The sequence below is a fragment of the Cnephaeus nilssonii genome, assembly GCF_951640355.1.
Source record: "Cnephaeus nilssonii genome assembly, chromosome: 14".
NCBI classification, from domain to species: Eukaryota; Metazoa; Chordata; class Mammalia; order Chiroptera; family Vespertilionidae; genus Cnephaeus; species Cnephaeus nilssonii.
In genome coordinates, this window is record NC_137085.1 from 240,932 (window position 1) to 351,979 (window position 111,048).

General features: G+C 64.6%; 3 protein-coding genes across 4 annotated transcripts; 2 read left to right on the top strand and 1 right to left on the bottom strand.

Moving 5' to 3' along the window:
- Nucleotides 1-16,638: 16,638 nt before the first annotated feature.
- UBAC1 (UBA domain containing 1) lies at nt 16,639-32,924 on the top strand. Its single transcript, XM_079790400.1, has 10 exons — nt 16,639-16,983; nt 21,152-21,272; nt 22,314-22,387; nt 25,190-25,297; nt 25,906-26,008; nt 26,308-26,416; nt 26,981-27,200; nt 28,500-28,586; nt 28,941-29,079; nt 31,905-32,924. Exons 1-10 carry the CDS (start codon nt 16,846-16,848, stop codon nt 32,018-32,020), a joined length of 1,215 nt encoding a protein of 404 aa, XP_079646526.1. The 5' UTR covers nt 16,639-16,845; the 3' UTR covers nt 32,021-32,924.
- Nucleotides 32,925-37,618: 4,694 nt separating this feature from the next.
- Nucleotides 37,619-66,800, top strand: CAMSAP1 (calmodulin regulated spectrin associated protein 1). 2 transcript variants are annotated; one of them, XM_079790113.1, is made up of 17 exons: nt 37,619-37,925; nt 44,252-44,514; nt 45,752-45,913; nt 48,769-48,849; nt 52,134-52,275; nt 56,569-56,708; nt 56,791-56,887; nt 57,691-57,871; nt 58,250-58,341; nt 58,768-58,852; nt 59,379-61,701; nt 62,047-62,183; nt 62,439-62,647; nt 62,851-62,953; nt 63,909-64,024; nt 64,429-64,547; nt 65,171-66,800. In XM_079790113.1, exons 1-17 carry the CDS (start codon nt 37,766-37,768, stop codon nt 65,471-65,473), a joined length of 4,713 nt encoding a protein of 1,570 aa, XP_079646239.1. In that variant the 5' UTR covers nt 37,619-37,765; the 3' UTR covers nt 65,474-66,800. The 2 variants fall into 2 exon arrangements, with proteins under 2 accessions (XP_079646239.1, XP_079646240.1); XM_079790114.1 differs by lacking the exons at nt 37,619-37,925; nt 44,252-44,514; nt 45,752-45,913; nt 48,769-48,849 and adding an exon at nt 48,863-51,987.
- A 5,528-nt stretch (nt 66,801-72,328) lies between these two features.
- On the bottom strand, nt 72,329-102,570 carry KCNT1 (potassium sodium-activated channel subfamily T member 1). Its single transcript, XM_079790401.1, has 31 exons — nt 102,401-102,570; nt 95,132-95,211; nt 94,460-94,559; nt 92,285-92,341; nt 91,443-91,491; nt 91,319-91,378; nt 90,981-91,055; nt 90,819-90,902; nt 90,308-90,402; nt 89,327-89,507; nt 87,199-87,363; nt 86,949-87,085; nt 86,044-86,107; nt 85,867-85,975; nt 85,548-85,656; nt 84,676-84,825; nt 83,761-83,993; nt 83,218-83,443; nt 82,432-82,537; nt 81,911-82,083; nt 81,297-81,368; nt 80,948-81,082; nt 80,402-80,513; nt 79,113-79,214; nt 78,643-78,726; nt 78,424-78,549; nt 78,205-78,225; nt 76,646-76,967; nt 75,261-75,323; nt 72,688-72,772; nt 72,329-72,593 (listed from the first exon to the last, which is right to left on the bottom strand). Exons 1-31 carry the CDS (start codon nt 102,553-102,555, stop codon nt 72,473-72,475), a joined length of 3,651 nt encoding a protein of 1,216 aa, XP_079646527.1. The 5' UTR covers nt 102,556-102,570; the 3' UTR covers nt 72,329-72,472.
- Nucleotides 102,571-111,048: the final 8,478 nt, after the last annotated feature.

The following is a 111,048-nucleotide window of genomic DNA, read 5'->3' on the forward strand; positions in this document are numbered from 1 at the left end:
CAGAGCAGGTCGGCTGCCAGGCGGCTGGCGGCAAAGCAGACCTCAGGGACCTGCTCCCCAAACGCACAGATGAGCCAGCGCCCAGGCCCTGCTGGAGGCCCCCCAGTGGGTACAGACGTGATCAGGACGAGAGCTCGCCGTCCAGCTGCCTTCTGGGCAGGGCGGCACGCGGTGCCCTCGGCTCTGGGCTCACAGGGTCTTCCTGGAACAGAGGCGGCTCAGGCCTCGCTGGAACGGAAACCAATCTGATTAGAGAGCCGCCATCACCCTGAGAAGCCGGCTCTGCAGAACACAACACGAGAAGCTTTCTGAGGCGATGTCTGCGGGGAGGGGCTCCCCGGGGGGCGGAGCTCGAGGAGGGAGGGGCCAGACCACCCACAGAGCGCCCAGACCCACACAGCCCCCCACAGCGGGGAGGGGCGGGGTGAAGCGGACTCTGCCATCCTTCCCTGCGCGGCCTTGGCGCGTGCTGAGCTCCTCTGGGCCTCAGTTTTCTCCTCCATAGAATGGGGTCATACGGGAGCCGCCCCTTGGGATTCGGGGGCCTGGTGCGCGGTGCATAGTGCACAGCTGGCGAATGCGGGCCAGGTGGGCTCTGCTCTGGGGGCCAACACTCGGCAGGTGGTTCTGCACCGAGAATCCAGGAGAGCTGGGTCCACAGCCGCAGCCCATGACTCAGAGTTAAGGAGGTGGGTGGAGACAAGCCCTGTGAAGGGGAGACCCTGGGCCACTCTGAACCCAGTCTCCTCTTCTACGAATGGAGCAGCAAATCCCGCCCGGACGCTGCGGGGGAGGAGGGTCAAGTCCTCCGTCCTCCGCGCTGGGAGCAGGAACGGGGTGAGTCTGGACCCTCAGGCCTCACCTGCACCCAGAGGCTGGCTCTGCGCTCCGCTGCCTCCTCCCCCTGGTCCCTCCGCCAGAGCCTGGGCCGGGCCCGGGGTGGGGAGGGCTCCCTGGGTGGGCCTGGCGCCTGCAGGAGAAGCCAAGTTGCTGTCCCCTGGCTCTGCGTCCAGGGCCCAGGGTGGAAGTGTTGGGGGCCCCCAGGCCCCATGATGATGCGTGGGGCACCCTGGCCGTGTCGAGTGCGGGAAGAGCTCTGGGCTGTGGTCGGGGGTCAAGGAAAGGCGTCCTGCGAGGGCCCCGAGGGGACACTGAAGGACGTCTGGGCAAGGACAGGGCCGGAGCGGACCCCTCTCCCTCGGCCTCCTCCCGGCTCTGGGCGTGTGCTGCCCCGGAGGACAGTCCCGGGGCCTCGTCTCCTGCGCGGCTGAGTCACGTGCTCCGCGCATTTGTGTTCCGAGAGCGGAGCAGATGGTGGGTGCAGTAACACTTTAAATTAAGGATTCTGAACGCACATTAAATTTAGATTTAATAAGACAGTTACTGTATGGAAATCAGGGACCCACCAATTACTCCTCACGTGTGAGGTCCAATCCCCCACCGCGTTCCCGGCACGGCTATTGAGTGCTCAGGGGGCGAGGTGGACGCTCCAGCTCAGCACCGCCCCCAGGCTGCCCGCCGGGTGGGACCTCGCGTGTCTGGGGCCCTCACTGCAGGGCGCACAGCAGCTCCAGGGGGGGGGGGGAGCCCCACACGGGCCATCCTGGCCGACGCCAAGGCTCCCTCCAGGGCCGCTGCTGGCCCAGCTGGTGGGTGAGGACACGAGGCTCTTTCTCTCCCTCCACTGCCCCTGCATCCCCCACCCACACTGTGCCACCCACCCCCAGCCCCTTGGAGCCGCCTGGGCCCTCCCTGAGGTGCCCCTCGCTGTACCCCCACAGGCACGGGGGCGGGGGCGGGGGGCCGAGCTTGCACACACACTGTGCGCTCACTCAGGGAGACGGAGGCACCGGCCGCCCCCTCTGTGGGAGGGGCGGGCAGCGGGCACCCACCATACAGAGCGACGGGGCTTCCACGGAGAGCAGTGCCAGGCAGACACGGGGCCAAGACGCGTTTGCCCACATGTCTTCGCAGGCGAGGGTGCCCGGCGCAACCCAGCCCGGCAGCCGCCTGGGAGAGCGGGTTGAGAAGAAACCCCTCAGGGGGGTCCACGGTGACCCCTGACCTGTCCCAGGGCCCACGCGCTGACCGTCCCAGAGGTGGGGAGGGAGGGAGGACACCCCAGGCCAGGGGCCGGGGGAGGGGAGCTCCGACCGCTGCTCTCTTCTCTGCTCACTTCTGTCTGACGGGGTTTCAGGGGAAGCTGTCGCCCACAGTCGGCAAACACCCCTTCCCGCTCCCGCCGCCGCCGCCTGCCAAGTGCCTCCACCAGCTTGGCTCCCAGGCCTCGCACAAGCTGCCGCGCTGGCACAGGCTCCTGGAGGCCCCCGAGCGGCTGGGAGGGCTGTCCCCACACGCCCCCGCCCGTCCCAGCCTCTCGCCCCCCAGGACGCTGCAGCCCCCAGGGCCCCGGGCACCCAGGAGGGATGGGGACCCCCTCCCACCCCCTCCCCCCCTCGGCGCTGGCGGGCGGCTTTGGAGGAACCACGGACCTGGAGCACTGAGGAGCCCCAGGAGGGAGCACTGGGGAGCCCCAGGAGGGAGCACTGGGGAGCCCCAGGAGGGAGCACTGGGGAGCTGGAGCACTGAGGGGCCCCAGGAGGGAGCACTGAGGAGCATTGAGGAGCTGGAGCATTGGGGAGCACTGGGGAGCCCCAGGAGGGAGCACTGAGGAGCCCTAGGAGGGAGCATTGAGGAGCTGGAGCATTGGGGAGCTGGAGCACTGAGGGGCCCCAGGAGGGAGCACTGAGGAGCATTGAGGAGCCCCAGGAGGGAGCACTGAGGAGCCCCAGGAGGGAGCACTGAGGAGCCCCAGGAGGGAGCACTGAGGGGCCCCAGGAGGGAGCACTGAGGAGCTGGAGCATTGGGGAGCACTGAGGAGCCCCACGAGGGAGCAGTGTTTCAGCCTGGGGGCCAGGCCACTTCCCGAGGTCAGCTCGGGGCTGTGCCCGTAACGCCACCCAGTCCCGGTTGACCCCAGGGTCCTGGCCCCTGGTGGCTGTTGGGGGTCACAAGTCCCTTCAGGAAGGGCGTCAGCACCAGGGGTGGCCCCTTGGGCATGAGGTCCTGGCTCGGTCCGACCCCGTCAGACCCTGGGGCCTGGGTCGGGGCAGGCCCGGGGGGTCCAGAGTTCAGCCCGCTCCCCTGCAGCCCAGACCACAGCAGGCTCTGCCCCTGTCTCCCGGGCCCTTGGCTGGAGGAGGGGGAGGTTTAGCCCCCAACCCCATCCCTACTGGGAGCCCCAGGCCTGGTGCCTGGAACCCCCACCTCTAGGCTGCTCCCCGGCTTGGCCTTCGGGGCTGGGCTGCACTATTTAAAATTGACAATTGTGCCGTCTCGACTCGTGGCCTCATAATTAAGTGTCTCTTCCCGATTATTGTCAGAGAGTGATTTGTTCTCTGGCAAAAAAGCTCAACCTGCTTCAGGCGGGGGCCCGAGAGGGGGGGCCCGAGAGGAGGGGCCCAAGAGGGGGGGCCCGAGAGGGGGGGTCCCGAGAGGGGGGGCCCGAGAGGGGGGGGCCCGAGAGGAGGGGCCCGAGAGGGGGGTCCTAGAGGGGGGCCCAAGAGGGGGGGCCCGAGAGGGGGGTCCTAGAGGGGGGCCCAAGAGGGGGGCCCGAGAGGGGGGGCCCGAGAGGGGGGCCCGAGAGGGGGGGCCCGAGAGGGGGGCCCGAGAGGGGGGGCCCGAGAGGAGGGCCCGAGAGGGGGGGTCCTAGAGGGGGGGCCCGAGGGGGGGGGCCCGAGAGGGAGGCTCCCTGCTGGGCCTGCGAGACCCCTGCCTGGCTTTCTTTGCAGACACCCGAGGGCTGGGAGGTGGCCCCTGACCTTTCTGGGTTGTGGGGGCTCCCAGGCAGGTGGGGGCAGCCTGGACCCTGGGCTGGCCTCAGGCTCAGGGCTCGGTGACACAATGTGGATGGTTCCTGGGTGCTGTGCCCTCCCACATATGCACACACATGCACACACATGCACACATATGCACACATATGCACACACATGCACGTGGCACATTAGATCCCTGGCTGCTCTCAGGGTTGGGGAAGAGCCCTACCAGGGGCGTCTTTGGGCCGGTTTAGTCTTGGTCCTTCCGCCCGGAACCCCGTGGGCCTCAGTTTCTCACCCACAGCAAAGGGGTGATGCTCTGCCCCCTCCCTGCCTCCTGGGGGACAGAGGACGGAGCTGTGAGGCCTGCAGGGGTCTGAGCCCACTGGGCCCACGGTCCCTGGCTCCACGCCGGGCAGGAGCTGTTGAGGGCGGTGGGTCGCGGCTGTGCGGCCTCGGCAGGTAGCGCCTGGGGGGAGGACGCGCCCTTTTCCTTCGAGCATTTAGAACGTTGGGGTCAGAACGTGCACAGAAGGGATCTTCGCGAGGGAGGGGACGACGGGAAATAGCGCAGGGCATTCGGTCAAACGTATCTCTGAGCAGAACTGACTGAAGTCACGGCGATTCGCCCGTTTCCTCGGGAGCAGCTGGAGCTTCGGAAGGCGAGCGCTGACGCCCACGTTCACATCGCTCGCGATGCGTGCCAGGCCCCCAACAGGTGCGGCATTACCTCCACGGCAAACAGCGCCCAGACGCTCACGGCCACTTGCGGGATGGCCCAGCACAGGGGCTCCCCGGGCATCCAGTCCGGCAGGGACGGGGCCTGAGCTCTGGGGGCCAGGCTGGGGAGGGACGGGACGGTGTGGATGGCGCAGACCTCCTGGGACCGCGTGTCCAGCAGACGCGGGGGAGGGCCCGGTGGAAGGCGAGGCTTGGTCTCAGGTGGGGCAGAAGGCAGGGCTGTCTGGGGCCGGGTCGGAGGTCAGAGGCTTTGCGGTGAGGAGTCAGACACAGGCCCTGATGAAGAGGGCAGCCCGGGGCTCAGGGGGAGCGGGTGGGGGACAGGGACCTGGGCGAGTGCTGAAGGGGGTGGGGCGCGGGCCGCCCTGGCGCCGGGAGCGCTCCGTGGGCCTCTCCTGGGTCCTCTCACAGGTCCTGGCTTGGAGGCAGGCGCTGGGCTAGTGCCTCTGCTGGGCCTTGGCTCCTTGAAATGCTCAACCCTGTTCAACCACTTTTAAAGGTTTGTTTTTTAAAATATATAATTTTATTGATGTCAGAGAGGAAGGGAGAGGGGGAGAGAGATAGGAACATCAATGATGAGAGAGAACATTGCTCGGCCGCTCCTACACGCCCCACACTGGGGATCGAGCCCGCAACCCGGGCACGTGCCCTGACCGGGAATCGAACCCGGGACCCTTCAGTCCGCAGGCCGATGCTCTAGCCACTGAGCCACGCCAGCCAGGGCTGTTCACCCACTTTTGTTGGGAGCGCTGGTGCCCGCCTTCCCAGGAGGCCCCTGAGCATCGGGGAAGCGCCATGAACGGCCATCCTGGGACCGTAGGACCATAGGACCTGGCTCCTCCGTCCCTGTCCCTCCGTCTGCCTCCTCCAGCCCCCGTCTGCTTCTCAGCCGCCAGGCTTGGGGTACCCCCCCCCCCCGAAGCCTGGAGACACTAACTCAACTCCAGGTGGGGAAACCGCACGGGCGGGGGGCTCTTGGCCCCTCTTGTCTCGCTCCCTTCCACCTGGAGGTCAGCCTACAGCCCCCCGTGGGTCTGCCCCCGCCCCAGGGCCAGGTCGCTCCCGCCCAGCAGGGTGGCTCAGGGGCCAGGCGCACTCCCGTGGGCCCTCCCCCTCCAGGGCAGGCAGGGGGGCCACAGGGGGTGCAGCAAGTGACCCCCATATCTTCTGTGGCCTCCACAGTGAGGCTCCACGGGAGCTGAGGCAGGGCCCAGCCTCACACCTATAACTTTAAATTAAAAAGCCATGTGTGTTTACGGGCGCCCCCCCCCCCCCCCGGCGGCTCCGCGCTCAGCCCCATAAAGATGATATTATGGTACAAGCCATTATGCGCCGAGCTGACTATATATACATTTCTAAATGGTTCGGCAAACAGCAGCCTACTTACGGGCAGGGCCGGGGAGCCGGTTCATTTGGGGTAACAAATGGCCCTTGATTTGATTTTAAATGCAATGACAGCCGAATTTATTTCTTATTTAATCACTTCCCCGCGCTGCTGCGAGCGGGCGATATTAAACTCCAGCAGCCGCTCCGGAGTTAGCGCGAGGCAGGCGCATAGATTATGTTTATGGGGTCGAGCGAGATCGCATTGCGGAGCGTGGGACCCAAATGGGTGTTTTTGTCATTTATACAGTAGCTTATATCATTGCTTCTTGCCGCGCCCAATGTCTCAGTAATAAACACACAGGCAACGTGGTTCTCTTTGCATTTCAGACCAACCATTCTGATTCTGTATTAAATATTGTTATTAATCCCGAGTCGTCCGCGGCCCTCGGGGGATAAAGTGGGCCGCACGGGCCTCCGTCCACGGGGCGGCCAGGTTCCTCGCCAGGTCCCGAGGACGCCCAGTGGTGGGGCCCGCCTGGTGGCCCTGGGGGTGCAGACAGCAGCTCCCCGGCTGCCTGTGGGGGCGGGTGGCTGGTCTGGGGGTCCCAACGGCTCTGGGACGTCCCAAGGCGGCCAGTCGGTGGCAGTGGTGGGAGGGGCAGGAGGTCATGCCCGATTCCCGGAACCACGGTTCATACTCCGTGCAGCCAAGACAGCATCCGCCGTTCCCTCCCCCGCCCAGGCCCCTTCCTGTCCAGGCCACCACCCCTCTCCTCCCAGCCTGCCCTGGGGATGACAAGGCCCTCCCCCCAGAGCCGCTCGGGCAGGGGCTCCCCAATCCCCACCCCTGACCCTCCCTGCAGAGGGGGACCCACTGACCCCGTGTCCAGGGCCCACGCAAGTCCTGGGTCAGGACCCACCCTGCCAGGCGAGTCTGTGGCCTTGGCCAAGCCCCAGCCATGTCTCACGCCACCTTCAGGCCTGGCTTCGACCCCAGGCCCTGCAAGGGCGCCAGGTGCCGCTCGGCCGGGAGTGCTGGAGGGGCAATCTGAGGGGGCCTCCTGGAGGAGGGGCCTGGGGAAGGCCCTGTGTCCGTGTGAGGAGGCGGGGGAGCAGCCTGGACGTGCAGGGGGTGGAAACTCGGAGGCGGGCAGGTGGAAGGGGCAGGTGCCAGGCTCAGAGCCGGCATGGCCAGCAGGGAGGGTGCCACCCAGCTCCCTGTGCTGGTGAGCAGCCACGGGGCATGCCAGGGGACGGCCACACACTGAGCTCGGCCCTGGACACCCAAAGGGACAGGTGTCCGCGGAGAGGCGGAGAGGGGGCAGAGCCAGCATCAAACCCGAGTCAGGCCTGAGGCCAGGGCCGGGCTGGACCGAGGATGGAGGGGTGACCTCGGCCCAGTCCGCCTGGCAGGCCAGCGGGGCCAGGCTCATGTCCTGCGGGGCTCCTGGCACCCCAGCCTCAGGGTGGGCGGGACCCGTCTTCATTGCTTCCTTCGCCTCCAGCCAGCCAGAGGTCGAGGGCCGGGGCTGGGACAGTGTGTGTCTGGGGGGCAGTGCCCGCGAACCAGCTGCTGCGGCTGCAAGTGCCCTGGGAGGAGGAGGGGGTGGTGGCCGTCTGGCCGGGCACCAGGGAACGCCGTGTTCCCACCACCTCCTTGGCAGGGGCCCGATCTGAATGCGGGGCCTGTGCCAGGCCCAGGGCCGTCCAGGGATGCCAGGCTGGGGGAGGGGCGCGCGGGCGGGGGAGGGGAGGCTGTGAGCTCCCCAGCAGCCCCCACCTGAGTCCCGGGGCCCGGGGAGGTCCCTCCAGGGCAGAATTGGCTGGATGAGGGGGCCCCTCAGGATCCCGCCCCTCCCTGAACGTTCTGGTCTTGCGGGTGGCGGGTGGAAGGGGGAGCCGGCTAATTTCTAGAAGCCGCCTGCCAGGCCGTCACCCCCATCTCTGTGCCTCTGTTTTCCCGTCAGTAAGTCTCGTCCTCCCGGGGGAGGGGTGACACGTGAGAGGTGGCGGGGCACAGCCCAGTGGTGCCTGCACTCTGCTCCCCAGGGCCCTCCCCACCTGGCCAGGTGGCCTCAGAGACTGGACGCCCTGGGGGCAGGAGGGCCGAGTGGCCTGGGCACTCATCCTGCCTCCACTCCCCGATGGCCATGGCCGTGGGACCAGGGGGGACCCTCCGTCCTCCCCCCGAAACGGACGAACGCCTGGCTCCGGGCTGATGGGCTCCTGTGAGCCGGCTGCACTCTCAGCCCGAGGAGAAGGGAAGATGGGCTGAGGCACATGCTCCCTCGGGGGGGGGGGGCCCTCCAGGGTCCTGGGTGCCCGAAATCTGCCAGGTCCCGGGTCCGGAGGGGTCGGGCAGGGGCTTGAGGCCCTGGAGAGGGGCTGTGGCCAGAAGAGCAGGGCCTGGGCTGAGCCAGCGACCGCCATGTGTGGCCAAAGGTCAGCCAGGGTGGATCCGAGGGTCCAGGCCAGCCCCCCTGTGGTGTCTGGGGGTGCACACCTCCTTGAAGGGTGGGCTCCCTCCTGGGGACTGACTGGGTGAGGTGGTCAGTGAAAGCCGGCAGGGCTCAGGGGCTGAGCGTCGACCTAGGAACCAGGAGGTCACAGTTCGATTCCCGGTCAGGGCACAGGCCCGGGCTGTGGGCTCGATCCCCAGTGGGGAGCGTGCAGGAGGCAGCCGATCCCTGATTCTCTCATCACTGATATTTCTCTCTCCCCTCCTCGCTCTGAAATCAACAAGAACCTATTAAACAACAGCCTCATAGTCACATGCTCTGCTGGGGTGTCGGGGAAGACGTGCCCTTGGGAAATCATGGCCTGCTGGCTGGACGCCGAGCCTGTGTGGGTCCCCCAGGCCCCTGTCCCCCACCGCCCTGTGTCCGGGCCCCTGCGGCGTGCAGGCCCGTCCGGTGCACAGGTGAGTGACACCTGTCCTGGAGGAGGGGCCTTATCTGGGACACGAGGGTCCCACAGGACTGGGCAGGAGAGCCAGCGACGAGGGGCGTGAGGGCCTGGCGCTCGGGGCGGGGGGCCGGCCTTCGGAGGGAGGGTGGCCGGAATAACCACATTTTAACCCGTCATCATGTGGAGAGTTTTGTTATGAAAAACACCAGAAAGCCATTAATGTAAATCATGAAATATTCAGCAAGGAAGTCACTTAAATGTCTCGTGTTCCCAGAAACGGTGCCGAGGCTTCCTGCGTCAGGCGCCCGAACATCAGCTCTTCGGTGCGTCTCAGGGCCATTAGCTCAGAACTGGGCATGAGGTCATCGCCTCGGACGCGGCCTCGCGCGGGGCGGGTGACGGGGCGGGTGACGGGGCCTCCGCTGCGGCCGCCGCCTCCCTCCCACGTAGCCGCGTCGACTCCCACCGGCCGCCCCCATGGTTCTGCTCCCACAGACGGCCCGGCTCCTGGGCCCCATGTGCTGTCTCCAGGGATGGCAGGTAGCGGGGCGGGGGGGGGGGGGGGGGCACTGCCTGTCTCAGGGCCTCGTCCGCCGCCCGTGTGAGCGATCTCCGCGTGCCAGGCCGCCTCCATTCGCCACCCGTCCGTCAGCCACTGCAGCGCCGGCCTCGTGGTCTCACTGGGCTTCTCCTGACGTCCTCTGTCTCCTCGTCCTGACAGTCCAAGGTCGTGTGGCCGGTGAGCGTCCAGGGGAGGACTCGGGCCCACACCTGTGGGATCTTACCCCCCACCTTCCCACCCTGAACAAACACGAAATGCGACATCACTGGGCACAAACGAAGATGGGGCCGTAGCCGGTGTGGCTCAGTGGCTAGAGCGCCGGCCTGTGGCCAGCAGGGTCCCGGGTTCGATTCCGGTCAGGGGCACACACCTCAGTTGCAGGCTCCTCCCCAGCCCAGGCCCTGGTTGGGCACGTGCAGGAGGCAACCCATCGATGTGTGTCTCTCACATGGATGTTTCTCTCTGTCGTTCCCTCTCTCATCCACTCTCTCAAAAAATCAATGGAAAATACCCTCGGGTGAGGATTAACAAAGAAAAAAAGAAGATGGGACACCCCCATGGGACACCCCCCTGGACACTACCATCACACACACTGAAAACAACATCTGTCAGTGAGGATGTGGGGAAACGGGGCCCTCGGGCCACGACGGGGGGAGGGAAAATGGGCAGCCGCCGTGGAGAGCGTGTGGTGGTCCCCGAATATTGAACATAGAATGGGCATGGGACCCAGCAGCCCCACCTCTGAGCACACCCACCCCGCCCGCCCCGAGAACTGAAAGTGGGTCTTGAGGAGACATCGCACAGCCACGCCCACAGCGTGAGTCACAGAGCCAAACGCGCAAACACCCCCGTGTCCACTGACAGGAACAGGTGAGCAAAATGTGCCCTCTGCACGCAAGGGAATGCTACCCAGCGCTGAGCAGGAAGGACAGCTGGACAGACCACACCATCCCGTGGGACCCCACTCATGGGAGGTCCCTGGAGGAGTCAGACCACAGACAGGAAGGAGGTGGAGACAGGGCTGGGAGGGGTGCTTGGTGAGCAGAGCCAGTGTGGGATGATGGAGAGTCCTGGAGAGGGGATGGTGGAGAGGGGACGGTGGAGAGGGGACGGTGGAGAGGGGACGGTGGAGAGGGGATGATGGAGAGGGGACGGCGGAGAGGGGACGGCGGAGAGGGGACGATGGAGAGGGTACGGTGGAGAGGGTACGGGGGAGAGGGGACGGGGGAGAGGGGACGGGGGAGAGGGGACGATGGAGAGGGGATGATGGAGAGGGGACGGGGGAGAGGGGACGGGGGAGAGGGGACGGGGGAGAGGGGACGGGGGAGAGGGGACGGGGGAGAGGGGACGATGGAGAGGGGACGGGGGAGAGGGGACGGGGGAGAGGGGACGGTGGAGAGGGGACGGGGGAGAGGGGACGGCGGAGGGGGACAATGGAGAGGGGACGGCGGAGAGGGGACAATGGAGAGGGGACGGCGGAGAGGGGATGGCGGAGAGGGGACGGCGGAGAGGGGATGATGGAGAGGGGACGATGGAGAGGGGACGGTGGAGAGGGGATGATGGAGAGGGGACGATGGAGAGGGGACGGTGGAGAGGGGACGGGGGAGAGGGGACGGGGGAGAGGGGACAATGGAGAGGGGACGGCGGAGAGGGGACGGGGGAGAGGGGACGGCGGAGAGGGGATGATGGAGAGGGGACGATGGAGAGGGGACGGTGGAGAGGGGATGATGGAGAGGGGACGGTGGAGAGGGGACAATGGAGAGGGGACGGTGGAGAGGGGACAATGGAGAGGGGACGGTGGAGAGGGGACGGTGGAGAGGGGACGGGGGAGAGGGGACAATGGAGAGGGGACGGTGGAGAGGGGACGGTGGAGAGGGGACGGGGGAGAGGGGACAATGGAGAGGGGACGGGGGAGAGGGGACGGCGGAGAGGGGACGATGGAGAGGGGACGGTGGAGAGGGGACGGTGGAGAGGGGACGGGGGAGAGGGGACAATGGAGAGGGGACGGCGGAGAGGGGACGGGGGAGAGGGGACAATGGAGAGGGGACGGCGGAGAGGGGACGGGGGAGAGGGGACGATGGAGAGGGGACGGCGGAGAGGGGACGGTGGAGAGGGGACGGTGGCCGCGCAGCGGTGTGGACGTCTGTGATGCGCTGAGCCGTGCTCTGGACGTGGTTACGTTGGTCCACTTCGAGTGACGTTTATTGCACCACAATCTCCTTTTGCCTTCCTCACCCGAGGGTACTTTTCCCATGGCTCTTTTGGAGAGAGTGGAAGGAAGGGAGGAAGGGGGAGGGAGAGAGAGACATCGACGTGAGAGAGACACATCACTCGGCTGCCTCCTGCCTTCGCCACGACCAGGGGTGGGAGTGGACCGGCAGCCCGGGTGCAGCCCTGGCCCGGGAATTGAACCCGAGACGCGTGGTGAGCGGCGGACACGCTGACCACTGAGCAGCACTGTCCAGGCAAGCGCCACTCGCTTAGACACAAACCTAAAAAGCAGACAAGACGAGGAGGCGAAGAGTGGGGGCGGGAGGAGTGTGGTGCGACAGGAACCCGCAGGCAGCCTGTGGTTGGAGGGAGGAGCCCGAGGTGGCCAGGTGCCGCCGTGTTTCAGCACCTCGGAGAGAGGCGGCCGCACCTGCTGGCGGGCGGAACCTCTGGGCGGGCATCCTTGAGCTGGCCGGGCTGGGCCTGCCTTCCTCAGTCCCTTCTCTCTCTCCTCTCTCTCTTTTCTTCTCCTTTTTCTTCTTTTTTAAAATACATTTTTATTGATTTCAGAGAGGAAGGGAGAGGGAGGGAGAGAGAAACATCAATGATGAGAGAGAATCATGGATCAGCTGCCTCCTGCACGCCCCACACTGGGGATCGAGCCCACAACCCAGGCACGTGCCCTGACCGGGAACCGAACCCTGACCTCCTGGTTCATAAGTTGACGCTCAACCACTGAGCCCCGCCGGCCGGGCTCTCTGGGCCTCTTTTTAAAAAGATATCGAATGTGTCGGGGTGACATCGGTTAATAAGATTATAAGACTCGGGGCCTCTTCACGCCACCCACAGACACTGGGTCTTCGGGCCACAGAGGTGCCATTCCTGCCCAGGCAGGGCCGCAGGCGCGGCCGCCCCCCACCCCCCGTGCTCCCCTGTCTGAGACCCCCTTCCATTCTCACCTGGGGTGGGGTGGCCCCGGCTCCCGGGATAGCTCCGAGTTCTCGCCACCGGGAAGCAAGAGGGCGCTCTGGCATTTAGGGGGGCAGGCCTCGAGCATGAGCCAGCTCTGCCCCCAGAGACCCTCGGAAAGGGCTGGCGCTGCTTCAAGCTGCACAGATGCCACTTCAGCAGAGAGCACGCCGCTCCGGATCCAGGCCCCAGGAGGCCCGGCCCGGGGGCTGTCCGCACGGCCACCCCGGAGGTTAGGGACCTCGTTCCAGGAAAGCTCCTCTGGTCCCGAGTCAGCCACTTCCTCCCGGGGTCACCAACGGCTACATGCGCCCCTCGTGGTCGCCTGGTCACCGACGGGCACGACTTCCCGCACGACTTCCCGCGCTGTGTGCGCTCGCTCGCTCGTGTGGCGAGGGTAAGGGGAGGCCGGCTGAAGTGCCCAACCCCAGAAGGGCATCTGGTCAGTCCCATCCCGGCCACTCGGTGCCACCCTGCGGCTGCCAGCAGAGGGCACCGTGGGCCCCTGGACACCAAATCCCATCTTCACCACGTGAGGAGGGACGGGATTCCCTGGCCACACGTGCAGATGTGCATCGTCCCAGGTGAACCTGTGTCACATCCCCTCCAGTTTTCATTCATTCATTCATTCATTCATTCATTCATTCAAGACGACCGGAAACTTGGCCGCTGCCTGCTCTCCCCACCCCCCGTATTAGGGGCTGGGGTGCAGAATGAACCTGTTGTGGACGATGAAGGGGCTCTGACCCCTGTCCCCATGGCCTGATCTGGGGGCACTAAGAGGACCCTGAACTCAAGCCTGGCTGAGGGGCGGCGGGGTGGGGTCAGCGGGGGGTACAGGAGGGGGGGGCTCGTGCTGAGATGGTGAGAAGCAGGAGCCAGGGCGGACCTGCTCACAACCTGAGGCGCCCCGGCCGGGCAGGGCACGCCGGCTGCCTGTTCAGCAGCGTCCCCAGTTTCCCACGGGCCAGGTCAGGAAGGCCTGACACCCCACCCGGGCCCCGCAGGGCAGGGCTGGCTCCCCGCCCCGGGAATGGTCTGGCTGACCAGGACTGTCACCGCGGTCCCATTATTTGGGGGCCTGGAAAATGCCTACTCCTGACAGCAAACGTAAAAATGAAATAATAAGTCTGTTCTTTTATAAAGCAAATTGCGACGCCGGAATATTCATGAGCTGTGGCTTGGCGGGAAGTGGCAGCAGCCGGAAGACGATCGTTTGGTTAAGTCAGCAGCGGAGGAATTTAGGGAGATGGACCTGTCACTCCGAGGAAATGGGTGATTAATACTTTCCTGTTTGCGGGGCCTGAGCGGGCGCACTTAATGTAATAATTAATTAACCTTGGGGCCACGCGCGTTCCCCGGGTTCCGGAAGCCTGGCTCCTGCGTGGCCCAGCCCCACACGTGTGGCCGCACTGACCTCCCCTGGAGCCCAGAGGAAGCGTTGGGAGCTGGAGGGAGGCTCTCCTGCTGAGGGCACAGGACCACACCCCACACCAGTAAACGCCCGAGACCTCAGTCAGGGGGTGATAGGGTGGCCCCCCAAACTCAACTGCATGGGAGCTCACAACGACTCTATGTGGAAACCAGGTCTCTGCAGGTGTGATTGGTCAAGGGTCTCAAGGTGAGGTCACCCTGGATTAGGGTGCCCCTCAATCTAATGGCTGGAAGAGCGGAGGACGGGGGAGATGGGGCAGGCTGAGTGATGCCAAGGGTGCCTGGTGACACCAGGGGCTGGGAGAGGCCATGCACAGACCCCCCCTCCCAGCCTCCCAGGGACCCAGCCCCGCGGACACCTGGCTCGTGGACCTTTGCGTGCAGACCCAGGAGGGAGGGAATTTCTGTTGCTTGATGTCCCCTGGTCTGTGAGACTGTTCCTGCTGCCCCAGGACCCTCCTCCATTTGGTGACCCTTGGAAGGGGTCCCGGGGCAACGAGAGGGGAGGTGGGGGCAGGATCTGGGGCCAGGACCTGGCAGTGGGCCTGGTGCTGGCTTTTGCTGGGAACAGGATAAGTGACCAGACGCTGCCCCTCCTCTCTCGGTCTGGGGTCTCCCCTGAAGCGGGTGGTGGGGCTGCTTCCGCTTGTTGGAATGCACCCCCAAACCACCCCACCTCCACCCTCTTGATGCCTGGTGGGCTCCTGGCCATCCTTCATGGCCCAGTTCCATGGCCTCCCCTTGGGGTGCTGGCCAAGCTGCCGTGTCCTCAGTTTGGCACACCCACCCCCCCCGACCAGGCCCCAGCAGGGCCCGGGGAGGAGGAGTGGAGCCCACTGTCTAGTCAGTCACCTGCTCCCCTCCAGTCCTCGCTGCCCCAGCAGGACACGGCTCGCCCCTGCCCTCTCGTGGCCACCTTGAGGAACCGCTAGCAGCTGCTGTTGGAGGATTTGGGCAGGGGCCCGCTCCCAGGGGTGGGGCACTGGCCACAAGGAGAACCAGGGCGGGTGCCCCTGGGCCAGACTTGGCGTCCCCTTTGCCAGGAAACCCTCCTGGCTGGTGGATGCTCGGGGTCCAGGAGCTGAGTCAGTGGGTGGGGAGACCACGGGAAGGGGGTCATCCCCTTGGCAGCTCAGGCTCCTCAGAGACGGTGGGTGCTGGGTCGCAGCCAGGGCTGGGTGGGCTCGGCCAGCTCTCCTGGACTCAGGCCTGTGTGTTCAAGTCCCTCCCAGCAAGGTCCACCTGGATGTCCCCGCACCCCCAGGTAACCACGTGCCGGGCTGGGCTCAACAGGCTTCCCGCCCACCTTCTCTGCCTCCTTTGGTGGTGGCACTGATCGTGCCCTGCCACCCCGCTGGGGCGATTCCTGTCATTCTTGGTTTTGTTCTTGTTTGCCCTGCTGGCCTGGGTCTCCTCTGTCCTCTGAGACTGTGTTGCAGCCAGCACTTCTATCTCCTGCAGGGAGAGACCCCCATTCCCAGGAGCCTATCCTGGCTTCCAACTCGATCAATTACTGTTTTACGTGAGCAGCGGGTCTGGCTCATAGCGGCAAAGAGCAAACACTAGACAAACTGAATTCGGACATGGTCAGAACGATCATCTGGGAAGACTGAGGACACGTGTACAAATTGTGTGAAGAGTAAATGCCTGAGGGTGACAGGTGCTGGGAGGGCTCCCCATAAACTGCCCGCCCCCGGGAACAGCTCATCTCTGTGTCCTGTGTCCTGTGTCCAGCTCACCTCTGCTCAGTCCAGGTTCCTGAATGAGTGAAACGAGTGAGTGAAGGTTGGTCACCTGGTCGGGGTCGGGTCCAAATGGCAGCACTGACGTTTGTCACCCCACAGAGAGGGTGTGCACGGAGTCCCTGGGCAGCTTCCGCTCCTACGGGTGCCCACAGGCCGGCCTGAATGTCGTCAGTGGCTCTGCAACCGAGCAGAGGCCGGAGAGAGCGGGGGCCGGAGAGGGGAGGTTCAGAACAGACGCTGCATGGCTGACAAGGCCCCAGCTGCACTGCTGCTGCTGCTGGTCTGGGGAACACACTTTGAGAAACTCTGCTCAAGGCCAGTACCTCCCAAGAGAAACACAATAGCAGCCACAGACACAATTTAAAGTTTTCTAGAAACCACCTCTTTAAAAAGTATAAAGAATTCAATATCTTTTACTTAACCCAAGACATCCAAAGTACTATTTCAAGGTGGAGTCAATATAAAAACATTAAAGTATTTAACATTGAAGACCCATAGCAGGGAGGCATGACATATCTCGATGTGGGGTTGGGGGACGAGAAGAGATAATACATATTTACATGCATAGCCCATGGACACGGGCAATAGGGTGGTGAAGAGCTGGGAGAGGGGAGGGGCTGGAGGAGGGCAAAAAAGAGGGGGGAATGTGAGATATCTGTAATACTATCAACAATAAAAAATATATTTTACATTGGTTTTTTCCTCCTAACTCTCGGAGACCCGGTGTGGCGCTCAGCTGCAAAGCGCAGGCAGGCAGGCAGTTGCGGGGAAGAAGGGAGCGGCAAGAGAACTACATCTCCCGGGAAGCTATGGGCGCATACCATGACGCACTTCCGGCGCATCGGCGGATGCAAGCCGGATGCTGGAGAACCACATCTCCCAGCATGCCCGGGCGCGCCCTGTGACGCACTTCCGGCGCAGCGGCAATAGCGCGCCCCCGGCGGCTCGGCGGCGGAGCGAGGCGACAGCTCAGGCCGCCGCGAGTGACAGGCGGCCGGCCGACGGGGCCGGGGCGGGGCAGCGGGGCCCGCGAGCGAGCGAGCGCGCGGGAGGCCTGGCCCCGCCCCTGCCCGCCCTGCCCGGTGACCTTCAGGGCTTGGGTGGCGGCGGCGGCGGCGGCGGCGGCGGCGGCGCGATGTTCGTGCAGGAGGAGAAGATCTTCGCGGGCAAGGTGCTGCGGCTGCACATCTGCGCGTCCGACGGCGCCGAGTGGCTGGAGGAGGCGACCGAGGACACCTCCGTGGAGCAGCTCAAGGAGCGCTGCCTCAAGCAGGTGAGGCCGGCGCGGCCCCGGCCTCCGACCCTCCGCCCTCCGCCCCTTTCCCAGCCCAGGGCAGCGGGCTGAGCGCTCCCCGTCCCGCCCTCCCGGGTAACTTCTACAGCCCGGAGGCTGGGGCAGACCGGGACGCTGAGGCTCGCCGAGGAAGGGCGCCGAGGGACAGGCCCCGGGGTCCCAGCATTGTGTTTACTGGTGTTGCGGAGGTTCCTGAGTTTTCGGCAGCTCCCCGGGCTGGGCCGCAGCGCCCGAGGAAGACCGGGGCGGGGGGTCGGGGCGGGGGGGTGGGGGGGCGCCCGGCCTTCCCCGCAAGGCCGGCCCCCTTGGCGCGGAGTCCGGCGGGCTGGCCGGCCGCGGGGACCTGGCGGCGGGGGTCACCTAAAATAGCGCCCTGCTCCCCCGTGGCCTTTAAATGGACCCGGCGGCGGGTCCCAGGGGAAGGATCTCCCCGCGGACCTGTTTGGAGTAGATTCACAGGAAATGCTCCTGTCCAGCTCAGCGTCGGGGGCAGTTCTGATGGTTTGTCTCCGTACACTCCCCACCGGAAGGTGACTGGCCGCCCCAAGAAACGGCTTCCTCCTGGGAGGTCAGGTTGGAGGAGGCCCAGCCTCAGCGCGGGTCCCGGGCGAGGTGCGCGCCTGGACTTGCGACAAGGTGTTTTGTGAGAACAGTGCTGTGTCCTCCGAGGGTAAACCTCCCGTGGTGGTACTGCCCGCAGGGGTAGATTTGAGTCACTCTCGCGGGTGTGGCTCTGTGGACTGTCCTGGAGCCACCCGGCCTCCTGGACCTCGCCGACCCCCACCCCCACCCCCAGTCTCCTCCAGGAGGAGGGGGCTCGTGCTTGTGCTTGAGGGGCAGGGACGTTTTGGCCATTTTCTTGTTTTTCTTCTGACCCAGTCGGGGTGTGTGTGTGTGTGTTCATTATTATTTTTATTTTTCTCCTTTATTTTATTTTTTCCCCATCACCATGTATCCCCCTATACCCTGTTCCACCTCCACGCCCTCCCTCCACAATCACCGTACTGTTCCGAGGGGAGAGGAGAGAGGGTGTTGGGGGCGTCCCCCGGCACCAATGCTGTGTCCTCCCCCAGGAAGGAAGTTCCTCGAGGGTGGGTTTGCAGCCACACGTCCAGGGCCAGGCTCTTGGCGGGCCCCAAGCAAACCCGTGGATTCATGGAATACATGGAAATAGATCAGCTGTCCAGGGGACAGGGTGTGGGGAGGAGTCTGGGTAAACCCACGTGGCATTTATTTTCGCTCACTGAGGGTACAGATTTACATAACTATTGTAGTGTTATTTTATGAAGGGAACAGGAAGTGAGGGTGCTTGATTGGTCCACAGCTGCTCGCTGCTGAATTTCAGGAGCACTTGGGGTTAATTAGGCAGCCCGGTTCAATATGGTGCTATTTTGTTTCTGAGCTTTAGTATTCCAGCCAGTATTGAGATGTATCGTTTGGGATTTTTTGGGCATTATCCTACTTTAGATTGAGATGTTATTCTAGTCTGCTGGCTCCCCCGGGGGTGGGGGGTGGGGTGTGTGTGTGGAGGATCTGACCCAGAGGAGTGTCACACCAAAGAAGGGCCTGAGGGCTGAGCTGTCCATCAGAGGCCTGAGGTAGCGAAGGAATTCTCTAGCTGAGCACTTGAATGTCACCCTGGAAACGGGTTGCTGACTGCCTTGCTGCTGCAGCCTGAGGGGCAGTGATCAGGTGTGTGTGAGCTCAGGTTCCTCCCCCAGGGGTTCCCAGGAGTGTGCTAAACTGGCGTCCCTTTTCCTCCTCCCTCCTCTCTCCTGGGCTATATTGCTTTATTTTTTCTTAAATGTCTTTATTAATTTTAGAGAGAGAGGAATGGAGAGGGGGAGAGAGAAAGAGAAACATCGATCACTTGCCTCCCATAGGCACCCATACTGGAGACTGAACCCACCACCTGGGCATGTGCCCTCACCAGGAATCGAACCAGTGACCTTTTGGTCTTTTGGTGCCCAGGACACGCTCAGCCAACGGAGCCACCGGCCACACCGGCCAGGGCTGTATTGCTTTATCGGGGAGGGTTATTCTGGAAGACGTTAACCCCATGGTTGCCACTCCCCCTCTGGTTTTACACAAACGGGGATCTCAGCGTGGGCTCCAGCCCCCCTTGCCTGGGACTTCAGGAAGGGACAGGGAACCGTCTTGTGCGGGGTCCATAAGCACTTAATGTAAGAAAATGACCCCTGTGATGTGCTGGGGTGTGCCTGTCTGTTAACTCCCGTGGCACTGCAGTCCCTACCGTGGCACCTGCTGATGTGGCAGGGCATTTCTCAGGTCACGTGAAGGTGTGTCTTCAAACGACAAGTTACAGCAAGTGCCCGAGAAGCTCCCCCTCTGCTTGGGGGAGGAGCAGGCTCGGAGGTGTCAGCCTCCCCGCCCGGCCACGGGCTCTGTGGGGCGTTTGCGGCTGCGCCTTGGTTTGCTCTTGCTTCTGACCAAGTGAAACCACTGTGCGCCATGTGGGTGACGCGCGCATGCACGTATGTTTTGCTCCTGGCGTGCTGCAGAGGACAGTGTTTTTCAGGAACCGGTATGAGGATTGTTTTGGAAAACTGCTTCACAGACTGTCTTCTGAACGTGTCCAGTCAGCTGGCCTGCACGATTAGGAGCAAGAGGAGGCACACCCAGCAGTTCTGGGGCAGAGCCTGACTGGTTTTCTGGGCACGGGTGACGGCCCGAGGCCTCCATGGCCCTCTGTTCAGCGCTAGGTGACTGGGACTTCGCGTTCCTCTGACAGTGCCGGGCCGAGCGGTGCTGTGCGCGAGGCTCTCTTCCTGCTGCTCCTCAAGCCTCCACCGGGGCCAAGGAGGGTGACGGAGCTTCCTGTGGGGTCCGTCCAGCTAAACACGGGAAGGCCTCCAGGACCTGGGGCTGGGCAGGTCCTGCATGTTGCCGCAGCTGTTTCCAGCCTGGACACTGCTCCCGCCCTCGGCCACGGCCAGCAGGTGCTCCAAGTGCCCGGGGGCAGGGCCTGGTGCTGCTTCCTGGTGCTCATACCCCATCCGATGGGGAAGCCACAGGGGCAAGGAGATGTTCCCTCTGTGTTTGGAGCTGCAGGGTGTCAGCCTGGGCTGCAGAGACGTCTGTGGGTCCTACCTGAAGTGCCCAGGTGTGCCCACTCTGCTCAGCCGGGCTCTGGCTCAGGGAAGGGCCGCAGTTGGCCAGGTGGGTGCCATGTCTGGTGTGCCGGGTGCCCCTGTGGTGGTGCAGGTGAGCAGCTCATATCCAACGTCTCCACGCCGGGGCTGCCAGTGTTTGCTGGCTCCTCAGGGGAGGTGAGCTGCGGGTGATCAGAAGCAAGAGCTCCGTCACCCGCCATCCGGGGCGGTGCGTGTGCACGTGACCACGGGCCATGCCTGCTGGTGCAGAGGCCCTGGTGGGGGTGACGGCAGGCCTAGCATAGGAGAGCAGGGGTCTGGGGGCTGTGGCTCCAGTGCGGGGAGAGCAAGGGGCTCGTGTGCATTGGGGCACACGGCTGGTCTGTCCTGCTCCTTAGACCGTCTCCAGTGCCTTCCACAGGGGCAGGGGGAGGTCTTCAGTGTGTTTGTCCCCCCACTGTGTTCTGGAGTTCCAGGCCCTGGTCAGTGAGACCCACTGTGTCGCTCTGATCTTCCAGGAGGGGCCCCCCAACAGCACCTGCAGCTTTGGGGTCTCTGGCTGTCGCTTGGTGAGCCAGGGCGGAGCTGCTGCAGGTGTCTTCTCGGTTGGGTTTGCGGGCAGTTAGTGGTCAGGCCCTGCTGGGCCTCCCTGTGGGCCAGCTTCTCTCCACTGCCTCTCTCCCTCCCTTTCTGTGTGAGAAAGACAAGCAAGCACACGGTCATCTTAGATCTTCAGATCCTCAGGACACGGACTGCTGTCTTCATGTTAAAATGACTCCTCAGATCTTCCCAGACCAGAGGGAAGCGACTGGCACTGCCACCTATTGCCACAGAGTGTTTCCTGTCGGCTCAGCCGTTCAGGACCCTCAGCGGGTTGTGGACACATTGCGCCCGGGGTTGGGGTGGTGGCATTTCATTGTTTGGCTGGTAAGGAAGCCTGTTAGGTTCCTGTGTGGCTGGTGGTCCAGGCTCTCGATTGCTGACTTTACTATTTATTTGTTTTCTATCTTGAAATACTTGATTTCCCCCCCGAGTGTGCTCATGGGAGCTTAGAAGACCCCAAGAGTGTCACCCACCATAAGCTCATCCATGCTGCTTCCGAGAGGGTGCTGAGTGACGCCAAGACCATCGCCGAGGAGAACGTCCAGGACCACGGTAAGCGCCTCGGGAGCCCTGGCCGGGGCGGGCCCAGAGGAGAGGCCGTCAGTGGCCACGTCGGGTCAGAGTGGGAGACCGGTCGTCTTCTCCCTTTACTCAAACCAGCGCGCGTGGCGGGATGTTTGTGAGAACGAGGGGAACTGGACGCGAACAGGCAGCGTCCGTCTCAGAAGGAAGGGTGACTCCACTGTGAGTTCTGTTTCGAAGCAGAACGCAGTGTGCAGAGCGGCCACAGTCCGTTCAGGCTGCAGGCACGGCCGGCGGCTCCAGCCCTCGGGAGCTGCTCCCCTCCACACACGTCCCTCGGCCGCTCACTGTTCTCTGTCCAAAGGCGTTTGGGGAAGAAACCTTGGTTTTCTTTTAAAAAAAATATTTTTATTGATTTCAGAGAGGAAGGGAGAGAGAGAGAAACATCAATGATGAGAGAGAATCATGGATCAGCTGCCTCCTGCACACCCCACACTGGGGATCGAGCCCACAACCCGGCGTGTGCCCTGACCAGGAATCGAACCGGGACCTCCTGGTTCATAGGTCGATGCTCAACCACTGAACCATGCCGGTCGGGCGAAACCTCGGTTTTCTATCTCATTCAAAGGATGGTCTGGGTCCTGGATGCCCTTAAATCTGTTTTGAAAGCACTGGAAGTGCTTGCTGACCTCCATCGAGTGTGGAGGTCAAGGCCAGAACCAGGTGGGAGCTGACCCCACGCTGGGCTGTGGCTGAACTGATCGCGCCTCCAACCTCCCAGACTTCCAGTGGCCCCTTGAAATGAGAGCATTGTGCACGATTCCCACCAGGTTTCTGCATGGTTGTCAGGGAGGGGCTGAGTGTGCCTCCCGGGCCACCGGTGAGCTCTGTGACCCACAGCCGGCTCTTGCCGAGCCTGGAGCCTGTGTGTGAGCCAGGGGCGTGCAGACGTGAGCACTGAGGGAAGAGGGGCTGGAGTGGACGCCTGGGCAGGAGGCCCCTCTGTCCGCGGTCAGCGGCTACTTTGTGGACATGAAGCCGTAACCAGCTTGACGGGCTGTTTCTCCTTAGATGTCCTGCTGTTGGTGAAAAGGCGCGCGCCGTCTCCGCTTCCTAAGATGGCCGACGTCTCCGCCGAGGAAAAGGTGAGCTGCGCAGGGGGACCGAGAGCTTTGTGAGGGAGAGCCCCCCCCACCCCCCCGAGGCTTCGGGGACAAGCGTTCTGTGTGCCAGACGTTCACAGGCAGGTGGAGTGGGCACAAGGGGTTTTGTCTGGGCTGAGCTGGGTGACCGATGCCTGTCCGGTTGCTGGTCACATGACTGGCCCTGGACCACCTGGCTCCCGAGTTTAGGCTGGAGTGGAGAGGAGCGTTTGGATGTTCTCGTGGTGAGGCCTACGTGCCGAGTCCCCGGCCAGTTCACTGTGTGCCGTGTGTGCCCCCAAACCTGTGCTGACAGCTCGGGACGTCGCTGACCACAGCCCCACAAAACAAGGGGTACGCATGGGGTGGGGGGCACGTTCACCTCACTCAAGAGGGATGGGGTGCATGTCGGCGTCACTGAGTGAATTCCTGGAGGGCCCAGTGCCTGTCTGGTCTGCATCTTGGGGCAGACCCCAAGGTCCCTGGGATTCGCGTGCTCCTGCGCCTTCTCTCTGGGTCCTGGCTCAGCGCGCGTGCACCGCTGCCCGAAGCTGTGTGCTGCGTGCAGGAGGCTGGTGCACGTGGCCTCTGTCCAGGCCTGTGCCCGATGCCAAGCCGTGTTAACATCACAGCTTTTTATCTTCAGACACAGAGTTTCTTTCTTTTTTTTAAAAAAATATATTTTTATTGATTTCAGAGAGGAAGGGAGAGGGAGAGAGATAGAAACATCAATGATGAGAGGGAATCATTGGCTGCCTTCTGCATGTTGGACCGAGCCCACAACCCAGGCATGTGCCCTTGACTGGAATCCAACCTTGGACCCTCCGGTCTGCAGGCCGACACTCTATCCACTGAGCCAAACCAGTGAGGGCAGACAGAGTTTCTTATCCACGCTCCGGAGTGCTGGGGAGAGCGTTCACTGGGAGGAAGCAGGCCGACGCGGCTGGGCATGGGGCCGGGAGGGCAAGGCGCTGCTGCAGGTTCTCCTGGGCCGGGCGGCGAGGGAGGGGCCCTCTGGGTGGCCCTTCTTATCTGCCAGCACAGCTGGCCCCCCGCAGGCCGCTCAGCCCATCTCTGGGAGACAGGCCTGGGCCTGCCTCTGCCTGCGGGCCTGCCCGTCGGGAGCTGCCGGAGCTGCGGGCGGACGGCCATCCTCAGCCCCCCCAGCTCTCGGCCATGTGCAGCCCTTTCTCTGCTGGACGACGTGGTGCTGGTATGTTTTGTGGATCGTTACTAATTTTAGGTGAACAACAGGCACTTTAAAAGTCACATAGTGCCACGGATCTTCTCGGAAGGGGTAGCCTGCTCTCCCACCTGCCAGGCATCCCGGAGGCGGCAGACCTCGTTCACCTGTTCCCTTAAGGCACCCCCAGCTCCACCCCACGCTGGCTTCTCAGCGATCGGTGTCACCCCACCCCCGCCCCCGGGGTCAGATCAGGGCGCTCTGAAGCAGAGTCAGGCCCGTCAGTGCTGTCAGTAAGCGCCTCTTCCCTCGAGTAAACGCACCCAGGTCCCCGTCTGTCATGCAGCCCCCTCTTCTAGCGCCAGCAGCTGCCTCGTTGTTTTGTCTGGTTCCTACCGGCACAGCACTGATTTCCCACTTCCTCACCAGAACTGATAAACCCCTCTGAAAGCGGGGTCCCGGTGCTGGGCCCGCCTGTTCCCGTTTCCCCGGGGCGCCCTCCAGGTCCTCCGCTCCCGCTGCCTCCAGGCCTGTGTGCAGCCCGGACTTCCCCTCCCCATCGGACCCTCCTGTGTCAGGGCCTTGGAGCCTCTAGGTCTGCGTCTGTGTCCGGTTGCACCAGTTGCACCGATCACTGCCCAGACTTCCCAGCAAAACCGCGACTCCCAGGCTGCCAGGTCCGCGCCGAGTCCTTGGCCGTCAACCGGGGCTGCTGTCAGCTCCGGAGCTGCCGTGTGCCTGCCACGCAGTCCCGTCTCCTCAGGGCCAGCAGAACGTCTCCTGTGCTGCATCCCTCTGGCCCACGGCCAGCCCGGTTAGGTCGGCCCACCAGCGGGCACCTTCCTTTTGCTTTTCTCTTCTTTTTAATATATTTGTATTGATCTCAGAGAGGAAGGGAGAGAGAGATAGAGACATCAGTGATGAGAGAGAACCACTGATTAGCTGCTTCTTGCACGCCCCCCACTGGGGATCGAGCCCTCAACCTGAGCATGTGCCCTTGACCAGAATCGAACCTGGACCCTTGAGTCCACAGGCCGACGCTCTATCCACTGAGCCACACAGGCCAGGGCCGGGCACCTTTTCGTAACGTGGCTGTGCCGTGTGACAGAGCGGTCCCCAGAGGGAGCCCATCCTGCTCACAGGCCGGGCATTGGGGTGAGCAGGCTGGTGGAGGAGCTTGTCGTGCCCACCAGCCTGGCGCTGTGCCCTGCTCCCGGCCTGGCCTGGCCGCGGGCGCTGCTCCCTCTGCAGCGCGGCCTCCGAGTTGGTCAGTGCTGTCACTCGGTTGGTTTCCTGCCCTTTGTGCTGGTCAGTTCTGCCGTCTCTTCCTTTTCCCTTGGGTGGGGGGTGGGTCAGAAGGAGCAAAAGGTGAGTGCGAGTTTCCCGTGGCCACAAGAGGGTGTCCACGCTGCCCCTGTCCTACCACTGCTCGTTACGGAGCGGGGATTGCATCCTGAACGGCACGTGGTCTGTTTGTGAGGGTGGCATAGAGCCCTCCGGAACCTTCTCCAGCTCCCAGAGAGGACCGACTGTCCCGTGTCAGGCTCTGTCTGTTCCACTTGCATGATCTTGCCACTGTTGCCCTCACATTAATTTCTGACTCTGATTACGTTTCTGTGTAGAAAAAACAAGACCAGAAAGCCCCCGACAGAGACGCTATCGCCCGAGCCACGGCTGGCCTGCCCTCCTGCAACATGGACCGGGCTGTGGTACAGACCAGCCTTCGAGACGTGAGTGCCACTGGGGGCAGGGCGGGGGTCCTCGTCACCGTGGGGGGGGGGGGGCGCCACTATGGGGCGACCCAGAAGTTCTTAAAAGTACTGGGAAGGCTGGGTGACAGGGATACTGGAACTCGGTGTACTTTTTGCACCTTTTCTGTAAACCTGAAATTTTCTTGAAGTAAAAAGTTTAAAAGACAGGCGAAGGCAGGAGGAAGGAGGATGCTTAAATGTCCAGGTTCTGTCCCGAGTTTGGCAGGAACCTAGCTGTGGTCCTGGAAGTCGGAAGTGAGGGAGCAGCCCCTTCCTGGGGTGCGCCCGGCCTCGGGCGCCTGTGCCCTGCAGGATGGTCGCCCCTGTCGGCCGTAGCAGCGGCCTCTTTCGGGGTTCCTTCCAGGGTTCCATGTTGACCAGGGCCTGGGGCCCTGGCACTCTCTCTCCCGGGTGTGTGTCCCCACGTGGTGTCTCACGGTGGCTGAGGCTGGTTGTGGGACAGGGATGGCCGATTCCCAGTCCCGTCCAAGGTACAGGGACCAGTGCTCTGTGTCACAGCCCCTCCCCCTCCACTCAGAGCCCTGAGACACCCCGTCCCGCTCACCCTCTTCCCCGCTGCCCTGCAGTTCCAGACGGAGCTCCGGAAGATCCTGCTGTCCCTCATCGAGGTGGCGCAGAAGCTGCTGGCGCTGAGCCCCGGCGCCGTGGAGTTATTTACGAAGGCCAATGGTACGTGCGAGCCGGCTGGCGTGACCCCCACGTCCGGGCGTCTGCTCCCCACGGCCTGAAGCTGGAGCTGCCCAGGCTGCTGTTTCTGCTCAGTAGACATGGGCTGGGGAGCTGCTCACCCCACATTCCTGTTCCTACGAGTGAGAGCTGACGGGTGTGCGTCAGGTTTCCCGAGGTCCAGCAGAGTCACCACAAACCTTTGGGGCTCAGACGAGGCCCAGAGCTCCAAAAGGTCCCTGGGAAGCACTCGGCGTGGGCGGCCCTGCCCGGGTCCCTCACCAGCTGCGTGTCGCCCACAGCGATGCTGGACGAGGACGAGGAGGAGCGGGTGGACGAGACGGCCCTGCGGCAGCTCACGGAGATGGGCTTCCCCGAGAGCAGGGCCGTGAAGGCGCTTCGGCTGAACCAGTATGTGGGCCCGCCCGGGGCTGGTGGAGGGCCTGCCCCGCGGGACCTCCCTGTCCCCACTCCCTGAGTCGGGTCCAGTGTGCGTTATTCCAAAGAGGTGCTTTAACGCAAGCCCCGCCGTCACTGGCCTGGGCACCACGTATGTGGGCCAGAACTCAGCTCCCTCTAGGGGACGGCCTGGCTTTGTGAGCCGGGAGGGGGGGGGGGGTGGTGGGGGGGTAGCGTGGGCATCCAGCGGGCGGCCGTGTGGCTCTAACAGCCCTGCAGTTTCCCGTCTCTGGTTACTTGTCTCCTCGTGGACTTCAGAGCTGAGACGATCCGTCAGCCAGAGGACGGGCCGTGGCCACGTTCCTTTTCACTGTGGTCCTGGGCCTTTGGGTTCCTTTTGCTCACGAAGTGGGTCCTGTGGTCTGGCCGCGGCCCCCACTGGCCTGAGTGAAGATCCTCATGGCAGCGGGTCGGCAGCGCCTGCTCGAGGCCTCCTCCAATTGCAGGGGCTTTTTAGGGGGGAGGGAAAGGGCCTCGTGACGCCTGGGCGTGTTGGAAAGTCTCCTTACCTTTCAGCATGTCGGTTCCTCAAGCCATGGAGTGGCTGATTGAGCACGCGGACGACCCCGCCATAGACACGCCGCTTCCAGGACACACCTCGCCGGGTACCGCGGGCGCTGAAGCTTCGGCCGAGGCTGCTGCCGGTTCCAGCGAGGACGACGAGGAGGCCAAAGACGAGCTCACAGAAATCTTCAAGAAGATCCGAAGGAAAAGGGCATTTCGGGCTGATGCTCGGGTACGTGTCCTGCTGGGGAGACCCGCTGCTGTCCCCCTTGGGCTGCATTGCCTGGGCCGCGCACTGAGCCCAACCGCCGGCCCTGGAGACAGTGGAGCTGGTGAGGCCTAGGGCCGACCTCAGTCCTCATTGGATCCCGGAGGCTGTTTCCTCTGAGCAGACAGTCAGCACATCTGCCACCTGCTGAGCCCACAGCAGGTCCGTGTTGCGTAACCAGGGCCTGTGAGCCGTGGGGGTTCACCTCTGAGTGGTGGGAACCCCCGTAGGTGTTCCTCCTAGAGCAGTTGTTGTAAACGAGGGGCGGGGTCTGAGGGCCCGGTGTCGGCCTCTCCCTGATCTGTCCAGTCGGGAGAAGGCCCAGCAAGTGTGCCGTGTGCAAACGGGCAGCCCTGGGTGCCACGACCCTGCCCAGTGCTCCCGTGAGAATGCGGGCGTCCCTGTGTCACCGCCGGGACGTTTGGGCATCTCTTCCCGGCCGAGATGGAGGACAGTCTATGACGTTAGCGGAAGAGGCCACCCTGTCCTGATTCAGCAGTGGTTCCTGGTGATTGTACGCGACTCTGATGACTTCTCTCATCATTCATGACGGTCCTGGAGCTAGGAGGGGCCAGAGAGCCAGTGAAGAGCTTGGGAGGCGGAAATACTGGCTTATGGCTGCGGCTGGCGTGGCTGAGTGGTTGCGCGTCATCCTGTGCACCGAGAGGCCAGGTTCCCGGTCGGGGGGCACCTGCCCGGGTTGTGGGCTCGATCCACAGGAGGGGATCACTGATGTTTGGGTCTCTCTCCCTTCCTCTCCCTTCCTCTCTCTCTAAAATCAAGAAAAACTTAAAGAAAACACTGGCTTGTGAGCTCACAGAGCAGGTGGCTCCGCAGGCTCGTTCCCGAGTTCTCCGGGGCCTCAGGCACCCAGGCCAGGCCAACACGCCGCGAAGGCCACCCGCACGGCAGCACCCGTGCCCACGGGCCCGGCGTGTCAGAATTAGACCGTAACGTGGGGGCAGTCCTGCCTGGGTGGTGAGACAGCTGTACCCAGGCAACCACGGGGCTCACCGTGGGCTCTGAGGCGAGCCTGGCCCCTCTGGCCCTGGGGGAGTGGCGTCCCGTCCCCGAGGTCTGTCCCCAGGGCAGGCGCCCTCCGCCTCCCTGGCCTCATCCCTCGGTGTCAGGAAGCCTGTAAGGAGACAGCTGTGAAGTGGACCGTGGTGCTGGGGTGAAGCCCTCCGCTAATTAGCCCGTGGACCGGGTCCGAACTTCCCGGGTCCCAGCACACGGCATTGAGGGCCTGTGGCTTCTCCTTAGGCCGTCATTTCCCTCATGGAGATGGGCTTCGACGAGAAGGAGGTGATGGACGCTCTGAGAGTGAGCAACAACCAGCAGAGCGCCGCCGTGAGTACAGGGGCAAGGGCCGCGGGGCGCCCCCTGGCGGGAGGCTCCTAGGGAAACGGTGGGCAGATTCTGATTGTATGAAGAGTTTAAATACTGAGGGCATTCTGGGCTCTGTAATCCACTTGCTTTGTTAGACAAGTTCTGAGCTGAGTCCCGTTCTGTGAACACCCCGGCTGCTGACGGCACTGCCTGGGGTGTCTCAGTGGTGGGCTGGCTGGTCCCTTCGGGTGGCAGAGCCCGCGGTCACATGAGTAGGGTCACGGGAATGTTCCCCGGGAAGGCCCCTCCCCGTCAGCGCAGGGCCTGTCGGATGGTGACGGGTCCAGGGCTGACGGCTGCGCTTTTGCCTTGCAGTGCGAGTGGCTGCTGGGGGACCGGAAGCCCTCCCCCGAGGAGCTGGACAAGGGCATCGACCCCAACAGCCCCCTCTTCCAAGCCATCCTGGATAACCCCGTTGTGCAGCTGGGCCTCACCAACCCCAAAACACTACTAGGTACGTGTGCCTCCCCTACGCTGTCCCTGGGACCCGCCCCGAATACCCAGATGTTCCTGAGTGATAGACGCCGGCCCTCCGTGTGCTGCTGCCGGCGTCACTGTGGGGCCGGGATCAGGCTCTGCTCGTGGTGGGCCAGCTCCTGTGCGCTGACCCCCACACTCTGTCCTCCCGGTGCAGGGGAGGGTCACACCCCCACACGCTGGTCCTCCAGGTGCAGGGGAGGGCCGTGCCCAGCACAGTGGTCCTCCAGGTGCAGGGGAGGGCCGTGCCCAGCACAGTGGTCCTCCAGGTGCAGGGGAGGGCCGTGCCCAGCACAGTGGTCTTCCAGGTACAGGGGAGGGGCCGTGCCCAGCACAGCGGTCCTCCAGGTGCAGGGGAGGGCCGTGCCCAGCACAGTGGTCCTCCAGGTGCAGGGGAGGGCCGTGCCCAGCACAGTGGTCCTCCAGGTGCAGGGGAGGGCCGTGCCCAGCACAGTGGTCCTCCAGGTGCAGGGGAGGGCCGTGCCCAGCACAGTGGTCCTCCAGGTGCAGGGGAGGGCCGTGCCCAGCACAGTGGTCCTCCAGGTACAGGGGAGGGGCCGTGCCCAGCACAGCGGTCCTGCAGGTACAGGGGAGCTAATAAGCGTGCACCTTGCCTTTGGCTTTAAAACCCTGTATTTAAAAAGCCAAGAGCATTCCAAACTCTTGGAGCCGCTGGCCCCTCAGCGCCCTCCCTGCAGAGTGCCCAGGCCCTCAGCTCTGCTGCTTCTGGGCGTGTTGTCACGTGTGCGTTTCCCAGGCAGCCTGCGTGCAGTGCCTGCTGTGGGAGTGGAGCGCGTCTGGGCACACCTGGCTGTGGGCACTCAGTCTCCTGAGCCAGGCCCTTCCCGAAGCCAGGGCACCGTGGCTCCGTTCTGCTCTTGGCCCGGGGCGGGGGCATGAGGGATGGGGTTGGGGGGTGGGCGTGGAGGCGGCTCTCGCTGCCCCCGTCAGGGCTACTCCGCTCATTCTCATGCCCGCCCTCCGGTGCACACATGCGGGTCTCTGGCAGGGACCTGGGGCCAGGTGTGTGTGTGCAGGGCGTGTGCTGCGGGAGGCGGGTGCAGCGCTCAGAACCCCGTGCTCCCCAGCACACGGGAGGGCACTCTCCGCCCGGCAGGCCCAGGTGCTGTGGTGCGTTGCCGTCTCCCTGACCCTCAAGGCCGAGCCCTCCTGAAGGCCAGCACGCCCAGGCCCTCGGCTCCGAAAGGCCGTCGGCTCGATTCTGGCCTCCCTCTCTGGTGGGCTGTTTTCCTGGTTCACCCGGGAGTGCCTCGAGGTCCTTCCCGGCCCCGCCTTCCTCACTCCCACGGACACAGGTCCTGGGTTCCAGCGCAGTGGGCTGTGTCCGTGTCTCGTTGATGACACGTAAGCCCTGTGGTCCCAGGTCAGAAAGGTGTGTGTGAGGGGAGGTGGGGCTTCCTCTGTACACGGGTTCTTCCCCTCGGTGAGCATCTTGCTGAGTTTGTCTCTGTGTGGGCCCTGGGGTCCTTCTGCCCTGGAGCACCTCCGCTCCCCTCCCCTTACAGGGACACGGCCTGGCTCTCCCCAGCCTCTTCTGAAGGGCCGTCTTGGAGGCTGCGACCAGGCGCCAGTCGGTGATTTTTAATGATGTACTTGGTCGGATTAAGGAGGCGCCCTTCCCCCAGTTTGGGTGCTGTGTTTGGAGCCCTGAATGCACCTCAGTTTTGCTGCTCTTCCCCTCTGTGGTGACCTCACGAGGTTTTACGTGTGGGGCTCCATGTCTGTGGACCTGAGGACAAATGTGTGATACCTTAATCAATAAAGAAATTAAAAAGAAACAGCACACTAACAATGTATCTGAGCAGTTCTTTAACATGAAACTCTGATTTTTTAAAGTTTTGCAAAATGGCGCCCCGGCACACCGCTTCCCTCAGGCTCCTATTCAGACTTGTCTGATGCTTTCGTTTATTTATATTTTAAAACAATTTTATTTTATTTTTTAAACCTGAGGGTACATTTATTGATTTGAAGGAGAGAGGGAGCGAGTGCTGAGGGACAGGATCTGACCCATCTCCCCGTGGCCAGGGCTACTGTGGCTCAGAGCTTTTGCTGGAGGCACCTGTGGTTTTTGGGAAAACAATTTTGCAAAACTTTAAAAAATCCGAGTTCTCATGTTAAAGAACTGCTCAGATACATTGTTAGTGTGCTGTTTCTTTTTTTTTTTTTTAATTTCTTTATTGATTAAGGTATCACATATTTGTCCTCATCCCCCCGTGTGCTATTTCTTTAAGTCACGTTCTTAAGATGAACACTTACAGTTCTCCAAGGAGATGGTATCGTCCTTGCAACTATGTCTTTATATGTAAGTCCTTTCCGCATCTGATTGGGACTGGAATTACTGAGTCACGGCCTGACTATTTTTAAGATTCCTGGTAGCTGTTGCCAAATTGCTTTCCAGACTTGGTGTCCGGTGAACACACAGGCCCGGGCTCCCTGCAGAGCTGGGTCGCTGCCCTCTGACCTCAGAGCTGCTGGTGTGACAGCAGGTCAGACAGTATGGTGGGGCCAGGGGTCTCGGCGAGTGTCCAGCCCATGTCTATACTAGGAAGCTGTGGAAAGTTTCTCCAGCTCATGCATGCGTGTGTTGTGTGTGCTCATGTGTGCGGTATGTGTGTGCACTGCGTGCACATTTATGCATGTGTACGCATTGTACACATGTGTTGTGTGCGCACACATTGTGCACGTGTGCATGTGTGTGCATATGAGTGTACGCATTGCTTGTGCGTGCATGTGTGTGCGTGGAGGGGCGGAGGCTCATTCCGCCTGGCTCTGTCCCCACAGCGTTTGAAGACATGCTCGAGAACCCCCTGAACAGCACCCAGTGGATGAACGACCCAGAGACGGGACCGGTCATGCTGCAGATCTCCCGGATCTTCCAGACCATGAACCGCACGTAGGCGGCACCTGCACTCACCACAGCCCAGCAGCCCCCGGGGAGGACCCTTTGAATTCTCAGCCAGCTGTGGACAGTGTGGAGACCCTGGCTCCTCGGGCTGAGAGGGGTGGGGGCCAGGGCTCGAGGGGATATTCTGCCCCGCCCCCACCCCCAACCCTACCCCCGCGCCCAGCCCTGATTGTGCTGCTTTGACCTCACTGCTTAGATGCTCTGTTCCTGGTGTGCCAGGTGCAGCCCAGCCCCCACAGTGTTTACAGACGTGGCTGTGTGGGAGGTGCGCCCCCAGGGCCCCCCAGGTCCCTGAAACATTACTTGAATGGCCCGTGGACGCGGCTCTTCCGTCACCTACCATTGGGAGGTCGCATGTTCCAGCCCAGTGTTAGCACAGGCACTAGGTCAGGCAGAGGGTTCAGGGCGACTTCCTTCCGTGAATAAACCCCCTCCGGCCTTCTCCGCAGTGTGGTCATTATTCATGCCAGCAAGTGGCACGTTTGCCTTAGTGCATTCCGTGTGCTCGCACTCACCTGGGCGCTGGCTGCCGCCACTTCAACGTTGGGTCGGCAGAACCTCGTGTTTTCATTGTCCTCGAGGGACCAACGGTCCCTGGAGCCGGGTGCCCGTCCCAGGCCTACGATGGCAGGGTTGAAGCATCGCCCGGCTGCCTCTGGCCACTTCCTTTTAACTTAATTTATTGATTTCAGAGAGAGGTAGGGAGAGAGAAAGCATGCGAGAGAGACATCGGTTGGTTGTTGCCCTCCTTATGCATTCATTGGCTGACTCCTGTCGTGCCCTGACCAGGGGTTGAAGTTCAACTTGGGAGCATCTGGACGATGCTCCAACCAACTGACCTCCTGGCCGGGGCAGGCCGCTTTTTAAAAAACTACCCGTAATTTAGAATGAGAAAGCTAGTCCCCAGTTTCTGAACTCTGCTCATTATTTATTGCTTAAAGGAGTTGGTTGTCAGGTGTGTTTTTAAACGTCTCTTTGGAAGCAGCCGCACCTGCCCCACCTGCACTCAGGGAGCCCCGGCTCGGTGCTCACCCACCTCTGCTGAGCGAGGATGTTCAGCCTCGTGCAGAGGGAAAGGCCCTGACGCTGTGGCGGAGAGAGCTGCACAGGCTGTCTTCTGTGTCTGCATTTCCTCCTGGCACTGCCCTGCCTGCGGGGCGGGGGGTGGGGGCGCCCTGCAGCTCTGACCTGCATGGGAGGGCTTGGTGCTTCTCGGACTGTGGAGAAGCAGGCCTGGTGGGGCCGGAGCAGCAGTGCTGCCCGGGGGCAGCTGGTCCCCAGCAAGGCAGGCCCAGGAGTGCACAGGTTCCCCACGGGAACTGGGGGGCTGTTTTAAGTCAAATGGGCCCCAAAGAAGTGTGGAGCGTCTGCCCTAGTCGACAGGTACAGCCCCAGCCCCCGGGCACATCGACAGAATTTATTCTTTTCAAGAGCATTTTGCCTCCAAAATTCAGAGGGGCCCAACGGGGGGGTTGGGGCTGGGGGGAAACGACAGCAAGCAGTTCTGCCTGAGGCACTTGTGTCCCAGGGGCAGCTGGGCAGGAGCTACTGGGGGCAGCTGGCCGGAGTCGAGTGTTCCAGAAAGGGCTGCCGGCATGAGGGGCAGAGCCCAGGGCAGGCGTGGGCTCTGGCAGGAAGCAGTGTCCACCCCTTGATGGCCCAGGTGCCGGCCACGCGGTGGTGCAGGATGGAGAGTCTGCAGAGTGAGGACAGGCCAGGCAGGAGCGAACCTGTTCTTGTCCCAGGAGCTCAGGGGGAACCACAGGGCAGTCCTGGTTCACACCCCCAGGTGGCCCGAGTGGTGGTGGACAGACTGACCCAGGAGGGTGGAGGAGCCAGAGGGCCCCCCTCCACCACGGGGAGGAGGCAGTACGGCCTCTGCAGTGAGGGTGTGTAGTGCTCAGCTCCAGCAACACCACGTCCTGGGTGCGTGGGGATGGCGAGCGGGACAGGCCCTGGCGGTGCTCTTGGCTCCTGGAAGCCTGGTTTACGGTTAGGGGACACGTGAGCCAGTACCAGGATGATGGGTGTGAGCAGGTGGATGGGGGCCCGAGCCCTGGGGGTGACCCTGCGTGTCCCATGTCATCTGTGCTGAGATGCTCAGGTCCAAAGCCCAGGATCTGGGAATGTGACCGCTGTTAGAGAGGCACGTTACAGCAAGGCCATCAGGTGGGCCTGGCCCACCTGCGGGAACACGGGGAGAAGGTCCTGTGCAGGTGAAGGCAGAGACTCCACGAGCCAGGGCGTGACCAGGCGAGGACTCCGCAGGGGCAGGGAGGGGCTGGGAGCTGTCTGCCTCAGGGGCTCTCCTGACACTTGGTCTGGACTCCTAGCCCCACAGGGAGAGAGCATCTGCCCTGGGGACTCCCCGTCCTCCCTCCTGTGGCCCTGGGTGCAGGCCGCCCTGGCGTGTGGGCTGTTGGTGCCCCTGCTGAGGCCATCAGGATCAGGAAGGTGTGTTCCGCCCTGACAAGTATGTGACACTTGGACCCTCCCATCCAGTTCCCCTTCCATCAGGGAGCAGGAGGGTGGCCAGCCTCTGGTGGCCCTTTGCATAATGCACCCAGAAACAGGAAAAACAATGCATTCATATATCCCCAAGAGGTAATTTGCACTTTTAAAACGGTACAAAATGAAGTTTGCAGCCTTACAACCCACCCTCTCCTCCAGGTGCTCTGGGAAGGGCAGCCTTAACGCAGGCCCCCAGGAAGGGTTCCAGGGTCGCACGGAGCCTGGGGCTGGCTTTGCACAGCCTGGGGCCTGGGGTGGCCTCGAGGTCACGAGGGGGCTGTGCAACCCAGGGGCACGGCCAACCCCACCTCGGGGGCCTGCAGCTGCCCGGAGCCCGTACGTCCTTTCTCCAAGGGGGTCATACTGTTCCCAGGAGGGGAAAATCCCATCTCCCTCAGGGAGGGGAAGCAAAGGAAAGGGGAAGAATGACAGTGGTTTGAGGTCTCCCCTTGTGTTCTCTCCCAACGGAGAAATTACATTCTCATTAATTAATTAATTCAATTAATTAGGTTTCAGTCAGATTAGCGTTTTTCTCCCTGGGGGAGCAGTAATGACGGAAAGGTTGGGCGGCTGAGCCCTCCTGCTTCCTGGCCTGGGAATGTCTGGGGCCAAGTGTTGGGTGCCATGGTGTCTGGTCGTGGGCCAGGTCTGAGTTAGGTGGGGCCTACCCTCCTGCGTGTATTCAGGGGAACATTTATCACTGCAGATGCCCCCAGGTTTCTCCCAGCGGTTGGGTAGCTGTGGGATCATCGGGTCCATGGTAACTTCGAGGATGGAGCCCTTGCTGGCCAGGCTTCCCCATGCCGGGTCTGTGCTCAGATCTGCTGCATCTTGGGCTTACCCCGCAGTGCTGGTGAGCACCCCACTGTGCCCAGCCAGGGTGAACCCACTGTGTCTGTGGGTTACTCACGAGGGTCGGCAGTGAAGTACGGACCCACGGAGACCTCAGCCCTTGGTCTTGGAGGGAGGAGCACAGGGAAGAGTGGCCAGAGAACAGCAGGGCCAGGCCAGCCGAGGAGAGGACAGGACAGCCCCCGGGGAAGCTGGTGATGGGGGAGAGCGCTGGGCTCCTTCAGCCTGCGGGCTCCTCTCGGAGCAGGAGGAGCTGGTCTCGAAGCTGAAGCTGTGGAGCTGGGTCCCAGGTTTGCTTTGTTCTTTTAATCAGTTAAGTTACAATTTTTATTTTTAAATATGTTTTTATTGATTTTTCAGAGAGGAAGGGAGAGGAAGAGAGACATCAGTCGCTGCCTCCTGCATGCCCCCTACTGGGATCAAGCCCGCCACCACAACCAGGGCATGTGCCCTGATGGGGAGTGGAACAGCACCCTCCTATTGCACCGGCTGATGCTCACCCGCTGAGCCACACCCGCCAGGCTATAAGTTACATTTTAGAGCAGTCTTGGGTTTACAGAAAATGTACAGAGTTCCCCGTACTCCTCCCCCGAGTCCCTCCATGGCTTCCGGTCTCACTCAGGGAAGAGGTCAAAGTTCTTACAGTGCCAGGTCTGCCCCCTCCCCACTTCCTGTCAGTGCCTCTCCACCCCGGTTCTTGACTCAGTGGCCTCTCGGCTTCTTGCACACCAGGCACGCCCGTCTCAGGGTTCTGTCTGAACTCTCCAGATATGCCCTCCTGGCCTCACCTCCCACAGGTCCCAGCCCTCCTGTCTCCCTCCCCCCCAGGGCTGCTCTGCACCATGCCCTGAGCAGCCAGTGCCAGTATCTCAGCTCTGCAGGGTGGGAGGGCGGGGTTCTGGATGCACCTGGCACTGGCTGGGTGGCTGGGTCCTGGCTTCCATCACTTTATAGCCTGGGTCTTCTTTCTGGCCTTAAAACCCCCTGGAGGCTGGGAGCCCTGGCCTTCACTCCCAGGACTCCTCACTCAGAGGAAAGGTTTCTCCCTGCTTCCCTCAAGGCTTGGCTTTCTGGCCCTTAGTCGGGGGCACCGAAGCCAGGAGCCCTGTTTGGTCCTCAGATAAGCACCGCGTACCCACGAGGTTCGTACCCACGAGGTTTCACGGTTACAACCACTGGCTGGATGCAGGCCCTCGGATGCCACTTCACCAGGATGAAGCCAGCCCTTCCCGGGTCCATGTCTAGGCCCGGAACCTGTGGCTGCGCGCAGTGTGTCAGCCCACCCTGCCCTGGACCCTGGCTGGTGACCGCTTGGGACGCTCCCGGGCTCTCAGCGCTGCAGAGTGAGGGACTGGGGGGGGGGGGGGGGGGGGAGCGGGGTGCCCCTAAGGGGTGTTTCCCGGCTGCCAGGCTGCCAGTGCTGCAATGGGGAGGGGCCAGATACTGGAGGCTGCTCTGGGCGGGGTCCCGGGGTCCCCTCCCGGCTGTGGGAGGGGGCGTCCCAAGGCTCCCAGCGCGACTTTAAAGGGGAGGGAGGGCATCCCCGGGGCAGCTCCCAGGGCGGTCCCCCGGCTCCTAGCCCCGCTGTGGGAGGGCCGACCGCAGGCTGTCAGCACTGCATAGGGAGGAGAAACCCCGGGAAGGGGGGGAGGGTCGCCGCCTGCGGCGCTGGGGCTGGGCCCGCGCGGTCTCCCAGGGACGCAGGAGCCTTCGAGAGGGGCTCGGCTCCGTCGGGTAGGGCCGGAACCTCTCGTCCGGACGACCCAGTGCCGAGGAGGAGGAGGCACGGCTCAGACAAAGGGCTGCTGCGGGACCCTGCGGGGCCTGGCCGCCCGCGCCGCGCGACCCCGCGCCCGGCACCCGCGGGAATGGGCGGGGCCTCGGACAGCGCCCACTGCGCCTGCGGAAAGGGGAGGGGCGAGCGCGGGCCGGGGGCGGGGCCTTGGGCAGCTCTCACTGCGCCTGCGGAAAGGGGTGGGGCGAGCGCAGGTTGAGGGCGGGGCGACGGCCCGCGCCCCCTGCGCCTGCGCAGGGTCCGGGCGGTACGCGCGCTCCCGCCGGTTGGCCGCCTCCTCAGCGGTCTCTGCCGCCGCTGCCGCCGCCCCCCGAGTCCGCGCACGCGCCCCCGCCCGGCTCGCGCCCCGCGCCCGCCGCCCCCCGGCCCTCGCGCCCCGGCTGGGCCGCAGCATGCAGCAGCAGCAGCACCGGCGGCGGCGGCGGCGGCGGCTCTGAGCGAGGCGGAGCGCCGGGCGGGGGCGGGGCGGCCTGCGGGCCCCGCGCGGGGCGGTCGTGCCCGAGTGTCCAGCCCCAGCCCCACGCGGCCCCGCGGCGCCTTTGTTGCCGGGCGCCCGCCGCGGCGCCTGCCAGCGCGCAGATGGTGGACGCGGGCGGCCGCCCGGGCGGGGACGGCTGGCGGAGGATGGAGGCCGCGCCCGACGGCGCCGCGGACGTCGTGCCGCTGGACCGCTACGACCCGGCGCGCGCCAAGATCGCCGCCAACCTGCAGTGGCTGTGCGCCAAGGCCTACGGCCGAGGTGGGCCGCGCGGGGCGGACGGGGGCGCCTTTGTGCGGGCGGCGGGGCGGGGGGCGCTGCGGGCGGCGGGGCGGGGGGCGCGGGGCAGGCCTCCCTGCTCCTCCCGAGCCGCGCGGGTTAGGGCGCTGGGTCCCCTCCCCGCCGCCCCCAGCCGCTGGCCGCCCGCCGAGTGAGCGGGGGCCGTGCCGGTTGTGCGGAACCGGGCCCTCCCCGGGTCAGCCCCCCGGAAGGCTCGGGGACCCGACGTCGAGTCCGCGTCCTCAGGCCTCGGGAGTCCCGCGGTTGACGCACCGGTCGGGCCCGCGGACCTTGCGGACCAGGTGGTTCCCGCGGCTGCCGGGCCCGGGTTTCCTCATTCATCTCAGGTGCTTTGTGTCTGCACGGAATCGCGCTCCTAGCGTGTCACCCCGTCCTTTTAATTGGGAGCATTTCCTAAAACTGCCTTTGTCCCGGGGAGACACCCCTGAGGGCGGCCTGAGCGGGGTGCTAGCACCCCTCCCGCAGGGTGCGGGTGACCAGCTGCGGGAACTTGCTGAGCAGCGTTTCCCCGGGTTGGAGTGGCGGCGAGGGGGTGTCCCCTCCCGCCGCGGTCAGGGGTTGGGTTCTTAAGCTCCGCGAACGGCATTCAGGGTCCGGATAAGCCGTGGGGCAGCGCTGCCCCACGTGTGACTTAGGGGGGAAGGGGGAATCCACAGAAAGTAGGTCTGAGACTACAGAGTAAGGCCTGCCAAGTGTCATGGGCATGGCCGGGGGTATCCAGCCCTGACCTTGACCTCTGCAGCGACCTGCGGCCTCCCCTCACACCCACTCACGCCTGGTGCTGGCCGTTCTTGGCCTTTCTTGATAATTCATCACGAACCCGTGTCCTGCGGCGTGGCGTGTTCTGCGCCTTTCCTAGTGAGTTTTCCTCCTCGCTCTCTCGCACTGCCGTGTGCTGTTGTGTAGGGTTTCACGCGAGGCCACCCCGACCTGCTCGGGCTCCATTCTGTGCGTGGCTGCCGGGCGCCTGTGCCGGGTCCCCTCTTGGGTGAAGCTTTTGCACCCGGAGCATTCGGCCTGGGGAATGACGCGTGGACCCAGATACCCTTTCGAGGCCCCCAGGCGGTCTCCCCACCTACCCTCCAGCTGCAGCCAATGCCTGTGTCTGCCCGGGGCTGGCACCCAGCGGGCCTGTCAGCTGCCTGGGAGTCACCGTGCGCCTCTCCCCATATTCGTGTTGGGTTCGCCTGGTTTTATTTCCCGCACCCATCGCTCTGGAGTACCTGTTGACTCACTGAGAAGTAATGCAAAGCTGATGTTAAAATAGGCTCTGCAGTGCGGACACTACAGGCGGTATTTATAGAAGGCCAGGCCGAGGGGGAGCTGAAGGAGCCTGGGATGGAGGCTGAATCCCGGCCGCTGCCGCCTTGGCTGCGTGGGGCCCATCACACCGGTTTCAGGAGGTCTGGCCCCCATTCAGGGCTGCTTTTCCGTCTGTACCTACTTCGGGAAGGGGAGCAGATGTACGTTTTTTCTCATTGAAAATCTCTTTAAATTTACAAATTTGGGAGATCCCCATTCAGATGACCAGGGGCTGCTCACCTCGGCCCAGCTGAAGTGGTTCCGTCTGTGTCTTTGGCTGGGGGCCACGCCCAGTGGGAGGTTCGCTGCTCCCCGGTGGGCCCAGTCCTGAGGAGACGGGGGTGGGGGGGCGCTTTGGCAGCCAGTAGAGAGTCCCCCACCCTCTTCTCACCCAGGGCCGTCCTTGTTTCCTTTCCCGGACGCCTCCATGGCCTCTCCAGCTTGGTTTTCAGTGAGTCAGCGTGGTTCCTCCGAGAGTGGCTTAAACGTGTGACTTGTTATACGACTGCTGGTGAATTAGCTCAGTGAGACAGAACAGTCTTTCTGGTTGTGCAGGAATGGGAGGCCCGCGCCGCGCAGGGCAGGTGCTCCGAGGCGGCCTCTCCTGCGCTTGCCTTTCGGGACCTCACAGTCCCCGGGCCTGAGGTCCCCGGGCCGCTGTCCCCATTCGCAGCCCAGCTCACCCTCAGCCAGGCCTGAGGTGCGGGTGGTTAGACGTTCCCTCCCACCTTCTTCCTCGCTGCACCCCAGCCAGGAACTGGGGGCCATCTTGTGCTGATATTAGAATCTGCCCCTCCTTTTGGGGGGTAACTCCCGTGTCATTGACAGTGTTTTAATTATTGTCTTATAAATAGTATACTGGACATGTTGAAACTTACTCATTTGGAAGTATCTGTAAGAAAGTAGAACCTGCTTATTAGCTGGAGTGTTTTGTGATGTCTTTTTGGGTGAAAGTCATACAAGTTGGTAAGGAAGTTTAAAGGGTGACTTGGAGTACTGTCCATTTTAGAATGGAGTGCTGGACCAGGCTTTTGTGTTCCTGTTTTTGTTTTCTTTTCCTCCACGACCTTAGGAAACTTAAAGATATCTAGGTCTTGGTTTGGGGTTTTGAGCAATAGTGTTTGTCATCTCTCAAGGACAATGTTGAAAAGTAACCCAGGGAAAACGCTAGAAGGCACTCAGCTGTTGCCAGCACGTTGCTATGTGCACATGGCGGTTCGCCCTGAGGAGCCCTGGGAACCAGTGGACACTCTCCCCGGGGCTGAGCCACCTGGACAGGGCAGGGCCTCAGGGGCCCCCAAATTCCACCTTCTCCTTTACCGGCAGCAAACAGATGGAGAGCCCTGGGCTGTCCGAGCCGACTGCTCGTGAGGGGTCGGCACTGGTCCTCACTCTCGTTAGAGCTGCTAACTGACTGGGCCCTGCTGTGGGGGGGCAGTCTGTGCGGACGCTGGGCCTCTGTCCCGCTGACGGGTGTCCGTGACCCAGAGCTGCTGCTCTCACGCGGCCACAGGACAGCGAGGAGTCTGGTAAAGCCCTTCCCTTGTCGGTCCAGCAGGTCACCACTTTGCTGGGTGGCGGCGTCTGGTTTGAGTGAGCCGCAGGCTCGGAGCCTGTGAGGCCCAGAACGAAATGAGCGCAGCCGCTGGCCTTGGCCCTGGGCTGGGGAGCCCCCACTGCGGGCTGGGAGCCTCCCTCGCGGCATCCGCTCACTTTTTATTCACAGCGACTCACTCAGGTCATTGGTTTATGGGTTTAGGTGGTATTTTTAAATAGCCTTGTTCTCAGCAAGGGATTTGGGTGCTTCTGATGGGCGGTCACAGGGCACCTGAGTGTGTGTGTCGGTGGCACTAGGTCCTGTGGGGGTCGGGTGGCTGGCTGGTCTCCTCCAATGGCCTTCCTTCTGCTTGGCCCGCTAGGACCACTGGGGTCAGGGGTTACGACTGCCCTCCGGCCTTGTCCGCAGGACAGCCAGTGCTCGCCTGCTGGCCACATGTGCAGGGACTGGAGACGCCTTGGGCCAGGACTTGGTTCCGACCCGGTGGCTGACGTGGGGGCGTGGGTGTCTGTAAAGATGGACCTGTTTGCCCACCTTCGCTTTCCCGTCCTGAAGCCACAGGTTCAGTACTGACCCAAGAACATAGAAGTAGGTCACCTTTACGTTCAGACGGTCCCAGCCCTTTACATTTGAGTGACGGTCCTGCTTCAGGAGGTCAGATTGTGTAAGCGTTCTCCCAAAAGCCCCGTTTTAATACTTTTCTGCATCACATTTACCTTCCTAAGAGCTCAGAGGCTTCTGCTGTTGATTGTTTTCGGGTCCTATCACGTGATCTCACGTGTTCTTTTTCGTTCGTAGTTGAACTGTTGAAACCTCAGATTGCTGTCATTTTTCATCCAATCTGAAGGTGGCCAGGCTGGAGCCAGCACCACATCCATTCAGCCAGTCACCGCAGGGGCGTCAGGAGCACACTGGGGTTTCGCTCTACAGGAAACACAGGGGGAGTTAACGATGCCGTCTCCTTAGCTACTTACGAGTCTCATGAGCTGTGGACCAGAATGAAGTAACTCCAGGACTCAACATGGCCGCCTGACATCGAACAGGAGCTGTCAGGGCACTGAGGGGTCGCAGTGCCGAGGCTCCAGGGGCCGTGGTCGCTGTGGGAGGGGCACGTGTGGCAGCTTTGTGGGTGATAGGCCTGGAGAGATGGTAAGGTTTGAGCCCCGTCCCGCCCAGGAGAGAGGGTGTCAGGCCGGTTCCGTGCACAAGTGTTCTGGGCCTTGTGATGGGGTTTGTGGACTGAAATCGTAGCGATTCCCTTGGAGATGGTCTTGGCCAGATTGTGTGGTGTCCAAGCTGGTGAGTGTGTGCCGGGAAGGTTTCCTGTGGGGCGTGGGGCGGTGAGAGCCGGACAAGAGTCTCCTGGCAGGTCGGATGGGGGGACTGTGTCAGGTGGAATATCTGGGGCTGATGCGTGTCTGCTATGAATAGTCTGTGTGGACATGGGTTTTCATGTGTCTTGGAAAGGAGTGTGTAATGCCCAGTGGTTAGCCAAAGTGGCTGTGTCACTTTTTATTCCACCAGCGGAGTGTGGGCGCTGCCGCTGCCCTGCCCCCTCGCCGCCTCGCCGCACGGGCCATCGTCAGCCTGTATTTCAGCCACTCGGATGGCCGTGCGCTCGCTGGCTGTGGTATGTATTTCCCTGGGGACTAAGCACGATGAGCACTTTTTTACATGCTTATTGGATATTTGAATCTTTTTCTGTGAAATGTCTTTTCAGTCCGTCGGCCAATTTAGACAGCTCTGTTAAACTTCTGAGATAATTGTATATTAACATGCAGTTTTAAGAGTCACGCAGGGAGTCCCGGGCACCCGGTCTGCGGTTTTCCCAGCCATTACTTCTCACAAAACCATGACACGGTGTCACAGCCGGGCACTGACCTGTCGTCTGACAGTCTTCCAGCCCACGAGGGCCTCTGCTGGTGTCACACCTGCCTCCCTCCCTCCCTCCCCCTTCCCTCCCTCCCCCTCCCCCTCCTACTTCCCTCCCTCTCCCTACTTCCCCCTCTCTCTTCCTTCCCCCCTCCTCTCCCCCTCCCTCCCTCCCCCTTCCCTCCCCCCCTTCCCTCCCCCCTTCTCCCTCCCCCTCCTCCCCTTCTCTTCCCCTCCCCCTTCCCTCCCCTCCCCTCCCCCCTCTCCCCTCCTCCCCCCTCCCCCCTCCCCCCGTGGTGTCTCTTGCTCTTCCTTTCCCAGGTCCTTGAGGTGGGAGTGAGGTGACGCCTGGAGACCTTGCTCCTTTCAGCCTGAGCGTGGGGTGCCCTCCGTGTCCCAGTGGTGCTGCCTTAGCTCATTTCCCATGTGTTGTCTCTTCATTCCGTTTTGTTTATTTTCCTTTATTTGCTTTGATGCTTCCTCACTGACCCGTGAGTTATTTAGAAGTGAGATTGCCAAGTGTGAGATTTCCCTGTTTTGTGTTTCGCTGTTCCTTTTCGTCCGATTCCATGATGGTAAGAGAACGGACTGGGTCCTGCCTCACGGCCCAGGCGAGGTCTGTTTTGGTGACGGTTCCCTGGGCAGTTGAAGAGCTGTGTCCTGGCGTTGGGCGGAGTGTTCTGCGCGTGCCAGGCAGGCCTGTGGCTGGTTGTGGTGCTCAGGTCTCCTGTTGCAGGCCTGTCTGTGCTGATGGGTGTTGAAGCCCTAACTGGACCTGGAGCCTGTCTGCTTCCCTCTTCAGCTCTGTCCGCTTTCCTCCTGTCTGAGGTTTGTCGTCTTCCTGGGGGTGAGCCTTCACCACCCAGAAAGGGGGTCCCCAGCTGCCCCCAGGGGGCTAGTGCACTTGGTGGGAGGCGGGTAATGCTGTGGGTTCACAGTGGTTTCTGCCTCGCGTGACCTTGGACACTGCGTGCTTCCTCTGTGCCTCAGTTTCCCTGTTTGTAACGTGGAGACAGAAGTCTTGATTTAGTAGAATTGTGACACTTAAGTAACAGGCTCACGTGGAGCTTAAGGCCACTGGGTCCGAGATGGAGGCGGGCGGGGCCACGGTGCTGCTTCGTCGCCATAGCAGCAGGCCCGGTGCGCCCTCCGGAGACCGTGCCGGCGGCCTCACGGCCGTCTCCCCTTTGCCATCAGAGGGACACGTGTGTCGCTCCGCCCAGGGCTGCTGCTGGGTGCGCCCACGACCGTCCTGCCCGCCATCCTGCCCGTGGTCCTACCCAGCGCGCAGTGCTGGCCTGGCTTTCCTGTCGCCCACTCTCCCCTCGGGGACCCACACCTGCTTCTCGCTGCTCCTGAGGCCGTGGCCGTGAGGTCACGAAGTGGGGAGCTGCCCACGCCCCCTGGGGTTTGAGGGGCTGGTTTGCAATAGAGAAGATGGGGATGGGGACCCGCTGGTGTCTTTTTATGCCTTAGCCGTTGTTGTTAATGGCCCTCTGTCCTCCGGGGCGTGTTGAATGTGCGAGTCACGCTCGGTCATCTTTCCTTGGCTCAGATAACATCCCCGAGGACCTCAGGGACCCCTTCTACATCGACCAGTACGAGCAGGAGCACATCAAGCCGCCTGTCATCAAGCTCCTGCTGTCGGGCGAGCTGTACTGCCGCGTCTGCAGCCTCATCCTGAAGGGCGACCAGGCGGCCGCGCTGCAGGGGCACCAGTCTGTCATCCAGGCCCTGTCCCGGAAGGGCATTTACGTGATGGAGAGCGACGACACGCCCGTGACGGACCCCGACCTCAGCCACGCACCCATAAAGATGGTGAGTGCCTGCGCACCGCCCGCACTCACCCCACCCCCACCCAGGGTGTCGTGTGCATGTTTGGGGCCAGTGACGTCACGGCTTCCATTGCCATGGGCACTAGCGGGCGTGCCCAGCCCGTCATGTCGCCGGCTGTCCCTCTGCCGCTGCGCTGCATGGACGAGGCACGCTGAAACCTCAGGTGTGTCACGGTGCACAGGCGCGTGTGGCAGCTGGCCTAGGTCTGAGTGCGTGGCAGGCGCGTGTCCCGCGTGGCTGAGTAGTCTGGACCTGGGGAGAGCAGGTCCTCTTGGCTGACTCCGGGTGAGCGCCGAACGCCGCCCTGGGAGGTGTAGGCGTGTGGAGGTGAGCGCAGCCCTGGGAGGTGTAGGCGTGTGGAGGTGAGCGCAGCCCTGGGAGGTGTAGGCGTGTGGAGGTGAGCGCAGCCCTGGGAGGTGTAGGCGTGTGGATGTGAGCACCGCCCTGGGAGGTGTAAGCGTGTGGATGTGAGCACCGCCCTGGGAGGTATAGGCGTGTGGAGGTGAGCGCAGCCCTGGGAGGTGTAGGCGTGTGGAGGTGAAGGTGCCCTGGGAGGAGGCGTGTGGAGGTGAGCACCGCCCTCAGAGGTGTAGGCGTGTGGAGGTGCACTCTGCAGCGTTGGGAGGTGTCCCTGTTGTGCTCGTGCTGTCTGATTGTTTCCTGTGTACGTTGAGTATTTTGTGCCAAAATAACGTAGTCAATGCCTTTTGTCCTCTAAGCAGCCCCGCCCGCCCGTCTTTCTCTGAAAAGAGAGCCCCGCCCGGAGGTGCTTCTCCAGACCCTGGGCCTGAGCCGCGTGCGCTCCCTGCGCTGCCTCTGGGGGCGTTCCCTGCGTTCCGTTCCGTGGTCTCACTCTTGGTCCGGGTGGTGGTGTGCTGTGGGAAGAAACGGTGCAAAGGCACCGCGTGGTTTCAGTGCCAGCGCTGCTGACGGTGCCCAGGGGCCGTCGGTGGTGGTGCCGCCTCGTCAGGGCTCTCCGCCCTCTGTACCTTTACCGCAGCCCTGAAGGAAGGACCCCCGGCCCCCGGGACTGTCAGGGAGATGAGCAGGAGGACGAAGCCCCCCTTGCAGGGCACCAGGCTGGCCGACCCTGAGGCGGGGTAGCGAGCAGATGAGGCCTCTCTGTCTCCTCATGGGGAGAAAAGAGGAAGGAGTCTGAGGGGGGTCTGTGGGGCCTGGTGGGTGAGGCAGGTGGCAACTCTGACCGCCCTGCTTGCAGAGCGCCCACATGGCGATGGTGGACGCCCTCATGATGGCCTACACCGTGGAGATGATCAGCATCGAGAAGGTGGTGGCCAGCGTCAAGCGCTTCTCCACATTCAGTGCCTCGAAAGAGCTTCCGTACGACCTCGAGGATGCCATGGTGTTCTGGGTCAACAAGGTGAGTGCACCTGGCGGCCAGTCCTCGTGGTGATGCTGAGGTCCCCGCCCACAGGGGCCCCCAGGCTGCGTGTGCTGCGCCCAGAACTGCCTGCCGACGTTGGGCAGACCACAGGTGTCCCTGAGGAGCGGGTGCCCGGCCTGGGGGCTGAGGGTAGGAAATGCAGGCCTGGTGGGGTCCACATTGCTGCTCCTCCTCCTGTTGTCTTCCCTGCGCTTAAGGAGGCACTCGGTTTGACACGGTGTTTGGAGAGAAACGTGTCTTCTTAAATGCTGTTTTTCCTTTTATATTTAGAAGCTTGCAATGTAATCTTTCATGCAATGTATATAAAGAATGGTTAGCGGGGTGGGGTTGATGACAAATATGGGATACCTTAATCAATAAAGTAATTAAAAAAAATAAGAATGGTTATTTTTGCCCTGGCTGGTTTGACTCAGTGGCTAGAGCGTTGGCCTGTGGACTGAAGAGTCCCGGGTCCAATTCCGGTCAAGGGCACATGCCTGGGTTGTGGGCTCAATCCCCAGGGGGGGCATGCAGGAGGCAGCTGATTGATGATTCTCTCTCATCGTTGATGTTTCTATCTCTTTCCTGCTCCCTTCTGCTCTGAAATCAATAGAAGTATTTTTTTAATGGTTATTCTTAGTAGCATGTGATTATAGGGTTCCCTTACCAAAGCCTTTTGGTTTATTAAGTCTTATTTGCAAAAAGGTGTTCAGTTGGTGACACTTTGCTGCTAAAGACACAGAAGATGGAGCAGCTCCTGGTGGAGCTGTGAGCCAGACATCCTTGCACCATGTGGTTCCCGGTCGGGCACATGCCCGGGTGGTGGGCTCGATCCCCGGTGGGGGGCGTGCAGGAGGCAGCCGATCCATGGCTCTCCCATTGATGTTTCTCTCCCTCCCCCTCCTTACTGTTTACAGCAACACGGATGGGCCTGTAGGGTATTATGCTCAGTGAAATAAGTCAGAGAAAGACCAGTGCCCTGTGGTCTCACTGATACGTGGAATTGGGGGAAAGTGAACAAACAAAACAGAAACGGACCCAGAGACACTGGGAACAAGCTGGTGGTTGCCGGAGGGGAGAGGGTCAGGGGACGGAGGAAATAAAAACAGTGTGTGTGGGGCTAGTTATCTTTCTTTTTGGGTAAATTGCTTGCTTGTTCCCTTTGGCCACATTTCTTTGGGGAGGGTCTTCATTTCCAGTTGGATCCGGTTCTCATCGGTCGCGGTGTTGGTCATGGGCCCTTTTCCTCAGGGACCTCCCCCCGGGGGCTCTGCTTCCCGGTCCCTCGCTGGCATGTGCGAGGCCTCACAGCTGAGCAGCAGCACTGACACCTCCCGTGGGGTCGTCTGCCTTAAAGAGACGCCCTCGCCTTCTGCTCCAGTCTGTCTGGTGGACCGTGCCTTCTGCTTGCTGTTACCTCGACCCTCCCTCGGGCCCCCACCATCCTGCTGGGGTCACATGGACCCTCTGTCACATCAGACGTCCAGCGCAGATGCTCAGGTGTCACCTCAGGTGTGCGCGCGCTCGCTCACGGGGAGGTCCCGCACCCCCTGCCGTCCAGGCTCCTGGGGTGGACTCTGCAGGAGGAGATGCCACTCTCCTGGTGAGGTTGCAGCCTTTCCTGCTGCTGCATCCTGTCTGCCCTGGGGACTCCTTTTGGTTAATTTGATCTACATTGATTTTTCTTTTGTCTTTTTCAAGTATGTTTTTGTTAGTTTTTTTAGGGAGAGTGGAAAGGAGAAAGATAGAGAGAAACATTGAGGGAGAGACATCGGTCGGCTGCCTCCTGCACGCTCCACACTGGGGATGGAGCCCGCAACCTGGGCATGTGCCTGAGCGGGAATAGACCATGACCTGGTTCATGGGTCGATGTTCAATTCGTGAGCCACACCAGCTGGGCTGTTTTTTTCTTTTAAAAACCGTTTTCCTACCTTCTTTTTAAAATTTTATTACATTGATTGGGGTGACAGTGGTCAGCATGAACATGTAGGTTCCATGTCACAGGACCTGTGTATGCCTGTGTGCCCACCACCAAGGCCAGGTCTTCTCCTGCCGCCATGTATGGGGCCCCACCTCCTTGATGGGCATCCCCTGCGTGCACTCACTGTGCCTTGTTTCACGGTAAAAGGTTCAGCTCTGTGCCTCTCATCCCGTGGCTGTGACCGTGGCCTGTAAGCATGGCGAGTATTTCCCATGGTGTTACTTATAATGGCAGTTTTGATTTTATCTTTACCATAATTCCAGGAGAGGAGAGAGCACTTTACTTCTACAAGTTGTATGAGCTGCCCGAGGCGTGCGCCGTGAACGCGGGCCTCAGGTTACAGGGCTTCTTGTCCTGTCAGGGATGTCCGAGCAGCGCTTGCTCCTCAGTGGCAGCCCAGCTGATGTCTCATCAGGGGCCTCTGTCGGTGATGGAGGGCGGGAGGCGGCAGCCCGCATGGCGCTTGGGGGCATCTTGTTTTCCGCCCGTCGCAGGTCACCTGGAGTCCTCGGTTTCTGCGGGTGTAAGAGAGTCTAGGTAATGCCTGCTTCAGAGTCGGAGTGAGAGCAGTGAGGCTGGGTCCCGGGGGGAGATGTGGCTACCAGTGTCGGAAAGCAGTCACCTTGTTTAAAACATATGTTTTATTTCAGGGAGGAAGGGCGGAGAGAGAGACAGAAACATCCACAATGAGAGAGAATCATGGATCGGCTGCCTCCTGCATGCCCCCCACTGGGGATCGAGCCTGCAACCCAGGCGTGTGCCCTGACCGGAATTGAACCTGGGACCCTTCAGTCCGCAGGCTGACGCTCTATCCACTGAGCCACCAGTTAGAGCAGCAGTCACCTTTTAAGTGCGTTTTCTTCTCCTTCAGGTAAACCTTAAAATGAGAGAGATAACAGAGAAGGAGGTGAAGCTGAAGCAGCAGTTCCTGGAGAGTCCTGCTCATCAGAAGGTAAAGGGCAGGGCACCTCCTCCGTGTAGAGGGGCCACGCCTTCCTCACAGATGAGTCTCCTGCGCCGGCAGGCTGGCTCTGCGGCTCCTCGGGGGCAGAGGGCACGCAGCCTGCACCCTCTCCCTGGCAGGGCGTCCAGTGTGTAACCCGGGGGGTGAAGGGGTGTTGGGAGGTACGGGGCCCGGGAGTCGGCTTCTACCAGTCAGCAAGTGAGGTGCATGTTGCCGTCTGCCAGCGAGGGGGCGTGCATTGCCCTCGAGGTCCAGGGGGGCTGGCGTGGTGCCCTAAAGCCCTCGTGGGGTTGTGGCAGGGCCTGTGGCGCCTGAGGAAATGGTGCAGGTGGCTTTGGTGCGTCCCTGTCACTTCTGTCCTTTCTTCCCTGACATGGTTTTTCTGGTCAAGCACGTGCAGGACTGGAACCACCTTCCCTACATGCATGCACGGCGTGGCCCAGCCATGGCTGCGGTCTGCCCGTGTCCCCTGGCTGTGGGGATGCGTGGGCACCGCATGCGTGACCGTGTTTGTTCCTCCCGCTCTCCGACGAGGCAGACGACGCGCTGCGCCCCCCTCGGTGCCCAGGCGTCCGCCATGGTGCCCAGCCGCACCAAGTTCCCGGAGTGTCCATTGCTCCCAGAGCCTCGTGTAGAGGTGCCCGTACCTTCCCCTTTGGGTCACGGGCACCGATCCCTCGTGTTCACACTGCACCCACGTGTGTACGCCGTCTGTCCGTCCGCACGTGGGCCTGTCCCGCTGACCCTCCTCTCCTGCCTTCTCCCCTGCCTCCCGAGCAGTCTCCCTCCAAGTGGTACTGGAAGCTGGTGCCCGTAAGTGGACTCCGTGCCCTGCTGCCATCAGACGCCATCCTGTGCCGCCACCTGCTTCCATTCCCCGTCGCTCGCCCAACCTGTCTGTGTCTGGATGTCCTGGTGTAGTTGCACTTTGTGCCGTGTGGGTGCGGCCTGCGTCGGGCTGACAGGCTTGGCTTCCCGCGGTGGGCACTGGGAGTTCTGGGTCGCATTCACAGGCAGCGTGCAGTCAGGTGTGCCAGATAGGGCTTGTGTTTCAGCTCCTGGGCGCTCGTGACTCACCGTGATGAACGTGAATGTAAAGCAGGGTCTTCTCTTCTGAGAAGGACTGACCAACTCCAGGCGACTGTGTTTTTGTTGTTGTTAACCCTCTCCTGAGCATAGTTTTTCCTTTTTTTTGTTTTGTTTGTTTGTTTGGTGTTTGGTTTTGGGGTTTGTTTGTTTTTAGAGAGAGTGGAAGGGAGGGAGGTAGGAGGAGAAAGAGAGAGAAATATTGATGTGAGAGAGACATCAATTGGTTGCCTCCTGCAGGCATCCTGCCGGGGCTGGGATCCAACCTGCAACCTGGGTACGTGCCCTTGATCAGGAATCAAACCTGGGACCCGTCAGTCCGCAGGCCGGTCGCCAACCATAGAGCCACACCGGCCAGGGCCCAAGCGCTCTTTGTTTTGACCTTTCTGATGTGACCGGCCCTAATGGTGACCTGCCGTGTCTTAGTGCCCGCAGCACAGCCTTCTGGGAAAGGTGATCACCGCTGCCGCCTGCGCGGTGGGGAGGCCACCCTCCTTCCTGGCAGGGGTCCTGGGTCCCCACAGTGAGAAGGGAATTTCCCGTGAGAGGAAGCGAAGGGGCGGCTTGGCCCAGCCCTGGCTGCTCCGTGGTGCCGCCCTGCAGGCACAGAGGGGGCATGCGAGAGGAGGCCCTGGCACACAGCACTTCGGAGGCAGGCAGCTTAGCCTCCGAACTCTGCCCCCGGGCGGTGCCCTGGGCCAGGCTGGCAGATGGGTCCCCTGAGCAGTGGTCCGGCTGCTTTGTGGCTGATGGTTTTGCTCTGAGATGTTAATAACAGGGAAGAAGCATTTTATGGATATTTCCATGTCTTTTAAATTTTTTTTTTTTTAAAGCCAAGGAGCGAAATGTTACAAGTTACGAGGTTTAGGAAGGACTAGTGGAAACCCAGCTGTCCTACGGGAAGGCAGGTTCAGAGCAGAGCTGTGTGGCGCTGACCAGGGAGGCCCGCAGCCGGCCCTTAGTTCCGTGTCGTGGTTGACCCCTCGCTGTCGGGCCACAGCGCCCAGCCAGTGGGCGGCGAGGATTGCGGGGAAAGGTCTGGCAGGGCGGCAGGTTCTGAGGCTTCAGCTCGTCACCCCACGGCTAGAGGTTTCACAAACTGACCGGCCGGTGGTCAGGTACACGGTTTCCCTGGTTCTAAGGTCACTCCATCCATCTTCAGCCGAGAAATCATGTGCTTCACTGCATGCCGTGGTCATCACCGTGTGTGCTGTGTGTCCGTGTGGGAGCTGGCCTGGCGCATGCCCGCGTCTGCATGCTGGGGCGGGACCGCTGCCAGCCTCCGCCACGGGCGAGAAACAAGTGAACGTCTGCGGCGGAGCAGCCGAGGGAGCCGCTCCTCATCTCCGCAGGGCGCTGCCGGGCCTTTCACGCGGTGTCAGCCGGTGGCTCTGCACTGCTGCCCGGGAGGCGCCTTGATCCTCCGGTCACATCCTCTGGAACAGAGCCCCGCGCCAGGGCAGCTGCCGGCTTCCTCCTGCGCCGGCCTGGCCCCCATAGCCTCCCCCCCATGTAATGTGGTTTGTGAATGTTAATGCAGAAAACGGGGGTAGCAAGACTGCGCCCCCTCCCAGGCGGCCTGGCCTGCACTCCTCACCTGCCCGTGGAGATGGGGCTTGGGGCAGCCCAACCTGGCACACGCCTCCCCTGAAGCGGGTGCAGAGACCCTGAGAAGCACGGGTTCTGCGTGGGCCCCGCCCGCGAGCTCCGTCTCCTGCTCCCGGCACCACTGACCTCGTGCACGAAATTGTCTGACCTGCTCTCGGGCATTTCTCAACCGCACGCTGAAGCCATTTGTATTCTCTTACCGCCGGCACGGTGAGCGCTGCCAGCACTGAGCAGGACTGCTCGGCTTCAAGTGACAGGACGTTCGTTCACACTTGTTTCTCCTCCGCGTGCAGCAGCGGCTCTGGGAGTGGAGACGGGTCCCGCCCCTCTGCCGGCACCTTAGAGCGAGGCGCCGCTGCCTTAGCGGCTGATGACTCAGCCGGGGTTGCCACGAGCCAGTTCCCAGATCTTGACATGTGGGTTCTGGGCAAAGTATGTAATCCCGACACTTGAGCTTTTCCCCTACAACTGCCTTGTTCCAAGCATTGTCCAGAGCATTGCGCTCTCGACCCGGTCTGCCTGGGACGTGGGTGGGAGGGGGCGCCTCATGCGTAGAGTCTGCCTTTTGTCGACCACAGGTGCGCTACCGCCGAGAGCACCTGTCGGCGAGGCAGCCGCCCCACTTCCCGCTGCTGGAGGACCTGATGCGAGACGGCAGCGACGGGGCCGCCCTGCTGGCCGTGGTCCACTACTACTGCCCCGAGCACATGAAGCTGGACGGTGAGTGCAGAATGCCCCACCACACCGCGTCCTTGGTGCCACGGCAGGGCTGGGTGGAGACGGTTGGGGATGAAGTGCTCAGTGTTGATGGCACTGCTCTGGTCACGTGGTGCAGGCGCTGGGGTGGGTCTCCACTCTGAGGCCTTATTCTTGCTCCGTAATTAGTGCTAATTGGGGGAGAGGCTTTGAGGCCATCAGCACCCTGTTTCCCAAGTGTCGTCCATGGCGGTCTCTCCCGCATGCTGCCAGCATCCCCGCGAGGTGCGCTGCCTCAGGGACGCGATGGTACTCAGGGTCACGTCCCTCGCCCCCATGGCTCTGTTGCTCAGGTCGCCCCAGATTCAGGGGGTGGGTTTTGAAGAACAGGAGGGTGGGCCAAGCTGTGTTGAGCTTTACTCAGCTAAGCCTGTGTGATTGGGCTCAGGAGTAGTCATGTGACTGTGGGAAGGTCCACATCTCACAGGCGAGGGGACTGGCCTGTGCAGAATGTGGGCCCAGAGGCGCCTGTGTGGGGAGTGCAGTGAGGCCTCCCCAGGAGACGGAGCCCCCCACTGTGCAGGAAAGACCTGACCCTGAAAAGCCAAACTTGAGAACTTTGAAAGAAAACAGGAAAACAGTTTTATAACGTTGTTGGGATGGATTACTTACTTAAATTACAAAAAAGCACGAATAATAGAAAAGATTCTTGTATTTAAATTAAGCATATGAAAACTCAGTGGCACAGGACATTATAAACAAACTTGTGATAAACCGGATCCGTGAGAAAGTAGTTGTCAAAGGATCGTCACACAGCCCTTTTGTAACCATCTATATATATAAAAGGCAAGTGACCGGGACAACCGGAATGACCGGTCACTGTGACGCACACTGCAGCCGGCCAACTGGTCAAATAGGAGGCGGGGCTGGCTGGCCAACCTGCCGTGGTTCCTCCCCCTGGCTGCCCAGCCCCCATCTGGGGTGGGGCTGGCTGACCAACCTCCTGCATCCCCTCCCCAAGGCCAGCCCAGACCCAATCAGCCCCAATTGGGGTAGGCTGGCCAGACCCCACCCGTGCACAAATTCGTGCACTGGGCCTCTAGTCTTATATAATAATCCTTCCTATATAATAAAAGAGTAATATGCAAATCGACCGAACGGCAAAACAACCGAACAACCAATCAAAGCGTAATATGCTAATGATATGCTAAGGCTGCTCAACCACTCACTATGACATGCTCTGACCACCAGGGGGCAGACAGCCAACTGGTCGACCAGTCGCTATGACGTGCACTGACCACCAGGGGGCAGATGCTCCGACCGGTAGGTTAGCTTGCTGCTGGGGTCCAGCCGATCAGGACTGAGTGAGATGGGCCAGACATGCCCTGGAGCCCTCCCACGGTCCCTCCCCGGCCCCATCGTGCACCAGTGGGGTCCCTCACCCTGGGCTGCACCGTCTCGCAATATGGGACCCTGTGGGGGATGTCAGCCAGTTTCAGCATGATCCCGCAGGCCACTCCCCTAGGGAGGGCGCCAAACGCAGGGCTCATGGCTGGCGAGCGCTGCTGCGGCAGTGTGAGCCTCTCCCGATAGGGACTGATTGGGCCTGATTGGGCGCCAGCCCACAGCAGGCACAGTGGGGCCGGGATGAGCGGGAGCGGCAGGTAGGAGCTGCAGGCAGCATTGGACTGCGGGTTTTGGCCCGATCCCTGCAGGCCACCCAGAGGGACCCCACTCGTGCACGAATTCGTGCACTGGGTCTCTAGTCTATATATATAAAAGGCTAAGTGTTTGTCCAACTGGTAGCTATTGTGCGCACTGACCACCAGGTGACAGATGCTCAACACAGGAGCTGCCATGACGTGCACTGGACATTTAACCCTTTGCACTCGCTTGCTTTTTTCTCGATTCCTTTATTTTAATGCTAACCGTGTCGAGTCACACTCGACATCCGAGTGCAAAAATAAATGGCTCCATGGACATGGCGCCGACAGTTCAACACTCGGCTTCCCCAAGTGGGACACAGGCCCCACCACCACCCTGGAGCAACACCCCACCAAATCTCAGCCAATGCTGCCAAGACCCCATGGTGCAAAATACGGCCTACAGCCCAGCCCAGCCCCAAACGGTGGCTGTGGGCGCCGGGTAATGACGTCACGTAGCAATGCCCAGCTTCCTCTCCCTGACGACTAGCCTTGCAGTTTCTTCAGCCCAGGAACACGACTTGCTTTATAGCCAGGTGCAAACATTTCACACTTTAACCAAATGTCTGTGAAGCATTTTCCCGTGCCTCATCTCATTTGATCCTCACAGAAGTCCTGGAGTAGGTAAATAGGAGACTTGGTGGAATCCTATTTTCTTTTCATTAGCTGGAAAACGGAGATTTAGAAAGTTTAGAAACTTGACCCGACTGAACAGAAGTAAGAAATGGTGGACCTTGACAATGACTTCAGGTTTTCTCACTGCACAGAATATAGTCAGACACTGCTGCAGTTAAATATTTCACCCTTTGTTCTCCCTGTGTGATCTACAATAACAATCTGCTTCGTGTTGGTATTTACTGCTGTGTTCCTGACAATGACCTGGAAGAGAAGTTGGGGTGCTTCACTGGGCTGGAAAAAGTTTAGCTAAATCAGAAAGTGGGTCTAATTAAGCAAGTTTATTCTCTATAAAAGGCTAAGTTGACTCATGCATGCACGGTACATATAAAGCTCTTGCTGGCGCCAGTTGCACGCGTGTGTTTCAATATGTCATTGTCGATCGTGATTTTGGTTGACACTTCTATTATAGAGAAAGGGTGAATAGCGATATTAAAATATTCTAATTCCTTTCAATGTGCACGAATCCATGCACCAGGCCACTAGGGGTACATAAGGAACTCCTACAAATCAGTAAGAAAAAGGCAGATAATCAGAGCTGCAGGGAGAACAGGCTTTTCACAGAGAGGAGGCCAGCACACAACCCAGCAACATGCATCTCACACCCACCGGGTGGAGGGGGGCGGTTGGCCTGGGCGACCTCAGCTGCAGGTGCCGAGAGCGCATGATTGGTTTTTTTTTGTTGTTGTTGTTTTTTTTTACAGAGAGGAAGGGAGAGGGATAGAGAGTTAGAAACATCGATGAGAGAGAAACATCGATTGGCTGCCTCTTGCACACCCGCTACTGGGGATGTGCCCGCAACCAAGGTACATGCCCTTGACCGGAATCGAACCTGGGACCTTTCAGTCCGCAGGCCGACGCTCTATCCACTGAGCCAAACCGGTTTTGGCGCATGATTGGTTTTCATGGCGTCTTCCGTGACAGTAAAACTGCCCAAGCTAACGCCTGAGTCCCGCCCGTCGGCCGGATCTGGTGGAAACGTACTGAGCTGAGGGAGCAAACAGGCTGCACAGGGGCAGCACGTGCCTCCAGGAGTGAGTGTGAGGGAGCGGTCAGGAGCGTGCTGGTGCGGGCACAGCGAGTGGGAGGGCCACGCCACTTCGGGGGCGGCGGCCTGGGGAGCTGGGCTTCGCTGCCGACAGGGCAGGATGTGAGTCAGACACGGTATGACGGTGATATTTGTTCCATCCGGTACAGGGCACCTGGGGGCTGATCTAAAACATTTGTCATATTTCGTGATCAGAACTTGTAAAAAGAAACATCTCTCAGCACTAGACGTGTGCACCGGTGCTCAGCTCGTAACTGGCTCCTCTGGGGCTCCCAGTGCTGGACGTCGTCAGAACAGAAGCCCCGAGTCTGGGCGCTCGAGTCTCACCTGCGCATCGTCCAGCCCTCGGAGAGGACGTCCTAGGAGCCCAGTTCCTGCGTTGACTTCCTCGGGTCCCTCCCTATTTCCTGGCAGAATTCATGTAAATTGTCGCTGCAGCTGCTTCTGACGGCGTATTGCGCTGTCCTAGCTGTCCTAGTGGCTCTTGCCTGAGGGCCCCCCACAGAGCACCCGCCCCGGGAGGCCTGGCACCTGCAGGGCAGCCAGCTTCCCCCGCCTGTGCCATTCCGTGGGCGCGCCTGGCATGTCTCAGTTTATGCCCCTCCCCCATCACAGGTAACTCATGCAGGGTCCCCGATGGTTAAACATGAACCAGCTTTATGCGCGTCCTTTTACAAACTGAAGGGTGGTGGTTGCTGTCCATTTTGGAGGCCCAGGCTTAGATCTCAAGTAATTGCTGTTGTGCTGATTAGATCTGGACAGTTTGGTTCCGATCCTGAGGCTCCTCGGGTCTTTGTGCCGAGTGGTTGCTGTCTGTAGTCAGTCCCTGTGGCGCTGAACTCTCGGCATCGGGACCTCAACACCCTCGACCTGCTTTTCTGTCTCCGTTAGACGTGTGCTTGAAGGAGGTCACGTCGATGGCTGACAGTCTGTACAACATCCGGCTGCTGCGGGAATTCTCGAACGAGTACCTGAACAGGTGCTTTTACCTCACCTTGGAAGACATGCTGTACGCTCCCCTGGTGCTGAAGGTAACCGTGACCGCGGAGCACACGCTTCTGACGCCCTGCGTGCACAGCGGCTCACGCGCCCTTGGTTCTGTTTTCCTCGCAGCCGAACGTGATGGTCTTCATTGCCGAGCTCTTCTGGTGGTTTGAGAACGTCAGGCCCGACTTTGTTCAGCCCAGGGACGTCCAGGAGCTGAAAGACGGTGAGTGAGGCTGGCTTCTGTTTCCCGTGAGTCTCCGTCCTCGTCCCGGGCGCTCCCTGCGTTTCTGTGCAGCGATGGTGCGGGTGTGAACGGCTGCATTCGGGGGTAGAGCCCAGCCTGTCTGAGGGGCCCCGGGACCTGCTGAGCGTCTGGGAGGCGGGGCAGCTGGGCTGAGTCTGCTGGCTGTTCCCGCCCGCAGGGTCTCCCGTTTGCCCCCAACAAGGCAGGACGCACCCCTGTTCCCCAGAGTAAGGGCCTGCCGCCTGGAGACTCGGCTTCCAGGAGGTGATGCGGGCGAGCGTGTTCCTTCCTGTGGTTCCCCGTAAAGACTGTCGAGAGGTTAGCTCAGGGGGAAGTGGTCATGCAGCCCCAATAAATTAGGCCTTTATTTCATTGAAAGAAGATAAAAAGTAAGAAAAAGAATCACCTGTTCGCACAGCAGATACTTGCACGCCGACAGCGGGTAACCGGCCCCTGGCCACACAGGAAGCTCCCTGCCGCGTGAGCGAAGGCACTCCGTGACCGTGGGCTCCACGTGCCCGTTGCTCACGGAAGGCGCTCACCTCCTCCGGTCCCAGCAAGCCCGCTGAGGCCGCGCCGGCCCGAGGAGGGTCCGCGCGTCCTTCCGCCCTGTGCCAGCTCAGGCCTCCGCACTGAGCTCACACCAGGGTTCGGAGAAGCTTGGTTTAAGTAAAAGCGATGTTGTTTCTGGTGCTTATGCAAGGGCAGGGTTTGTAGGTGCTTCTTGCCGATGTAAGGAACTGACTCATGTGGACGTTTCTGCAAAATTTCTATTTCTGCAGCAAAAACAGTGGCACACCAAAAAAGCAGCCGACCGCCCGTCCCCATCTCCAATGCCACCAAGCGCAGCTTCCTGGGCGGCCCCGCGGGGGCGGCGAGCCCGGCTGAGCCGCCGTCCCCTGCTCAGCCACCGGCCGAGGGCTGCCCCAGGCAGCACCTGCACCTCGAGGAGCCGGACCCCCTGTGAGTTGTCTGTGGCTTTCGGCGCTGAGTCATGGTCTCTGCCCTTGTCTTGTGCCTCTTCTTGGGGTCTTCCTCCCGCCCAGCCTCTGGCCGGCCCCTCCCAGAGGCAGGAGGGGCGGGAGGCACGCTCGAATGTTGCTGTGAAAATTGGAAACTCGGGTTTTTATCATCGACGGCGACCAGAAGCCAGCTGTCCCAGCTGCAGTTTTCAGTTACTTATCCCAGGTGTGCCGTCCTTGGTCCTCTCTGGTTTCTTCCTTTTTAATAATTAATTTTTATCAAGAACCAGTGAAATTCCTACAGATGGTGTGAGTTTGTGACGGTCTGTGGTTCCCTTTGGCCGTGAAGTTGCTAACGCACCGGTTTCTCTCCTCATAGGGGGAGAGGGACCTCTGCCTTCAGCCCATCGCATCCCTTACTGCCCCTGCGGCAGCGGCAGCAGAGGGCGGCACCGGGGGAGGACCCGCCGGGTAAGAGCGGCCTGGCCTCCTCCTCACGCAGTTTCTGGAACAGCAGTTCTTGGGGCGAAGCAGGCGGGGTGTTAGTGAGGACTGTGCCGGAGAGAGCTCAGACGGACCCATGTGCCGTGGAGTCTGTTGTCCTCAGTGGGAATACCATGAGCTGTGTGAGGTGCACGGGGTCGCTGTGTGTGCCTGAGCCAGAACCGAGGTGCGCTTATGGTGACTTAAAGGTCGGGCCATTTTGTTTCGCTGTTGAGTGCACGTTACTCACCGTTGACACTGGAAAGTTACCGTGTGTGACGGTCTGCTCTCGGTGGGCAGTTTGGGTGCGTGGTGGTGCATTTCCGTGGGAAACGGTTACTGTGCTGACAAGTTTCAAAGGACATAACCTTGGCTTCCTCCTGCTGAGCACATCCCTGCCTCTTCCGCCTGCAGATGAGCGACACCGGTCCAACTCCTTGACCCGCGTGGACGGGCAGCCACGGGGAGCAGCGGTAGCGTGGCCAGAAAAAAAACACAGGTGAACCGTGTGAAATGTTCCTTAGACTAACAGCGTCTCCTGCTGTGGCCTAGACCCCCAGGCCCCGGGAGCACGGAAGCCCGGAGGGTGTGCACGGGCAGCGGCGAGGGCACCCTGGCGGGTGGTGAGTCAGCCGGTGTGAGGACCCACCGGGCAGGGCCGGGACTTGCCAAAGTGCGGCCGCACTGCTCTCCACACTAACTCCAGGGTTTTAGGAAATGGGGTCCTTTTTCATGTAATAGGTTTTTTTATTGCAATTTTTAATCAGAAATGTTTTAGCTTTAATTTCTAGTATGATAAACATTGACTAGTAAGGATAAATGTAACAAGTAAAAGCTCTTTGGGGTCCTCAGTCGTTTTTAAGGGTGTAAAGTGGTCCTGGGAGCGAAGTGTTGGAGAGTCGCTCCCTGAAGCCAGCTCTGCCCTCGGCTCAGGGCAGGGGGTCTAGCTCCACAGTTGAGGTTCCCAGCTGAGCTGCTGGCTCACTGCTGGAGTCCCTCCGGCTGACTGGCTTCTCCCGCTGCAGGCCTGCATCTCAGCCGGCGCCGTTCGCGCTGCACCACGCTGCGAGCTGCGACGCGGACCCCAGCTCTGGCGACAGCGTCAGCTTGGCCCGCTCCATCAGCAAGGACAGCCTGGCATCCAACATCCTCCCCCTGACCCCGCAGAACCAGCCACAACCCCCCGCCCTGAGGGCCAGCGGGAAGAGCCTCCTGAACAATGTCGACATCGAGGACGAGGACGAAGAGCTCGTGGCCATCGTCAGGACAGACGGGGCTCCCCACGGCAGTGACCTGGGCCCCGCGACCAGTGCCAGGCCTCCCCAGAGACCGGCGGGCCCCGTGGAGAGCAAGCCCGACAGTTTCTTCCTGGAGCCGCTGATGCCGGCCGTGCTGCGGCCCGCCAAGGAGAAGCAGGCGGTCAGCAAGGAGGACGAGTGCGGGGAAGGGCGGCTGAGGAGCTGCGCGGCCAGGAGGCCCAGCGAGGGCCCGCCTCTGGGGCGGAGGAAGGCGCCCGGCAGCTACGGCACTCGTGACTTGAATAGGACTTTCACCCCGATTTCCTCCGCGGAGCTGTGTGCCGAGGCGGGGCCGCAGGTCGGGGAAGCCCGCGGGGAGCCTCTGGCCAGCGGCAGTTTCGATCCATCATCTCAGGGACAGTCCCCCGACGGCTTCTTTCTTCACGTGGCCAGAGCCGACGAGGCCCCGGAGGGCAGGCTGCACAGTAGCCGGGCGAGAAGCCCACTTGCCCGCGACCCGGAACCGTGGACCGTCCTGAGGCAGGACTCGGACTCGGATGTCGCAGAGCTGGAGGAGGCCGAGCACGACTTCCTCGGGGCGGACCTCCCTGTGCTGATGGGGCGGTACGCGGGCGAGGAGGAGTCGGCCAAGCTGCAGGAGGACATGCAGGTGAAGGAGCACGAGGACAAGGACGGCGCCAGCGGCCGCTCCAGCCCCTGCCTGAGCACCATCTCCCAGCTCAGCGGCGCCTCCGTGGCCAGCGGGAGCGCGAGAATGACCAGCTTCGCAGAGAGGAAGCTCCAGAGGCTCAGCAGCTGTGAGACCAAGTCCAGTACGAGCAGCTCCCAGAAGACCACGCCGGATGCCTCGGAGAGCTGCCCGGCCCCGCTGACCACGTGGAAGCAAAAGAGGGAGCAGAGCCCCGGCCGGCAGGGCAGGGACCACGCCAGCCTCCTGGCCTCGGAGCTGGTGCAGCTGCACATGCAGCTGGAGGAGAAGCGGAGGGCCATCGAGGCCCAGAAGAAGAAGATGGAGGCGCTGTCCGCCCGGCAGCGCCTGAAGCTGGGCAAGGCCGCCTTCCTGCACGTGGTCAAGAAGGGCAAGGCCGAGGCCGGCCCCCAGCCCCTGAAGCCAGAGCCCAACGAGGAGGACTTCAGCGGTGCTGTGTCCAAGACCGAGGAATTCCTGGCTAGGGAGCAGGGCCGGGGAGACGTGGGCGAGGGTCAGGATGCGGACAGAGAGGGCCTGGCGCTCCTGCAGCAGCACAGGCAGGACCCGGCCGCGCTGCCCGAGCTGGAGAAGAGTAAGGCGCTGTCCGCGGCCCTCCTGGAGGTGGCCGGGGACGGGCTGGACGCGGGCGAGGGGGACCTCTCCATCGAGAAGCTCAACGAGACCATCAGCACGCTGCAGCAGGCCATCCTGAGGATCTCCCAGCAGCAGGAGCAGCTGCTCATGAAGTCCCCTGTGCCCCCCACCCCCGGGGTCCGAAACAACGCCACGGACCCCAAAGTCAAGGCGTCCATCCACTTTGTGGAGCCACTGTCTCCAACGGGAGTGACGGGGCACCGCCGGCCTCCCCGTCTGGGGCAGGGTCGGAACTCCCGGGCGGGGCGACCCGCTGAGCTAAAGGTCACAAAAGACAGGCAGCAGGGCTCCCGAAGTAAGACCCCGACGCCCAGCGTGGAGGCCCTCCCGCACCTGCGGTCCTTCCCGCCGCGGACGCCCCCCGACCCGGGCTGGGATGGGGTGGCAGACCCCGGGAGCGGCCCTCCCGAGAAGGGCTTCTTGGACAGCTACCGGCTCCACGATGCCAGCAACCAGCGGGCGCTCACCTTGCCCTCGCCCAAAGACGCCAACATCCTGTCGGAGCAGATGAGCCTCAAAGAAGCGCTGGGCCTGGGCCTGAAAGACGTGGGGCTCGGGGCCCCCGCTGTCTCGGGAAAGGAGGGCGTCCCTGCGGACGGGCCCCCGCGGAGCAAGGCCAGCCTCATCGAGGTGGACCTGTCGGACCTGAAGGCCCCCGACGAGGACGGGCCGCCGGGCCCCGAGAGCTCGGTGGACCTCAGCGCGGACGGCGACCAGAAGTCGGGTGTCGGCTTCTTCTTCAAGGTGAGCTGCTGGCGGCCGTGTCCGGTGTGGCCAGGTCCCCACTGCCCCTGAGCGGTGAGGGTGCACCAAGACCTTCACTCAGGGCCGGGCCGCAGGCGCAGACGGGGGTGAGCTCCTGTGGTGGACACGTGGGGCGGACGGGGGAATCGGCAGCTTCATGAGCCGCCTTTTCCATTTGTGTTTTGGCCTAAAGATGGGCTGGTTCGTCAGGTAGGAGGAGGAGGAGCAAGTCTGGACTGTGTTGAGTCTCAGCCTGGGCTGCAGACGGCTGGGTGGGCGTGGGTGCCCCGGGGGCGGGGTGGGTGCCCCTGGGGCTGGGGCACCACTGCACCTTATGTCCTGCAGGATGAACAGAAGGCAGAGGATGAGCTCGCCAAGAAGCGGGCGGCCTTCCTCCTGAAGCAGCAGCGCAAGGCTGAGGAGGCCCGCGTGCGGAAGCAGCAGCTGGAGGCGGAAGTTGAGCTCAAGAGGGACGAGGCCAGGTAGCCTGGCTGTGGGCGGGGGAGGGGGCCGGGATGGGCAGGGCCAGGCTCCCGGCACGGCCTCCTGATCCTGCTCCGCCTGGTCTCTACCCGGACGCCGGGGGCTGTGTACCTTCATCCGACACGGCACATGGGCGGGGCCGGTGGCGGTGGTGCAGGGGCTGGGTCGGACCCAGGAGGGGCTGAGTCCTCGGTCCCCAGGCCCCGCTGCGGGAGGCCGTCCCTCTAACTAGGACTGTCGGGACGTCTTGTCAGGCGCAAAGCCGAGGAAGATCGGATACGGAAGGAGGAGGAGAAGGCGCGGCGAGAGCTCATCAAGCAGGAGTACCTGCGGAGGAAACAGCAGCAGATCCTAGAGGAGCAGGGGCTGGGCAACTCCAAGTCGAAGCCGAGGAAGCCCCGGCCGAAGTCCGTCCACCGGGAGGAGCCGCGCGGCGACTCGGGAACCAAGTGCTCCTCCACCCGTGAGCAGGCCGGTGGGCGGGCAGCGCCCAGCCCCTCCTCCGGGGGCGCTACGCTGGGGGGTGACGGGCCGGCGGCTCCCCTGGGCTGGGAGACGGGGCTTCAGAGCTAGGACGGCACTCGGAGGGCTGGTCCCTTTGCTTTCTGCCGCACAAACCTGGCGGGACGAGCCCACGTCTTACGAGAGCGTTTCTGTCTCTGGCAGCGGAGAACCTGAGCCGGGCCCAGTCGGGCTCCAGCCTGTCCTTGGCCTCCGCGGCGACGACCGAGCCCGAGAGCGTCCACTCGGGGGGCACACCCGCCCCACGGTAAGGACAGGAGGGTGCTCTCCCGCCACCACACGTGAGCCAGCACCGTCAGCCCCACAGCCACGGTCAGGTGTCGGCATTGGGCCGTGTCCTGAGCCGTGTCCGCCGTCAATGGTCCCCACGGCCCCGTGTGCCGGTGTCTGTCCACAGCCCCCCGCAGCCCTCTCTTGACCTGGACATGGATGTGCGGCCGGTGCTTGCTGAGTGCCCCTCAGCGTGGGTTCCCGTGTTTGGGTTCAGGTTGGGTGCGAACAGCGTGGGGAGGGTGTGTCCTCAGAGCCACCGGACACTTCGACGAGGGTTGTTTAAGGCGGCTGTTCCACGGCCCTGAGTCCCCTGTGATTGACGAGTGAGCGGGAGGAGGTGCTGGGGCCTCGGAAACCTCGTGTGCCGTGGCCTGCTGGTCGCAGGTCCCCCCACCCCGCCCTGCACTGCGCCCTGTGGCCAGGCCTGTCCCGACTCTGCCATGTCCGTGGCCTCTCGTCGCCTGAGCTTCGTGGAGGATTCCTCTCGGACTGGGTTCTGGTTGGGTTTTCGTTCCCAGGATGGGTCACCTGAGCTGGATCCCAGCTCCAGCCGCCTGCTCCCTCTGCTCAGTGCGGAGACCCCGGCTGTGGTCGGTGCAGGCCTGTGGGTGAGGCCCCGTGCCTGCCCTCCTTCCAGGGTCTTGGCCTTGGTGTGGCGGCTGCAGGGGCCCAGCCTCCCCTGCTGCAGGCCGAGCTGCCTCCGCCCGGGCTGCAGGAGGGACGGTCTGTGCAGGTGCTCCCTGCACCTGTCTGCTCTGTCACTAGTGGGAGGGCTGGGCTCCTGCGTCTTTGCAGGTTTATCGTGGTGTTTGTGGGGAACAGACCCCTCGTTGGTCCTCGCACAAGGTGCAGCGGGCCCACGTCTTACCACCTGTGGGGTGCGAGGGGACGCACGCGGCCACCCCATCCCCCTCTGTCCCTTTCCTCAGGGTTGAGTCCCTGGAAGCCTTGCCCATCCTGAGCCGCAACCCCAGCAGGAGCACCGACCGGGACTGGGAGACGGCGTCCGCCGCGTCCTCCCTCGCCTCCGTGGCCGAGTACACAGGTGACGCCCGCCCCTTAGGTCATGGCACACCCGCTCGGGGTCGCGGGCGCGTCCCCATCTGAGAACCGCGCTGCCTGTCACTCCAGCGGCCTGGGGGCGCGGTGACACCCCTGTCAGCCTGCGCAGCCCGGGCCCAGGCGTGTCCTGAGCACTTGGGCACCTTAGACTTTTAAAGTTAGTTCCGGGCTTCATCTCGTTCTTACATCAAAGAGACTGACATTAGGAAGGGGATAAATGGTCAACAACAGTCTTTTCCTTCGTTTATTTAAAAATTGTACCTCAGAATTCTTTCAAACAAACTTGAAGTGGGTCTTCCGCTTCCAAACTATCGCGAGCATCTAATGGAGCCTCGCGCTGCGCCCGCGCCCAGGACGCTCACGCGCACGTCTCGCCTGTTCCCACAGGTCCCAAGCTCTTCAAGGAGCCCAGCAGCAAGTCCAACAAGCCCATCATCCACAACGCCGTCTCCCACTGCTGCCTGGCCGGGAAGGTGAACGAGCCGCACAAGAACTCCATCCTGGAGGTGAGCCTCAGCCGTCACCACCGTTTCCGTGGGAGCAGTGAGGTCTTTCTAACCTAACGGGAAGCGTGCTGGTGATGTACGCGCACCCGCTGCTCGTGTGGTTTGCATGCATGAGCGCGGTGCCCGGGCCTGCTGGTGCCACCCTCGCTGGGCGGCCTGGGGAAGCACAGAAGCTGGACAGAGAAATGGGAGGGGCTGCCCCGGGCGAGCCGGGCTGGGTGCCAGGGCGGGGTGGGAACGGGATGATGGTGTTGGGAGTGGAGAGCAGAGGAGACGGAGACGGCAGAGGGGCAAGGACGGCTCCTGAGCAGGGCCCATGTGTCGGGCGGGCTCCCAGGCTGGGGCGGGGCGGCGGGCTGGCAGTGGCTCCGCTTGGAGCCTGGGGCCTGGAGGATGGAGGTTCAGGGGGTGCGGGTCGTTCTTGGGGTGCTGGTGGCTGTTACCTCCCAGGGCCACGCCGCTCCCACCTCGCAGGAGCGCTGTCCCACCGGCCCTTCCAGCGAGGAAGGCCTGGCGGCAGTTGGAAATGGGGCTGTGGTGGGCGTCGGCGAGCTTCCGGCCGGGCTCGCTTGTCGGCTCACAGTGGGCACCCCTCTGAGGCTCTCCCTCCCCCCGCGATGCAGGAGCTGGAGAAGTGCGAGGCCAACCACTACATCATCCTGTTCCGCGACGCCGGCTGCCAGTTCCGGGCGCTGTACTGCTACTACCCCGACTCGGAGGAGATCTGCAAGCTCACGGGCACCGGGCCCAGGAGCATCTCCAAGAAGATGATCGACAAGCTCTACAAGTACAGCTCGGATCGCAAGCAGTTCAACCTGATCCCAGCCAAGACCATGTCGGTCAGCGTGGACGCGCTCACCATCCACAACCACCTGTGGCAGCCCAAGCGGCCGGCCGCGCCCAAGAAGACCCAGGCGCGCAAGTGAGGCGGCCAGGCCGAGCGGTGCCCACGACCGCCTTCCTTCTCGTCCGTCGGGTACGGAGTGCAGAGTCACAGACCTCGAAGCGATGGACAGGGGGCAGGGTCCCTTCCCCCGCCCAGGAGCCAGGAGGAGCGGGGAGGGTGCACGCCGGTCCGGGCCAGGCTGCTGTGGTCGCTGTCCCCAAGGCTGCCGGCGGCCGTGCCTGCGGCCGGTTCCTGTTACTTGAAGTCCGTCAGCGTAAACCACAGCGATTTCCTTTGTCTCTGACCGCCCCCCTCCCCCTGCCTCCCTGCACAGGCCCGGCCCCTGCGGGCGGCGGCCTGGGGGGAGGGGGGAACGGCTCTCCCTCGGGCGCTCAACCGTCTTCTGGGAAGGAACTCGTCTGGGGTCTTGTTCACTTGGAAACTGATATTTATTGATGTGTCAACTGCCAACGTGTACGTCCAATCCTAAGGTTTCTGAAAACGATGCTTGTTCTTGCTGCTCAGAAGTTTACGAGACGCTCTGCCATGGGCGGTTCTCCGACTCGGCCACGCCGAGGGCTGCGGGGCGAGGGGCGTGGGCCTGGCCGTGGGCGAGGAGCAGGCGCAGGTCGCTCCCTGCGTGGGCAGGACTCTGGTGGCTTGGCCACGGGAATAAAGCAGGTTTGGGGAAAGCACTTTGCCACTCAGCATGTTTCCCTGCGACGTGACCCTGGAGCTGGTGGCTCCCTTCGCGTTTCTGTCCGACGTGTCCGCCTCGGCTCCTGCTTCGGGCAGAGCGGCGCCTGGAGCGTGCGTCCTCGCCCACGCTGGCCACTCGGTTTGGCCGCCGACTTAGAACCTTCACACGGTCACGTGCCGTGTCCTCGGAGCTCCGAGTACAGGAGCGGCTCCAGGCCTGAGAGCAGACGTTCCCCGGCCCCTGCGTGACCCCGCTGCGCTGCTGCCGAAGACCCTGGAGTCACGCGTGTTGGTTTTGCACATGTTTTCTGGGAGTGTTACTTGAATCTGTCTCCAGCTGCAGAACAAAGCGAAGGTCAGTAGAGACGACGTCAGATGTGACTGTCCCATAGTTGTAGGTGGAGAGGGGGCGGGGCAACGGTACGAACCCTAAAGCGACGTAGGGACCCCCTGTCCTCCCCTCCCCCGTCTCCCAGTTCCCAGGGGCCGCTGGTCACATCACGTGTGCGGCCGCCTGGCGGCTCCGCCCGAGTGCGGTGGGAGGCCCCGTGAACTCTGGTACACGCTCTGCACAGCGTGCTGTCCCTCACTGTCTGTTTGATATTCTATGATATTTATTTTACGAAAGCACTAAACTGTAATAAAGTGAACAACTTGCTTTTTATGAAGCACGTGTGTGAGGTGGTCATGGCTCATGTTCCTGCTCAGGTCCCAGCACCTGCTCCCAGGGCTTGTGCCGGGCCAGCACAGCCAAGGGTTCGGCAAGCCTGAGGGGGGCTGGCGAAGGATGAAGAAAAGACAGACAGAGAATAAGCTGGGTCTAGGTGGATCTTCCTGTGCCTGGCTGAGGCCACAAGAAAAGATCCAGACTGCAAGCTGAGCCTTTATTTTATAGCCAGAGGTAAACAAGGTAGTGGTCACCATAGTTACAATGTTCTTGTGAGTTTCACTTGTTTTGGCAGCACTTGCTGCACCTCCCACAGCCCATTAGCTACCCAGGAAGGATCTAGGGAGCCATAAGGTCAAAATTATGCTAAGAGGGCTGTGCCCTCTAAGCTGGGACTTGTTTGTGGCTTTGCCAACAGGTCAGTCCGAGGCTTAACCCTATAGCCGCTCCCTACATTTCACCCTTTTTTTATTTTTAAACTACCATAATGAAAGTAAAATGTAAACATTAAGGACAAAGCTCTATTAATAATAAAACAATGCCAATACAAAACCCAAACTACAGACATGTTAACATTTTAAAACTTAAACATCAAGAGCAAAACTCTGGCTATTAAAACAATGCCAATGCAATGTGGTACATCTACACAATGGAATACTATGCTGCCATAAAAAAGAAGGAATTCTCATCATTTGCAGCAATCTGGATGGAATTGGAGAACATTATGTTAAGTGAAATAAGTCAGTCAATGAAAGAAAAATACCACATGATCTCACTCATTTATGGATAATAAAGAACATTATAAACTTGAACAAAAAGATAGATACAGAGACAGTAAAGCATCAAACAGACTGTCAAATTACAGGGGAAAGTTAGGGAGAGGTGGGGGAGATAAGAGATCAATCAAAGGACTTGTATGCATGCATATAAGCATAACCAATGGATGCAAAACTCTGGGGGTTGAGGGCATATATGGGAGTGGGGTGGGGGGGGCAATGGTAAGATATGTACACATATAATACCTTAATAAAAAAATTGAAAAAAACATAAAATAAAATAAAACAATGCCAATGCAACACAACAATAGAGAAATCAAACTACAGTAACATTTTTCTACTAAATGAAAGTTTCTTTTGCTGATTTACTCTGGGTCCTCGGACTTGGCTGCGCAAGACTTTGCAGAGACTGGCAGCTGACCAATGCTGGCATGGCCAGAAACATGGTTGAGGGAGTAGCTTCCTGCTTTTCTGCCATCTGCTGGGCCTCAGTCGTTAACTTCTTCAGCTGACCCCATGTTGGCACCTCAGTCCCTTGCGTAGCCTTCGTCATCTTCCTTTTCCGCTTTGCTGTCATCCAGTCTTTTGAATGATGGGACAAGGAGCTTCTCTGGGTCCATTGTGGTGATGCTCTGGCACCCAAATTGGCTGCGCTGCTCCTTCTGGAGATAAAAACACAACCTCTTCCCCACATCATTACTGGATCTGGTCCAAACCACTGTCCAGTTTGTGCATCCTTCCATCGGGCTAACCCCGCGGAGGCTGTTGTACAGGAGGCCCGATGCCTTTCGGCCACTGTATGACCCTCTGCATTATAATTTAAAAAAATGCAACACAACATCCTTCCCCCCCCCTTTTTTTTCCTGAAGTATCTTCCCCAGCCTGCCTGGCCTCATGCAGAGTCCGCTGGAGTAGAGACAAAGGCACCATTCTTTTTTCTGCTTGTTTAGGGGATAAAAGGAGAGGCGTATGAGCAACAGTAAGCTCTCCAAATGTTTGCATCAGACCCCCATCATCCCAGACCCGCCGGCGCTGTTCCCTTGCTTCCTCCAATCCTCGCTCATATTTGTGAGGAAGCCCATCGTCCGGAGGGCTCTCTCCCACAGGAGCTGTAGCCCCAGGGACTGGAGGAGGCAGCGGAGGCGCCGATGGTGGAGTCGGAAGCCTCTGGCAGCCTTCCCCCAGCTGCCTTGATTCCCCTGCCACATTCCTCCTCTCCCCTTCTGGAGCGGGCTCTAGGCAGCCCCGAGTCAGGGACCACAGACCGAAAGCAGAGGCAGGCATTTCCTCTGGACCTTCAGCTATGTAACGATCGTGAAGTTGTTTTCCTACCTTCGCCCGTGCCTCTACATTTACCTCTCCTTCCTCAGGAAACCATGGGCAGGTTTTACAAAATCCAACAAATGGAAAAGCTGTTCATACCTCACAGCACAGCCCCGTGCTTGGAGCATACGCATACATTCTTGCCCTGCGATCCTGAATTTCCCATGTTTTACACCTAGCTATCACTAAACGTCGCTCCTTACCTTCCTTTTTGCTTTCTGCACGTGCTTCACTGGAGCGTCCTTTCACCTGACAACTGCCGTTCCCGAACTCAGGCCTACACTGGGCGCCACATGTGCCGTGCCAGCACAGCCAAGGGTTCGGCAAGCCTGAGGGAGGGCGGCAAAGAATGTAGAAAAGACAAGAGAGCCCTAACCAGTGTGGCTCAGTGGATAGAGCGTCGGCCTGCGGACTCAAGGGTCCCAAGTTCGATTCCGGTCAAGGGCATGTACCTTGGTTGCGGGCACATCCCCAGTGGAGGGTGTGCAGGAGGCAGGTGATTGATGTTTCTCTCTCATCGATGTTTCTAACTATCCCTCCCCCTTCCTCTCTGTAAAAAATCAATAAAATATATTTTTTTAAAAAAAGAGGCCGAAACCAGTTTGGCTCAGTGGATAGAGCGTCGGCCTGCGGACTGAAAGGTCCCAGGTTCGATTCCGGTCAAGGGCATGTACCTTGGTTGCAGGCACATCCCCAGTAGGGGGTGTGCAAGAGGCAGCTGATCAATGTTTCTCTCTCATCGATGTTTCTAACTCTCTATCCCTCTCTCTTCCTCTCTGTAAAAAATCAATAAAATATATTAAAAAAAAAAAAAAAGCCCTAGCCAGCTTGGCTCAGTAGATAGAGCGTCAGCCTGCCAACTCAAGGGTCCCAGGTTCGATTCTGGCCAAGGGCACATGCCTGGGTTGCGGGCTCGATCCCCAGTGGGGGTTGTGCAGGAGGCAGCTGATCAATGATTCTCTCATCATTGATGTTTCTATCTCTCCTTCTCCCTTCCTCTCTAAAATCAATAAAGAAATATATTTTTTTTTAAAAAAAGAAAAGACAAAGAGAATAAGCTGGGACTTGTTTGTGGCTTTGCCAACAGGTCAGTCCGAGGCTTAACCCTATAGCCGCTCCCTACCGGGGCTGACATGACAGCCCTTCCCAGGAACCTGCTCCGCCCCAGGAGCCGGCCCCTTCCTCCCAGCCACGTGGGCGGCAGCTCCTGTCTGTCCTCTGCCCGTCCGTCCTGTCCAGGGGCCTGGAGGTTCTCTGGGGGACGCCCCTACCAAACTCCGGGCCTTTCGCAGGGTTCGTCCCCCTGCGAAGCTGTGCAAGCCGCCCCCCAGGTCGGCCTCTGCAGGCCCCAGGGGCTGGGTGGCCACCCCTGAGGCCCCGGACTCGGCCAGGCCTGGGGCTGCCGTCCAGATGTGACGGTGTCCTTCCCAGCTCAGCGCTTGCGGCCAGAGCCCGGTGGAAGGCCCTGCGGCGCCGAGGGCTCAGGCAGACACTGCAGAGCCTGGTGGACAGGCTCAGGCCAGGGCCCTCCGGGTGCTTCTGCCGACCTTGCTGGGGACGGAGGGGCCTGGCCAGCCCTGGGCCGGGAATGCCAGGAAGTGCGCCCAGCCCAGCCCGCGAGGCCCCAGGCAGGTGGACTGACATCCTGGACTTGGAGTCACTCGGCCGCCGCCTGGACCTCAGACCCCAGCTGGTGTCCACCCTTGCAAGCTGTTGGGCCCGCCCAGCCCTCAGGGACTAGGAGAGCCTGCAGCTCACGGGGCTCAGACCTGAGCCACAAAGGAAAGGCACCTTTGAGGCCATTGGGGGTGCACCAGGGTGGAGAGGAGGTTCAGGGAGGGCTGCCTGCCTCTGGGCTGTGGGCTCCGGCTCTGGGACCCGGGTCCTGCAGCCCAGACAGGCTCCCGGGGGGCGGGACCAACGGCAGCCTGCCTGAGCGTCTCCACCGCTCCCTCACTTGGCCCGCGTGCCGCTCAGCGCGAGGGGAACCCAAGCCCCAACCTGGCACCCGGGACCTTGAGTCAGGTGACTTCCCAGTGCGGGGGTCGGGCTGAGCACCAGGTGGAGGCTTGTCCAGTGACCAGGCAGGTCCCCCCTCAGGGACCTGGGGCAGGGGTGCCAGGAGTGGGGGGCTCTGCTGCAGGTGATGGTGCCAGAGGGGACCTGGGAGCCCTGACCCCCTGGGCTGGGCCTCAGGCCTCCCTACTGCACACCCGCAGCCTCTCGCTACCCTGGGCTCTGGGTCCCACCCCATTGCAGCCCCTTCCTGAGGCCCCCGGCACGGCTACTCGGGGGCCTGCAGCCCTCCCTCGGGGCTGGTCCCTCTCCCACCCCCACCTGGAACCAAGTCGGGCTTGTCCCTTGGCAGCTGGGCACACGCTGAGCAAAACCTGGGTGCCAGTGGCCCACACATCCCCCCGGGCAGCCCTGCCCCAACGCCCCAGGCTGCACCTAGCACTAGCCACACAGCTGCGGGCAGTGCCCGGGTCCCTGTGCCCACCCCCAGGCTCACCAGGGAGCCCTCCCCTCCCCTGCCTTGCTGCCCGGCTGCGGGGACCTCGTGGGCCCTGCCTCCTGCTCCAGGGGCCTGGCCAGGGGCATGTGCTGGGGGTGGGCGTCCCTGCGGTCCTGGGTGGGGTGGAGCCACAGCAGGTGTTTCTAACTTGCAGCTGGGCAGCTGGGAGGGGAGACCAGGCCTGGAGCACGAAGCCGCCCAGGGGAGCCCGACAGCCAGCCGTGTGTTTGCAGAAAGCATCGTTTAATAGAAGGTTCCGGCACTGACCGCGCAAACCTGTCCGTCACAGTCACGAGGGAACCACAGGGGCACCTGGCAGGCGGGCCACCCAGAGCCCCGCCCTCGGAGAGAAAACCTGATTCCAGCAACGTGGCCGCAGCCCAGCGGCCACAGCCCAGCGGCCGGGTTGTGCTTCAGGTCAGGGTTAAAAGGGCGTCGAGCAGGCTGGGGAGACTGTCCGCCCGGTGCCCGCAGGTGCCCGCAGATGCGGGGCTGCAGAGTCCTGTGTGAAACGCCTTCTCCCTCGCCCCAAGTCTCGGCTGCGGGAGCCTGGTGTGTCCCGGGGGCCCCACCTCCCTCCTCGCACCCAACACGCTGTCCAGAGCCGCCCCTTTGGGCTCCTGGTGGAGCCGGGGGCCCCTGTGCTTCTGAGTTTCCTGTGGACGGGGCTCCCGGCTGCAGGTGCTGGAGCTCTGCCCGTGACCCAGACCCTGGGACCTTGTGCCCGAGACCAGCCGGGCCCACAGCGGGAACGTGAAAAGGGGCCTGGTGGGGCGCGCCTCTCCCTCCTGTGCGTGTGCGTTGGGGCCGGGGCGGCGTCTGCAGCTCCGTCCCCGCACCACGTGCGGTCACAGCCGTGTAGGTAAGTTCGTGCGGACACGGGCCGTGAGCTCGTAAAAACAGGTTAAAAAGGCTTCCCGCCTGGTCTCCCCTCGGCCACGGGAGGCCTCCTCTTGGTCACGTTTCTGGAGCAGCCTCGGCGGGAGGGCGGCCAGCACCGGGCCGGAACATGCCGCTCATGCATCGCTCCGCGTGCCGGCGGGCAGGGCGGGCGCCGGCTCAGAGCTGCGTCTCGTCGCGCGTCTCGGGGCTGCAGGAGGCCAGCCTGTGGCTGCAGCTGTTGTGGCGGCTCTGGGCGCTGCTGGGCACGTGAGCCAGGGGGTCGCAGCGGATGAGGTACCTGCGGTGGGGAGGGGGCCTGGAGTCAATGCCGCCCCCACACGAGGCAGCCAGCGTGTGGGCCGGATGCCCAGCGTGGAGGGGCAGGCACTTACACGATGTCGTTGGGCTCCAGCCTCGTGTCGGGCGGGGGGTTGATGAGGACGTAGGAGAGGGTGTTCTGCTGGTCGTTCATCTCGTCTGCAGGGGAGACAGGGCCCAGCGGCGGTCACCCCTCTGCCGGGAGGAGCCAGGGCTCTGCCCGCCACGAGCTTCCCGGCCTTTCTGGCCATCCTGCCTGGGCCCTCAACTGGCAACTCAGCCAGGACTGGTCCCCCATGGACACCCTCCCCGGCCCCAGCCGGCACAGGGGTCCCCCATGGACACCGTCCCCGGCCCCAGCCAGCACAGGGGTCCCCCATGGACACCGTCCCCGGCCCCAGCCGGCACAGGGGTCCCCCATGGACACCGTCCCCGGGCCTGCACAGGGATCCCCCATGGACACCATCCCCGTCCCCCAGCCTGGACAGGGGTCTCCCTGATGGACACCATCCCCCAGCCTGCACAGGGGTCCCCCTGATGGACACCGTTCCCGGCCCCCAGCCTGCACAGGGGTCCCCCATGAACACCGTCCCCGGCCCCCAGCCTGGACAGGGGTCTCCCTGATGGACACCATCCCCCAGCCTGCACAGGGGTCCCCCTGATGGACACCGTTCCCGGCCCCCAGCCTGGACAGGGGTCCCCCATGGACACCATCCCCCAGCCTGCACAGGGGTCCCCCATGGACACCATCCCTGGGCCCTAGCCGGCACAGGGATCCCCCCGATGGACACCATCCCCCAGCCTGCACAGGGGTCCCCCATAGACACCATCCCTGTCCCCCAGCCTGCACAGGGGTTGGCCCTGAGGGGCAGCGGCACCGGCTCCTCCCATAGCCAGGCAGCTTGCTCAGCCAGAGCAGCCAGCGTCTCACAGATGGGGCAGCGCCGAGAGAGGCACCGAGCACACCTGCCCCTCCACACGCCGTGGACACCCGCACACATACCCGCACACATACCCACACATAGCCACACACACCACACGCCTCTGTACACCTGCACGTAAGCCACACACACCACACGCCTCTGTACACCTGTGCACACCCGGCCCAGCCTTGGGCTTGTCCCGCCCCCAGGGCCCTGCTCCTCCTGCTCTGAGCTCCTGTCCTGTGGCCCAACACCGACTCCCGCGACCGTCAGCCCAGGGGGACCCCTAGGTGCATGCAGGGCCTGTGTGGGACCGCTGGCGCCCCACTCCCGGGGCGGCTGTGGGTGCGGCCACAGGGGTGAGGACCGGCTCCAGAGAAACACCCGTCACCTCACAGCGGTCTCCTGGCCACACACGGGGAATGGCCCCAACCAGGCAGAGGTCCGAGTACACCCACCTGGGGGTGTCTGCGGGCACCTCCTGCCCCAGAGCAGCCGTCCGGTCACAGGGACGGCCTTCCCAGGGGTCCCGCCCTGGGTGGCCTTGCCCCCACTCCTCCCGGCGGGAGTGTACAGTGCTCAGGCCGGACCACTGATGAGGGGACGGGCTGCGGGTTTGAACTGGAGCCTCAGAGCGAATCGGCCCCGCAGTGTCCGAGCCCCAGGGCGGGTCCAGCACAGCGGCTCCCAGGGGGGGGGGGGGCGGGCACAGGGGGCCCTCCGGCTGACACACGTGGGGCCCTTGGGCGGTCACCAGGTGCCAGCCTCCGGGCCCTTTGCCCGACAGCCACGCTCTCTTCCCGAAACCCTTGGCCTGGGCCCTGGGGCGGGAGCTGCCGGGTGCCGAGGGGGCGTCTGCGCTGGAGGCTGTGCCAGGAGGCCCCCCCGGCCCGAGCACCCCTCAGGCCCACACATGAGGGGGGCTCAGGAAACACCACCTGGTGACCCCCAATGACCCTGCAGGACGGCCACCCCAGGATCCTTGGCAGGAAGCGGGGGGGGGGGGACAGGGGGGGCGTCGCAGCCCCGTTTGTGGGAGCCGACACTGGCTGGTGCGGCCCACCTGGCCTGCAGCTGCCCCGCCCCCTGGGAGCACGTCAGGGTGGCACAGGAAAAGGCACGTGACCTGAGGTGCCAGCGGAGGCCCCGGCCCGGGCCTGTCGGCTCCTGGCACCCCTGGATGGAGGGGCCGCCCCAGGGCCACACGGAGCCCCGGGAAAGGAAGGGGACTGGACGGCGAGGCCTGTGGCCGGGCTCTCGGGGCAGGACGCCAGCCCTCCACCCGCTTGGCAGCCCGCAGAGTCTCGGGGGGAGCCGGCCCCACTGCCAGGCCTCACCACGTCCACCACGAGGGCGGGACCCTGGCCTGGGACCATCCATCTGGGTGCTTCCCAGGAGACCTGGGGGGACTCGGGGGTCAGGGGGCAGCCGCAGGCCAGGTGGGCCGCCCGCGAGGTCAGCGCAACGTGCTGCTTAGACAAGAACAGGGGCGGACGCGCCGGGGGGATCGTCCGGGACGGACCAACCAGGACCCGGAGCCAGTCCCAGCCGCCGCCGCGGGGGGAGGAGGGCTGCCGAGGTCCCTGCCGTGGGTGCCTGGGAGCGCGAGGCCCGCCTGCAGGGACCCGCCCTGTGGCCTCACCCCTGCTGGCCACCAGGCTGCCCTTCCGCAGAGGGTGGGCGTGCCCCGCGGCGGCCCCGTCCGTCCGCCGGAGCAGAATTACCTTGCAAATATCCCAGGTTTACCCGATTCATGACATCACTGGCTGTTAAATTTGCTACATCCTCTACGGAACACACAGGAAGAGGGACAGACAGAGACAGAGAGAGAGAGGTCAGCAAGCAGCAGGCCCGGCTCAGCGGGGAGGGGCAGCGGCTGCACGCGGGAGCCGGCCCCTGGGAAGCGCGTCGGAACCGAGTGCACGTCGGCTCCTCTGCCAGCTCCGTGGTGGCAGGGTCGTGAGGTCGGGATTCGGGGTCGTGAGGTCGGGAGCCGGGGTCGTGAGGTCGGGAGTCGGGGTGGCGGCTAGGATCTCCACCTGCCACACTCCCCACGGGGCCGTGAGCACCACACCCCCTCAGCATCAGTGCTCCTCGGAAAGGGGGGACGCTCCCAGCCGGGCAGGGACAGCAGAGGGGACAGGCAAACTGCGGCTGGAGTGGGGGGGCAGGGCTGCGAAGGCCCTGATGGGTCCCCTGTCCCCCAGACCCCGACCTCGCGTCCCCCACAGGCCCAGGGCGGCACGACAAGCCGACAGCCTGGCCCACGGGACCCCTGGGCGACGCCGGACGAGCCCTGAGCCGGCTGATCCCACTGGAAGGGGCTCGTGGGCCCCGACCCAGGAGGCGGGCGGCAGGAAGCAGGGTGGGGAGCGGGACAGAGCCGGGCCGAGCAGCGCAGAGGTCCCGACGGAACCCAACGCTGGCCGGCAGCTGGACCGGCCCGGGGAGTGGACAGGCAGGCGCCGGGCCCCTCGGCCCCATCAACAGAGGCAGCGTCTCCAGAGGGAGGGAGGGGACGGCTCCCTTCCGAGCCAGCAGGGCCACCCCGGCCTGTTCTCGGTGACGCTCGCAAACGTCTCCCCAAAACAAGCTACAGAGAAGGGGGGCCTGGACCTGCTGACGAAGGCGGCATCACCCTGAGGCAGCAAAAGGGGTGGCTGTGCCGTGGGAACAGCCATGGGTCCCACAAGGACAACGGCCGAGTGTCCCGCTGCCGCCCGCCCGCGGCCCGACGCCCAAGCTCCGGCCGACGGAGGGCTGGGCGAGGGGGCCCCTGCCCCTCTGTTCTCCACGAGGACAGTGGCCCCTGCCGTGCTGGTGGCCTGTGGTCTGGCCGGGGGTGGCCAATCGGTCCCCAACCCCAATCTGTGCCCGAGGCTTTCAGGGCGCCCAGCCCGGCCCGCCCCTCCTGCAGCCTCCTGGCTCCTGCCCCTTCGCTACAGATGGGGAAACTGAGGCCCCAGCGGGGTGGGGCGAGCCCTTCTGTCTGGGCTGCGGCACCAGTTCTGGGAGGGCCCTGACCAGCCTCGTGGTGCTTGGAGCGGGCCGGCAGGCGGACGGACGGACCGGTGGATGGAGGGAGGCCGAGGCGGCGTGCCGGGCTCACCGTAGCCAGTGGTGGGCAGCCCCAGGTGCTTCATGCGGTTCTTGACGAGCTCGGACAGCTCCTGCCGCTCGGAGCGCCGGGACAGGCTGACGCGCTGCTGGCTGATGCTCTCGGCCGCCGCCCGGCCCCCGTGCCTGGAGCTCCTGCGGCTCAGCCTCCGGGCCCACTGCAGGCTCTTGCGCCGCAGCAGCGGGTGCTCGGCCTGGTCGCTGCCAACCGTGTGCCGGCCGTGGGTGCTGCCGCCAGACCCCACCCGTGCGCCCCAGGGTCCCTTCACTTCCTGCGTGTCCTCGCAGTCCTCCATGCTCACCGAGACCTGGGACTGGCCGGGGGGGTGTAGTGAGAGCTGGAGAGCGAGGATCCAGGGAGAGGGCAAGGGGCCGGGAGGGGTGCGGGGCTAGGGAGGGGGTTGCAAGGCCGGGGAGGGGGTGCAGGGTCGGGGAGGGGGTGGCATGGCCCGAGAGGGGTGAGGGCCCGGGAGGGGGTGGCATGGCCCGAGAGGGGTGAGGGCCCGGGAGGGGTGCGGGGCTAGGGAGGGGGTTGCAAGGCCGGGGAGGGGGTGCAGGGTCGGGGAGGGGATGTAGGGCTGGGGAGGGGGTGTGAGGCGGGGGAGGGACGAGGAACCAGGGAGGGGGTGCAGGGCCCGGGAGGGGGTGTGGAGCCGGGGAGGGGATGCGGGGCCCGGGAGAGGGTGGGGGCCCGGGGGGGTGTGGGGCGAGGAGAGATGAGGAACCAGGGAGGGGGTGCAGGGTCGGGGAGGGGTGAGGGCCCAGGAGGGGGTGGGGGCCCGGGGTGTGTGGGGCTGGGGAGGGGCGAGGAACCAGGGAGGGGGTGCAGGGCCAGGGAGGGGGTGGGGGCCCGGGAGGGGTGCAGGGCCGGGGAGGGGGTGTGGGGCCCAGGAAGGGGTGCAGGGCCGGGGAGGGGGCGTAGCTGGGGAGCCAGCTGGCTGATGGGAGGACAGTCCCAGCCTCCTGTGGGGACCGCAGGGCCCAGGGACACAGTGCCTTCCTTCTCCATCTGGGGGAGCGAGGCTGAGCCCCTTCTGAGCCCGAGGCCCAGCTCCCACCTGGCTGCAGGCCTGTCCGCCATCAGCTCCCTCACCTCTGGGCCTTGGTGTCAGGGGGGCCTGCCTCTCTGTGCCTCAGTTTCTCCACTTTGTGGGGCAGGAGAAACCAGAGCATGGTGGACTGGGAAGCACGGGGCCTGTGGGCTCAGTGGGCGCGTGGGGCTCTGGGGTGACGTGGGGACCCCTATCCGGGCAGCACCTTCAGAGGCAGGGGGCTGGGCAGGGAGGGGAGGTCCCGCCGGGATGGGGCCACGGCATGACGTGCACGTGGCACGTGTGGCTCGCGGCCTGGGCTTCCCTCTCTGGGCCTCGGTTTCCCCATCTGCACAGGAGGGGGATGCCCTGAGCTCGGAGCTGCTCCGTGGCAAACACGTCCAGGACCAGCTCCCTGGCGCTGCCTAGGGCCTGCACCTCCCGGGCCAGGTGGGTCGGCTCAGGCCGGACTCCGCCGACGGCAGGACGCCTCGGGGTTTTGCTTGAAGGGGCTGCTCACCTGGACTCGGAGGTCGTGGGGCTGCAAAGGAGACGGGCAGCCTGGGTACCTGGGGGTGCTCTCGCCCAACTCCACCTGAGCCCCTCATGGGCATCTGCAGGGCAGGCTGCCCGCTGCGGTTCTGGGGAGGCCTCACCAGGTACCCCATGTATGGGGCACACGGGCTGGACCCCCAAACTACAATGGAGACGGCTGAGTTCAGACGTGGGGCCCACCCACCTCCGTGGGGAAGAGGTGGCTCTGGGTCCGGTAGACGCCGATGGGGATCTCGGCGCTGGAGGAGCAGAGCTTCTGGAAGAGGCGCCCGTAGGTGCCGATCCACAGGTCGGCCTCCGTGATCTTCATCTGGAAGGGGGGCGCCTGAGCGGGGCCGGCGCAGGGGGGGTGCCTGGCCCCGTGCTGCCCAGGGGGTCCCCGCAGTGCCCCCCCGTCACTCACGGCGCAGAGGTAGCCGGAGCCGGGCGTGGTGTCCAGCCCCAGCAGCAGCCTGGTGATGGAGATCATGTAGTCCTTCACGAAGGACTGCGGGAGGAGGGGCGAGGTAAGGCCAGGCCGCAGCGCCCGCGCCCGCACCCGGACCCCCGTCCCCCAACACACCCGCCAGGCGCCCCAGCCTCGGTGCCCGTCCCGAGCACTCGGCCAGCCAACCGCACGGAGGCCTTCCCCGGCCTCGTCCCTCGTTCACTTGGCCAGACAGTCAGAGGGACCTGGGAGGTGAGTCCCCACGGGCCGGGCAGGGACGGGGCCCAAAGCCACCCAGGGCCGGGCGGCCTCCCGGGCACCCAGGAGGGGGCACAGGGGGAGGCGGGTCACTCAGAACAGGAACAGACCGCGACTCAGCGGCCGGAGAGAGTGGCTGCGGGGCCGGCAGGTGGCGTCGTGGGCCCTCCCCGCCGTTCCCCGCTGACCTGATACAGCAGCGTGTCCAACATGCTGATGCTGAAGACGCGGCCGGCGGCGAACGGCAGGCGGAACATGAAGGCCAGGTTGGAGCCGTTCTCCCGCTCCCTCTGCGGGAAAGGGCGGCTCAGCGGGGCTGGGGCCCTCGACCCAGGGGCACACGCACGTGCAGGCATGTGTGGGAGGTGTGCACCCGTGCGCGGTGTGTGGTATGCACGCGTGTGCATGAGTACATGCACCAGCACCTGAGCAAGCCCTGAGCACCAGGCTCCGTGTCCCCACTGGTCACGCTGGGGCCCCAGCTCGGGAGCGAAGAGATGGGGGGCTGTGGGGAGAAGGGGGGCCTGGGGGCAGGGGCACTGCTGGGCGCTGAGCGGAGGCCTCCAAGGGGGCCGCCTGCCCGGCTTCGCTGTCCAACCAGGTCCAGGCGATGGCGCTCCAGGGCTGTCCCTCTGCCTGCCTGACGAGCAGGCCCGGCCTGGGCGGGCGGTATGGCCGGGGTCACCCTCGTGTGGCCGGGGTCACCCTCGTGTGGCCGGGGTCAGCGAGCCCAGGCAGGGGAGCTGGGCTGGCAGGGAACCTGCGCCGACCACGGTGCTGTCCGGGGCCTCCTCTGTGGCGACTCGCCGGCTCCCCGGTCTCACCGGGGCAACCTGAGTGCCGCCCTCACCTTAGCAGGCGGCCCTGACCCCGGCCGTGGAGGGTGATGCTGCCGCTGTCCTGAGCAGGGGCCTGGGAGGGGCCGGGGTCAGCGAATGCACCAGACGACACCTGCAGAGCTGGGGCCCCTGCCCCTGGCTGCTCCCTGACCCCTGGTCCCCCTGCCCCTGGCCAGTCCCCCTGCCCCTGGCTGGTCCCTGACCCCTGGTCCCCCTGCCCCTGGCTGGTCCCCCTGCCCCTGGCTGGTCCCCCTGCCCCTGGCTCCACACCCACTGGGCTGATGCCCTCCCGGAGCCGGAGGAGCAGAGGGCTGGCCCAGCGTGCACTGCTCTGCTGTGTGACCTAAGGCAAGTCCCGCCCTCTCTGGTCTGGCCCCTGGTCTGCGTGGACGTGACCACGCGCACTTGCTGGAGGCTCACAGAACGGACACGTCTCAGGTTCGGGGCCGTGTCTAGGCCGAGGAAATGAGACTCAGGGTCACCTGTTTCGGGGTCACTAACAGGACGGGGGGTTGATGTCTGCGCCCAGCCATGGTCTCCAAGACTCGGGGCCACACAATCCGAGCCTCACGGGGGCCCAGTCAGAGGAGGGCGCCTGGTGGCTCAGCCGGCCGGCAGGGCCAGGGAGGGGCACTCACTTTCTCCAGTTTGGAAAGAGCCAGAGAGTAGCTGTCCTTGGCGCGGAACTGCATGAACCGCATGTTGGAAGGATGCGTGAGCTCCGTGGTGATGCTGAGGCTGGGGAAGAGGCTGTGGGGGCAGGCGCTCAGGGCAGGGCGGGTCACGGGCGAGGAGGCGCAGGGGTCCCGGGGTCACAGGTGGGGTCAGGGAGGGCGTGGGGGTGTCCCGGGGTCACAGGTGAGGTCGGGGAGGGTGTGGGGGTGTCCCGGGGCCACAGGTGAGGTCGGGGAGGGTGTGGGGGTGTCCCGGGGCCACAGGTGAGGTCGGGGAGGGTGTGGGGGTGTCCCGGGGTCACAGGTGAGATTGGGGAGGGTGTGGGGGTGTCCCGGGGTCACAGGTCAGGGTGCTCTGGATTCACAGATTGAGGAGAGGACTCAGGGGGCCTGTAGTTATGGGGGTAGGGAAGGGAGTCAGAGCAATCTGTGGTCACGGGTGTGGGGACTCGGGGCCCCGGGTCCCAGGTGGGCAGACCGCCCACCCTGCGTGTGTGCACGAGGCCTCACCGGAACATGGTCTGCACGTTGACGATGGTCTTGGCGTCGGCCATGTAGTCCTCCTCGGCGCTCATGGTGCTCTCCTTGTCCACCACCACCAGGTTGTCCGCGTAGATGATGCCGCACTGCAGCAGGCTGTCCAGGCTGACGAGAGCCACGGGGCGGTCAGGATGCCCCGGGTGCACCTGGGCCCCCTCTGCCTCCCCACCCCTGGGAGCAGGAGGGGAGGGCGGGGTGTGGGAGCAGGAGGGGAGGGAGGGCGGGGTGTGGGAGCAGGAGGGGAGGGGAGGATGGGGTCTGGGAGCAGGAGGGAGGGAGGGCGGGTCCTGCTCCGTGGCGGGTGCGGGCCAGGCCTTACTTGTCCACGGAGCCCTCCATGTAGTACACCATCGGGAAGCAGCAGATGGCCTCCAGGAAGTGGTGGTCGGGCCTGGGGGGACAGCAGGTCCTGCGGGTGCCGTCCTGGGGAGCAGGACTGGACAGGGCAGGGCTCCTGGGGGCCGGGGGCCGGGGGCCTCTAGCGGCCAGTGGGCTGTTCGTTTCTCTCAGGGGAAACCGAGGCCCTGGGGAGAGCTGGGGGACTTGCCCAGGCCAGACAGCCAAAGTGGACCCGGGCTCTGGGCTGCCCGGCTTCCGGGGAGTTCCTGGGGCTCACGGTTGTGTGTGTGTGTGTGTGGGGGGGGGGGGGGCACGGGGACATGAGAAGCTATGAGAGAAGATGGACAGATATCAAGGGACAGAGAGTGCGGGAGCCAGAGCCGGTGGGAGCCGGGGCACTGGGGTGGGGAGCCGGGCAGCTGCAGGTGGGGAGCCGGGCGGCTGCAGGTGGGGAGCTGGGCGGCTGCAGGTGGGGTGCTGGGGTGGGGAGCCGGGCGGCTGCAGATGGGGTGCTGGGGTGGGGAGCCGGGTGCTTTCCCAAGGCCATGACCTCCGCCAGCCCCTGCCTGGCCGGGCGCCCTCAGGCGGCCCCACCTGTTGTCCAGCAGCAGCACAATGGGGTTGAGCTCCTTGCGGGACCGGTAGTAGGCCCGCAGCGGCACGATGAAGTTGTACAGCCCGTTGCCGGCCGTCTCCGCCGAGACGATGATCAGCTTGTTCTTGAAGCCGTAGGCCTTGGCGTCCTCGTAGCTGTTGTGCTTGCAGCCCTGGGGAAGGGGACCACGCTGACGCTGCGGCCCTCCAGGCTCCCGGGACAACCACCCCCCCCCCCCCCCCCGCCACGAGGAACCCCCGGGGCCATCAAGGACAACGAGGACTATGGGACCACACGCGTTTGGAGAACGGCTCATGGGCCAGACACCGTGTCCTGACTTTGGTGCGTGAACTGCCATCTGGGAAAACACGCCTCTGGGATGGAAACGGGTGTCCAGGAAGGACGGGAGGGCCATGGGCATGAGCACCAGGTCGCGAGTCGGTGTGAGGGGTCAAGGTCGTCCCCGTCACGTGTCCTTGCCGTCACGGCTGTGCAGCCACACGGCCGGGGCGGGGCCTACCTTGTCCAGCCGCAGGCAGCAGAAGGGGGCCTTCTCGGGCAGCAGGTGGCACAGGGTGGGGGAGCTGCCGATGTAGGGCGAGTTGGGGGGGTAGCCCTTCACATACCTGGGTGGACACGGGCGCTTCAGCAAGGCCTGCCACCCTCCCCCGGGACCCCCAGCCTCCCGCACCCTCCCGGCCGGCAGCAGCGACCACCCAGAGCGCCAGAACCACAGACGAGCCTGCCGGCAGCCTGGCCACCGCTCCCCGAGGCCACCAGCTCTGCCCCCACCCCGCTGGCCAGTGTCCTTACACACTGCACCCAGCAGCAAGGGCCAGGAGCGGAGCGTGGCCACGGCGAGGGCCCGGCTGGGAGGAATGGACGTTCAGGCCAGTTGGCCATGGCCCTGCTGTCTGTCCCGACCCCGGCTAGTGGCCGAGCTGAGGACAGACGGACAGCAGGAAGGACGGCAGGACGGCAGCTGCAGCTGGGCCAGCGGCCAGGCCTGGACGGAACCTCATCCAGGGCCCAGGTTCCCGTCGGCGGCCTCTGCAGACCATACCGAGGAGCCCCCCGAGGGGGCCGTGCGTGGTGCCTGGGTGTTGGGTCCCCCGTGGCTCTGCGGGGCCCCTGGAAGCTGCTTGGGAGCCAGGATTCGGAGCTCGCAGGGTGGGTGCGACACAGCGGCGGTCGCCAACCTTCTGGAACTCGGTCCGCGGACCATGGGTTGGCGACCGCCGAGACACAGGACTGCCACCTACTGAGCCCCGTGCCACCTCTGCTGCCGCCCCGCGGCGACACTCACTCCACCACCGACAGCCCCTCGTCCTCCGAGGGCATCATCTCGTCCTCCGACTGGTCGCTGAGCAGGTCGCAGGGCAGCAGGGCTGAGCTGTCGGCCAGCTCCATGACAGGCGCGATGCTGGGCCGCCGGCTGCCGGAGCCGTCCTCCGTGGGCAGCGCCAGCTTGCTGCTCCCATCGCCCTGGGCCGGCTGGCACTCTGTGTTCTGGAAGTCCATGGCCACTGTCCCTGGGGCAGAGGGGCGACCTGGCTGGCACGCCCTCCCCCAGGCTCTGCAGGGGGCAGTGGTCTCCCCAGGAGGTGGGCACAGCCTGGCCGGGGAACCCAGGGTCCCGCCCACCTGCGCCACCCCAGGGGGTCCGGGCCTGAGCCTGTTTCTCCCTCCCTACAAGGGGCCAAGGGCCGGGGCAGGGTGACACCGACCAGAGAAGGCCCCGCAGGCGGCAGGGGTGCCCCCTGGACGGACGTGCACTCGGAGGCCCAGGCCTAGAAGAGGTGGGGTGGGCGGGGCGGGGGCGGGGGCGGGGCCCAGGCCCAGAGCTCACCCACGGAAGCGATGATGCTGTGCACCGGCAGGCGCGAGGAGGCCTGGCCGCGCCCGGGCGCCCCGAGGCCCCGCCCCGCCTCCTCCTGCTTGAAGGTGAAGGCCGAGTTCTCCTCCTTGGTGATGTTGATGTAGAAGCAGGTGTCGGAGGCGGCCAGCGAGTGCCTCGGGCCGGGGTTCAGCAGGATGCTCTTGTTCTCCTCCCGCTTCAGCCCGATGAGGCACACGCCGTACCTGGGGAGCAGCGTGGCTCGTGGGCCCCACCCACAACGTTTGGGGGCGTGGCCCGTCGGGTCCCACCAATACGGTGCAGGGGGCGTGGTCGGGTCCCACCAATACCGTACAGGGGGCGGGGCTCGCCAGGTCCCACCAATACCATACAGGGGGCGTGGTTGGGTCCCACCAATACCGTACAGGTCTGTACAGGGGGCGTGGCCCGTCGGGTCCCACCAATACTGTACAGGGGGCGGGGCTCACCAGGTCCCACCAATACTATACAGGGGGCGGGGCTCGCCAGGTCCCACCAATACCGTACAGGGGGCGTGGCCCGTCGGGTCCCACCAATACTGTACAGGGGGCGGGGCTCACCAGGTCCCACCAATACCGTACAGGGGGGCGTGGCCCGTCGGGTCCCACCAATACTGCACGGGGGGCGTGGCTCGAAAAGGCCCCACCCAGCGGCCTGCCTCTAGTCCACTCTGCAGGGCCAGGTCCTCGGAGGCCAGGGTTTGGGGGCCCTCCCCCCCAGTGTGGGACCCCTCCCTTCGCACTTGACCCGATGACCCGAGGTCAGAAAGCGGAGGCCATGTGGGGGGTGGGCCCAGGCCAAATGCAGACTCTGACCTCCAGCCCCGAGGCCCCGCCCTGCCGGAACCCACGGAGACGGGGAGCCCGCCCCGCCCCCCAGGGAGCCTACTTCTTGTGCGCGTGGAACGCGGCGTAGGTGAAGCTCTTGCCCTGGTACTCCCGGAAGAACTTGCTGTCGCCCATGCGCACGTGGTACACCTCGTTGCCGGAGCAGCGCCCGTACATGCGCTGCCACTGCTCCGGGGACTCCTGGCCCTCCCTGCGTGGGCGGGAGACACCGTGGCCAGCCTGACCCTGACCCTGACCCTGACCCAGACCCCGACCCCTCCCTGCCTGGCTGGGCCTCCGAAGCCTGAAGGTCACTTGGCTAATTTTTAAAGCCGTAAACACAAGGATTTTTAGGGGACCCTGAAATGTTTCAGGGTCAAGGCTGGCCTCCACGGCCGTGGGCCCTCCCAGGCCAGCGTCCTCCTCCCCTGCCTGGACCCGGCCCCAGGGCTGCTCAGATCCCATAACGAGCCCAGGCCCCTGTCAAGGGGACCCCAGTCTGGTCTCCCCAAAGGAAGGACCGCAGCCTGCTCTGTCCCAGGGCTCAGCTAGGATCCCCCCGCCCCCCCACCAGGTACTCTGAACCAAACACACCTTTTCCCCAAAACCAGGTCCTGCCAGCCTGTACTGGGTCCAAGTGAGTTCTCCTGGCCACCACGCGCCCCCCCTCCCCCCGCCCCCAGCGACCGCACCCTCTTGCTCTAGATGGGCCCAGCCTGGAGCCCCCAGCAGTCCCCAGGCGCCCCCCCCAACTTGGCTGTTCAGGGTCCCTGCGTCCTGAGTGGGCCTGGCGTCCTCAGCTGGGCCCACACCTGTGACCTCCCCCACAGCACCCACCTCTTAGATGAGACCTTTGCCCACTGCACACGCCCCTCTCCATCACAGGCCTCCCCACCCCCCTTGTCTCCCGGGCGGCGGGCGGGCGGCACTCACTGGCCGCGGGACGTGTGCACCAGCAGGGTGATGAGGGTGGACGTGGCCGGGCAGATGCAGTTCAGGGCCAGCATGGCGTACTTGCACTCCTCCTCACACACCACGTGGTCTGCAGGCAGGATGGTCGGTGACGCCCCCAGCCCTCACCGCGCCACAATCCCCTACTCACCTGTCCCCCAGGTGCCCCCTCAGACACCCCACGGAGATGCTCAGCACCTGCCTCCCCGGCCCTGGGCTGCTGCCCTCACTGACCCCGGCCCCTGCTGCAGGACTGCATGGGGTCCCTCTCCACCGCCCTTGGTGCACACGGGGCCCCCACCTGCGAACTTGACGTGGAACTTGTTCTCGGGCTTGAGGATCTGCACGTAGAGGGGGCAGTTGGGGGCGAAGTCCTTGACGGCCCAGGCCCGCAGGATGGTCTGGTGGTCCTGGGGGCCGAGAGGGTGTGGTCAGCGCTGGGCGGCGGCAGGGGCTGGGGCAGGGGCGGGGCACTCACCGCCGCCGTGCGATCCACCTCGTTCCGGCTGCTGAGGATGAAGCAGGCCTCGCCGTTGTCCATCCTGCAGAGCACAGACCTGAGCTGGCCCGGGCCCGCCGCACGCCCTCTCGCCCGGCCGTCAGGGGCTGGAAGGGGTGGGGGCCGCCGAGACCCCACCTCTCTGTGCTAACAACGTGCTGTCGGGGGCCCATCCTCTGTGTCCCCACTAACCCAGGCGGGGCTGGGGTGGACGGAGGGGAACACGTGTTGGCAGAGACACTGGACCCCGGCCACCGGCCTGTCCGCTCCGGGGGTGAGCTGCCCAAGTCTCGTGACCTGTAACTAGTTCCACCTCCCCCCACCCCCTCTCCCAGCCCGCCAGCCCTGAGGACCCCCGGCTGCAGAGGGGCCCAGGACAGGGGAGGTCAGAGGCCCGGCCCTCCCCACTGATCACCGGGAACCCGCCGGTCCCTGGCAGCCACTGTCTCCCCTCGGGCCTGGAGCTGGGCGTGGACTACCCGGGAGGCTGTGCCCGCTGCCACACCTCTGGCAGGGCCTGGGCTCCTGTGCCTGATTTTATTGGTGAGACAGGAGGGGGCTGGGCCAGGAGGCGGGCGGGTGAGGGGCCCCGGGCCTCCCCTCAACCCACATTTCCCCACCAAGGATGTGTCAGACTCCTGCAAGTCCCAGAACAGGCACGGCACATTCTGGAAAGTTCCATTTAAGAACCCAGTCTCACCTCAAGTCACGCTGTCAGCTTGCCTTTAAAGACACCCGCCCACAGCCACCTCCTCCCCCAGGCACCGCGGTGACGCCCCCACCCCCCACCCCCGTCCCCTCTGAGCCCCTCCTAGGTCCTGAGGGGACCGTCCCCGACGCCAGGCGTGGAGACGGGCCGGGGCCTGCGCGGGGCGGGGGCTCACTTGGCTCGCATGAGGTCCTGGTCCTTGAGCGCCGAGCCCTGGAGGTAGATGACCCGCTGGGCCCACAGCGGGATCTGCAGGACCCGGCGCACCTGGATGTCCATGTCCGTGGGGCACAGGATGACCACGTAATAGTCCTGCGGGCGGCGCGGTGTGGGCGCGGGCATGGGGTCAGCCCGGCCCTGCCAGCCCCGCCGACCCCACATCGCCGGCCGCCCTGGTCCCCCAGGCCCCCCCCAGGGTGACGCACCTGGAGCCGGGGGTGGGCGTAGAACTCGTTCAGGAAGTCCATGAGCAGGTCGATCTTGAGGGAGCTGACGCACAGCACCACGTGCTTCTCCGTCTGGGCCCGGTGGCGGCTGTAGTTGCCCCCCGACTTCTGCCGCTCCATCCACAGGTAGACCAGCTCCTCGCACTGCGGGGGGAGCAGGTGAGCGCCAGGGGCCTGGGCCCAGGGGACTGGGGGGGCCCGGGAGGCACCCGGGGCCCGGCTGTGGGTGACGGCGATGTCAGAGGTGGGCCCTCTCCTGGTGGGAACAGCAGACGGAGAGTCCCCGACGAGACAGAGCGGGGCGGGCGCGGGCTGGCAGCTCGTGCGGGGACACGGGGAGGCAGGGAGGAGGGCAGGGCCTGAGGAGGCCAGGCCATGGTCCGCTGGGTCCCGACCACGACTGGGACCCGGGGGTGTGAGTGGCACAGGCCACGCAGGGGGCACGCAGAGGCAGGGTGGGCGTCGCCGTGGGCGTGTGGGGTCGCGAGAGACTTCGCGTCAGCTCCCAGCCTGAGTCCGAGGTCGAGGTCTGCACTCTGGACACGGGGCGTCACTCACGAGGGGCTGGGCCTCCTTCGGTGCCCGAGACCGCGGTGCAGGAACAGAGCGAGGGAATCCCCGGCCACAGCGCCGAGAACCCAGGCTCCGGCACGAAGGGACACTCTCAGAACCACGGCGACGGGCCCTCGTCAGCCGGTGGGCGATGGGGGGCTGCCGGTCTGGGACCCCGCCCACCTGGCCCCTGGAGGTTCGGGTGTTGGGGGTCGTTTTAAATTAGGAAAACGGCAGGTACTGAAGGTGCTGGCGGTCCCGGCTGGTGCGGCTCAGTGGGTTGAAGCATCGTCCCGTGCACCGCCGGGTCACGGTTTGATTCCCAGTCAGGGCACATGCTCGGGGCCTACGGGAGGCAACCGGTCGATGCTCCTCTCTCACATCGATGTCTCTCTCTCTCTCCCTCTCCCTTCCTCTCTCACATCGATGTCTCTCTCTCTCTCTCTCTCTCCCTTCCTCTCTCACATCGATGTCTCTCTCTCTCTCTCCCTCTCCCTTCCTCTCTCACATCGATGTCTCTCTCTCTCTCTCCCTCTCCCTTCCTCTCTCACATCGATGTCTCTCTCTCTCTCTCCCTCTCCCTTCCTCTCTCACATCGATGTCTCTCTCTCTCTCCCTCTCCCTTCCTCTCTCACATCGATGTCTCTCTCTCTCTCTCTCCCTCTCCCTTCCTCTCTAAAATCAATAAAAACATGCTTGGGGGAGGATTTTTTTTTAAAGTGCTCAGGGCAGAGCTGTCTGGTGCTGGCCCATCCCGGGCCGCTCGCCACCGTCTCTGACTCCCCGTCTGCAGGGGGAGGGGGGGATCCTGGGAAGGGGAGGTGGCCGTGGGGTGGGGGGAGGTGGGGAGGCTGAGCCCGAGGCCCCTCTGACCAAGGTCCCGGAAGGAAAGTGGGGTGAGGCTGCCTCGAGGGCCCTCTCGGCTCAGGTGTCCCCGGCACACATAGGCTTTCCTGCCGTGGACGGGGCTGTGCTCTGGACAAGGGGGGGCAGGGGCCGGGGGGGGGGTGACGGCTCTGAGCTACAAGGTTAGGGAAAGCTCAGGGTCAGCAGAGGACCCCCTGGTGGACTGGCCGATGGCTGCAGCGGGGTGCCCTCTGCCCCGTCCCGAGCAGAGACCAGCTGGCCCCCCTCTGGGCGTGAGCACAGGTGGGCACTGGGCTAGGTTCTGGCCCGCGTCCCAGCAGACTGGCCTTGGTGACAGGTGTGACGGGGAAGCGCTGGGCACTGGCTGGCGTGCCTCACGTGGTCCCACGGCTGCTGCTGCACCGGCGAAGGCACCTGACTCCCAGCCCTCGGGACACCCGGCCAGCCCTCCTGCCCCACACTCAGCCCAGGTCCCGGGAGGAAGAGGCTCAGGGCAGCCCTCGCTCTCCGCACTGACGGCCGAGGGCTGTGTGGTTACCAGACCCCCACCCCCCCACAGGATCCTGTGGAGGGGTGTGCGCCCTCTCCGGCCCTCTCGGTCCCAGCCCTCCCTTCCCCTCCCCCCGAGGGGCTCACCTGCAGCGGGAGCACCCAGCCTCGCTGCCCCCCTCCCCACCTGACAGCTCACCTGCAGCGGGAGCACCACGAGGGCCACGCAGATCATGATGACGACCAGCAGCTGGGACGGCCAGATCTTGGGCGTCACGTCGCCGTAGCCCACGGTGGAGAAGGTGACGATGCAGAAGTAGAAGGAGGTGAGGAGGGACAGGTTCTCGCCCGCCCGCTCCAGGTGCTGGATGCCGCAGGTCCTGCAGGCGGCGGGCAGGTCAGGGGGTGGCAGGGCCTGGCCCCCGAGCCCGGGCGAAGCATGGGCCTGCCCCACCCAGAGACACCGTGGCACGGGGCCGAGCCCGGTGCCCCCACCCCCGCCAGCCCGACCCCAGGCCAGCTCGGCCAGTGCTTCCCACGGAGCCACACCCCAGCATGGGGTCCCTCCTGCCTGGTGGCTCCCCCGCGACCCTGCATAACGCACCAGGGGCGTGGACGCAGAGCCGCACGGCGGAGTGTGGGCCTGGGGTCGGGGGGCCTCCACCCCACCTCTCAGGGCCTCGTCCCCACCCAGGAGGTCAAACGGGGTTGGGGTGCTCAGACCCTGTGCGGCCCGGAGCTGGACAGTCCCTCCCAGGGCCGCCCCCAAGAGGTGCGGACGCAGGGCCTGGGCCACAGCACACACCACGGGGCAGCGCGCACCGTGCTCGGGGACCCCACCCTGGGTGCACGGCGGACTGGCTGCTGGGAGGGCGTGGCCGATGTGGACGCCCCGTCCTCTCCGCGGAGGTCTGTGTGTTGGGCGAGGCAGGAAGTGCACGGCCTTGGAGCCTGCCCCCCTGACCGGCCTCACCAGCGCCAGGCAGGACCTCAGCAGGAACACGGGCAGATGTGGGGTGCCGGGCTCCCCGCCTTGCTCTCAGCTAAACCTCAAACCAAAGGGGCCAGTCCCAACCACTGAGCCGTCCACCCGCCATCACCGCCCCGCCCCCGCCCGCCCCAGGCCTCCTGACCTCCGTCCCGGGCCTGGCCCTGCCCAAGGAGGGGCCGGGCGGCTCACCCCGTGAAGACCAGGCACAGCAGGGTGCAGAAGAGGATCAGGACCTGGTTGAACATGGCCGACTGCGTCCGCAGGATGGCGCGGTGGAAGTCGTTCTGTGGGCGGGCGCCGGGGGCAGAGGCTGGGACCTGCACGGAGCCCAGGGCCCTCCCCTGGCCGGGACGGGGGGTCCTGCACAGCCAGAGGCCGGCGAGGACCGGGGGGTCCTGCACAGCCAGAGGCCGGCCCTGCGCGCTGCACCCCATTTTATAGTGAGCACAGGGGGTGGCCAGGGGCCTGGCGTGAGGGGGGACACAGCCAGGGCCTGCTGACATCTCAGCGTGCACCGCGTGGGCCCTCAGCGGAGGGTCTGCTCGTGGCCCGCTGGCTGGGCCGGGGGGTCTGGTTTGCGTGCCCCCTGCCCTCACCTGGCACCTTCACCCTCCTGCTCCCCCAGCCCCCCTCCCCCAGGCAGGAAAGGGCGGGTCTCTGCGTGAGGGATGGCATGTTTGGGGGGGGTGGGGCAGCTCACGATCATGTTCTCCAGTGCGTGCTTGGCCAGCCAGCAGTTCAGAAACACGGGGATGAACAGGTTCCGCAGCGGCGCCCAGAAGATCTGCGGGGAGACGGGTCAGGGGGCGGGGCTGGCGTCGGGGGGGCTGGGGGTCGGGCCGGCTCGGGGCAGCTCACCCACCGTGATGATGAAGGGCAGCGTGTTGATCATCTCCAGGATGAAGGACACGCGGAAGATCTGCTCCCAGATGTTGCCCTGGGAGCCGGGTGGGCAGGGTGGGGAGAGATCAGCCAGAGGTCAGGAGTCAGAGGTCAGGGCAAGGTGGGGAGAGAACAGCCAGAGGACAGGGCGGGGTAGGGGTTAGAGGTCAGGGTGAGCTGGGGAGAGACCAGCCAGAGGTCATGGTGGGTGGGGGTCAGAGGTCAGGTTAAGCTTGGAGGGTCAGAGGTCAGGGCGGGTTGGGGGTCAGAGGGGAGGGCGGGGGGCTTGGGGAAGGGCCGGGCGGGGCGGGCACGCACCTTGTAGCTGAGGTAAATGAGCAGCATGGTCTCCAGGAAGCTGATTACGGCCACGATGACCTAGGGGAGGGGGCGCCTTAGCGGGGGTGGGGCCGGCTGGGGGGGCAGTGCCCCTCCCACTCACCTGGGTCACCCACAGGGCCATCTTCCTCTCCACCCACAGGATGGGCGCCCTGGGGAGAGAGAGGTGACCTGGGCGGGCGTCCAGCCCGGCCCTCGGAGGGAAGGGGGCTCCGGGAAGGGGGCCTCCAGGAGGCCGGGGCCTGGGCTGCCGCCTGCCTGACGGGGGGCCGGCTGCAGCTCCGAGGTCCCGGGTGGCCGGGGCCCGTCCTCCTCTCCCCGGTCCTGTGACGGGCCCTCCGCACGCACGGCCTGGGGACACGGGGAGGGGTCCCCGCGAGGCACGGCGGCCGTGGGAGTGGAAGAACCGGGGCGGCCCGTGAGGTGGAGGCCGAGGGCGGGGCAGGAGGCCGAGGGCGGGGCAGGAGGCCGAGGGCGGGGCAGGAGGCCGAGGGAGGGGCAGGAGGCCGCGGCCGAGCCAGCCCTCCTCTGGGGGTGGGAGTGCGGCAGGGAGAGGGCCCCGCCTCGCGGTGGCCACGCCCCGGACACGGCCCGTCTCCCGCAGCAGGTGCCCGGCCCCTCAGGGACCACCCGGCGCTGCCGACGGGGCACCTGCTCCCCTGGCTCAGAGCATCGCTCACAGGTGTCTCCCCTCGGCCCCCCACCACCCTCCAGCGGCTCAGGGGCAGGCCGGGCCCCTGTGGTGACCCCTGGCTCTCCATCTGCTCCCGGAGCCCTCGGGGTGCCCTTCAGGGACACCCCAGTCCTGCCCACCGCGTGCTGGCCCAGGCTCAGGGAATCCAGGGGCCCCCAAGCTGAGGCTGGGCACCGTCCGGCTGCCTGGGCCACAGCAGCCTCCGGCCACCCGCCCCGGGCCCCCGCCTCCAGGGCGCGGCGAGCACTCACCAGTTGATCACGGGGGACGACTCGTTGAAGGTGTAGTTCTCCTTCGGGCAGCCCCAGCTGTGGAGACAGAGCTGGCCTGGCCACGGCCCCCAGCGCTGCCCTAGGACCTTCCCCGGCCCCGAGGGCGCATGGAGCTTGGGGGGCACCCTCTCCCCACCCAGGGCCACACTCCTGCATCTCGGAAGGGCCGGCAAAACTAGGAGGACCCCCCCACCCCCCGCGGATGAGAGAGGGGTGCCTGTAGAGAACCAGTCTCAGCAGGCTGCTGGGACGGCTGTGTGGGCACAGGTGGCCCGGAGGGAACTCCCGGGGGGCTTCCTGGAGGCGGAGGCCACAGACAGGGCCAGGCAGCATCCACGAGATGAGAGCAGCTCAGCCCACAGCGCTGACTGCAGGAGGCTCACCCTCTGTTGCTCCCGACGACGACCCTCCCGACCCGATGCCCCCTTGGTGAGAAGGGCAGGGGCGTGGCAGACATGCCCCTTCAGCCCCAGACCGTAACCAGTACCAGCGCCGACCAGGGGACCCATCAGAGCCCCCGGTGGCAGGCAGCTCCCGCCCCTTCTCTCATATGACCCTCTTCCCTCCGCTGTACGGGCCGCTGTGACGGCCAGCCATCCGTCCCGCCCATCCCTCCACACGTCCTCCCCCCTCCCCGGCCACCCAGCCCCACGCCAGGTGCTGCCCAGGACAACAGACCCGGACCCCATGGGGGTGGGACCAGGCGCCCGGAGCCTCTGGGGTGAACCGTGAAAGCGGTGAGGGAGGCAGTTCGAGCCCCCGTTTTCCTCCTAAAACCACACGGTGGGGCCTGCCCTGCCCACGGGATGAAGACGGGAAGGCCTTCCCGGCTCAGCCGCAGGAGCCCAGGGCCCGGCCGAACCCCCAGGGGAGAGGCAGGAAGAACCTGCTCCGGCCCGGCCAGCGTGGCTGTGGTTGAGCTTCGACCTGTGAACCAGGAGGTCACGGTTTGATTCCCAGTCAGGGCACATGCCCAGGTCACGGGCTCACTCCCCAGCAGGGGGCGTGCAGGAGGCAGCCGATCCCTGATTCTCTCTCATCACTGATGTTTCTACCTCTCTCTCCCTCTCCCTTCCTCTCTGAAATCAATTTTAAAAATTTATTTAAAAAAAGAATCCGCTCTGAGGAGGCGGCCAGAGGAGTGGCTGGCCCACCCAGGACCGCGATGACCAGGCCACACGCCAACTGCGGGGCCGCCGCCTTGGTGCCCGCCCCTGGCAGAGGGCACGGAGGGGCCGGACATTTGAGGAAACACCCTGCCTGGGAGCGGGACAAGCAGGGCCTGAGCCGCCGAGGAAAACGCGGGGAGCAAGGGTGGCCTGCTGGCCCTGGGCGTCACAGCAAGAACCGACGCCCGGACAGAAGGCGTCCGGGAACCGGGACCAGGACAGCGGACACGAGAGCCTTCAGAGGGGAGCAAAGCCACGGCCGGAAACGGGAGCGAGGACCAGCACGCACAGCGTCGCCCTAGAATCCCCACCCGGGGTTCAGGGAGTCCAGAGCACCAGGGGTGGGGAGCTGGCCGGCAAAGGCTTCACTCAAGACATCCTGGCCCTGCATGGACCCCGCTGGGTGTCCCCGGGACCACAGAGGCCAGGAGAAGGGGCTGAGGGGACCCACCAGCTCCCGCGGGAGCAACACTCCCACCAGGACCGCGTGGAAGCGCGTGAGCTCTGCAGCCGCCACGGCAGCTGGGAGACGCCGCAGTGAGGGAGGGAGGCCCAGTCCCCTGCAGCTGGGCAGCTAACCTGACCCCTGACCCCTGACCTTGGGGCCCGGGCTCAGCCGTGCAAACGAAGGAGGGACTGGAGAGAGGAGCCCGGGCCAGGCGGGGAGCGGAGCGGCTGAGGCCTGCTCTTCGGGGACCGGGGGCTGCGTCCAATCGAGGACCCACCCATCCAGGACCCGGGCCGCGCGGGCCACGGACAAGGGCGCCACCGTCTCCCCTGCCCACAACCGGTTGGTCAGTGGAACCCGCGGGCAGCGTCCAGGGCAGTCCTGGGGCATGGACACTGGGGGGTCACACTGGGGAAGGACGGACCCCCAGGCCCTGGACAGAGGGCGTCCGGGGGCCGGCTGGGCGCTGACCACAGACCTCCAGCCACGCCCACGGCCTCTGCCACGGCAGCAGCCCCAGCCCCACGGGCCACCCACCAGCCGATGCCCAGGGCCGGGTCGTCGAGCAGGACTCGGACAATGTAGAGAAGACACGTGAGCAGCTTCAGGGAGAAGTTGAACAGTCGGATCCTCAGGCCTGCGGGGGGCGGGCAGAGTGGGGGTGTCAGGGCCCCCGGGCCACCCGGGGTCCCCCTGCTAACGCTCCTCGCTCTGCACCCTGGACACGGGGCTGGCCGCCCCCAGAGGAGCAGGGTGCCCATGCCGCTCCCTCCACGGGCAGGAGGGGGGGGCTGGGGAGCACACCCATGGCCGGGACTCGGGCATGACCTCTGCACCCCGCCCTGCACCCCAGGAGGGTCCAGTGGCCCAGCTCTCCCCAGGAAGGCTGTAGACAGAGCCTACAGGGGTGTGAGGGTCGCACTGAGGGGCCAGGGGTCCCCCGGGGTGAGGGTGGGAGGGCCGGGCCCACAGGGAGGAGGCTGGGCTGAGTCCCTGACGGCCATGTCCCATCCCGGGGTTCAGCAGGGTCCCCACAGGCCCAGGTCCTGCTGCGTGGAAGGTGGCGTGAAGCCCAGAGGAGGCACTGCCCCTGCCCCTGGGCTCACCACCACCCCCACTGCCAGGCCCCCACCAGCCCCCTGCATAGCTGGACCCTTCGGGGGACCCCCCGCCCCCCAACTCCACCCCCACCCCCGCAGACACACTCACTGGATCTCTGGTTCTTGATGAAGAACAGCTTGAGGCGCTCCTTGAACGTGTTCTCGTTGACGTAGAACTCCACCTGGACCCTGCGGGCAGGAGCGGGCGTGGGCTCAGCCGGGGGCTCAGCCGGGGGCCAGCCACAGGCCCGCACACCGGCTTCTCCCACCCTGGAGGAGCCCAGAAGACAGACAGACGGACGGACGGACAGAAAGCAGCGGGGCCAACGCCCCCACCTGCCCGTGGGCCTTACACCGGGGTGCCCCCAGGCTCCCGGGAGGCCACCTCTCCGGGCCCAGCCTCGGAGGTCACGGCCAGCCACCAGGATTCAACATGCCCCGTGCGGCCCTTGGCACAGGCTCCAAACATGTCACATCATCGACACAGAACGTTCTAGAAGCCGCTGGGCAGCTGCTTTGCTGGTGGTCCCTGGAGGCCATGCCTGGAGGCTTGCTGCACCAGCAGGAATGTCGGGGAGGTGGGCCCCGTCCCTCGGGCTCACCTGCACCCTCGGCCGATCCCCAGACACCCTGGGCCCCTCCCAGGCTCCCAGCGACCTGGAATCAGCCCCCCACCCCCACCCCCGCAGCCCCAGGAGGAATGAGTCAGATGTAGGGGAGGGGGCGGGGGGCAGGCAAGGCCGTCTGGTCTCCTTGACAACGTGGATCCTGCAGGCGATGGACACTGCCCACCCTGCTGGCCAGGTGCGGGCTTGGCCCTCCACAGGAGTGACGGACAGCAGGCGGGATGGCCGGAGCGGGCCCTGGAGCCGGGGGCGGGCGGCACGGAGGGCTCAGAGCTTCCCTCCAGAATGTGGGGAGCACTCGCCCCCGAGAGGCCGTCACCGGGGTGCTGGGTGGGCAACTTGCTCTGCGCTGGCACCGGCCGCCCCCCACGTGTGACCTCTTGCACCCCGTCAAAGGCGGTCTGCGCCCTTGGCAGGACAAGCCCAGGAACCCACAAGCCAGCCGTGGGTGTCACCCCAGAACGAGACAGGCGCCGGCCCCCCTCGGGGTGGTGGGGTGGGGCCAGCCGTGCAGGTGAGGCAGCACCAGTCCCATGCCACGGCCACGGCCACGGCCACGCCGTGGGAGCAGTGCCACGCCGCCCGCGGGCCCTGGAGGCCGAGCCCGGGCCACAGGGGCCACTGCTGGTCACAGGCTCCAGGGCGGGAGGACGGGGTGGCAGGGGCCCTCCCCCTCAGGACCTGGTGCAGGGGGGTCACCCGGCCACACTCGGGGCTCAATCAGCAGGACAGGTCTCCCATAGGCCAGCGGGGTCCCAACCCAGAGCCAGAGGTTCCCAACCCTCGCACCCTCCCTCCTTCCTGGGAGCCCTCCCCACCTCCCAGCTCTGAACCCCTGAACCCCACTCTCTGTAGGTGCCGCCTGGAGCCGGTCAGGGAGGCCCCGAGGGTCTCGGGGGAGTCGGTCAAACGCCCGGTCAAACGCCCTCCTCTCTGAAGTCAGGGCTCAGACAGCCGGTCGGTGAGGGCGGGGCACGCGCCCCACAGCCCAGCCCGTGTTCCTGGGGACCACCAGCCCCAGGACACCCAGCCCAACACACTCCCCGCCCGGCACAGCCCGGCCTCAGAGGCAGAGCCCCCACTCTCGTGTCCCCCACAGGCCTCCCAGCCACCGCCCCCCCACACCCGGCCGTCCTGTCCCCTCCACGCCCGCTGAGCCCAGAGCTGGGAAACTGAGGCAGACTGGGAAGCTGCACTGGCCGCTCCTGCCTCCTGCCAGGGCCGCCCAGCCCCTCCCCAGGGACCCCTCCCCACACCCCTGCACCTGCTCCCCCTGCCCAGCGCGTTCCCTGCCAGGCCCTGTGGGGTCAGGGCTGCTGACCAGGACTAGCCACGCCCCCATGTGTTTGCTCCCAGATCCCCCGCCCCGCACCCCCAGAATAGCGGGGCGAGTGCTGGCTGACCCCTTGCCCTGGGCTGCGGACCCCCCTCTGGGCGGACCCCGAGGCCTCGGCGGCAGGATCCACGCGGAGGGAGGCGCTGCCCACGCGGAAGGAGGGAGAAGCCGCAGCCGCAGGCGCAGGAGGTCGAGCGGCGGGCCAGCGACCTTCACAAACCTCCCTCTTCCCCTTCAATATTTCATGAGCTGTGGCCTCTCCCTCCAGCACCACAAAAAGTAAATTACAAACTCCCACGTTACGGCCACAGGCACAGCTCAGCCCAGTTCTGTCGGTGCTGGGCCAACCCTGCCGGACCGAGTCCCGGGCTCACCGCGCACACGGCTGGTCGAGGGCCAGCTCTCGGCCTGGGGGCACCAGGCCAGACACGGGCCGCCCGGCACCTGCCCGAGCCTCGCCTCCTGCCCTGGGGACGGGCAGGGACCGGGACGGCCCTCCCCGGCGGTGGGGGTGCCTGGCCGGGGGTCTGTGACTGCGGAGACCTAAAAAGGTCCCTCTCTGCCTCTCGGGCTCCCCGCTCAGGTCTGGCTAACCGTTCGCTTCCGGGTGGAGGTTAGATGAGACCGCCCATGCGTGTGGCCGGGGGGCTGCACCCGTCAGCTCAGATGGTGCCAGCAACCAGGGCCGATTCCGTCCTGTGCGTCCCGACGCCGGCCACACCCATCGCCCAGAAAAGGCGGCCCCTGAGCCACAGACCACGCGTGTGGCTGACGCCCACCAGGGGCTGTGGGAGGAGGGCTCTCCCCACCCCGCCGTGGCCCAGCTGTGGCTCGAGGGCCCATGGGGAGGGGGCAGTGGCCACACTCACAGCAAGCCGCCCTCAGGAGCCGGGGAAGCACTGGACGGGGAGTCCGGGCCCCAAGAAACCACACGGCCAGTGACCCTGGAACGGGACGTGGAGGTGCCCACAAACGGGGCCACGGGCAAGGGCAGAGGCAAAGAGGGCTCCTTCCTATGTGTCCTTCTCACGCATCCACTCGCTCCTTCCTTTGGCCGGAGGCCTGGCGGGGGGCGCGGGGGGCTGGGCACCTCGGAGGCCTCAGCGGCCCACTGGCCACTGCCAGGGCCCAGGTAGGTCTGGAGCAGGTGTGCCGTCCCGGCCTCAGCCCACGCCCAGACGCAGCAGCACCCCCACCCTCTGCGGACACTCGGCGGAGACCCCGCGGGGTCCTGTCTGTCCCCCTGCGGCCCCTCCCCTCGGGACACTTACTGAGACAGGGATGAGTCCAGGCTGAAATCCTCCACGGGAAGCCTGGGGACAGACACGGGCGGACACGTCAACACGGGGACGCACGGACGAGGGCCTGGACCCCGGGCCAGGCGGGCACAGGCCAGCAGGGAGGCTCGGGGGGGTTGGGGGCATGCCCATGCTCATGCCCTGACCCGGGGAGCCCCAGGCGCGGCGAGGCGAGGTCACTGCTGGTGGGGTGGCCCGCCCGGCCCTCGGTGCAGAGCAGCAGCACAGCACACGTGGCCCAGGCACATGCACCTCCCCCGGGAGACAGGGTGACGACCACGCCGAGCTGACCGCACCCCAGAACTGGGCCACCCCGTCACCAAGCCAGCAGGTCCCGACCTGCGTCTGAGTGCTCACGGCCCCTGCTCCTCCCGCCGGCCCAGCACCAGGCACCCTGCGTCCAGGAAGGGGCACCATCCCCCTCACTGCACACCCGGAGGCTAAGGGCGGCCGGGGGCCTCTGGCTGGAAGAGACAACCAGGGTTCGAGTCTGCCTGGCCAGCCACGGCTCCTGGCCTCCAAGCAGCGGACTTCCCTCCACTCGCCTACCCATCAGACCAGCCAAAGCGGGGGCTGGTTCGGCGTGGCCTGTGCCGGGGAAGAAGCTGTGGGAGCCTGGGGCTGAGACCCCGACCTGGGGGGACCTGGCAGGGTCTGCTCTTTGCTGATGATGCACCCATGGGAGTCCAGGCCCCCCTCCCTCTTTTTAAAAATATATTTTTTTTATTGATTAGAGAGAGGAAGGGAGAGGGAGAGAGAGAGAAACATCCATGGATCAGCTGCCTCCTGCACGCCCCCCACTGGGGATCGAACCCGCAACCCGGGCATGTGCCCCTGACCGAAATCGAAGCGTGACCTCCTGGTTCACCAACCACTGAGCCGGGCAGGGGCCCTCTCCTAGTCCTCAAAGCAGCCAGTCCCCAGAAGAGGAAGCCAAGGCCCAGAGGACCCCTGCCTCCGAAGGAGCCCCAGCAACGAGGGGGGCCGGCCTGCAAGGCGGGTCCCAGCCACACGCCCACCAGCCTCGGCAGGGCCCTCGGGGTGGGCAGGCTCCCCCACAGTGCCCCCAAATTCTGACGCATGGGTGGGTGAGGTGTTGGCAGGGTGGGGTGGGGGGCTGGGCACAGAGCACAGAGCCAGGCTTAGCTGGGCTGGAGCTGGGGTCACTGCGAGCTTTGGGCGAGCTCCGGCTCCCTCTCACGGGCCCTGGCGCTGCCCAGCTCTGAGCTGGGGCAACAGGTGCATCAGGGGCTGGCACGTGCCCGGCAGAACCAGAGCCGGTGGCCTCAGGACCAGGGGCTCACTGAGAGGGGGTGAGGGTGCTGGCGGGGAGACCCAGGAAGGGCAGTGTCCAGCTTCCTGGAGGGGCGGGGCCGTGTGCAGGTGGGATTTGCAGGAAGGAGGGGGACGGGGTGGGAGGGGTCCCAGGGCCACGCCTGCACGGAGGATAGGAGGTTGAGCAGGCTTGAACCCTGACAGGCTGGGGTCACAGCTAACGGGTAACACGGAACTCAGAGGTCCTGGGGTACAGAGGAGAGTGGCACCCCAAGGACCCCGAGACAGAACCGCCCGATGGGGAGGGAGGGGCCTGAGGGGACGGAGCCTCACCTCCTGCAGCACCCACCCTCCACCTTCCTGCTCCTCGGAGACCCCCTTTCCCTGCTCCCCACCCGCGGCCCCACGCACCCCCACAGGAGGGTCCCCACTGCCACAGGGCCCTGCCTCCGCCGCTCGTCCCTGCTGTGCCTCCCAGCTCTCCAAACTCAGCCCGGAGGCACCCTCATCGGCCACGACTCCCGCCCAGAGCCCAGGACCCACATCCTAGCTCTTCTGTGTCCCCTTCTCACCCCCTTCCAGCCTCCCAGGGTCCCCTCCAGCAATACACCAGGGAGCCCCTCCCTCGGGGTGAACCCGAGCCCCGGGAGTGGGGGCGGGGGCACCAGGTCTTCCTCCCAGCCTCACCTGCCCTCCCTCACCTAGTCCTTCCTTCCAGGTCAGCACACCTGGCACCGGGCCCCTCAGGTGTGAGGCTGTGCCCCCCCCCGAGGGGCAAGGCCACCGGCCCCAGGGTAGTTGGGGGCCCCGGGGTAGTTGGGGGCCCCGGGCCCAGTGCAGCCCTGACCCAGGGGGTCACTACTTGGCTGCTCCTCCCTCACTGGGTTCTTTTCCCAAAAGCTCTCGAGGGTGGTGCTCATCACCGGCCCCAGGCCCGGCTTCCTAACCAGTCTCCCCCCTCTCCCACTCACAATGGGGGGCTGAGGGGGGGCGGAGGACGGAGAAGGAAGGAGAGGAGCCCAGCGGGGTGGGCAAGGAGGGGCTGAGGGTGGCCCGTGGCGTCCAGGCGGCGGGTGTGGTGTCCTGGCTCAGGCATGGCGGGCACCTCCCTCTCCCTCTGCTCCGTCCCCCTGATCACAGCCGTGGGGAGGCCTCCTGGGCTCTGGGCTGCCCTGGGGACCTGGGGTCCAGCGAGCCGAGACCCTGGCTGCCTCCAGAAGGCGCCAGGCCTGCAGGACGGGGCAGCTGCAGGAGCCGTGGCCGCCAGCTCCCTGAGACCGAGGGCGCCCCTCTCCTGCTCAGGTCACGCGGGAGGCTCCATCAGACCCGTTCCTGAGGCAAAGCCCTGCAAGTCCTCCTCTGCTCAGGAACCTGCCGTGGCTCCCTACTGCTCCTGTCCGCAGCATGCATGCCACCCCGGGGAGAGGAGGCTGTGGGGCACTGGGCAGCAGGGCATAGGCTGCGGACAGCTCCCACTCTGCTTTGCAAAAAGAGGCTGATGAGGACCCTGCACCTCAGGGACTGCTGGGGGACTGAGGGAGTGAGGCTGCCCACAAGAAGGGTCAGCACAGGACTGGGGGCAGCAGGGGTGGGCACGGTGGGAGGGCTGCCTAGAGGAGGTGGCGCCCAGCTGCAGCGACAGGCTGCTCTGTGGGCTCAGCCGTGGCCGGGCAGCACCGGCCATCGCTGCGGGAATGGGAGGAGAGTGCAGGGAGCCGAGCCCTTCGGGGCCAGGCTGGCTGTAACCGGAGCCCATGGGATCACTGCCCCGTGGTGCCCAGGGAGAGGATGGAGAGGAGAGGAATCGGTCCCCAGGGCCCTGACCAGTGCTCGCCTCCCTCCTGCCCAGGGCTGCCCTCCGGCCGCTTCAGGGGAATTTGAGGCCCAGGAAACGGTGTGAAGGCGAGGAGGACCCAGCAGCCTGTGGCCCGGTGGGAGGGGCACCCTTGGTCCTGCCATCTGCCAGGCCAAGTCTCTGCCAACCCCCACCCCAGCCCTGACAGGCCTGGCACCCCTCCCCGGATGCTGGCCCAGCGGCCCCCTCTGCCTGGAGGGCGCTGCCCGGCTCCCAGTCCCCCCCACCCCCCGCCCCGAAGCACCCAAGCCCAGGAAGCTCTCCTTGCCAGCCCAGCCTGCACCTCTCTGCCGACACCAGGGTGACTGATTCATCTCCGTCCCACCCCCACCACGGGATCCAGGAGGTGCTGGCTGGTGCGAGGGTCGCAGACGGAGCCTCAGCGTCCGCATCTGTGAAATGGGGATGATGCCCTCTGCCTGCTGCACTCAGAGGGGCCGGGGAGGGGTGGGCACTGCCCCTGCCGGGTCGGGCTCCCCCAGGGAACCAGCTTCCTGCACCCTGGCTGCCACGGGCTCCAGGCCCAGCTCTCATCTGCTGGGCAGCCTCCCGCAGCCTCCGGGCCTCCTGGGCCTCGGCTGCTCCCCTCTGACCCCGGGACAGGGACGCCGGCCTGGCCTCCCCCAAGCGGCCCTGGGACCAACGTATGAGTGTGGTCTCCACGCGACAAGGCTCCAGCTGGGACCACTGAGCATCAGATGCACCGCCAGGCCCCCATGTCCCTTCTCCCCTCGTCTCCCCGGCAGGCCCGCTGAGTTAACCTCTAAGAGCAGGTTCACAGGGTCCCCGAGGCCGGCTGGAGACACTCGGGGTGGTCGGAGCGCTGGGGTAGGGGTTCCAGGGGAGACCCAGGCCGCCAGCCCCCCACTTCCCGCGGCCGCAGGCACCGTGCAGCCCAGCGGAGCGCGTGCAGGGCGCAAGCGGCTGGATGGAAAGCCCCTCCCGGCGGCAGCGCTGCGCGCGCGGGGTCCCCGGCCCGCGCCCCTACCTCTGGCCCACGTCGCTGCCCACGGAGCCCCCGCCGCGGGCCGGCAGCAGCGGGCTGAGCCCGTGCGGCTCCTCGGGGACCGAGGCGCTGGCCGGGGCGCCCCCAGGGCCCGCCTTGCCCTCGGAAGGCGAGCGCGGCAGCTTGGCCCGCGCCATCCTGCGGGAGCGCACGGCGGCGGGAGGCGGGAGCGCACGGCGGCGGGAGGCAGGCGGGGGCGGCGCCGGGCGCTACCATCTTGGCACCGCCCCTCGCCCTCCCCGCGCCGCTGCCGCAGTGGAACGGCCCTGGGGGGGAACCTGGGAAACGGGGAGACGCACCCCCCCACCGGGAACCAGAGCGCCCAGGGGCACTGCCCTCCCCCACCCCAGGAAGCCCCCCCAACCCCCCCGCGCAAAGGACGCCCCTGTGGGAGGGGTCTCAGCCCCGGGCTGCCTTAGCTCCGTGCTCTGAGCAATAGTCACAGCGACAGGCAGGCCCTGGGAGAGGGAGGAGTGACAGCTGGTGGCTCCTGGCCACTCACCTCCGCAGGCAGGGTTGCTGGGGGGGGGGGGGGGGGGGCGGGCTGGGGGCTGTGGGTGCTGGGTGCCCAGGGGTCTCAGGGTGGCCTGCCCGAGCCCTCTCACCTTCCAGCCCCCACCCCTCCGCCTGTTGGGAAATCTCTGTCTGTCTGTCCTCCCTCCTGCAGGCACTCAGGGTCCCGCCTCCTCCCCATTCCCTACCCCCAGGTCCCCCTGGTGCGGGCAGAGAGGTGCAGGCTGGGCCTCGCAAGCTTCCTGGGCTCCCGTGCTTGGGGGGCGGGGGGGGCACTGGGAGCCGGGCAGTGCCCTCCAGGCAGAGGCGGCCGCGGGGCAGCATCCGGGGAGGGGTGCCAGACCAGGGAGTCCGTGGGGCACTGACTTAGTGCCCACAGCCCAGGCCGGTGGGGGGGGGGGGGGGGGATCCCAGCCAGGGACAAAGCAGCTCCTTTGTGGACACCCTGTGGGGACGGCCCTGGCCGGCTCGCTGAGCGTGGATTCCAGCAGACAGGGCACGTTTCTGTCCGGTTTGCAAGTGGGGAAACAGAGGAAGTGGCGTCCCCCGGAGGCCGAGAGCAGAAGGCGTGGAGCAAGGACCCCTGGCTGTCCGAGCCGCGCCTCTCCCTGCCCCACCACGTGGCCTCTCTGCCCAGGTCCTGCCGTTTCACAGACGAGGCCGGGCAGGTGCAGGGACTCGCTCAGTGACAGCCAGGTAACGGCCGGCAGGTGTGGGTGTGGGAGAAGGGGACGCCGAGGGTCACAGCTGTCCTCAGCAGCTGCCAGGGCTCCAGGCCCTCCTGACGGCCAGACCGAAGGCTCAGCCTGCCCAGCCTGCCTGCTTCTGCACCCCACCTGCGCCCCACCAGCCAGCAGGGCCTGGCCCTGGGGGAGGTTTGTGGGAGGAAGGCAGCCCCGCCCAGACCTGGCTGAGTCGGGAGCATCACCGGGGTCTCCCGTCCTGTCTGCCCGGGAGGAATGCGGTGTTTGCACTGGGAGACCCCGCCCGCCCCGGGGGAGAGGGGCGAGCAGGTGGGACGGGCACGGAGCGGTGGCAGGAAGACAGACTGGCAGTGTCTGGGGGCTGCTGGGGCACACCCTGCGATGAGCATGCAGCTCCACGCCATCGGGACCCCCGGTGCAGGCGGCTCCCTGCACAGCCCCGGGCGCGCTGTCCACGGGGCAGCACCAGACCCGCGTCTGTCGGTGCCCGGGAAAGGGCTGGATGGCAGGTGTGTGCTCCCTGCACCCGGAGGACAGAGTCTCAGGCTGCAGGACTCGGGGACCCGGCTTCGCAAAGAGGACGCGGCCTCGCATCCCTGGAGCAACGGCGGCCATTGCGGGGCCCGGGCAGCGACGCCGTGAGAGCACAGGGGCACCCGGGTCACCCAGCGGCGGGAAGGCTCCGCGCTCGGCCTGTCCACCGGGTCCTGGTGTCTGAGAGTGCTGTCCGTCCTCAGGTACCGAAGGCGTCTAAGGTCCAGGCTCAGGCAGGAGAGAGGGCAGGTGCCCAGCCTTTCGTATGGAACGGAGCTCGTGAGAACCACCGCTGACGGCCCGGCCGGCGGGGCTCCGTGGCTGAGCGTCGACCTAGGAACCAGGAGGTCACGGGTCCATTCCCGGTCAGGGCACAGGCCGGGTTGTGGGCCCGGTCCCAGTGTGGGGCGTGCAGGAGGCAGCCGATCCATGATTCTCTCATCATTGATGTTTCTGTTTCTCTCTCTCCCTTCCTTTCTGAGATCAATAGAAACATGTTTTTTTAAAAAGTCAAGTCCTAGCCAGTTTGGCTCAGTGGGTAGAGTGTTGGCCTGCGGACTGAAGGGTCCCAGGTTCAATTCCAGCCAAGGGCACACGCCTGGGTTGTGGGCTCGATCCCCAGTAGGGGGCGTGCTGAAGGCAGCCGGTCAATGATTCTCTCCCATCATGGATGTTTCTATCTCTCTCTCCCTCTTCCTTCCTCTTTGAAATCAATAAAGAAATACATTTAAAAAAAAAAAAGTCAAGTGTTCCCTGTGGGTGGGGGAGGGCAGCCCCCTGTGGGGACTGAGGCGGTTGGTCATAAGGAGCGGGGAGACGGGTCCTGTGGGCCCCGCCCCGGCCCCGGGTGACCCCGCACTGGCCGCCCTGCAGAGTGTGGGCAACCTGGCACCCGCGGCCGCGCTCAGGGCGGGCCCGAGACACCGCCCTTCCCTCCAGCACTTAGGCCTGGAAGTGCTGCCTCATCCAGCACAGCAGCCGGCGGGGAGGGCGGGTCCGAGCGCAGGACCGCCAGCCACTGAGGAGGGCATGGGGCGGGGCTGGGGTGCGGGTGGGGTAGGCGGTGACACCCCGAAATTGAGATGGGGACAAGGGGCGAGGGGGCAAACGCGGGGTGGGATTCGTTCTCCAAGTGCCCGGCAGACAGGGGCAGTGGGTGTGGTGGCGTGTGGTCCATCCCGCACGGGAAGGACATCTGGACGCGGCCGCACCAGGAGTGAGACGCACAGACATCGTGGAAGAAGCCAGTCCCCCGGGACCATCCTGTGAGACCCACTGGGAGGAGGTCCCTGAGGAGTGACACCCCCAGACATGAAGGGGGCGGTGGGACCAGGGCTGGGGCGGTGGGAGTGGTGTGTAGTGGGCAGAGCCAGTGTGGGCCGATGGGAGTCCTGGAGAGGACGGGGGCGGGGGGGGGGTCCCCGATGCCCCTGCTTGGCGCGGGGGGACGGCGGTGCCTTCAGCGAGGAGGCCAGGAAGAACGGTACAGACTCCAGCTGAAGGGGCTTCCTGGCCCCGGGAGGGAGGACGGAGGGTCAGAGACGATTAGGACACGTGTGTGCGCGTCCTCTGGCGACGCTGGCAAATGGCCACGGACTCAGGGGCTCAAAACCCACAGACGTACCCCTCCCCGCTCCGGGGGTGAGTCCTGAACTACGAACGTGGCAGGGCTCCCTCGGGGCCCGGGAGACGGTCTCCTGCTCGTCCGGCTCCTAGAGGCCCCGCGTGGCTGGGCCGGGCCGCGCTCCCGCCCGCTCCAAGGGCCCGGGGTTCCAGGGGTCCCACCCACGTGGCCGGGGACCATCTCCCATCTGAAGACCCTTCGTCACAGCTGCACAGTCCAGGGGTGGAGGTCAGGACACGGACACCTTTGGGGGTGCTGTTCTGCCCCCCCACACACACACACACGTGAGCCCGTGCAGCTCCAGGGGCCCACGCCGTCCCGAGAGGAACCCAAAAGAAAGCACCCCCGTGTCACCCCGAAGCTCCTCCAAGGGCCACGGTTTGCGATGACGCCGCCCCAGCCACAGCCCCTCCGCCTGGCTGGCACGTGTTGGGGGCAGGTCCTGGCCCCTCGGCCCCTCGGCCCCCCTCCACGGCGCCAGTGCCCTCTGTGTCACACGTACAAGGCTCGGGCCGTCCTCATGGCTCAGGCCAGGGAGGAGTGTGGGGTCCCCGGCCCCACCAGGGGGGGACACACTTCCCTAAACCCACCTGCGGCCCTCACCCCCACCCCAGCAGCTCCCTGTCCCTCTCTCACCTCCACAGCCCCTAACACACCACCGTCCCCACTCAGCTGGCTGTGCCCTCCCTGTTCCCACCCTCACCCGGTCCCATTGCCCTCACCCCTGGGTCAGGCCTCTCTCCTGCCCGTGCTGCTCGGAGCACCCCCTCCCTGGCTCCCCCACAGCCCAGCTCCTCCCTCATCACCCCTCCCAGCTGACAGTCACACACACACCCCACCCACACACACACACACACAAGGTCTTGCACTCTCTGGCCCTGGGGCAGTCCTGGGCCTGCACCAGTGAGCAGACAAGGCCCCCCCATCTCCAGGCGGCCTGGGTGGGCGGAGGATTGGCTGGAAGGGGGACAAGATGGGAAGGTCCAGAGCAGGGCGGACAAACCAGGCAGGCCCTGAGGGGAGCAGGCGTGGGCCTGAGGCTGGAGGGAAGGGGTGACCACAGCACGTGGACCGGGGGTGGGGGTGGAGGTAGGGGTGGGGGTTCTAACTCTCCGCCAATCACCGGGGGTGGCCGTGCAGCCCGCCCAGCTCAGCGATGCTCAGTATTAACCACAGGTGAGTGGCTTTGCACAGGCTGTCCCTGGAGGCGCTCCCCACCCCTCACTTGGGGCCTCATCCCAGGGGAGAAGCCTGCTTGCTCCTCACCCGCCTGGAACCCAGGGGCAGCCTGGTCCCCCTCGCTCAGTGGTAGGAGGGATCTGGGGAGGCACACCCCAGGCTGCAGGGACGAGGTGGGGAGAAGCCACTGTGTCCACAGCTGCTCCCGCTGGGCCAGGCAGGGGTCTGTCCTCACGGCCCCAGCCCGGCCCCGCCGCCGGCCTGCCTGTCCCCGCTCGCTCCCGGCTTGTTGTGTGAAACAATATCTGGTGTTGCTCAATCCAGAGAAACGCGTCAGGAGCTCTGTGCTGTGTTCTCGGCGGAGCTCGGGCACAGAGGAAGGGGGTCCTGGCCCCGCAGAGCCTGGAGCCTGGGCCCCGATGGTCCTCACTGCCCCCCCCCCCGCCCCCGCCCGCCTGGTCTGGGGGTGCCGGGCCCAGAGCCTGCCATGGCCTCCGGCTGTGGCTTTGAGACCTTCTGGGCAGCTGGGCCGGTGCCCGCGGGCAGGCAGCTGTGGAGAGCGGCGGGTCCCAGGCTTGCTGGCCGGAGGCGCCAGCTGGCAGGGCCTCTCTCCTCACCTGTGGCTCCCACCCCAGCCTCTGCTCATTCTCTTCCTCGTGGGGGGTGAGCCTGTGTTGTGGCAGCCATGCCCCCCACCTCGCTGCCCAGAGCCCGCCCCGCCCCTATGGCGTCTTGGGGGGGGGAGGGGGACTGAAGTCTCCAGCCCACGTCACAGACCGGGGCAGGCGAGGGGCACGCACCATGACGAAGCCCCTTCTCACCCCCTCGGCCTCATCGGAGCCGCCTTTGGGGGTGGGCTGTCGCCTCCCCTGGAGAAGGTCTCAGCCTGGCTGGGTCTGCAGCCCCCGAGCTGTGGAGGAGGCCCTGTGACCCCGAGTTTGTCCCCAGGACCCTGGTGCCCATGCTCGGGCGTCCAGGCACACGGGAGGTGGGCGCTGCCCAGAGGGGCCAGGGCCCCCAGAGCTGCCCCTGGCTCCTGGGCGAAGGGCAGGGAGCCGTCCGAACGAACCGGGTGCCCCGAGCCCTGGCCAGGCCCTCGGCTGCCTGGGAAGGGGGCGGGCTCGGGCTCTGCCCACCTCCCCGCCGGCTCCCGGCTCCTGGCTCCCGGCTCCTGGAGAGGGGGCCCTGAGCAGCAGCAGAGCCGCCTTCACCCACGCAGGCCGAGCCCGCCCTCCCCCCAAGGCCATGCGTGAGCGGCTGCGGTGACTCACGGCTGTGGCTTCACTTCCCTGGAGAACAGCAAGCCCTCGGCCCTGCCGCCTGCTCACGCACGGCCTGTGGGGCCGAGGTCAGGGGCAGCCCACACACTCCCTGCAGAGCCTGCCCTGGGGTGTAGCAGAGCTGCAGCTGCGGGGGTGGGGGGGCAATCTGGGCAGGAATCTGAGGGGAGGGTGTGGAGGGGGCGGAGGCAGCCTGGCTGGAGGTGAGAGGGAGGACACAGGATGGAGGATGAGCGGGCTGAGGAGGCTCTGGGGGCCCAAGTCACAGGCACCCCTGAGGGGGCCTCCCACAGCTGCCCCCGTCCCTCCTCCCCCCGAGGTTGGGGCATCCCCTCAGAGCCCAACGAGAGCCTCCACGTGTGTGTCCTTACGAATGGGGCTCGGGTGACCTCAGGACCCCCGGGACCCCGTCCTGGCTTCCCCCACTGCCCGGGTGCACAGCTTGTGAACACGGGGTTCGAGAGAGGAGCCAGGCCAGACTGGCAGCCTGGCCACGGTGACACCACGGTGCTCGGGCAAAGAAGGTTCGAGAACAGGTACACTGGCGAAGGGGCCCTGCGCAGTGAGGGGAGGAGAGGCCCCGCTGGGCCCCAGAGCCCCTTTGAGGCTGGGCCGGGACGCGGCGGGGGGCACTGCTGGGTACGAGGCCTGTCTGGCTGGGGTGATGGGATTATCTGGAATGAGATAGTGGTGTTGATGCATCACATAGTAAGTGTCCCTTGAGATACACTTCCCCTTTTATATGTGTCACCACAATGAGAAACCCCACACCACAGGGTCTGGGACAGGGCACTTCCCTCCTGGCAGATCCACGCCACCCACCCCTGACCACGGAGGGCTGCCACTCCGATTCCACCAACCGTAGTCCCTGGCGTTTACCAAGACACCGAGGCCCCTGCCGGACACGGGAGACTCAGCTGCCGTTTTCATCATCGACTGAGTCCCAGCGGCGCAGGCCCCGGGGGGGGGGGGGGGGTGCTGACTCAGGGAGACGCTGAGCTCACACGCTTGGCTTAGGGAAGCCCTAGCCCTGTCCCTCCATCCCCCCATCCCCCCATCCCCCCATCCCCCCATCCCCATGCGGGGAGTCAAACCAAATCTCCCCTGGACCACGGGCTCCTGGTAGGTCTATTCATCATTATTATTATTATGTATTGACTTTAGAGAGAAAGGAGGGAAACACCCACCGGTTGCCTCTGGTACCTCGTGCCCCGACTGGGAATCGAAACCCACAACCTGGGTCTGCGCCCTGACCAGGAACCGAGCCCGTAACCTCCCAGTGCCGGGGGACACTCCAGCCAACCGAGCCCCCAGCCTAGTTGTGACGGCAGCGCTCAGCCCAACGAGACCGAACCCGGCTGGACCCGATTCCTCGATCCTCTGGGAAGACACTCGCCCGCCTCCTCCTGACCTACTTGGAGTGTGACTGCCCGTCACGTGAGGGCTGCCAGGCGCTTGAGCAGCTCCGGGGCCACGGTCCTCGGGGCACGGCCCCGCCGGCCCACCTCCCTCCCTGCTGCCGTGTTTTCCCAGCTGCAGTGTCCCCGGGCCACTCGGAGGTCAGCTTGCACGCTGACGGTTCTCGACCTCAGGTACCCTGTGCTCTCGCTTGAATAACTGCACTGTTGGGGGGACTGAGGGTTCAGACACAGCCCCCTCCCCCTCCCTCTCCCCCCAACACCCTGCGAGGAAAGTGTTCCCATCAGAACCACAGGGCCCAGCCCCGCGGGAGTCCTCGCACCGCCTCCCCAGCAGGCGTCAGCGCCTCCAGGGCCCACAGCGCGGAGAGCTAGGAGCCCTGTGGGGAGGAGACGAGAAGCAACATCCTCCCAGCCCCCCCATCTCCGCACAGGAACCGGCCCCCCCCATCTCCGCGCAGGAACCGCCGGTCCTGGAGTCCCTGACAAGAGACTCAGCGCGTTTGCTGTTTCTGCCCAGGAGCCGCCACAGCGTGATCTTGAAGGACGCGATCCCTCATGAATAAATGATCGCCGCCCGCGCTCGCCACCCTGCAAGGCTCCGCCGCGGGGTGCTTCCGGCCCGGGCCCCCAAACGAGCTGAGTGCGCGCGGGGCTGGGGTGCCGGGAGCTGACCCCGGAGGCGCCCCAGCCCCGGTCCCCTCCCCCAGGCCCCGCCCCCGCCCCCGGCCCGAAACTTCGTCCGGAAAGTTGCAGCGCCCTCGGCCTCCAGCACCGCGGACAGCGCCCTCCGCGCTCCGGACGGCGCGCAGCCCGCCTACCTGTCCTCGCTCTGCAGGGCCTGGTCCCCCAGCAGCAGGTCCCGGAAGCGGTACCGCGGCGGCAGGGGCAGCACCTCGGAGTCCAGGTCGCTCATCCTGAGGCCGGCGGTGTCCAGCAGCACGCGGTCCCCTCGGCCACGGTCCCCGGCGCCGGGCTGCCTGCGGACACAGCAGCTCCCTCAGCGCGTGCGGCGCGCTCCTGCGCCCGGAGCCGCCCGTCCAGCTGCTCCGCGCGGCCCCTGGCGCCCCACGCCAACACCCCACCACCCCGCAGCCCCGCCCCGCCCCCGCACAGCCCCCATGCCTGGCAGTCCCGGCCCACCCACCTCCGCACAGCCCCACCCCCGCCCGCCAGCCCGCCCTGGGCAGCCTCCCTCCCTGCCCCGCCCGTGGGGCGCACAGACGAGCAGAACCCCTTTCCCCGCACAGACCCCGTCCGCCCCCTCCCATCCCAGGAGCCGGCCCCCACCCCACCCCCTCGCCAGGCCAAGCAGCGCAGCCTTGCCAGGCCCTGGCCACTGTGCCCACCACACCTGCTGGGCTCCCTCCAGCCAAAA

Bases quoted from the DNA above. Each gene is read 5' to 3' on its own strand.
- CAMSAP1 (XM_079790113.1), top strand. From the start codon at position 37,766: ATGGTGGACGCGGGCGGCCGCCCGGGCGGGGACGGCTGGCGGAGGATG. The intron at 45,914-48,768 runs GTGAGTGCACCT...CTTCTCCTTCAG, and splicing joins TGGTGTTCTGGGTCAACAAG to GTAAACCTTAAAATGAGAGA. The intron at 56,709-56,790 runs GTAACCGTGACC...TTTTCCTCGCAG, and splicing joins ACGCTCCCCTGGTGCTGAAG to CCGAACGTGATGGTCTTCAT.
- UBAC1 (XM_079790400.1), top strand. From the start codon at position 16,846: ATGTTCGTGCAGGAGGAGAAGATCTTCGCGGGCAAGGTGCTGCGGCTG. The intron at 16,984-21,151 runs GTGAGGCCGGCG...TTCCCCCCCGAG, and splicing joins AGGAGCGCTGCCTCAAGCAG to TGTGCTCATGGGAGCTTAGA. The intron at 25,298-25,905 runs GTGAGTGCCACT...GCTGCCCTGCAG, and splicing joins TACAGACCAGCCTTCGAGAC to TTCCAGACGGAGCTCCGGAA.
- KCNT1 (XM_079790401.1), bottom strand. From the start codon at position 102,555: ATGGCGCGGGCCAAGCTGCCGCGCTCGCCTTCCGAGGGCAAGGCGGGC. The intron at 85,976-86,043 runs GTGAGTGCCCCG...CTCGGCCCCCAG, and splicing joins AGGTGGATCGCACGGCGGCG to GACCACCAGACCATCCTGCG. The intron at 78,727-79,112 runs GTCAGCGGGGAA...CTCCTCCCGCAG, and splicing joins TGGACACGCTGCTGTATCAG to TCCTTCGTGAAGGACTACAT.